This window comes from Rhea pennata, chromosome 5 (genome assembly GCF_028389875.1).
Source record: "Rhea pennata isolate bPtePen1 chromosome 5, bPtePen1.pri, whole genome shotgun sequence".
NCBI lineage: Eukaryota > Metazoa > Chordata > Aves > Rheiformes > Rheidae > Rhea > Rhea pennata.
The window spans coordinates 21593308-21737486 of NC_084667.1; positions in this window are offsets into that span (position 1 = coordinate 21593308).

Below are 144179 nucleotides of genomic sequence, written 5' to 3' on the forward strand. Positions count from 1 at the left end.
AAATTAATGAACTCTTTATTTCAATTGCATCTCTGTTTTCATGAAATTCAAAATCTGATTAATTTTGAGATTTACAGCAACAAAACAATATTAAAGGAAATGCTGAAACATAGTTTCAAGTCAAAGATGAATTAATTTAGTTTTAAAAGTTATATAACTAGCTATTTTTGTATTATGTTTACTGACGTTTAAAACATGAAAAGCTTGTCCAAACTGCAAGATTCTTTTTAAGTGAAAATTTTGCTATCACCAAAAGGAGATTTATATGAATATTTCTATCTAGAAGCAATTATGCCTCCTGTGTACTCCTATATCCAGCATGCTGCTTTACATATTTGGAAAAAAGAATCTTGGTCATAAAACAGTGACAAATATAAAGTGGGATGCTGGAAGAACTAGTAGATCAGTTTCCTTATAACTTAGCTGTACACTGTGGACTGAGAAGACAAGCAAAAACTGTGTGTTTTAAACCAAAAAAAAAAAAAAAAAAAAAAGAGAGAGAGAATTCTTCCTGACTTTTAACACAATTACTTTGCAGGATGTATATTAAAGAAATTAGACAAAGCCTAGTCCTTTTTAGTTTAAATTAGTTGGATGTAGATTGAAAAAAGTATTTTTAGAGACAGTCTTGCCGTGGCAAAGCAAAGGCCAGTACTCGGGTATACAGCAGAGGTTTCTGATTCTAAAATACATTTTAACTTCTTTTACAGGCAAACTGCTTCAGACCGGGCCTTAATAGCTGCTAAGAATCCTTTCACCTTCCACTGATATTGCTGTTTTGTGAAATAATTTATTTTTTTTATCAGATCAGTATCTAAAGAATTTTTTTTATAATACTAATGGAATTGAAAACACATTTAAGAAAATAAGCTGAGCATGTTAAACCAGTGCCCCACCTTATGTGTAATAAGCACTGTCTTTCCCACAAGGCTGTGAGTTCAAACTGAACTGGCATAAGCTTAATCCACCTGAGAAGCAGGCACGCAGACTGTAAATCTGAGCTCGCGCACAGTGGTGCACCGCTCGGGGCCAAAGTTATCACCGGAGAGGAGGGCAAAGGAGACATCAGCTTGTTGGTTCTTTTGCTGGCACCGAAATTCTTCATTTCAGTAAGCAAGAAAACATAAACAATTGTCAAAAGGGCTATTTGGAGCGTCTCAGTTAGTACTGTGTTATTCCTCTCCCCAGTAAACGATATTGTTATAGTGGAGATTTCTGGAATGTTGAAAAGAGTATTTTTCAGTGGTGTCTGGAGTTCACTATCTACATACATCTATTAAATGCACTTTGTTTTAGACCCTGTTTCCCCAGAAAACGACTTTTACAAAATCTGGAACAAGCTCTTCTAGTGTATCCAAATAGGATTCCATGGCTGGATTTTAAAGTAAGTTGGGAGGACAAATAATGCAGCTGTCAAAATTAGATTTGTGATGAGCAAATATCCTAGAAGAAGACATGTTGATGCACATATAACAACAGATCATATACCATGGGAAAATGTAATGCAGTTGTGACTATAGCTGTAAAATTTTAATAGAAAGCAGACATATCAAGTGCTTACATGTTTTTAAAATCTATTCTTACATATCTTCTTGAGCATCTGATGTCAACTTCCTTACAGGATCTAGTCTAAGTGAAGTGAAGCAGAAAATAGCCTGGACACTAACAGCAAACACCAATTTAAATATAACTTGAAAATAACTGGTCTAAGCTTAACTTAATTTTATTAATTTGTTAGGCCATCTGCTAGGGAAAGGTGGTTGCTATCTGTGCAGTAGAAAAGGTGGGGCCACATGGAGCTAAGGAGTGAGCCAAAGCGCAGAAACTATAATGAGCCACAAAACTAATGTCTCTACTGAGTCACTGACTGGTATTTCCTACGTTTCCCCTGAGTATAGGATCAAAAGTTCAGAGACTTGAGGGTCTCCTGTTTTGGAGGCAAAGATAAATGTATTTGGGAGATTTATTATTTTTGTGCTGAGGAAAAAGTAATGGTGTTTTAAAAAACAGCGCAGAAATTCCATGTCTCAGTTGCAAGCTGTACTTGCTGTGGTGTTAGCCCAAGACTACTCTAGTATTTGGGGTTTCTGGAAAGGATATTTTTAATCTACTATAGTATTTTAGAAGTCGATCAATACACTTACTGAACACCATTTCAGTGAAGTGGTAACTAGCAGAGACTGTATGCCTAGGAATTGTGCTAGAAATATGAAGGGCAGAAAGCATGAGGGGATTTAGAAGAAATGGAGTGCACTGAAAATGATTACAGAAAATCAACAGGGATATATTTGACGAGCAGTTCATGCCAAGGAATTACCAAACTTTACTGTTTCTCATAAATACATAACTTCATAAAACTGTTATGTTCTTGAACTTCTACAAAAACATTTTTGCAGTAAAAAAGGATGGTATCTGAGCACCCTGAATCTACAAGCTCCTAGGATGATGTGTATAACAAAATATTGTTATTTCTCTAGACAGTATTTGCAAAGCCGATGCAGAATACTGAGTTAACTCTCAGGGTTCTGCTTCTGTACTAACATTGTGATTAGGCAAATGGACACAGTAAGAAAGACTCCCTTCGGTCTTCCTAAGGTGCTTGGCAGTGTTCAGTTCTCATTAGGTAGATCAGTATTGTGATAAATTATGAGAAAATGCAATCAAAACAAAAAAAAAAGTAATTTTTTGAAGAAAGTCTTAGAAATAGGGTTACATTACTAGACAATGTCTTGACCATTGATAGCGCATCAGAAGCAAAAGTGTGCTAAAAACCATATGTTCTGCTAATGGCCAACCATATGTAACTAGCAGAGAATTCTACAGAGAACGGTGCAAGCCAGCTACATGTGATTGCTAACTGAGTATTACTGTAATTTTTTTATTACTGTAAATTAGCAGCTAGAGCAGAATAAAGTTCTCCAGTACATTTTTTACCTGATGACTTAAGTTTTTATGATTTGTTAAATATATCTTTGATCGGATATTTATTTCAAAATATACATGTTTTTTTCAGTTAAACTCTGTTGGATCAGAGCTGAAGCTCAAGATGTTTAGCAGCTTTGTCATTTGATACGTCTTCAATTTTCTGACTGACTGAGCTACAATACGTTTCCTGTGTCCAGCTTCAAATTGATACCTAAGAGAGAAAAAAGAACTTAATTCAGGAGGATTTGGGGCATCTAGCTTGCTTTATTGTACCTTTATCTTGTCATTTTTGACACAGGCAAATTCATTTTTCAAGTTTGAAGGAAATCAAGACGTGTTTTGAGAAGGGGTTTTAATTTCATTCTTGGCATGTATTTTAGGAAAACAGGTGCCTGTTTTTGTAAAATAATTCTTTGTATAATCCATGCTACCTGTTGATTCTTTAGCTCATTAATCCTGTATTCCTTGTGATTTTTTTTTTAATTTAGAATTCTTTCTGTTTTGGGGTAAGATAGGTTTAAAGGAAATGCAGGAAATAAAAGACAGAAAAAACAGTTTAGCAAATGAATTATATGAGAATATTCTAATGAGAAATTCAACAGTCCTCTTTTAACTGGATCATTTTCTTGAAAGATAGCCTGCTTCAATTATTCTAGTTTACCATAGAATACATAAGTAGAAAATTTACATGGCAGATTTGGCAGTATTTGATCTGCTGTCATCAAAATACCTATTAGCTAACATAATTCTCCTATAAAAATACAATATGCAATAAAGTGGCAGAGACCAGGGAGTAAGAAAACATAATAGGAGAATAGGTTGGATGATCTGAAGATCTAAAATTGGCTAGGAATTTATACAGAGTTCTTTTTTGTGTCTACTAAAGAAATTGCAACAATGTTGTTGTCACTTGCAGTAGAATACATTGAAATATGACACAGAAAGACCTAAAAATCATCTGAAGTTGGTTACCACTAGAAAATAAAAGGTATATTGTAAAAGTAGAAATTATTGTACAGCAGAAAAAAGGTTATTCATTTGACAATAGCATATGCTTCTCTAACACTTTTTAATTGTTCTGCAAAGTGATGTCTTTAGAGGAGTATCTATTACTTCATGTATTTCTGGGGAGTACTTAATGATGTATTTTGAGCAACTAAATTTGTGAAATCATATTTTGAGATCTTATGGTAGAGTACTTCTCTTCAGATATTTTAAAAATATCTGGACCCTGACTTTCATGTCTCAGTTAAGTGTCTAAGTAAGGCTTTACACTGAAGTATATAAAGGCTAAAGATGTTATAAGGATGAGTTCCTGTACTACTGAAGTTTTCTGAGATATGGCTCAGGGCAAGGGATCAGGAACTCTGTGTAAATGAATAGTGATGTCTTGTGACCAGCACCAGGTTTAAGGTCCTTTCCAGGTCTCGGATTGTCTTGACATTGTCAATATAGAGAGTTGCATTTCGAAAGTACTGTGGACTTCAGACTGTGGAGATCAGCTGAGGTAGCTGTGGAACGAATAGAGCATTTTGCATCTGTTATGGTAGGAGGTTTTGAGGTCAAAGACTTTGGGCTGTGGAAACCCAGTGCAGTACCCAGAGCTTAGGAAGTAAAACCAGACCGTTCTGGATAGCCGTGGATGTTTGGCAATGAATGATAAGAAGTTGGAGCTACAAGCATGTTCTGATTGTACTTTGCAGAAAGAGCTACAAGATTGGAAAATTTGATATTTTTAAAGCCAGCTCAGCTTTAAAGGGAATAGATGCATGCACAACTTAAATTAAAACATATTTACAAACCTATTAGTTTCATATTATAGTTATAATATGTCAATGTTATTAACAATAGCTAAAGATCATTCTCCCTCTCAAGATGGCAGCATCTCCTAGTAGTAGTTTATAAAATGTAATCATCCCATATGTTTGGAGAATGCAGGAATGTTAACACAGAATCGTGGTGTCTGTTTGAAAGCATGCATCGTCACTCCAGTGGTGGTGCAGTCCTGCACAAACTTTTGCTGTGTTTGATGCTCCAGTGAGATTGCTTCACAAAATCAAGCATTATGCACAACAGAAGTGTTTTCAGGAATGAAATTTGAAGAGAAATAATGTCTACTTGTAACAACTGAGGCAACTTCAAAAAAGCAGAATGAAATTACTTAAACTTGATTTGATCAAGCTGTGAAAAGCAATGCATGCTACCTCATAAAATTGGGCAATTTTTGCTTTAAGATTGCAATGAAGTGTACAGTAAGTTACTGTCTAATTCTCTACTCCACACCCTAAAGCAGCAGCAGAATAACTCAGATCAGTGAAGCTACACAAGGCAAAAAAAGATTGTGGGGAGAAGAGGGAAAGGATGCAAAAGCAATACTCATCTAAAAATATGAGGTTATTTTTCATTTGTACGTGTGCATATGTATGTATGCATAAATATCTATATTTATCTGTATGCATACATAGGTATATAAACGGACTTGCACTGGAGACAATACAGTAGATCTGCATGTTTCTATATAATGAAGATTAGATGTGTAAGGATCTGAATAAAAGCTTCAGTGTGGAAATTTCTTTGGATGTGGAAGTATAGTTCTGAGCCATTCTTTAGTATACATAACAAAATAAAATTGGGTTGTAATATGGTTAGGTCTCTGTCCCCAAAGGGAACTATAATATGGGGATAGGCTCTGGGCTTGTGATTGTACACATGGCAGCACCACAAGCTTATGACATCTACTTTTATCCTTCTCACTTTCTCTGAAACATTTCATAGGCAGTAGCTGTTTCATGACTGTCTCCTTGTGATCAGTCTTCTCAAAATGCTTCTGCCTGTACCTGAAGTTAGATTCAGTTTATCCTGTAAGAGTTTTCTAGTGATTTCTTCTCTTTAGCTTTTAATATTTAGAAAATTTTACCTAATAGTAAATGAAAAGTATAGGGTGTTACATTAGAAGTTGTTAGGTTATGTGATAAAGGGCTACTCCCAGCCTTTCGGCTGTCACCGAACGGTGGTCAATCAGCTCCACTGTCTGGCTGTGAACACCAGCGGGATAAACTGGGATCAGATAAGCTGGCAATGACCAGGATCTCCAGAGTACGTATCAGTCTTCAGGGCATTACTGCCTATGAGGATATGGGACTTATGATATGCAAGGAAGAGCATATTGGGATTGTACAAAGCTTGTTATGGCCTCGCTTCTGTGGCAGTACTGGATTTGGAAAACCCTAACAAAAATTTTAAAAATATATTCCTTTTGTTTTCACTCAATGAAAGATTCATTTCGGAATTTGCCTTTTATTTTCTTAATTATTTGAATATTATCTTAACATGAACAGTTGACTTCAACAATCAATCTAGAAGGCAATTAATACGCAATACCTTTCCAGTTTGACTTTAGAATTATATAGAAGGATTGATAAAGCTCCAGACGGCAATAGTGCTCTTCATTGTAATAATATTACTGTGTTTAGTAATAACTTCATAGCAGTATTTAACATTAATTTAGTAATAATATTGCAGTCTTCAAAGAACAAACATTAGTAAGCAAAAGAGAACACTGATCTATTTCATTCTGATAAAGATACGGCCACATAAGGTCTGCTGTCTCAAACTGATGTGGAATGATTTTGGTTATTGAAGATCTCTCAGGTTAAGAGATTTGACTGCTATGAGGGAAACCTAAAATTCCCATTCAGAGGCAGGGATGAAGGTTTACAAAACAATCTTTGTCTTCAGCACTGTTAAATTGATTTCTCAGATTAGGGTTTAGTGACATTGGCTTTGATCTTGAAGTGAACTGTTGTCCATATCCAATAAAGCATTTAAGGATATATTTAATTTATTTGAATAAACTCCTCAGATAAACTTATATTTACTCCTCAGATATACTTCAATTTAAGTATATATCTGAGTGCCTGACTGGGCTGGGATAAGAGTATTCAGTGCTTTGTAGGACTGAGTGCACTGAGGCAAGAAATAACCATTCCAAAGTGTGAAACAAATACTGGTTTCAAGCATACAGTAAGTGAAAACATGTGAGCTTGATTTTGGCTCAGATTTTTTTGCTTAGTTTTGGTATTCGGAGCTTGCAGTTCTGGCATGCCCTTGCTGCTTTCTGTTGGCAAAATGTTGTTATGGTAAGGTGCGATATAGCTAAAAGCAGGTCTGCCAAAAACGTAATTAAGGCAAAGGAAAGCCTATATTAATGAAACTCATTGAGAAGCTGATGCAAGAAGAAAATGTGACTTGAGAGTAGTTGTTTGAAGGCAAAATACTCAGGGCTTATTCTGTGGAATAAAAAGGCATTCAATGACAGTTTTAAATTAAAAGAAGGTAAAGGATTGCAAATCAATAGCAATAAAAAGTGCTCTGAGCTAATGGATCCCTTGTTTCAAATTGTAGGTGACAGTTCTGAATTCCAGAATAAACCTTTAGTGATGGCTCTGTTAATTACCGTGTGGAAGCCCTGCCATTCTCCTCCTAGAGCTTACGCAGGGGGCTGCGCTGCTGCTTTGATCGATGACTCTATTTGCCATGCCTTTCAGGGATGGGGAAGTGGGAACTCATTACTGGAAAACACCTGAGTGATTTGGAAGACAGATTTTCCCGTCACTGGCTGGTCCTGGAGGCTCAGAATTCACCCCTTGAATAGAAAGTTAAGTAAAACCTGAGAAGATGTTTTCCATGTTGTTTCAAAAGGGACCTTGCTGACTAACTGATTTAATGGCCATATCTGCTTACCGGCTCCAACAGAACAAATGTGCTCCGATAGAATAAATGCTTCTCCTGGTTACACAGAAATAGCTAGATGGTTTTCCTAGTCCTCTACCTTGCTTTTATCTGTGTATTAGTCTCACAATACTGTGGACCTCTCACTTCTGATATGTAGGAGTTGAAATAATCAGAACCGATCAGAGTATTCAAGATAAGATAGCCCAAGATTATACTGTAGGAGAAAACCCTGTGGGCAGAGCTATCTTAGTCTCTCTTTTTTTTTCTTGTGATCTCCTTAGATACTACAGTTCTTGTTTCCTGTAAGGCAAGTATGATAGTTCTCCTTTTAATTCCTTTAATTCCTTTAATTCCTTTCAAATTGTCTTATTTAAGGAAACAATCAGAGTAGCCAGTGCACCCTGCTGTACTTGTGTATATGCTTTGAAATGGATCAACTGGATTGTATGAATAATTATTTTTGTTTTGCAGGCTAAAGAAAGAAAGGGTGACTTGGCCAAAATTGTTTGAGAGTTCCTTTCCCCCCAAAATAAAAGTAATTCTAAATCAAATTATTTGGCCAAGATGGGTATTTAATGTAAGAATAGACAATTTCAGCCATTTAATGTATCCATAATGACTGTGGGATTCTCGCATACTATGTGAAGTCTAGGTTCCATTTACTTTTTTCTTTTCTAAATCACTTGCTTTTCAAAAGGATCCCCTAAATTTTATGCTCTAAAGTGTTTTTAGATATGTCATTTCTATTCTGATGTTTGATTTCATATAAAATTTATTCATTTTTTCAAAAATACCCCTAAGCAGAAAAAGTGACGCTTTAGTAGATTTTCTGTAACATTCACCTGAGAGATGGACAACTAAATTCCTGCTCCAAATCAATATATTAAATAGAAAAGTATCAAAAAAAGAACACTGAAAACCTATTCCCAAATACACAGTGGGTATTCACTCTCCTTGGCTTGAGAATAAATAGATTCAGACTATATCAGTTGGGAGAGGGAATCAAATCTGAATCTAACTGAAGATTAATGTGAATTCATTCAAATTTTGAAATTCTTTAATTTTTATTTTATTTTCAGTTTATATTGTTAATTTTGGGAGGTGAATAATTTAGCTGAAAACTAAAATAAATTGCTTATCAGTTTTTCAAAAGAATGTTTTTGAGTCTTTCAGAGAAAAAATCGCAGATGGTAGAAGAGTAGGTAGGTTGAAAATCCATGTGGTATTAACCTTTGAAGCCCTATTGTTAAAGCAGCTCACAAGAAAGCGTAAGTATAGTCTGCTACAATCTGAAAAATGAGGCAGTGATTTTAGGATTTATTAATGCCCTTCTTTTAGGTTTTTTTGTAGGCAAGAAACGGGGATGTAAACAGATAATGCTTTTCCTTTTCTAATGTCAGTTTGAGACCTTTTTTCCTTCAGCTGTTCATCACTGTCCCTCCAGGGCAGTTTAGTATTCTGCGGCAAGACACTGTACCTGTCTCTGCGAGCGCCCTTGGTTTACATCAGTGCAGAGTAAAATCCTCGTAGTTTGTTATGCTAATGCTTTACTCCTCCCCGAAACAGAGCAAGAACGGTCAGCTGGCCCGTTACAGCGGTTCAGAGGTGGGATGGGGTGGCGGTGAGAGGATTAGCCCTGGCCGGGTTGCAGACGAAGCGATACGTTTGCAAGCAGCCGCCTGAGCGATCAGCACGCGAGAGGAGCGCTGCCTGTTCTGCAGGTTACGCGTGCAGCGGCAGTATGAGTATGTAACTATGCAACGACAGCCGTGCCATGCACAAGGCTTTACCAAACTCTTGTACCAATCGATTCTTGGGATTCTAGATGTTGAGGAGTTTTGGAGTGTGGAGCGTCTCTAGGGTCTTGAGTCTCGGGAATGTGGAGGGAGATGGTGCGCTGTAGGAGCAAGGTCGGCTTCTTGTTGCTCCTGGTGTTCATACGTTCTCTATTCTGCTCAATGTTTTTACTTATTCCAGTAGTTCCTTTGAGACTATTAACAACTTTGCTTAATCCAGAGGCTGTTTTTCAGTCCTAACTGCTGCATTCCTACCCTTATTTTCTTCAGCCTTGATTAGGGAGTCCTAAATCACAAATGACAGTCATTAGTCTCATTGATTGAGTTTCTGTGTTTTCAGTCTTAGCTTACTTACATTAACTGCCGTTCATGTCAACTACAGGCCATCTGGCCTATGGCTTGGGCTAAGAAGCCACCAGACCCCTCACCACTCTTGCCTGGGGAACTATTTGGGGAACGGACAGAATGAGAGAAGTGCACAGCTCTGTTCCCTATAATGTTTTTTTTTTTATTTATCTACTGTTATGTTAGAGATTCATACTAATGAATTACTAATACTAATCTGAATTTCCTTATTCAGATTTCTCACTGATTGCCACATAAAAAAGCTATGGTAACCTCCCACTGAGAAGCAGAAAGTAACAGATAGAGGTGATGATTGCTTACTGTTAAACCCAGAAGTACCAGAGAATGAGTTTTATACTTAATACTGCATCTGATATTAAGTGATCTAGATTATTGTTTCAGTTCCATTTCCTAATAAAAATGTTTCAGAGATAAATTTTGCAAAAATAATTCAATAATTAATTTAATGTAATGAAAATATCCCTGTTTTTTGATTTTTTTTCACTAAAATGTCTAACAGACACCCCTTTTCTACAAAACATTGATCCAAAAATGTTTTTTGAAAAAAAAAAACCCAAATTTGTATTATAAAAACATAAGAAACTTTTGAAATATATAAATATTTCTATGAGCATTTTTCTAAAGTGGCTATAAAATCGTAATGGCCTATTCTATACTCCAAGGGGTATAAATCTTAAGAGTATAAAACTTTACTATGTGGTAGACAGCTGTTTTGTTACCATATAATAATATTGGAGTCAGTAATGATTGGTGGAAATAATAGGAGTCATCTTGATAATGTCTAAATAGCTTATATTCATATCATTGAAGTTATTTGGACATTTAATTAGCACTAAAATTAGTAGGTATTATGTGCCTAACTCCTTTATCCTGGGATTTGGGGCCTAATCCTCTGGCTTTGAAATTAATGGAAAAATTCTCAGCTGCAGTATTGAGTTTTCGATTCTTCGCAGGTCTGTTTCTTGTTTTAGAGAACTACGGTTAAAATGATGCATGTACAGAAGTGTCTTGGCCTGTTTGGAGGAAATCTGTGCAGCGAGTTGTTTTTGTACTGTTGTCTCCATGTAGAATGGTCTGGAACATCTGACAGTCCAACAGCAGAGAGAGAATTTACCCAAATTTGGGAGGGACACACCCAAACATGCAGCCACAAATGAGCACATATATTCCTGTGCCTCTTACATTTTAAAACATTATCACGGTTTTGGAATTTTATGGTGACATATTTGAACTTTCATCAATGCAATGAGCACTGTAGTCACTGATTTGGAGCTGAGAAGTGCAGTGCCCTGTTAGGAGTTTCAGTTAATATTAGTCTTACGCGTATAGGATTAAAGGAGAATAAATAGTGGGATCTCGAAGCTGAATTTAAGAGTTGTCTTTCTGGCGTAACCAGTGACTTGCTCTGTGACCTAGGGCAAGCTGCTTTAGTTACCTGTACTTTCATTTTCTAATTTGTGGGAGCCAGCTAATAAAATGCACCTGCCTTGGAGGGATGTTGTGAGTTTCAGTTAGCGCTTGCACTGTGCTCCGAGCTCCACAGATAGAAGATGCTACAGCAGTAGGAACTATTATTATTGTTGCATCATTACGATACATGTTAGTTTTGCTCTGTGACATTAATCTTCATTTATCATAAGACTTATAACTCGCTCCTGGCTACATTTCTTGAAAATTATAGTTTTTTTCTCTGTGTTGAAGATATATACCACATTGGCATAAAATCATCCTGAATTTTATATCTAGAGCGTATTCGTATGATAAGTGAGAAAGTAGATATTTTTAAAGATGCTGAAAACAATTCATGCTTATTGGTTATAATGACTTTAATCATGAATGACAGGATTGTTGTAAATTAATTAACTTCTTTCCTTGATTTCTATGTGAGGCTCAAATTGAACACATAGTTGAATTAACATTGAAAGTTGAGATTGCCGCCACATAAAGTGATCCGTCGTATGTGACATTATTACACTTCACTGATGTATGTCCGTATCAGAATCGTGTTGTGGGCCAGCTTTGGTAACTACATAGTTGCATATCAAACATTAGGACTAGAGCAGTACTTTCCCTTAGAGACTGAAGTTTATTTACTGCTCACAGCCTCTAATATATTGTCTTCGTTGTCCGTGAAGTAGAAGAATTATACTGGTAGAGTTTGTTACGTGGTGATTGCTTGCAGGGCTATATCCCTCAGCTAGAAATCAAACACGTTGTGTAATGCTAAAGCAGTAGATTACATTTTGAAGGAATAAAGCTACGTGAAGTAGTATTTGTAGTAGGGATGTTGTGTCAACTGATTGATGTTTTTAATTTATGTATCTTTAGTGGCTGGTAACTTGGGTGCATGTGAGTCATTCGCTTTTAATAGGCAGTACCTGCAAAATTGTTTTAACTTTGTTCATATTTGCTCTAAAGGCAGTGTAAGCCATTATTATTAATTTCTTCCAATTTGTAGACTTGCTTTACCTCCTGTGAAAAGTGAAGAGCCTTATTCTGGTCTTACATCAATGTTTCACAGACCTAACTTTACTGATATCAGTGAGTGTAAATATAGAAATCGTATATTATTCATATTTTATTTATTAATATTAATTACATCTTATATATTATTTATTAATCAGATTTAATATTAATCACATTGTTCTTTATTTATAGTTTGTAATATTGTATATATTATATAATAATTTATAAAATAAATAATAGGGAACGTGAATATGCAAATGATATATCCGGTTGTAAAATCTATTTTTTCAATTGTTCTGCTACATACAGGTTTATCATGTGGTGTGTTGTGGTCATCTAAAATTGTTATTAAGTTGGAAGGACAAATGGGTGATGGTCACTAATTGCTGCAGAACTGATAGAGATATTTAAGACATTACAGCTGTAAGCTGTATTTTTAAGTACCATTGTGGGCTCCCATGTCTTGGCCCAATGGACAGATTGTTCAGCCGATTTCAGAAGTGGTTCAAACTGGTTTGTGTGATTTTGCATTAAAGGATACTACATTCACACGTGTCTATTTTGCATGGAGGCTGGTGAGGAATATCCACTTCTTTATCACTTCTTTGTGAGGCAAAAATCTGTAATGGGGATTAAGTATATGTCTGAGTGCCGTAGAAAAACGGAAATGTAGATAACCACAGGGGCTTGTGCAGATGTTTGACCACAGCCTTAGTTCAGAGCCTGTTTGTGGCTAAAGAACTATTCACAAGGTGAAGATTGAATCCTGAGCTAGATATTGGCAAGTTAAGGTGTTCTTTTTCTGATCAAGAGTAATAAGAACACTATTTCAATTTTATATATACATTTCTTAATCAAAACCAGTAGCATTTTATACACAAACTGATGATAGTGACTAAGAGGAAGAAAAGGCATATTCTCATATACAAATAAGCTTTGCTTCTGCCGTAAACACCCATTTTTCGTTCATATTTTGCTTTCTTCTTCTCCATATATTGACTTTACATCTTGAAACAAAAGGAGTACTTTCATGTAAATATCTATGGTTTAATTAATGTTGACAAATTTACCTAGAGTGGACATTGTGCAACCAGTTTAACCTCAAGCAAAGAAGTTGTTGCCCTGGCAAGTCTAATTTAAATGATATCACAACCAAACAGAAGTGATTCATCCCCAGCAACTCTAACGTTTCTGTTAGTATTGCATAATGTTTTCATTAACGTGCATAATGAAGTGAAGGATGCTTTCATGTAGTGTTCCATCTAATGTGGAATATTTAATCTGAAAGACTAGATTTCTACTCTTAAAGCAAGACTCTTACCTTGACTTATTGACAAACTTTGATCTTGAGCAGGCCTCCTTTCTACTTGTAGAATCATTGAAACATTTTAGTGCTTTGCAGTTGTATTTTATTTTTCACATGAGATTTTAAAAGAGCATTGTTAGTGTACATGTAAAAAGAGATCAAGAATGCTATGAAGTAAGGTTTGATTATGATCTTCCAGAATATGTAAGACCTGGTAGAAATTCTCATCTTAATAGAAATTTTGCTTTTGATTTGAATGAGGGTAGATTTGATCTCTTAAATGTCATTATTTCTTTGCACTGTATCACAACAGGAAAACTCAAAGGTTAACTCAAAACCTTAATAAATCTTTATAAAATCAAGTATAAGGTTTGTGGCTTTGCTTTCTTTCTAGGGTCCTAGAGTCTTCAGTAACCAAATTTTTCCATTGGCTTTCCTAGTATAGATTTCAAATCTCACACTATCCCATCAGAGAGGTCTTTCTTTTTTTCTTTATTTTTTCCCTCCCATTTTTTACTCCCATTGGTTATATGTGACACTAGTGAGTTTCTTTTCAGGTATTTTGTATGAATAGCTTGGCATTGCTGGTTTCCTGTCGTCTTTTATCAGCCCTTGCTTCCACGTGAATATTTTTAATTGGATAACAACAGGAAGAATCCTATTCACTGCGGACTTGTATGTATCTTGTACGTGCTCCCCCCTCCCAACACCTCTATTCTACAAAAAAAGATGTGTTGGTAAGGCATTTAATTGATTGGAAAGAAACCTACATAAAAGGCCACATCTCAAGCTTAGCAGGTTTCTAAAAGAATTTTGTAGAAAGTAGCATGTGCTAAAACAGAACTAGCAAGTTGGTAATGAAGTCGCTTTTGTTCAATAAACATACAAAATGGTTCATTTTAGTAAAACATTGTCCATTAAAGAAAAGTCACTTTGCTGCTGCTATAGCTTTTGATATACACAATGATTTTATTATTTCTTCACAAGGATATGTTTTGTTAAACAGTACTAAGCATGAAATATAGTTTTGATAGGAATGAACAGCTTCTGTGCAGAATATGGCCAATCAGATTCTCCAAATTGTGAAAGATACTGAACTCATGCTCAGGTGTTATTGAATTTATCTTTTACTGAAGGCTGGAAAAGTCAATTATTCAAATAAAAAAAAAGAAAATAATAAGGTATAGGAAAAATGTAATCGGAGAAAAAAAACGTATGGAAGATAAAAAACAATGTAGGCAAAATAATTTATAGAAAGGAGGGGGAAAAGTTCAAATGAAAAAGTAATGCCTATCAGATCCTTATGTTAGTTAATATTACTGAATTACCATCTAGTGCTAAAATTAATGTGTAAGACAGATTTTCATATGAAAAAACAGATTTCAGAATAATGAGTCAAGTTGTTAGTACAACTAACCACTAGGTTTTTATCTTGCTGTTGATATGCGAATATATAGGGAGAGATGGTGATTATTAATATGATATTCAAAATCATGAATTTTATATATGTGGTGTTCACATAATGAGAATTTTCATTTAAGATGACAGTTTGCCTAGAAAAGGAACTCCACATCGTGAAGAGTGAAAAGATTATCCAGCCTTGGCATAGCTGCTTGGAAATATTAACAGCACAATTCTGAAAAAGTGGTACAATCTTCTTGGATGAACTTCATTGTGAACTGCGATCAGTAAACGGGTAGCTAAGCTCATCACTGATGCTAAATCTGTACTAACTGGAAAGGTAGCCCCTGTTTTAGAATTACAGAAAACAGCAAAAAAGTAAAACCTTTCAGTGCCTACCTTCCTTCCGATTAGGAAACCTTCTACCCTATCCCTGCCCCTCATTAACATGCTGTCTATGTTTTTCTCCTCTTAATGTTATTGCATTGATGCTAATTACACCTGCTAGAATTGCGTTCTTTTTCCCACTTACAGATTCCTTTGACTACTAATTTTGTGTAAAATTATTTAAAAAGTTCTCATTAAATTATTCTTATCTGTATTTCTCTTCTCTGAATTCTTGTTTACTGCAACCAGTCAATTTTGAGGTCTGTGCCAATAAATGAGTAAAAAATAAGACAAATTTTTCATTTGTAGACACAGAAGGTGTATAGGCTATCATTTCACCTAAATTGTTTAGGTGCCTGGCAGAAAGAACTGCAAATTGGAAATTAAACCAATTAAATTAAAATTAATTCTAGTTTAATCAAATAATTGTGTTATTGAGAAAGTATCATGCTGCGGTAGCTCACAGAAACATCCTTATGCTGTATTTCAGTGGATGCTCCTGTCTCCCTCATAAATAAGTTTCTAATCTTCTTTAGCAGGATATTTTATTCTGATCCTGAAAAATGCTGATCTGCCATAAAGTCTAGTGGTTTTATTGGGTTTTGGTAATTCAAGCTCATGTCAAGAATAAGCTTTTTGGGTGGTGAAATGGCCTTTCTATAGTGGAGGAACTTCTGAACCACTCTAGATTAAAAAAAAATCCTTATAAGTACAGAAATATATTTTTGACTGGTATGAATAAGAGGTTCAGTTAAATATGTGAGTGACAGACTCTCTCTTCCTTTGACTGATGGAGTATTTCAATTTGCATATTAAAGACAGGATATCCGTTAGAATACAGTCTGGGACACCAATTATCTATAGAGATAGTAATTTAAGTAGCGTTCCTAGAGCAGAGTTAGAGGAGACAGCTGAATCATGACAGAGAGAAAGTAGGATTGCAATTTCTAAGTTATGAATGCCAGATGATTTTTATAGTCCTGAAACTGAATCGCTAATTTCAGTAAAATTTGGTTTTGGCGATTTCCAGATCATCCTGCAGAATGTTTGTCTGTGAAAGTACTAAGCGCTTTAGAATATGTATTTCACTTACTGTAATCTGTGCAACATTCCATCATCTAATTAAGGATGCTGCTATTTTTCTGTTGTTGTATAGATTTCATAAAACATGAAGCCTCCAGAAAAAAAAAAAAAAATCCTTCAACAGGAGAGATCCATTTAGAAGTTGGAAAGCTTTTATGTGCTGTCAGTAGTGGCAGATAATGTCAATATGTTGGTATATTTTTGCTTTTTTTCTGAGTTTTTGCTTTTAAATCATGACCAATGGTCACAGTTGAATTGGTGCATTTCTGTCCTTTCTACAGCCACTTATAGTCCTCTAAAGATTCCTATATCATTAATATAGGTCATAATTCACAGTTGGGTAAAAATGGAATAACTTAATTGTTAGCTGGAATATTGGTAGAAGTTTTCATGAATATTGATTAACATTTGATTGACATTCAAAATTCAGAAATCATTGCTAGCTTTTATTTTCTGTTCTAGATATCCAGGATTTTTTCTGTTTCACCAATTGCGTTTGGCAGGAGTTGCCAGATGATGTATTCATAATGTCCACTTCTGTCTGTCAGCACCCGCCCCAAGATCCCATTTTCAGTACTGTTTTCACAATCTGGCTGACAATAATGTGAGTGATTTCAGGAAGGGGTGCTTGGTACAACATACTTTACTGTCCAGGAGTGATATTTGCTATAAAAAGTTCAAAGGAGCAGAAAATCATTGTTAAAAATGTTGCTCAGATGATTGAAGATAGGAAAGGAGTAAATGGCCTAATGTCATATTTTGTATAGTCACTTTTCTGAGTATAACAGTACTATGAAATAATGCCAAAATTTGTGTGGTAACATATCATGCACCTGACAACAGGCCTTCATCTTCTCTTGTAAGAGAACATGAAGTTGTCAGTAACCCCTTTCAGTACTAGGGTAAAACACTGGAATTGAGTGCTTTTCTCTTTCCCCTTCTCTATTGCTTTCTAAAGAGCATGACGACATGCTCAAATGTAAAAGGTGTTGTACAGAAGAAAATTGTAAGCCTTTATATTCTGACAACAGAAGGGAATTACTATGTGTTTAAATAGCCTATAAATAACAAAATAAATGATTCATACTTGAGATTTCATAATGTCATTTGTTAGTTTCTTTGCAAGTGAAGCACAGCATGCAGAATAGGGACTTACTTTTTAAAAAATTGTTATTAAATTATATATTTAGAGTAAGAAAGAACATACTTTGTTCTTTCTTCTCTACAATATTACTCTAGCACTTCAGCCCAAAAGAAAATAAAGAAATAGTAGGTCAGTGCTTTAGTTGCTTTTTACATTGTTCCTCTTGCACAATTCTCGTTGCCTTGTCATGTTAGTGTTGGCTCAAGTTGTGAAATGCCTAGTCTATTTAAGTGTTTGTACAATAAATTAAATAAATTCATTAATCTGCAAAAATTATGGTAAAATTTTGGTCAGTGTGGCCCAATTATTGTAAAATCTCCCGATCTGCCTTGATAAGACACTTGATGAGCCTTTGCTGGCCAGGCAGTCAGCAGGCAAACGGGGAAGGTTGGCTGCGGTTGCTCTTAGGAGTGGGAAGATTCTTGATGTTCTGGAGTTGCCTTATTTCAGCTCCCTGTTTTCACCTTAGCTTTTTACACTTTCCTCAAGTCAGTACTCTTCCTCTTAAATCCCTGAGCTGCTGACTATCCCACTTCTGTCAATCTTACCACTGTCTGCAAATTTACCTTTCTTATCTTGTATGTCTCTAGACTGTCTATTTTGTCACAGCTCTTTCCCATAACACAGCAAGATTCTAAAAACTTTCAGCCAATGTTAAGCATCTGCACTACATCAAAACTAGTGTGGGTTCACAGAAAACTGCATCCCTATGAGGAAAGTTAGAGTGAGGTGATAAAGGAGAAAATGTTTGCCAAAATGTTTAGGGGTTGACCCAAAATTAAAACCCAAAGTGATTCTGGTTCCAATAATAGACTTATGTTCTTATGTTCAGCATAAGAACATTCTTCTTAAGTCTCTAGGTATTCGTTCCCGAGACCTTTCAGCAGTGATTCTCCTTACACTACATTTTAAATTAATAATAGTAATTCTGTTTTGATATGTTCTTAGTATGTCATGCTGCTTCTTCAAAGGCAAGTATAATGGACATGTGTTTAAAAAGTATATACATTTCTTTATGACTTTGAAAGAAAAAAGATGACTCTTTTGTCCCAAATGCTAACATGGTTTACAAATACAGGAGTCCACAAACACTTTAGCTTCTTGGAGAGGCAAAGTAACGTAGTCATATAACTCTTGAAAACAAATTAGGAAATTAAATTGTTGTAAAGATAGGTTGATTCATTCATAAACAGAAGTTTAAAGTTGCTTATGACTAGGATGATAGTTGCTTATGACTAGGCTTCTATTTTGCACCTTTCATTTCTGACCACTAAAATAGGTGCAGCAGCAGGGTTGCCAAAGGACTCACACTTTCATATCTTTTATTTTCAACTCTAGATATCTCATCCATTGAGTATTTCTTCAAAATTTTTTATGATACCCTTCCTATCTGTCTGATCTTTGAAATGGTACCAGGAACTAAAAGAAGGGGCTGAAGAAGATGTGTGAGAGGACTGGGAGATTAACAAAACAGTTTGTGGGAGGATACAAAACTTTCAACCTCTCATCCAGCCGTGACCTGCTTTTTGCTTGTCTTCTAATATGCTGACTCCAGTGTATTTGTATCAGGGAAAAAAAAAAGAAAGAAAATTGCTTTAAGCTCTGCACTTGGAATCCGTCCAGAGATATTTTCCCCTAAGCCTGCAACAAACAGCCGCCAGGCCTCCATGAGTCCCTTAGTGTACAGCAGTGAGTGTTCCTCACGCGTACTACGTTGACAATGTGCTTGGTCAACGGTTTCGGGGAGGCTGATCCAATGATGTACAGGAAAGAAACACGGTCTGCAGGGATATTGCTGTGCTTTTTGCCAGAAAATAGGGAAAACACAAAAATGTCCTTGTTTGATGTTTAATTTCCGCTGCTGATTTACCTTGTGAAAGCTTGTGGTGCCTGCGGAAGTGGAGTATGTTGTAGGTATATCTGGGTTCACTTGTCTTTCCTTTTAACATATGGAAAACTCTCTGTGCATAATTTGAATTTTAGCACATTGCTCTTTGCCTCTGTAATAGGCACATAACCAGATGAGCCCAACCCTAAGAATTTAGCCTGAGATGTGTGTTTCTGAGAAAAGTTTAAAGTAAGCAAGTCTGCTTTTAAAATGGCAAGTATTTTATACTAGTGCCCGTAGTATACAATTTTTCATCCATGGAAAAACGATGAACTAAATGCAGGAGGAATTGGGGCACAAACAGTAAGCAAAAGGCTTATAAAAATGCACGGGAATTAATTGCATGACCTGAAAAAAATCAACTTTCTTGTGTATATTGGAAAGCAATGAATGGCATATTGACTTGTTTGGTAATGTTATTCGTTTATACGGACTAAATCAGGGCTAGACATTGGATAATGAAACTTTGAAGAGAACTAGAATTTCCTCTTAGTGGTGTATGAGATTCACTAGGTGGTGCTCTTCCCTCTGCTTATCTTTTCTGAATCAAACCTTGGTGTTATGATAAGACTCCGCCTCATAAAAGTTAAGGCCATAGACATCTGTGATTGTTCAGTAGTCATGTCACGACACAGTTTTACTGTGATTACTGTAATATTGGGGGGAAAAAAAAGTTTGCAGCACATTTCAGATGAAGCCGTAGCTGACACGCTTTCTCTCCCCCACGTCTTTCTCCTTCCCCTAAAGTATTCCACAGATCCTGGTCTGATACTATTCCTCTATTCCACAGATACTGGTCAGATACTACTCTTAAATATTCTTTCCATCAGAGCTCTCTCAGATATCTCATAGCCTCGTAAGTCAAACACATAGGACACTATGTCCCATGTAATTGCAGAAGAGATGGTATCAACGTCAGAGGGCAAGCCTCCGTGCAAAACCACCTGCTTCCCCTACCTGAGGAATTATGCATCCTTGTTGCTGTTCATTTGAGCACAGTCACAGAACTGCCAGTCAGCTGCATTTGGCATGCGGAGTCCCAGGGAGAATGATGTTGAATTGCCAGTTTACAATTTGGAGGTTCAAAACCAGTGCCACTGAATGAATTTTCTGCAAGACTTCTGAGCTTTGGCAAATCTCTTCTGACTTACCAAGCTGTGTGTCAACCTATTAAATAAAATAAAATAATAAATAAAAATAATAATATAAAAATATTATCATATATATATAAATTTATATTTTATATAAAATATAAATGATTTTTTTTTCTAGGGCATGAGTATAACTTTAAAAACAAACACGTGGCAGATAATAATCCTTTTTCATGTCTCATTTCCTTCTACTTTAGGGTCTCTGCTGCTCTGTAAAGAGAATCTACTTGTGCCCTGCAGCTAGAAGCAAACAAGATATATAACAAACTTGTCTACATTTGGTGTATTATAGACTCTTACATGTAAAGTTATATTGTCTGTAGGCATATAAACATTATAACAGGTTTATCTGGACATAATTATTACCATATGACTGAAAGAGTTTTGGTATGAGGCATGTGAGTAATTTAAAGTTTGATTTGAATAATGTGCAGCAAATATAGGCTGCTGAAATGCTTTTACATTAAATGAATCATGTTAAATGTAAAGTGGTCATCATGAAAATGTCAGCTCTTATCAACTAGTCATTAAAGATCCATTTTTGGTGGTATAGGAACATTCTGCTATATTGTTGGTACAAATGTATCTGCTGACAATTTTTAGCTTTGGGTAATTTTGCCAGTTTCTTCTTTTTATCATAAGGTACTTCTGGATCTACTTAATGCATTATCGTATTTCCATTAATGTTTCTTGTCTTTGAGACAGAATGCTGAAAAGGGGAGAAAAGGTAAGTAGATCTTTAAGAATCTTCTGAGGTTTTCTTCTGTGTGGTGTGCCATATTAATGCTGCCCTACAGGGAAATAGTCAAAGAACTTTAATATAATACTGTGGTTCTGAAAGGAAACATGACAACCATACATTACTGCAAATTGAATTTAATGAGCTTCTTAGCAACATGGAAGTGAGTCTTTGAAATAGAAGCTATTCAATTTAGATAATTTTGATTATAATTAAATAATTTAACATTCACCACAGGGGCAAGTTTAATCTTAATTGGACACTTTTACAGGAAGGTGATGCCATATATTTTTATATACATGTATGCTTTTGAAATACTTGCATTAGTCAAAGCTTAATCTTAAAATAAATAAAAGCTTAATCTTAAAATAAATAAATTTTAATATAAATCATAAAATAAATAAATACGGCAGCACTTTCTCCAGGGAAGTTTTAGTGGTGAAACACTTCCTGCTTTTGAGATAGTGAAAAGACATTTCCTTCAAGGTATTATTATGTCCAAAAATGTCACAGCAATATCAGACAATTTTTATACAATGTTTATAATTCAGGATAATATATATATTTTTGGCATAGTTGTAAAAGAGAAGAAATGTCAGTCTACGTTATTAAAGGTTACAGTATACTTGTATGTTACAGTATATTTGAGAGTCTTTACTAGATTAGGTAGATGTAAAGTGAGCTTGGGTTTGAATTTGATTTCACTGCTACTGTTCTTTTTATATTCTTTTTGATCTCATGGAAGGTAATTCTCAATAAAGCTCTAACCCAAAGACTCATATTTACCTAAGAGAGAATGAGAGATTACCCAAATACTAAATAATTAATAGAGATTTTTGGGTAGCTGAAATAATGTCAGTAAAATAGCTGTGTTGGCCAAGTCTTCCCTTGGTCACAAATTAGATATAATCAGTTTCTTTTTCTGACAGTAGACTTCCCTCCATTTCTGGACTGTTGACCACTTAATAACAATTACTTGACTTTCTTTCCTACTTTCCTTTTGTGATCTCTGTAGAGAAACACAGAATTTCTTTTTGTACAAGATGATTGCTAATTTAGGTTCCCTGAATCTGAGGTTCAGTACAACAAGGACTTGCCTCTCCTCCATCCATAGGTGCAAATCACTCTCAATTTCTTTGAAAGTCAGCTGGAGATGCAGGTGCTTATCATCCCTGCAAATGAGGCCATAGAAGACTCAAGGCTGCAGGCATCATTCTGCAAAACTGAGAAGTCTTTCACCTTTAACAGCAGTTTCTCCAAGTGGGTGGGTGTTGAGAAAAAGCTTATAGTACTGCTGCTTACACTGTTTCTGCACTGTGGATGAACAGAAGCCTTAAGTCTCCAGAGCTGTCAATCCAGCATAAAATTCAGATATTTTTACAGTTATTATTTTAGCTCTGTGAGTCATTCTGTGATGCATAAGGATATATGCAATAAATAGATAATGGGTTATGCCTTGTAGAAGTGCGATAGCTGGGGGGGCACTCGTGCTTTTTTGTCTCTATGTCATTTTGTAACATTGCAATATTTCTAGATGTATAAAAGGAATGATTCAAACCTAGGTAATAATGCCTTAATAAATAATAATAAAATAATAATTTAATAATAAATATAATATATTATATTTATAATAATAATAATAATATAATAATATAATAATAAATATAATAATAAAATTCTGCTTATTATCCTCACATTTTAAAATCCAGAGTGTCGCGAGATGACTTCACAGTCCTGGACTGTATGGGTTTTGTGTGGCGCGAGGGAGGAGAGGAGAGGGAGAAGGAGATTTGTTGTTTGACTCTGCAACTTGTTTCAAGGATCAAAATTTACTACACAAGTTACAATAGTACAAAGCAACAGTTCTTATTAACAGGAACTTAGCTCAACTAGAATGCTTTTTCTAATTACACTAAAAGTTACGCATAATTGTCATCTCACTCACACACGCTCGTTTCTTAATCTCTGATTCAAGTCCACTAGCTGTATCTGATCTGATGCCTCAAAACAAGCCCTGCAGCAGAACTGGTGACCCGTAATGCTGTGTGGAAACAGGAGAGCTAGTGAAGCCCTAAAATTCTTTGTAATTCCAGGAGCACATTATTTGCTGCACAAACACAAATGTTGATTTAGCCTTAATGAACACAGATGTATTTAGTCATGCAGTTATTCAGCATTTAAATATCTAGCCACAATATTTGACTCAGAGATACCGTCAGCATTGATGCTGAAAACTGAAAATGCTAAACACAGATGAGTATCCTCAATAGTACATGGGAGAAGTATTTCTTCTTTTTTTTCTAAACTTATTTGACAGTAAAATGTGTTATGGAACACTGAAGGATAAAGGAGAGTAAAATATAATCAATGTGACTTTTCTACTATTTAGCACCTTGTGGGTATGTCTTGGCATCAGAAATTGTACCTCTCAAACCTTATTCACCCAAAAATCTTGACATGGCTTCAGGTCTTCTGTATTAGTTTCAAAGGTGTTACTCTGCTGCATAATGGAAAATAAGGGTATATAATATTTACAGTTAAATCTGAGCATGCAGAATGAGCAGCTTCCTTAGTGATTTTACTAACATATGTAGTATTATAGCCATATAATTGGAGGGCAAGTGTCAATACTTACATAGGTACTTTCATATATAACATATTACGTACAAAAAGTGCTCATGAATAGAGGTGAACTCTATAATATAATCAGTATTCTCTGAAGTCAGAGGTGGTTAGATTTTAGATTTGGCTTTCTCTTTACAGCTTAGGAAATTAAACTGAACTTAGGAACTACACAATGGCAACACACAATTGAGCTTAACTTTTTTTTTCAAAGTACAAGAAAGAACAACATTAGGCATCCTTATAAAGTAAGAATTATAACATTTATTTACCATAATCACCAGACTGACATTTCTGTTCCTTTACCATGTTAGAAAGAAAATCCAAAGTTTTTCCTAGTAACATTTTTCTTTGTTACTCCCTAACGTTTTTGGAATTTTTCATAATGGGCCTAGGACAATAAGTTATAAATTGAAAGTTGAAGCCTTATAGAGCTGGAATGCCTTGAGCCGCTGTGTGTGGGCAGATACCAATACTGCAAAACTAATTTTCTAAACAGATATTATCATACCTCTAGTTAACTGCTTCCGTAGGGAGAATAAGTTTTGAATATGGAATTGGTTTAACTTCCACTTTCATCTGTACAGAAGTCTTGGTAAAGGCAGGATTTACATGGTCATTTCTTACATTGTTCTGAGAGCTTGCAGAGAAGACTTCCTCTGCTGATTTAGGGCTAATACAGTGAAAGCATTGATCAAAACAAGAACTTATTACTGCTAGTGAAAAGGAATCATTAGTTATATCTAAAAGTTACCTATCAGGGGGAGGTGTCTGATTTTACTGTCATTTCAAGGATATGCATTTTAGAGTCAGTAAAATGAGATAATGTGAATGAATGTTTCAAGCATTAACTGGAGAACAGAATGAATTAGTAGTTAAGCTATCCCAGAGGTGTTTATAACATCCTCTTTCTTTATAATGGTCTCTATACCTCAATTTCTTTTCATTCCTATAGCCAAGTTGCTATCAAATTGAAAAAAAAATAACATATTTGACACTGATTTTCTTTTCTTCCAGCAGTTTTTCCTCATCCTTTGTTTTAGGAAAAAAAACTATAAGCTATCAGACAAAGAATTAGATTTTGTCATTTGAATATCAAGAATTCTTGTCTATAAACTATATTAGTTTCACTTATACAAGGGTGTGATATATAAAACAACATATGTGATACTGGTTATTGTCATCTTTAATGCCTTTGCTTGCAATATCATTAATGCCTCTGCTCGCAAAAGTGGTGATTTTTGTTTTTGTTGGGTTTTTTTATTGTCACTGTTGTAAAATAACCAGCTTATGCCCCATCACACAAACTGGAACCAGACTCAAAGTGTTTAGAATTGCTATGTTGGGGCAGTTGCAGAACTCTGATAATACAGCTAGCCCTGACACAACAAGGCTTTCTAACGCTTAAGCCCATCTTATTCCTGCAGGAGTACAGGCTCTGCCATCCTATCATTTTAGCTCATATTCTCATTTTCCTGTCTTCTTCTGTGACATGAAGAGATTGCTCTTGAGACAGCTTATTCCCTCTCTTCTTTTGCCACTGATATGTAGTGTTAAGATCCAGAAACAAAGCATACTAGATTTTGGAGGAATCTGGTTCAGAAAACTCTTTCCAAGGATCTATTTCTAGAGGTTTGATTTACCAGTCTGGAAAATGCCTGTTTGCTTTCACATCATCACCAAAGTGATTCTTTTAAAATATTTACTTACCAGAGAGGTGCCGTATATGGAAACAGTGTTTCTATCATACATTTTGTTTTGTTTTTGTGTTTTACTTTGTTCTCATGTGCTTTGATTCTTCAGAACCACTTGATTGGGGATGGGGATGGGGATGGGGATGGGATGGAACACAAAAACCTTTCCTATTAAAGAAGAACTCAAGGCAAGAAAAGTTACCAAAGTCAAGCCAGTGATAACAGGAGAACACTAGAAGAATATTTGAGCACAGCTTTGGATGTTTATCTGAACTCCCCAAGTGCTACAAAAATCCTACTGAGAGATAGAAATTTCAATTTCAAATGCAATGGTTAATTTTTCCTTAAAATATATACAACATTTTTGTAAGCTACATTGTTGTGTTTTGTTTCTGTTTTGAATCTCATAAATGTTTAAGGGTGAGTTATTTTTCATTTCATAGAATAACTATGTCTACATTTGACCTGGGGGATTTGTTCACTCAGCAAGATTACTCATATTCTCTATTCTTGTTGGTCTTCTTTTTAGGAGACTAGAACTTTAGGCAATCCAAAATACTTAGCATAAAATAATGCAGGACTCCAGAGCCACATTCCAACTTTTCCTCCCCTCTCAAAGCGTATAAACAAGAATAGAAAATGGGACATCTTCTCCATGACAAAAACTGTAAGATTTTCATGGTTCTTGCTCCAAAAGCCAGTTGTTCTTATAGCTGTACATGTCTTACCAATGGACATGGCCCCTTCTCTTCCGCATTCCCTTGTTTAACAGTTCATGAGGAGTCCAGAGATATTTCCAAAAAATCTGGATAATTTTCTGAATCTATAGTAAACCTATCACTATTAGCAAATATATATATATATATATATATAACAGAAAGAAGTAGGAAAAACATTGCAAGTTATGTTTTACATTTCTTGTCTCTGTCATGCACATGTATTTCTCTGATTCAAATTCTTTTGAAAGTCTTCCCCAGGTGACTGGATTTGATGTCTATTAGCAATGGGATAACTGATCCAATGCCTTGGGCAGTGCATACTCCTCAGATCAGTCTTTACTGCACTTCTTACCTGTTCATCCAGCCATGTGTCCTATACAATAAATAGTATCCTAGAAAAGAATGGACGGTTGTCAGAAAACATAGTAGGTTAGTACACTGTTTATTAGTTCACTGGGTATTGGTTAAATTGACTGAATTATCAGCTGGATCTATAAGTTCTCTAGACTCTGACATTTCTAAAAAATGATGAGCTTCCCTCCAACCTTTCTTAAAAAAAGATTTGATTCTTGGCAGGCTAGCTGATGATCTGAATGAAAGGCTGATGCAGTTATACATATATTAATAGTTAATTTTACATATCACTACAGTGTTAATTTCCGTTAATTAAAAAAATTACTGCTTATTTCATTGATCCTTACAACACATTATTATGAAAAGGAATAGAATATGCCGATACACATTGACAGGTTCCAAATTAACTGGAACCAGTCAAGAGAGAGGCATCTGGGTATTGCTGTATACAGATAATGAAAATACAGAAAAGCTTGATGTACAGCAAAGTAATGAAAGCAAATAAAGTGCTAACATGCATAGAATAAAGAAGTAAACTGAGAATGCTATGCAATTATATAAATCAACAGTGCTGTTTCCTTTGGGGTACTGAATTCTGACAGGGGTAGGAATTACTTTTTACAAAGTCGATAAAGCAAAACCCTGAGATGCAACATAAAGTTTTTCATACTTCATAAAGCAAGGAAAGGAAAAAGCACCCCTCTTTCTATCTGCACCTGATCTCTGAGAAATTGCTAATATGGCCATCATAATCTTGTCTGAACGTAAGCATTTAGATGGATTGATCACTAAGTGCTGTCTTTGGTGACGCTGTGACATGTCTGTATTCAGGGTTTACCGAACTTTAAATGCAGATCTGAATATGTTTCTAAACCTTATTCTGTATTCCCCCTCAGTCAATCTGTTGTTTGGCAGAGCGTGTTTTACAGGCATGTCCTTGTTCCTGTGTGTTGGAATTGTTAATGCAGTTCAGCTGTATGTCTATTTTAAACCTTTTAGAAGGAAGTAAAGTGAAAACAAAGCCTCAATGAATAAAACGCACTAAGAATGTTTTTATGTTCAAGTTCCACTGTTTGTCAGGTAATCAGTAAAAGAAAATGCCTAGAGTATTACAGCACCCACTCAATGTGCATGCATATCATTGTATCCATCCATTAGTAAAGCTGGGGGTGATGAGGAATGACTAGCTGTAGGAACTCCTGAAATAGATAACCATATAAGCGGGAATAATTGTAAGATTCAATTTTTGCATCTATTTTGGGCTGTTTTGAGACCTTTTGTACTTTAACGTGCATAAAGTACCACAGATTCCAAATGTTATTTTGTTTCTAAAGGGAAGAGTGTTCAAAAGATTCTTGGTTTCCAAGGTGAATACTGTACTTAAAGGCTAATCCTATGAGCATCATAATGGAACATGGAGAGTTCTGTAAAGCTATGTATGTTATTGACTGATTCTCATACTGAAGAAATGCATATTTCTGGAAACAGCTTATGGAGATTAAGCAGCTCAAGGTGCTCTATCAAGATGAGTCCTACTTTCTTAGAAAAGCTAACCGGAGATTAAAATCAAATAAAACTATGATTTTGTTCATGCTGTTGATCTAGTATGCATTACTGACTTTACCTCTGCTGTCTGTAAGACTGTGATGTCTTGTCTTCTCCTTTCTTAAAATGAATTCAACCTTTTTTACAAAACAAAAACCTCTGGGCTTTATTATTTGCAGATTAAAAGGGAGTTGTTAATTGCTGATTAAAAGGGAATTGTCTGTCACTTCTGTAAACAGAGAGCTACTATGGAAATTCACCATTTTAACGTTTAGAAGACTTCTGTTTTTGTGATTAAATGTGCTTATGATTTGGATACAAACTTTTTTTTTAATGACACTATTCTGTACATTAAAAATTCTCCCTAACTTTCTACTTTAAACCAACCAATATATTTATAGATTCATATCTTAACTTTCATTTTGCTAGGGTAAATGAGCTAAGTGCTTTTCAATTCCTCTCATAAGACTGGATTTCTCCTCTTTAGATGATGATTAATCTTCCTTGCACATAGTTGGTTGGATCATCTACGGAAGTCCACATGAGACTGTGTACAGTGGCATTAAAAGTGGAATAACGTTACCTGACAAATTACGGTTATATTTTATTGGTTATCCAGAGCTGTCTAGTAGGCTTAAACTTTTCACCTTATTCCTTCTATATACAATTTATAAGGTTGAACTATATAACTGACATCCTTTTTAGTCCATGGATGAAAAACCTTGGACATACCATAAAATGTGATCCTATGCTTTTGCCCATTATCAGATGCTTTAGTGAAGACAGATTAAATGACAGACTTCATACACAAGAGAAAAGCAACTCCTGTTTTCCAGGTGAAGCTACTTAGGATCTGATAGAGAATAAAAGGATAGACTGAAGTAAGAGAGTAGAATGGTCTCCTTTCTTGGCAGCAAAGGGCCATGATCCTTTTATGGATTTCCAGACTATGGGTTTCTCACAGCCCAGTTGTTTCACCATCAAATTATCCTTGCCACCTATGTTTGTGATTAACAGACTCAAAGAGGTAATTTTTAGTTAAAAACAGTTTTATCTCTCCACAGGTCTGTCCTGTTTCTTCCAGTGTGAACAGCTCTCCACAGCGTGTTTTTTTCCCTTGGTTTCATGATATAAAGACCATCTCATTACAATGTTGAAAGCTGTGAATGACTGACAAAAAAATTAGGCTTCTTTTATTTTGTTACAGAGTTGCTACATTTTAATGCAATTGCTTTCTGTTCCCCTAGAGAGTTTAGTTTTAAGGTTTGTACTTAAATAGAAAAAAGTCAACTTTATCTTTTATTCCATCTACTCTTTGGATTCATTTGTCACATCTTCTCCTTTTCCTGCTTTGTATCCATCTCAGACTGATTTATTCTTCTTTTGTTTCTCTTCTTGGTCAGTGTATGTATTTAGAAGAGGCATACGCAGCTCACATATTGGCAGTTATCTAATACTCATGGGACCTTACAGTATTAACAAGGATAAATTAGGACCAGGAGTCCATTGTGGATTTGCTGATATCAGCTGAATTAACTTTATTAAGATGTGAGGAGAGGTGCAATAATATTAAACATTTCAATAAGCTATAGAGCTGTTTGGCAAGGTAGAAACATTTTGCTTGATGAGAGAAGTGTTTTCCTGTCAGCTGTGGCCAGAAGAGCTAAGAAAGTGCTCTGTATGAGCACCATCCTTGCTCTGTGGCCATCTGGCCATGTATGCGACTGAGAATGAATGATCACATAAGAAAGGCAGAGAAAAGAGGTGACAGGGAGGATAGGGATTTTCACCATATCTATGGGTTTTTTTTTTTTTTTGTTTTGTTTTGGTTTGGTTTTTTTTGTCTCTCCACCTACTAAGTTGCAGAGTGAATTTCTCCACTGAGACTGCCAGCAAAGCCATTATTCCACTCGTTGGTCAATATATGTTCATTTTCTGCTGACTGCTTTGGGACTCGATGCATTGTATACTGATCTTTTTCTCAGGTTCATTTTTTTCCAGGGGGAGTTATGTGTAATCCCCAGTTCATGTATGTCCTGAAAACATCTTGATTAAACCGTTTCAAACCACTGAAATAATAATTCATCTATGTGGAAACTCGAGTAAATAGGAGTGATAGTCTTGCCTCTTTCCTATGTGAAACTGCTGTACTCTTTATTGTTGTTGTTACGGTTTGTGTGTTAACTCTTGCTTTGTTTTTGTTTCTCTGGTAACTTCAATTTTCTTGCTTATTTTTGAATTTATTAAAGGAGCTCAGATTTATGTAATGACCCTCTTAAGGCAGCTTCTGTTCATAGATGAAGCTTGGAAGAGAAGGAGAAGGGAAAGTAAACCAATAGGGAAAAACAAGCTTCTCTTCTTGTTTAAGCTGATCTGCAGCCTACAGGGATGTTGTATTGCTGGGGGGGGGGGGGGGGGGAAATAAAACAAAGAAAAAGAGAAAAAGAAATGATTATAAAAAAAAATCTTGAATCTTTTTAAAAAAATTTCTCTGGGGTACTTGGTGATATCTTTGGTACTGTCTCTGCCTTGGTTGACCTATAACTATGAGAAATGTCTTTTAATTGAAACAAGTTTCTGAAGGATGGCAAATGACCTGAAGTGGTGTTTAAAAGATATGCCCTGATACGACACTCTGAACTGCACGTTATGAAATAAGTATAACCATCCTGAGCAGAGGTAGAAGCACATGGAACCTTTCTGTATGATAGTGCTTGCAAAAGAAGGGCTCCGAGAGGAGGTAAGATATAATGACTATATCCAGTTAGGTAAGATTTCTTTTGGGTCACAAGCTTAGCAGAAAACTGAGTTTTAGACTTGTGATTGCTTCACACATACACTTTTTAGCCAACATGGATTGATTTTAGTATGAAGCAAAAAGAACTAAATCAGTAAACCTGTAAATGACAATGAGAAGGAAAAAACATTTCTGTAAAAATCCAAGTTCCAAGGTTTTCAGTTTGCCTTTTCTTTTTCTTTCGATTCCAGTCATACCTCAGTAGTAATGGTAGCATGATTTCTTTTGACTTTCTCAGAGACTGCAGAACATGTTACAACGTGTCTTTAATTCTGAGCACATTGTGCTCTAAGAGAGGGATAATACAATACTTTTTACAATATTATCCTGCTGCCAGGTTGAAATTCTATTTACCAGACATTGTTAAAAAATAATAGCAATTATCATAACCTCAGGATAATTTGATTGTAAGATGTTACTTATTTAAATATTGTTTATCCACATACATATATTTATGATAATAGGATAATAATCTTACATGAATTAGCCGTGGAGCTAGATTTTTAGATGTTTATAAATTCTAAGCATATACAAATAAATTCTGTGACTTAGATTGTTCCATTGCTAATGAATAAATATGAAGCTTATTTTTTAAGCCATTTAAATATAAAATCTTTCTGGTTTAGCCACCTTTATTTTGATACATTTAAATATTGTCTTGATGAATGAATTAATTTGAATTTATCAATGTGGAAAATAGTTTTTTGTTTCTCCATATATAAATAATAATCATGATATGTCTTTTTCATTGTGCCTAGAAGTTGTTTTCCCTTCCTGTGGTAAGGGGATTCATCTATATTGCCTTTTCCTGAGAGAGTAGCATCTATCACAGAGTATACGAGGATGACTTAGGTCCAGATATAAATCTGTCCTGAAATCCAGTAATAACTCACATCAGCTATTTCACTGTAAGCCCAAGTGTGGACATACATATTTCAGAATAAGTGTCATATTTTGATTTAGTTTAAGTCAAGTAAAAATGACTTAAATCAATGGCTTAAAAATGAGTTAAATCAACATAATGCAATGTTAAAATGACATAGAATGTACACACGGAGACTTGAATTGAAACAACATTAATCTATACATTGCAATTTCATGCAAACTTTATATGTAAAATGTCCTTTTAAAACCTGGTAACAAGTAAGAAGCTATGCCGCTGCGCTCTCCTGTTTCCCCGTCTGTTTGAAACCCCAGCATCTCAAGCTGTTCCTGTTACAGTGAAGAGTAAGAGGGACAGACTTGAAGGTGATAGGAGAAGTTTGAGCCTGGGAGAGAGCACCCTGAAGGAGCTGGTGGTGTGCCTCCCCGTTTACCTGGGCCATGTGGTTTCCCCAGCGAGGATGAGGGGGAGGCTCTCCTGCTGCTGTTGTCTTTCAAATCAGATGTGCAAATACATCCCTGGCAAACTGGATATTCCCATAATTAAATATAGCAGTTTTGACTTACAGCAAATGTAATCTTTTACACTACTGTAAGGCAGGTATAAAACGCACCTGTTCTGGTTTGGTTGCTACGTACGCTTCTATGGCATTCATTCTGCACTGGTATTAATGACGCCATCAGATGCCAGACACAGAGAATGAACTGAAAAAGGATGGCTCATAGCGGTCAGCTACCGTTATCTTGCCATTTACTTTGTATTTTGTTAGGAATGTAGGGATAGCTAAGATTCTGCACAGAAGAAATACATAGTTGAAAACTGTCAGAGGAAAGTGAAATTAGTGTTCAGAATGGAGATCTACTTAAAAAAAAATAAATAAATCCAGGCAGTTTAAAGTAATGGCAGAATAAGAAAGTATATTTGAAGAAATAATTAAAGCTTGGGCTGTTTCCTGTGCTATGACAAAAAAAACTTCTATCAACCTTTATTTAATGTATTTAATTAATTTAATCACTTCTACATGGCTGTAAACTACATCTATAAAAGCTACATAGTGGGTTAAGCATGCAAGGTATTTCTTGGTGTGAGGGCATGAGTGTCATGTTGAAGTTTCTGAAATTCCTTCCCTTCTCTTTTGTATTCTTGTCCCTATAAGGATCAGAAAGAAAAATTCCTATTTTTAAAGAGATTTTAAAAAAACCCTTCTTGTTGAGAACTGACTAAATTTACTTGAGTGAAGGTACTGGAAGTCCTTGTTAATATTAGTGTGGGAAACAAGTTTTAATCTTTCCACTCCTTGTATAAGTAAGAGAAATATGTGCATATTTTGTGCCACGTTCTCTAACTCTGTGCCAACAAGCTGTATGATTTATTCGCTTAATAAGAACAATGGAGTAATTTCCATAAAAATCCTAAGTTGCCTAAATACAGGCAACTCTCCTACAATGTGGTATTTTGACCTAATCTATTTAGAAGCCTAATATCTTTTAAAAATGCTGTAAATAACCCTTATATATAAAAAAAGCATGTCCTACACAAGAGGCTGAAAATTTATTACTTAGGATTTCTGAGTAACTACAGAAGTTGGCAGAATACATTTTCCTTAATGGGTGTGCACATAGGCATAACACCACAGAAGGGGAAGGGAAACTCAAATAATTCAATCCCAACCACTACTTATCAAAGAATAATGAAATGTTTTTTTTCTAATTTGTCCATAAAAATTTGTGATATTAAATAATCTGGCTATATTATTTCTGTGATGGATGATTGGGAGTATGAAAATAAGGTATTACGTGATTTTTCATTTAAGTACAAAATGGAGATAGAGTGTTTGCCCTTACTCAGTCATATAGTCTGTAGAGATAGTGGAAAGATGAGTTTATCAGATTCTTATGGAGATAAAACATTTATAAAGCAGAAAATAGAAGATAATGGCAGATGTCATCTTGTCAATCTGCCAGAAAGCAGAACCCAATCAGAATCTGAAATTAAAGGGTGAAAAAATGAATTGAAACTTTTGACAAACCAGCAGGCTGTTGATATACAGTAGAACGTGGTAGGTGTTATTACAAGTAAATAATGTGCTGCTGATGGGCAGAAGACCACTCTTTCCTTCAGTAGTCATTGCATTGCAGCAGCGTGATCAGGAAACGCGATTCTGTAAAGATAGTGAGAGCAGGAGAAACAAACCAGCTGAATGCTCCCTCTGATAGCACTTCCTCAACATATTACGGATGCCTTTGAAAGCTGGCTTCAGGGAATTCAGTCTAGCGAGCTCAACATTCAATTACATTTTTTCTGTGTATATCAAAATATGTACTGCTTTGAAAATTAATAGGGCACCTCAGTCGTGCTGGATTTAATGTTTGATCTTGAGGCTGAAGGCATTCATAAAGGAATCAGGAAGCAGGAGAAGGGAGGGATAAAAACTCAGAATGACCACATCTTTTCATAGTAAAAATGTTTCTTCTTTGACAATTAAACTGGAGAAAGGGGTTCGAATGCCATTTCCTTTCAAGGCAGGACAGTTCCTTCCCTGTTCCAAAATAGGGAAGGTGCATGATTCCTACTAGGCTCATAGAAATTGTTCTTTGTGGAGCTTCAGCTTAAGTGACTAGCAACTATTATTTTACAGTTTAAAGTATTTTCTAATACTGTGTGTAGTTTGTATTTCACTCCTTCTCTGAAGTAAGATACCAATTTCTTACAGAGGTAAAAATTTATAATAAAGCAAAAACCTTATCTTTTTTTTTTTCTTTTGGTAGCATGTGTAGATGTAGCCAGGTAGCTGGAGGTACAATGACACAGATGTTCATTAGTAGATTTAAAGTGTTCTTTTGCTTGTAATATTAGGTTTTATTAATGTAGAGTCCCAGCTCCTGAGACCAATGGGAAACTTTGGAGCAAGGAAGACCTACTTGCAATAAGGGAGATCAGCTTAGCGAATATTTAAACAAATATGACATGGGACTTGATGGGATGCACCCATGATCTAGCTGATGTCATTGCGAGACTACTCTCGATTATTTTCAAAATGTTGTGGTGGGATCCAAAGGTCATGATCAGTGGCACAAAGTCCAGCTGGATACCAGTCAGTAGTGGTGTACCCAGGGGTTGATAGTGGGGGCAGTATTGTTTAATATCTTCCTTAATAACCTGGATGATGGGAGTGAGCACCTTAGGCAAGCTTGCAGATGATACAAAACTGGAAGGATATGAAATTGTTTGATACCTCAGGTGGTTATGTTGCCATTTACAGAGATTTTGACATGCTGGAGAAATGGGCTGACAGGAATCTCATGAAGTTCAGAGGGGGAAGTGCAAAATCATGCCCCTGGGGAGCAGTAACGCAATGCACCAGTACAGGCTCAGGGCCAACTGTCCAGAATACAACTCTGCAGGGAAGGCCTTGGGGGTCCTGGTAGGCAACAAACTGATCGTGAGCCACAAAGCACACTTGTAGCAAAGAAGGCCAGCAACCTCCTGGACTGTATTACGAAGAGGGTTGCCAGCAGGTGATCCTTCCCCTCTACTCAGCACTGGTGAAGCCACACCTGGAATGCTAGGTCCAAGTCTGGGTTTCCCAGCACAAGAGGGACACAAACATACTGGAGCAAGTCCAACAAAGCACCATAAAGATAATTAAGGGCTTGGAGCATCTGTCATATTACAGGGTGAGAGAACTGGAACTGTTTACCCTGAAGAGAAGGTTTAGGGGGGATCTTCTCAATGTGTATAAATACCTGCTTAGGGGGAGTAAAGAAGGCAGGGACAGATTCTTATTACTGGTGTCCAGTAAAGGGCAAGAGGCAACAGGCATGAATTGAAATACTGGAAATTCCATTTAAACTTAAGAAGAAAGTGTTTTTCACTGTGACTTTGTCGCACAGGTTGCCCAGAGATGTTGTGGAGTCTCTAGCCTTTGAGAAAGATTCAAAACATGACTGGACATGGCCCTGGGCAACCTGCTCAAGGTGACCTTGATTGAGCAGGGCGTTGGACCAGATGGCTTGAGGACGTCCCTTCCAACCTCAGTGATTCTATAATTCTGTGATTCCTAAATATAAAATGAAAATTATTTAGCAACTTGTCATATATATTATTGTATTTACACCCCAGATGATTCCTTAGTTGTTGTTATATTACTTAACTGTAAAAAGATTACTGTTGATATTATTATGTTACAGATTGTACAAACAGTTCTGTCTGCTGTTTATATAGAAAAAGATAAATTTAAATCAGTGATATGATGAATTGCTATTTTACAAAGTGAAAAGAGAGGCTGAAATATTTGTATGCTCAATGCTTTTCTGTGTGTAATGCCTATGATAACCCTTTGTGACCCTGTTAAATGTGTGGCTGAATTAGGAACTGAACCTCAGTATTCTGAGTCCCTGTCTTATCTGTAACCATTACATCATCCTTCCTCTGAATTTTGTCTGAAAGCAGAACAGGAACTTAATGATGACTGTTTGGTGGTTACCGCTATATACGGTGTATGTGTATATGTGAATTCTCTGCTCTTGCTGAAGTATCTTGACTAACTTTCAGGTGTTGTTGTATTGATAAATCTAGATTATTAAGTGCTAACTAGGTTTTTGATATATTTAAAATGGAACTGTCCAGATAGGATGAATTAAGAAAGATTTTCCTTTAAGCAATACCTTGACACTGTTAATGCTAAGTGGCAGTGATTTCTGTAGATATAGAATAATATGCAATATCTCTGTGTAAAGAGGGAAAGTATGTGATCTGGTTTGGAGACTGGGATCCCATCTGATCCATTTCTGTACAGCTGCCAAAGGTAATTCATAATATCCTTGTGAGAGATAAAATACTGATGTCAGATAAAATATTTGAAGTCCATTTAAAATTTAGTAAAGCATTACCGCAAGATGCGATGTTCCCTTTTGACAAACTGGCTCTCATAATTCTAGTACTAGCATGAGGACAAATTCTGATCTCTGTGGAGCACAGGAATAAATTTCTACAAAGTTGTTCTTGGAAAAATCTTTCGTTCAGAGCAGCAGTAAAAACTCTTAGATACCCGTATATAATTGTGAGTTAAACTGTGCTGTTATCTGTGACTGTGGATATGGCTGATGCATTTTTGTCTCTTATATCTCGTCTCCTGATTTTTCTTGTTTGTTATGGAAGATGAATAATATGTCAGTGGTGTAGGTTTATGTATAAGGAGGATTTTTCCCACTTTATGGTATAGCTATTTTTAAAATTGGAATTCGGTTTTCCGTATTTTATATTAATATAATTTTCTATAAAATTATATATGTGTTTCTACTTTAATTTTATATTCTATAAATTTGATGGGGTATATATTTGCTTTTGATATCTGTGCCCAAGGAGAAATTGTTTCTGATAGTAAGAACCTGTTAGACTATTCCTGTAGTCTTCTATTCAGCAGTTAAGTTTTAAGTAATCATATATTATTTTTCAAGATCCTGGGGCTGTTTTTTTCTTCTATAGACAGAAATCAGCCAGCAGAGGACAGAATACAGCAAAACTATAATTTTATTCAAGTTAACTAGTTAATCCATTAAATCACACTAATTAATGAAAACAAATGATTTTTCTTCAGAATTCAAAAACACTGCAGAAAACATAATTCATGTGATCAAAAAATTCCTTATATTTCTGTGGTGATATTAACTAGATGGATCATATTCAGTTTTTCAGAAGGATTATATATAACTGATGAGATACGATATGCAATGTTTAATGATGGCAATTTTGTAATTCTTGAAATTTCGAAAGGAAAAACACAAATAGAATTTCAAATTAAGGTTAATATTAGTTACAAAGGAATACTACCAATTTTTTTCTCCTTAAGTTTTTCTTCAGACATTGCCTTCAAACATAGAAGAAGTGAGCCTCCTGTAATCCAGGTCACTTACTTACACAAATCATCCTTTCTATACAAGAGTTCTGGGGTATGGCATGGACTTGTCAGATACCATACATTTGTGTTGTATTGATTATTAGGGTTCATCAACCTATTTACTATCATATTTTTTACTTAATACAAATTTCATTGCCAGGTAGAAGTATTTGATATTGGGACAGTTCCATCTTGTGCAAAATTAACTTAGGTTTACACAGTACATGCCTGCCTTTGCATTTTCATGTTCTTCTGTAGAATAACATGAAATAGTTTCAGGTAAATGAAATCATTTTAATATAAGTACCATTAACAACAGTTTTATATATATACAAACACACTAGAAGCACAGTGATGAAAAGATTGCTCTATAGGAGAAGAAACAAACAAAAAAAAAGTTGTCCAGATCTACTGTTAATATCAATCAATTAATATCTATATATGTCATAGTGATACCTAAGTTTTAATTCAGGTCAGGAAGAAGCTGCATCGTGTTAATTCACAGGTGCCTGGCATAGCCGAATGTGCAGTTTCTGTCCAATGATACAAGCATAAATTCATTCATTAAAAAAAAACTCACAGACTCACTATTCTGTGGTGTCTCAGGAACAACTTCCATATTATTTATTATTATTAATATTAATTTTGGTATAAAGATAAGCAGAACAAATTATAATTTGTAGTCAAAACCAAAGAAGTTCTTTCATGTTCTACCTTTTTAATTTATATTTTTAGATATTCTGCTTAATAAATATTAAGTGCTTGGACTGTAGAGGTGCCTGCATTTCATTACTGAGTCATGAGATTTCTAAATATGGGTATTATAAAGCACATTATAATATGGTGTTCTGGCAGCATGAGAAACACTATACAATAAAATGTTATCTTTTCCCCCTCAATGCATGCAGGTTGCAAGAAAGAAGAAATGTTCAGTGGAGATTGTTAATATGGAAATATCCTAAGATACGACAAGCCATCTGAGAAAATAAGTGGACTAAATTTTGGCACGGAGGATAGTTAATCGTACCATGAATTGCTGAAGACAGGTAAACTAAAAATCACTTTCCTTTTCCACTCATTTTGTGCATCTTCTTAGGTCTGCTCTTTTATCCCCAAGTCGGTCTTGGCCACATCATCTATATTTTTTAATGTAATCACACAGAATTGTATAAGAAAAAAAGCTTTAAAGAGAATATTTGGTGGTGAGTTTCTAGGGCAGGTCTCAAACTGACTTTCACAGTGATAACTGTAGGCACTCCATTGGAAACAGAAGTAACTCACCAGGGATAGATTTTTTAGGACTCATCTATGTGAATATGTGCAGTTGTGTTGTTTGTGCTTACGGCATGGTCTGGATCTGAGTGGCAGTTTCATCATTAGTGAAGAAAGTATTTGGAAAGCTCTTTTACGGTTTCTTCCTCTATCTGGCTTTGACAGCTTCATACAGCAATTAAACGAAATCAAGGATGGTTGCTGTTGAGCAAGAGGGAGAAAACATTTAGTAATATACAAGGAATTTAAAAATGGCATGACCTTTTTGTTTTGATGTTGATGCCAGTAATATGTTCCTAGATATGGTATGTCAGGGTAGCAACAGCTCAGGCATCCCTGTAGCTTAGAGAGCATTGTAACTGTTTGTCAATATATTCTGTAAATTACTCAAAGTAGCAGGATCACAGCAAGTAACGTTACACATAGCCAGTGCAGTAGATTACGTTTTGTTCCTAACTTGATTATATTACCTCGCAAGCATAAGGATTATTCAAATTATTCAGAAAAAAATGAATGCAGATCTAAGGGGTGCAAGTATGGAGCTTTTTGTTAGAACATCAAAAAAAAAAAATGTTGACGCTAGCACAGTCTTTCATTTTATATTTATAAAGGAGAATCCTGAATCATGGGAGACATTTATAGTACAGAAGCTCTTTCAGTACAATGGGTCTGATTCTTCACTACTTTGATTCTTTATACATTCAGAGTTGTGAAAAGTGAACTCTGATTGCTACCAGAACGGGCATGTGTTGTACATTCACTTTGCAAAGAATTAAATGCAATTTTATGGTAGAGGAGAGTCAGCCCTAATGTTTTTTTTCCTTGCATTAGAGGGAGTCCTATGATTTTCTGAACCTCTTCCTACTTATGAGTTTGCTCATAAAAGCACTTATGAGTTTTGAGTGGGAAGAATTTTGAGTTGTGAGCTTCACAACCATCCAGGTCTAAACAAAAGCTCCCCAGATAAATAACAGACAACAAATGAAATAATGATGCTATTAGAACTTCTTTGTTTTTCAGTTATCACTCTTTCCTCAAAGAATAACAATCTGTATAAATCAAGGATATTTTTTCTTCTAAAGAATAATTTGTTTTCTTTTTGGTTTTTAAATGTATAGAAAGTCAGCTTACTGAAGGACAGTCTTTTATTCTGCCTTGTGGTATAACATTAATATGTTCTGTGATAAAGAATTAAAAAATAATGGGCAACAGTAAGCATCATGTATTTTGGACACTGCTGAGAGGTATTTTAAGAGTTTTTGGTGTGCTGGTGCAATAAAATTGGAGATTTTAGAGATGATGTTAAATAAATTTATATTGATTAATGTTAGCTTAGATGCAAATCAAAGAATGATAGAAAATCTAAATGATTTTCCAAATCTAAAAGAGAACATGGAATTTCTGATTTTATATTTGTTCCTTCCTGCTACTCCTCTTAGAAAAAAGAATTAAAGATGTCTCTGTAGCATAGATATTTTTCCTATTACTACCACTTTTCTTTGGGAAATCCTATCTCCAATCTGTTGACTATTTGTTAGGTAGAGTTCTGCTCATTTTTTTTATGTATGACCTACTGCTTCAGATGTGATTTGCGTTTTTTTTTGTATACTGTTTACTGACAGATAGTATTGGGGATTTTTTTTCTGATATATATATAACTCCTCAAATGTTATGTCCGAGTATAGATATAAAATTGACAGACATTTTCTATTTTAGACTTACATAAATATTTTTTAAAAAAATGTATTTTAGGATTGCTGTCTTATACTGCAGAAAAGAATTGTTCTGTAGGAATTAACATTAACATTCCATGAAATATATGGTTTTGAGATTGCTTGAGGAAACACAGATGGCATATGTGGTGTTTACAGCACCTAATTACCTATAGTATTATCTTCTGAAAAGATTGAGAAATTCACAGACTTGTCAGGAATGATGCAGTGATGTATTAGAACAGATCTTTTTTTTTTTTTTTTTTTTTCCCCAGCTCAAGTAGAGGGTTTGTAGGCTTTTCAGGATCCACCTACTATTAAGTTCTGAGGAGCTGTATGTGAAAACATACATTGGACAAAATTATAGCATTCAAAATACTGTACAATAAAATCTCTTACTATGGTGCTGTCATTCTTTTCATGGGCAGGTTAACTCTAATAATAGTGTTTAAAGAAGATTTATTGTAATAGAAATAAAAGTGCAAAAACTGTTCAGCTGAATTATCATACATTGGCAGGAGGAGTTTTTAACTGTATCCCTTCATTTTTAAAAACAAAAAAAATAACTTTTTCTTCTTTAGGTGGTTTAACTTGAGGGAATAGAAGTTTTAAAACTTGAGAATTTCATACCTTTTGAAAAGGAAGTGAGTTATAACTTTCCTGAAAAAAGCAAAATGTCGCTCCTTTCTGAAAGAGTTGGCCAATCTAAAAGGCTTTTTTTCGGTGGAGCAAATCTTTCCAAACATGTCTCAAAAGCCCTTAGACTGAGCTATATCTTTCTGTTCCCTCTCCTAAGAAGATAAAGTGATGTGCCCTAGGCATTTTGCTCCTACAGGTCAAATTTTTCATTGAATCTCAAAATCCGAACAACTAACCTTTCTCAAGAGAAGAGCAGGCTAATATTCCAAATAACCTTTGTTATCAACTCCCAACAGATGATATGTCAATACCTTTTATTTTCAAAATTTCATACCCTGCTTGGGTAGCTAATTGGATGTACTGAACCTGTGTCCTCTCAGACTTTGTCTGCATCAGCAAATTTTCCTTAGATTTTTTTTTCCCAAGTAGTCATATGAGGACCAATGTGCTGTGGGAAGAGATATTATACTTGCAGCTTCTGTAGACTTCAAGTACAAAACATCAGTTGAAAGCAATTAAACAATTCTTGAATTTCTCTTGAAATTTGCAATGTCTTAGAAACACCTGGAGGTGTGTGATTCAAGCAAGTAGAAGTACGTCCAGACCATAATATTTTACCCTGGTCCATCAGACATCAAAAATTATGGTTAAACTTTTCCCTATGGGTCCTCTTCCCATTCAGAGATGTAATTTGCCAGTGAATCTGTGTTCCTCAATATGTCTTGAAAAATCTTTAGTAAACTTGCCCTGTCTTTGAGTTGGAATGAAACAGGGAAATTTGGGTTAGAAGACATAGAAATTCTACTGATTTTTACATAATCTATGTGCAAAAGTCTATGGCTATGAGAATTTTGTCTACAAGATGACAGAAATGTCTCAATATGTACAAATATATTAGATTAAAGTATATCTCTAAATACTAACTAAAACAATTTTTCTGGAAGAAAGCACCTAGAGTGACAGAAATCATATAAACATCATTATTCTTCATCCGCCCTATTCTCTTCGTAGCCGTGACTCTATTTTTAAAGTGCTAAAACAGGAAATTTTCACAAGGAAAAATTTGAGCGTACAGTGAAAATCTGAGTACCTAATTGCATTAATTGAAATTAATGAAAATCATTTGTCTCATTTCCCACAGTAACTTTTGAAATATTTAGCATAAATCTGTCAGTGCTGTGTCTTCACTGAAATACAGGAAGTTTAAGGACAGTTCTATTTCTGATTCAAGGGGTGGATTTGATCGTCTTGCTGTCTAAGAAAACAACTGTATGTCTCACATGGCTATTTCTCTTCTCCCTTTCCCCTGCCACCACAAGTACAGTTTCCGTGTAAAGCTACATCGTTATGTTGCTGATCAAATGTACTGAAAATTTCCTACAGTTTCAACTCCCCGTGGACAGATATAGATTGAATTGACACTGTTATTATGGAAGAACATTTTCAAGTTTGCATATGCCAGGAAAAAAAAAAAAAAAAGTAACATTGCTTGAGAAAATGATCAGTACTGCTAAAGCCAGTTACTGAGTGTACTGATATAAGAACTTTTACAACTCTTAATAATACTCCTGTTCTTTCATTTACAACTCTCACCACTTGTTGGAAAAAAAAATGTTAGCCTTATGATAAAGTGTAGATGTGTTACCCAGCCCCATTTGAAGTATCAAGTAGCAAAACAATTTCATTAGTACAGTTTCTCTTATCTGTATGCCTATGGATTACTTTTGCATTTTGGATCCTCTAGAAATCACTTGAAATGGATAATTTATTTTTTTAATAAATTCTCTTTTCTCTATAAAACTTCATATTGCCAGCTCTGCAAAACTATAAGGTATCAAAACTTACAGATTTAGGAGTGAATATTTCCCACATCATGGCCGAGAAGGTTAAAATTACTAAAATAAAATAAACAATATGAATCTCCACAGTGGCTTAGAAGACAAAAGTAGAGACTATGAAGATGAATTAGTGAGCAAAGCGCAGGTGAGGAGAGAGGATCAAAGGTTCATGGCAAGTGTGTTGCTATAGTAACATTTCACAAAATAGTAAATAGTATAATGATTAGTTGCAGGTCTAGAAAGGTCTTTTAAAGATACTATTTTTAACTGTCTTGGTTCACATATTTGGCCTAACATGCATGGTTTAGTGAAAAGTAAGCACTCTTAACTTACTGATACCAGTAAGTCTCTGTATTTTATCTATGTAAATGCACACTGAATTCTGTGATAGAAGTCTGCATTGACCAGAAAAAAGCTAGGAATCACTACAGAAACAAATGGTAGATAATTCTCAGTGAACACTAGAAGTTTGCGAGGAATTGTTCAGGCTGTATTTGAGAACCTCCAAGCAAGGCTGACATATGGCTGGTGATATCCTGTAGGGAAATGTACAGTGCAGGAAGGTAATAATAATCCTTTGTAGAAAATAAAGGTCACAAGTGATAGCAAATGCCAAGAAACCATCAGGGATTTTTTTTTTTTTAGAGCCTATTGGGTCAGTAAAACCTCAGTAGGCTCATCCATTTCTTTAACTGCAAAAACGGATTCTGTCTGGACCAGGGAATATAAGGTCTTGAGAGTAAAGTGGAAAAAAAACCTTTTTCTTAGTGTGAGCCAATGATTTGTTCTTCTAGGAAGATATTTTAGTTTAGGGAGGTTATGATTTTGAGCCACTTACCTAATTTCCAGCAAACTCAAAGTCATCAGAAGCTAAAGCACTCAGAATTTCAAGAATTAACTTCTGTATGTATAGTGCTGTAATAAACAAAATATATTTCTGTAGAAGTATGTTTTCAATGACCATATATTTAACAACATTCTGTGTTAAGAAATGATTGTTAAAACTATGCAGTAATTAGAAACTTACCTTTTTCCTTCTTTATTTTATTATTCTTTCCATATAGAGAATTATGAAAATTACTTCCATCTCTTTAGAAAAGATAGTGGTGTTCACTCCAGGTTCTGACTGATGGATGTTCAAATGGCAAAACTTATCTTTATTCACAAGCTATCTCTAAGTGTAGCTGGCATGCTCTGTGCTTTTGGGAGTATCTTCAGAAGGTAGAAATGGAAATAAAGTCATGGTGTTGATTCAGTCAGATAAGTGTTAAGACATGTAGGCAGAAGAAAGCACAGAAGAAGTTAGCACAACCATTAACTATTCTGTGCATGGATAAACAATTTTTCAGTGCCCAGTTTTGCCAATCTAATGCTTTATATTCCTATTTATTTACTTATTTTCCTCTCATAATTGATTTTGGAAATATATTTATTAATTGATGTGTAGCCTATATATTTATATAGAAATATGTGAATGCTGCTCTACATGTTTGTGAGTATGTGAGAAGTTCCACTAGAATCAGAAAATTGTCATTGTTAGCATTAAAAAATTGTTATGATGAAATATTTTTTCAGTCAGATATCTATTTTTGAATGATGAATTAAATTAATCAATTTATTTACAAATTTACAACTTTTTAATACTCTTCCCCAAGGACCTTCCACTTCACTTTTGAGCAGAAATTTCCTCTTTTTTTGAAAATATGTCCTGATACAATACATGATTGTGTTCTCTTCATGTTGTGAACTGGTAAAGTCTCTGCCTATGGCCTTTCCTATAATTTATTCAGCTATCACTTTTGTCCAGGCTCACAATAGTGTTTGTTTGTCTTGATAAATTCAAAAAAAAATTTTTTTTTGAAAAATGCATGAGAGAATAACGCTGGCAAATTATTTGATTTTGCATGCTGACCTCTATTTTGAACATGGTGCCTTATTTTTTCCATGGTGCCTACAATCCTTTTTTGCTGTGTGCGAACTGCTGGTGTACTCAGTTAGTAACGTCCCATTCTTTGCCTGCCATATTGCTATGTACCTGTTCCTCAGCATTTGCAATCTGGTTCATGTATATTTGTAAAAAGCTAGCATGATGCTGCCCTAGTCTGTACCCTGCACTAAGGAAGCAATTTGTTACCAGGGCCATCATCAATATTAGTATCACTATTATTATTCATTGCTGAGGATGGAGTACTTTGTACTTGCAATTTTCACATAAACTGTGCAGACTGCCTTAATTTGGGAAATGTGATGGTACCGTGACAGGTTATTTTATTAATGCTTCCATTTAGAGTTCAAAATAGAATCTTCAAAAGTTCATGGATAGTCCAGTATAGCTCTCCAACCCATTCAGACCAGGCTTTTGGATCAGGTTTAGCAAGATCCACCAAGCACTTTTTCTTAGCCTTGCCCTGCAGGAAGCACCTCGCTGGCTCCCGCTGTTCGGGGTTAGCTGTGAACTATACGACAGCTACAAAGCTGTGAGCTGTGCGAGTCTGCTGCAGTTTCCCTCTCCCTAAGAAACGAGAAGACCAGTACAACACAAGAAACAAGGTGTAGACAGTTTGAACAGATTTACCTTGAAACTTTGCACATTCTGAGTAAAGATTTAGCCTTGCCTGCCTTTACTTACCATGACCAGATAAATAAAGGATGACATTTGAAGAAGAACAAGGTTAGACAGTGAATTATCTTTAACTATTTGCTATAAAATTGTGCTTTTAATGTGTCATTATGGAAATCAGCGAATGTGAAACTTAGATTCAGACTTTTAGTGGACAAGTAATTGAATAACAAGGACATAAAATAAATTACTGAAGTAAATTCAAGCAGTTATAATTTTTTTGTAAATTTACCGAACTCTAAATTTACAGAAATATTTCAATTATGCACTAATCTATTTGATTATCTTCCATTTTTTCTGCTGTAAAATTTTAATACATTAATCTTTTCATGTTTAAACAATCTGTCACCAAATTACTTGTGAAATCCTGAAAATGTCATTTTTTCTCATTCTGCTATCAAAATGCAGTCTTGTATTATAGTTTAGTATTACTGTTAATCTAGTTCCTCCTTTTGCTTGGCAAATGAGTGTTACTTTTAGTTCGGTATAGTTAGTGTTCCATATCAGCAATAGTTGATGGCATTAGATGAATGTATAAGTCTTTAGAAGCTTCATTAATAGGAAATTCTCAGATGCTTGTAGCCTTAGCCCTATAGATTTGGGTCATAGGAAGTTTAGCTTTATATACAGGTTTGTAAAAATAAATGGGAAGGTAAAATCATAGTAAACATTATGTTTTTCTGGAGAGCTGCCAGTGCTACTGGGAAGATCACTCATGAGATCATTCCAGCAATTGTACGAAGCTGTAGATCTAGCAAAGTGCATATTTTATATAACTAAAAAAAAAAAAAAAAAAAGCAGTATAGCAAGGGGGAGAGAAGAATGTGTCAAGTCATCTTAAAGTCATCTTCAAGTCATCATCAAAACCTTACACTGACTATGAAGCTGAGTGGGCATTTACCTTAAGTGAAGCGAAGCCTGCTTCACACATGTACTAAGCCCAGCCACCGCCTTGCCCAGGAAAGGCCAGCATAATCTCTGTTATAACTTATTACCTCGTGGATCTTGAGGGATCAAGAACAAAAAAGCTTTTTATTTTGTATGACCTACTGTTATAAAAGGACTCTCTTTATTCACAGTATTTGCAGAACATTAATAATGTGACAGGTACTTTGCACAGCAAAGGTACTTTGCACAGCAGCATGAATGCAATATTGAGAAACTTACAGTATAGCTAGCAAGTGGTCACAGGAAGGATGTAATATAGCCAAGGGATTGTCGTGAAAAAGAATGAAAAAATAGTATACTTTGCTGTATCTGTATTTTTATGGGAAGAGGGAGAATGGCTTCTGAATTGTTAATTTTCACAAGATTTTACCTTGAGGTTATGCCCAATCAAACCAACTCTGCAGACTGCAGGGAATACTCTTCTGGCATCCCGTCCTTTGTTGCTTAGCCATGTTAATCCATGAAATGTATGAGACTGGGGTGGGACAGGAAGGTGATCCTTTGATTACTCTTATACTGTTGCACTGATTTCTTAAAGGTTTTTGAGGCTTGTGAAAACATAGTCAGCTTGAGCAAAACTGAGAAAAGTAGGAAAAAAAATACAGAATAAGATTTTACTGGAGGCATTTTAGTTCATTCCTGAAAGCGAGTTTGTTGAACTAGCAGCATACTTCCTTGCAGCGGAGCTTCACTTCAGGAATTACTCAGGCAAATTAGACAAGCAAGCATCTTCCTGCATTTCTCCAGGTAGAGCCAAGTCAGTATTATTTTTATTAGCATTTTAGTGCTTTGAGGAATTGCCCGTTCATTGAATTAGAATGCCTTCAATTATTGAGCATCCTGTGAGGCAAGGAAGCAAGAACCACTCTGAAATTGAGGGTAGTTACTTGGGGGCTGTGTGTGTGTGTAACAGTATACTAACGCTAAGACTGCCTTTCAGAGTAACAGGCAGGATAGCTATCTGTCAGCTTTTAACTTGCATGTTCTTGGGCATTAGGAATGTAAACATTGAGAGACGTATATTAAGGATTGGCTTTATGGAACTTGTCGATTTAGCTTAATAAAGAACTATCTGAATGTTGTTATATTCTTACAAGTCCCATGGAGGAAAGATTTAAGACCATTATGCTTTCCTACAACCACATTTTTTTATCTTTGTTTCAAAAATGGAAGTTAGATCTCCTATCCAGGACAAGCTTAGTCAAGTTTCATTGATTTTTTAATGCAATTTATTCACAAAGAAGGATTGTTAGAATAGTTGGGGGATTATTATACTCTTAAAAAAAAAAAAAAAAAAAGAAAATCCAAAGCATAAAAGGAAAAGAACAAAGCTGTGGAAGGTTTGTCATGGTGCAGACTACAGCAATGGCCTCTAGGTGTTGTGCTGTCAAAGTGGATCCAGTGTAAGGAAGGGGAGACAAGTATAGCATCTTGTCTGGGGCTGATCAGTCGGAGTGTGTTATTTTGCCCAAGGTGTCTTCAATCCTATTCCCATTTCTGTCCAGAGAGAGTTTAGAAAGTTTCTTCCTCCTAGCCACAACCTGCTGTGCTGATGTAAAATACTTTTGACTTATTGTTGCTGTGTGCAGTTACGGAAATTAATTGTGGTACTTAAAAATCCTATGTTCTGCACATGAGCAAAGGTCTGTTTCTTGCTTCTCCAAAGCTACTTCATAGAAAGAAGGAAGGATGACCAGCTTTGAGGGGGGAAATTGGTTTAACGCACCTGACCTACAAAAAGTTTGCATTGCATTAAAATTTTCACTTATATTACCGGTATTTTTGTAACATTTTGAAGATTGTAGAGGATAAGACTTTATAACACTTTTTTTTCTACTTTTATCCTCCCTTTACCTTCAGAGTGAAGAAGGATCTACCTGCAAATTCAGCAGTATTGCTGGTGCAATTTGCCATTGTTTTGTGTTACCACAAAACAAATGCTTTGGAAAGGTCACTTGATCTATAGCAGGGATCACAAGCTTTCTATTCCTATGATGTACATACCAAAATCTTTGTGTGGTCAACAGCTCCAAGGCATACATTTTGCCTTGGGGGGGGGGGGCAGTAGGAGGAGGGGAAGTAGTTTGTAGGTGATGGGCAATAACAACTTCTAGGTGTTCTCAGCTCCATGCTAGGTGATGTGGCTAAGCTGAGAAGTACGAGTGGGCTCCCGAGTGCCTCTGTGGTGTTAGCTTCTCAGCTCCTTCCATAGAGATGTATGTTCCTCAGCAGCACCCATGCCACGGTAGCTCTGCTGCCTGGGCTCTCTGTGGACAGGAAATGGGTTGAATGGCCCATTAGAGAGGGATCTGCTCTTGCCACATAAGCATAAAACCTGCCTAGGTGTATAGTTCAGGGCAGCTGTTTAACTTTTAAAAAGCTAAAATTAGATTAAATGAATCCTACTGCAGGTGATCCAAGCAAAATTCAATGGTTACTTCCAGCCTTGGTTTGCCTAGTGAAAACCTTCCTGTTGTCTGCTCTGATGGCAAGGGACTGAATATTTGGCATAGCCAAACTTTGTAGTAAACCACAAATATCTTTTAAGGAATGTTTTTGAAAACAAGAGGTGATGCTTATGAAAATTAGCACCACTTTCCTGAAGTCAGTCGAAAAGCACAGATTTAAGCCTACTGAGAATTTACTCTCTACATTTTAAAAACTAATTTTTTTGGTGATCAAAAATGTTGGCTTGACCACAGGTTCATTGCACAGATAGGATTGACATCAAAATTCCCAGGACACTTTCCCTTCAGCAAATGCATTGCAGGCCTGTTCTGGTCTTACTGTGCCCATTTAATCATTAAGTTTTGCTATTATTGCCAAGGATGGTGCCGGTTTTAATTTGAGTTTTGATGGTGATTTTTCTGAATATCAGTCTGCTATGAACTGTGCTGAGATCCACCAAACTCATTTCAATTAACAAGTGAGAACATCCCCCTCTTTACTCCTCCACACACTGTTCTTAATATAGGGATTGTATTCACATCAAAGCTGTCAGAAGATTTCTGTGATCTCATTAGCTATACTTATTTCTACCTACAGAATAAATGAGTCATCAAGTGAAACAGCACTAAAGACCAACTGGTAAGGCTCACATGCCTATATGTTTATTTGTGCTTAGAATAGATATCTGTTCTCAAGCCTGTAGACTCAAGTTGTTAAAATTGCTAGCTTTGCAGACTCAAAAAGGGTTAAGTCATTTCTGGGATGAATTTTCTGAAGTCTTTAACATGGAAACACAATTGTTAAATGCTTTAACAAGTAGTTTTATGATTTCATATAGAATGTGAAGAGAAAACCTTTTTTCTACTTATAGTACAGTTAGGTAACTGAACTTCTGAAAATATACCTTGATATTTGTGTGTTGTTTTGCTTTGTTTTTCTTTATGTAGATAAAACACACAGTCATTTCATTTCATGTGCTGTGTGAGGTAAATTAGATAGATGGTACCCAAAAGAAATTAGCTGAGTTGATTCAGCCAATTTAAACACTTCTGAATATAAACATGTACCGTAGGGGAGTGAAATCAGAATAAATGTGAAAATGAGAAGAGATTGGAAACGGCTAGTATTAAACAAATAAGTGATCTAGGTGTACTGGTGGTGGATGGTAGCAGGGATAGGTTCTGCATAATGAAAAATTAACATGATTCTGAAGTCTGGCTGCTGTGTAGTCATGTTATTTGAAGATAATTTTAGAAGCTGTTGGAAGAGAGTCATCACTGGAAACCGAGATCTGTAACAACTGAAAGCCATTTCTACAGAATCTGGGAAATACAGACAGGGCGTGTGTGTGAGAGAGAGAGAGAGAAGGAGGGAGGGAGAGAGAGAGAGAGCACATGAGAGCAAGTTGTCAGGTACCTCTCTGAAAACTGAGGACTCTCATTCACTCTTCCTTGTTGAGTGGATGAGGGAGAGTCATAGATCTAGTAAAGATAAGGTGGTGAATTCAGAGAACTGGTTAATCTGCTATGGAATTCTTCTAATTCTTTATTTTCTCTCTTCGTAGCTAAGGGAAAGAGTTCTAGGGACTTGACAAATTGGATTTACTCTGCTGATAAGGAATACAAAGGGAAGGAAAGCATAAACCTCCAGATCCCCTCCTTCTCGTTCAGTGAAACGTGGATACCCAACCTGAAAGCATCCTCTGCACAGAGGAGCTGTATCCATCATTAGCACACACAGCTTCTGTGTGCCAGCTGCACTGAATTGATCTAGCAGAATAAGTGGATGTCCAACCAATAAGAAAAACCTTACGGCAAAGCACAGGCACACTTGTTTTCTGGAGTGCAGTAGCTGTGCTGTGATTGAGAGCAGTGCATATCAACTTTCAACTTCCCAGCAGTTCTTATTGCAATGATGGCCCTTCTGATCTTCAGTACCAAGTGGCAAGGGACTCTTGGCTAGGAGATAAGACAGCAGGAAGACAGAGGCTCCCAAGCTCACTCCCCTGCAGAGGGGCAGCCTATAACCTGATCCCACATGACCTCGGAGCGTCGGTGTTGTAGCAGTTAAGGCTCTCCTAAGCATTCACCAAAGAATCCCTTCCAGCACCTGGGGCTGTATGGTGTGAAGACGGTGGAATCAGCTAGTTAATTATACCTGAGTTAACGGGGAGGCTGTTGGCAATAACAATATTTCCCATCCTGGAAGGCTTCCAGAAAGGTGCTTCCAGTGCCATCCATTCCTGGGATCCCCCCAGTGCATCCATGGGGGCAGGGAGAGCCACTACCTCTGATCCCTTCAGGGCTGTTCATACATGTGGGAACACAGATTCGACTGCTTGTATGACATTTAGATAGAAGTACATGCCAAACGGAAGTCACTGATATGCCACTAATGCCATATATCACAGGGAGACTGTCATATAATTACTGGGTAAAAGAATTTAGAGACTTATTCCTCAAATAATTTATTTATCAAAAATTGTGAAAATTTTCCAATATAACATTCAGTGATTTTATTTTATTTTATTTTTCAATGCTAAATATGGTCAGCTTCCAGGGAAAGTGAGTTTGCATGTTATGTTCCAGTATAAACAGATGAGCTAATGGTTATGACAAAGGGTCATTGGTTCTGAAATCTGTCAGAAGGCGGCCCTTTTTGCTTGAGTTCCTATCTATGAACGGCAATAATGACTATCAGTATGTTTACATTTTGAGTTTCCAAAGATGAATTCTTTCCTGGAACAAGATATTTTATAGGAATACTTTTGGTTTTATTTTATTTTAGTTTAGTTTAGTTTAGTTTGTTTTTAGCACATTGATAAAGGCTTGAGTCAAATCAGAGCTTGAGAATAGCATCTTTTTTTTTCTTATTATCTGATTTATTTTATTTATGTATCTGACATCTATCTCATTAGTCTTTTTTCTCTTAGTTTCAGTGTAAGCAGAGGCTGTAGAAATCTGAAACGCAGCATGACAGGCATAGTCTCAGCTGATATAAATCAGTGTAGCTCCTTTGAAGTCTGAGAATCTGACCATTAAAATTATGCAAAGTTACTGAGTTTTGATTTCTAGGAGAATTGACAGAGCACACACATCTCCTGGTAAAGTAAATGGATGAGCCTGGCTCAGTAGCTCTGAAAATCAGGCCGGTGATTTCTAAGAGGTCATAGGCATTTATAAACACAGAATTAAATTCTATTGTATCTTGTAGTCTACAAGCTCACTGAGCTAGCCAAAATTGCACAGTTGTGTGTCGTACAAAGATATATACCAGCTGATAGAGAATTCTGTTTTTTTTTTTTTTTATTTTATTTTGTTTTGTTTTGTTTTTTTCCTGGATTTATTCTGAAAATATTTGTTTCCAAATATAGTTTCTGTGTTATGATCCACAATATTTCCTGGTTTTGAAAATGTATTGAAGCGCCTGGTAGAGAAACATGCTGCATTGGGGCTGGTGGAAGGGGCTGACAGTGCTTGTAAAATGTTTGGGCAAACTGAGGAAGGTCTTTGCTGCAGGGATCCAGTGAAGCTTTAAATACCAAGTTCCTTCCAGTAGGGAGTAGGCAAAGGCTAAAAAACTATTTTGGATCTTAGCCCCTTTCTAGTTCAGACAAGTAGCATTAACAGATGTCAGGTTCAATTGAATTTTGACTGTGCTATGATCTATCCATCCTCAAGGCATGTGCCTTGTCATAATTACAATTATTTTCTTCAACTGCAAGGAGTTTTCACATACATTGGGGATCTTGCTGATTCACTGTACAGATAAAACTTTACTAAAAGTAAAGTATTATGCTAAAACCAGATTGTAAATTGTATTACTCTGTATATATGGGTGGATAGAAAAAGAGGAAAGACGGGGCAAGTCAAAAAACCTGAAGTAATGTAAACTTCTGTTACACTTGACATTTGAGCTTTTCCAGTGAATTCTTTGTGTAAAAGTCCATTCCTGGGCATTACTGTCACTTCTGCTTTCACTATGGAACATTAACTCTGTTTTCATTGCTCACATCCAGCAATGATCAGATGAAGCATGGCATATCCAGGCTGATAACCTATCATTTCCTTTCTTTTGAATACGCACATATACACATATTTCAGTACCATCCTTTTTCTGCTGGCTTCTTTTATTGAAACGCTGGTTCTTCCATGCAGAAGAAAAAAACATTGTTTTTCCTTTGCTGCTGAAGTATTTCAAAGATGAACCTGTGCAGTGCAAAGACTGATCCATTGGTCAGAATTTGAATCTTCTGAATCCTCTGATACCATGAGGCTGCTAAGTATCGCACCTATTATCAGCTATGCAAGTTGATTCGTCTTTCAGGAATGAGTATTGTTTAGGATGAAAAGAATTACCGAAAGGGTGTACCTCTGGTATGCAAGTAGTTCTGTCTGGTAGACTTGCCTTGCACAGGGAACCAAGGGTGATGCAACTAGTCCACTGATCATCCCTCTCTGGAGATATGACTGGAGTCTGAGGTATCAGTAATATCTCCACTTACCTTCTGACAAGATGGATTTCTAAAATGCTGCAGCCCGACAGAAACTGTGGAGAGAAGCTGTCTGTTTTGCAAAATTGCACATGTGGCAACTTGAAAGGAATTGCATATAGCAGGAGTATTTTTTTGGTGTGGGCTGGACAGCCTACCTCCAGACAGGCTGCGTTGGCAGGGCTATTTGAGAGTGAAACAACGGGAAAGTTGTTGATCTGACCTGGAATGCAATGCAATTGTTTAATTACAGGCGCCTACCAGATTTCGGTTTACATAACTTTACAGTGTTTTGCAAAGTATCTGTTATTATATCAGCTGCTATGTTAATAACACTTACTGACACTGTTAGTGAACCAGAGTGCTAGAATAGAGGGATTAGTCCTGTGTGCACTTTAAGCATTATGGCATTTTTCTGCCTCATAGGAATATTATATCTTGATGTGCAAGACAGGAGTAGGGGGTCTAGTAGAGAAAGATCTGTGAAGAGGAATGTGGTGGGGGCAGAGCGAGAGGAGTGGAAGGAAGGGGACAGTAAAATGAGAGTGACTGCAACCATATAATTTTTCTAGAACTTTTTAAATGCCAATTTTCCCTTCTCCTCCTAGTCTCTCTAAGAAACGAAGCCAGAGCTAAAACAGGCTGGTTTCCCCCAAGTGAGGGTTAAGCCTTTGGCCACGTGACTTGATATTCTGGTGACAGGCATACAGAAATACTGTGAATAAAGTAAGAGAAGGTAGAAGAATGTTTTATTTGTGTTTGTTCTGTATTTCTTCTCGTGTGCACTGGGTGATAGGTGACTTCAGGAAGAAAATAAAAAAGGTGCAGGTTTGTTCTTCCACCTAAAGTCCCTAGGTCCCTAACTCTCTAGAACTTTCTTATGTCTACAGGATGGTCATTCATTTTCTGAATTGCTCAACTCTTTGTGCCGATTTGTGGCATTTTCAGATTTAGAGGCAGCCAAGTGCATGAACTTCACTAATTTCCATGCACTGTGATGAAAATTATCCAGAATGTTTTACATTAAAATTCAAGGTTCATAGCAGCACACCTTCTGTATAGTACTGTTGCAAATTAAAATCACTCATACATTAGGAAAGGTGCCAATGCAATCATAATAGGAGGCTGAAGTGCTGAAATGATAAAGTAGTTCTTTTGCTGCCTTCCTTGGCACATGTTCAGCACCCTACTTTGATTTAAACATCACTCCCCATTTGGGAAGACTCTTGAGAGTAATAAATACGTATACATGATGAACCTGATTTGCGTGGGGAGGATGTGACACTGGAGCCTGGTACAAATTAGCTGTAAGATTTTCAGATCATGCATATAACAGTTGTGGAAATTTGGTTCTTATGCATGTGTACTTCTGACTGAAGAACTTGCTAGCAATGACTCTTCAGCAAATGTCACAGGAAGATGTTCCTTGTTTGGACATCTGACAGACTAAAGAGCAGCACGTCCCCCGTTCTCATCTGCTGAATTAAGCATATTGAGCTACTTTGTTCATAGAGACGTCACCTGTGTCAAAATTGTGCAGCATGGCGTTCTTCCGTGCATTCAGACTGACTGACTAATTCACAGGAGTTTCTAATGTGTTCCTGTCAAAAAGCTGGTAGAGCCTATTGCTTTCCAAAGGATTTTTTTCATTGAAAATGGTCATTAAAACCCAAAACGCTTCTGAAAGGACGTGTTGCTTTTGACAATTTATTTATGTTTCTGCATTTTCCACAGGCACTTTCTTTTACTCAATTTTTATCAGAAATGTTATGAAAAGAATTAATGAATTTATTATTTCTATTTTTTACTGATCTAATACGCTGTAGACAATGCAGAATATTTTAATGACTTCTTTAAAAATTCCCCAAATATTTAAAAGGACAAAAAAGAATAGTCATTTCCAATGTTCTTAACATGAAAACAATATTTCATAATGTTTAGACAATAAATTTTATGTATTTTATTTTTATTTATTTACAGTTCTAATATTTTTAATGCTAAAAAGCATGTTTTCCTAGCCAGTAATTTCGATTAAAATGGCATTTAGAGGCACTCCAAAATTGTTTCTATTTCATTGGAGGTTGTTAAACTGATACTGTATTCCACCTTAATGTCAGAAGAATTGTATTTGTTGATATAGTGAGCTTTTTAAAAAATTTATATATTTGGGTGCACAAGTAGTCCTAATAAGACTGAGGTAATGATGGACATATAATGGTAATAATGTAAAACTTGCACTTTTTTTTTTTCCTGATTCAGAGCTGGAGGCATAAATCCAAACTAATAGCTTTTTAAACAAGATAAATGATTTCTTAGACAGGGCTAATGCGGATATTTACTGTACTTAAATTTAAGTAAGGCATAGGAATTCTTATTTAGGATAGAAATGTTAGTGATTGCTACGGAAAATATAAAGGGTATAAGAAAGCAGCTAAGATAAAATTTATAATAGGTAATATTGAAAAGGGATGTATTAAAGTCAGGCATGTAGAGACCACTATAGATATCTCATATAGATATAGCTTGGGGCCTTACCAGGTGGAGATAGTGGGAATCTGAACGTCTTGGTCAGTTTGAGAATGACTATCTGCCGTCAGCGCGCGGCAGCTGGGAAATGGCAAATGAGATTCTAGAAGGCATTAAGTATTATTAGTCATAGAGAAGTATTAACATCATTTTAATTATACAATATGTAATTTGACATATTACACACTTTTTTAGGAATAAAATTTAATGCTCAGAGAAGAGAGAGGTAAAAGATTGTCTTTCTATATGGTGCAGCTCAAAGGACGTGAAAGAACATGGCCCGTGTAACAGCATCAAACTGAAACTGAGAGGTCATGGAGTGATTTTCTATAAATATATTTTAATAGTAAATATAATGGAGAAAATTGTTTCAGTTAAAGGATAAACCGTATATCTATAATAAATAATTTTGTAGTGGATGTGAAAAGGAGGTCTCCAATAATCTCTGAAGTGAGGCTCTAAAATGGATTTTCAGACAGTGTAGTGGAGTCAAGGAGTCTAAACAGTTTTAAGCTGTTTAGACTGTGAAAAGGGTTTTGTAAATATGTACAAGAATTCCTGAATATCAGAAGTTAAGGGTGAACATGATTATACTGACATCTGCGGTATGAGCCTATCTAACAGACATTGGCAGGAGTCTGGGCAGCACCTAATTTGCGCTTTTGTTCATGTTAATCCCAAACTTCATAGCTTTCTTGGTCATTTGCTGAGGCTAGAGAGTTTTTTCTCTTCTTCCTTCTCTTCCTCAGTTGCAGAATTCAGATTTCAAGTTACTAGGACTAGGACTCAAAGGGACAGAAGGTGCCCTGGAATTAAATTATAAGTGGTTGGTTGGTATATCTTGCTCAGGTGCTTATGGTAAGTTGTTCACCGTATTTAAGATGAGAAGGAAATTTATTGTTCTCAAATCAAGTTAATATAAGTCATTGACTGTCTTCTTTCATTTTGTGTTTTAATTATTTTTTTCCCTCTTCATTCTATGTGGTAGGGGGGATACAACCATTTTCAAGGACGATCTAGGAACTGTATTTAAGGAATTCCTTCTTTGGAATGTATGATATTACCATCATCTTTGATCTCTTCTGTGGCACATTATAGTTGTGGAATTTGGTTTCTCAGTGTGGGTTTTATTTTCACAACGGCGTTTGTGGTGTTTCAGAGTATGATACTTGCTCTATGGGCCTTCTAAACTGGACATCTGTTTCAGAGTATTCATCTTCTCTTGAGAATTTACGCTGTGATTCAGGTGGTCCTTTCAGTCTTATGTTCCTGTTGAAAAGATCCTTTCCCCCAAAACACACAAATACAAATCATAGAAATACATGGAAGCAGTGGAAGCAGGCATCTAGACAGAGCATTATCAAGGTAATTGCGGGGAGACATCTCTCTATAAAAGGGGAGACTATGCCAAAATTCATAGCCACAAACCAATATGCTCAGTAGTGGCAAACATAGAGATCCTTGCTGAATAAAAGCTCCCACTGTATTTTATTAATGAGCATTGCCAAATAAGAGTCATATCTTTGCTTAAAACCTGGAAAATGATTTTTTACCTCTTTACATAGAAATGCAAATAGGCTGTAATGAAAAGCACAGGTGAGGATGGTGAGCACAGTGAAATGGGACAAGGAAAGCACAGGAACTCCGCTTTCTGAGACCTGGGTGGGATCCTCCCATTATTCTTAGGGTGAGGTAAACCTACCATGCGTTAACCAAGTAGCCAAGAGTTAGTTGAATTAACTACACAGAGTGATGCCAGATAAGTGCAGGCAAACAACAAATTGCTCTGAAGACCTGACTGAAAAAAAAAATCAGAAAGAAACATATCTCTCCAGGAAGAACAAAAGTGGACTTGGTTTTCAAGAAGGGCCTGATGAAACGAAAACAACAACAAAAATATATAAGCAAAATAAAAGACAAAACATACCGTTTGTTCAGGATAAAAAGCACTGTTTTATGTCAGGATGATTTGATCCTTTAAAAACATTGACAAATAATTTTTTAGATAAGGAATGCTTCTTCAAAACAAAAATCAAATTGAATTTTAGTCAAGTTTTATTTTGGAAAGACCAAAAGAATTTTACCAACATCTCATTTTAAACATTTTGAAACAAAAACTTCATTGTATTAGGGATACTAATTTTTTAACTGATTTTTTGATTAATTTGAAACCCAGCTTACAAATATATCCCTTAAATATTTTTATCCAAACATTTTACTGATGAATAAACTGCAAAATTCAATGGCTCATACCTTCAGTTAAGCCATGAATAAAACTTCCCTATAGACAAGAATGTTATTATTTATCACTTTGTCATTGTCCTAGTACATAAGGGTTCAAAAAGATGACAATCCTGCGTTTTCTACAATGTAAAGCTTTTGTGCAAGACAAAAGAAAGAGAAGAAATCTTCTCCTTATTGTTCTTCTTCCAGAAAATAAGTTTATGTTCAGTAAGCCAAAGCTGCTGATTTTGCCTTTGCATCTGTCATGTTTTAGTTTTCATACTAAATGTATCTGTGGATTATGTGGATGTCATCCTACATGTGGAAATATTGCATGTATTGATACATATTTACTGCATACTTTGACATATACTGGACAAGAATATTGAACATACCATGGCAAATTTGGTTTCTGCTCAATGGTAATTTTTTTCCTTTGTAACTGTAGGTAGGACATGTGGATCCTGGATAAAGTGTATGTGTCTCTGCTGGGCTGCCATAAGGGAAAGTTGTATGCACGTATATGTCTGTATAGAGGGAGAAGGTAAATCTGACCAAGGTTTATTTTGGTCCATGATAAATTGAATGTATGCCCAATAAAACTATTTAAATATCTAATATAAAAAAAGTTTACTGATTGTGCAAAATCTGCTTCTCCAGTTCAAGTGCAGAGATAGCTGAAAGACTTTTTAACTAGAGAAGTAGGGTTAATACATTCTGATGTGTGAAATCTTGCCAAAGTCTTCAACTGAAATAATCATAAATGTTATTTTAGTGTTGTGTTTCTGTAAGCCAGGGACTCCCTTAAGAAATAAAACACATTTTGAAGTGAAGATTAAGTCCTCTTGGTGATATATGTTTTCTTCTTTAAGGGTTATTTCATTACTATATGTATTATGTTCTTGTATCCAAAGGCCAAATAGATTCCTTGTGAAATAAATGAAAACAAGCATTTAAAAGAGATCTAAAAGAAGCTAGAAACCTGCTACACATGCGAAAAAATAGCTCACAGAAAAGTCTTAGGGCAGTGAATTAATATAGGAATAGCCAAACCACCTTAGCAGAGATTCTTGTAAATCACTGAGAAATGTTCAATTTTGTCAAAAAGCTCATGACCTGCTGAAGGAAATTTCCACAGTATTAAAACTTCACCCATGAAGACCCAGGACATTCTCCCGTTTTATCGGTACATCTTAAAATAATAACTGTGTAGGCCAAGTCTAACGAGGCTTGCTTGAAGGGCAGCACTTTGGTATACCAGAAGTTTCCTTACAGCCACCAGAAACAAGCCCCCTGCAAAACTGCCAAACTTCATCAAAGCTATTCCACTCTCAGAACATCTGTGTCTCGCCACATCGTGTTCCCAGTACCCACTCATCCCCATAGACGGAGCAGATAATAACTGCTAACGGGGGCTCTTACTTAGAATTTGCATATACAAACAGCTGCAGCTGCTTGTACCTGCAAAGTCTTGTGCTTGTATACTGAATAATCTAGATGCTCATAGTTCCCAATCTAATTAATGTACCAGATCCTTATGCTTACAGGTTTCCTTCCCCTAAGAATTATTCCTGCTCAGATGAAAAAATCCATCTAATGAGCAGATATGAAATTATGAAGCTCTTAATAAAGCCTATGCCTGGAGACTCAAAAGTGCCTGTAGTCACATAACACTGGTTTATTGCTATTTCACAAATAAAATACACTGTATACTTTTTCAGTCCACTTTAGACTGAGATTTCATAGGGTACTATAATCCAGGAGACAGCAGCTGGTTTGACATAGAAGCATTTCCAAGAGGCTCTGATAGGGTCATGAAAGGAATGAGAATGGTCTGGGGTAAAGTTGTACTCCAGCTGGAGGGTGTCCTAGCACAGACAGGCAGCTGACAGCCTTTAGTGGACAATAGACCTAAAATATAAGTAATACGCTCAGAGATGCCTCAGATGAGAAGTTAGTGTCAAAAAAGTAAGGATAGTAATCAGGGAGGGTTTGGTAGGTGTAAGAAGGAAGGAAGTGTTAACAGAGTGTTGCAATCAGAATTAGTCTATGGATTACTGAGGAAGAGAAGGGAGTCTTCGTGTTCATGTAAGCGGAGGGGAGTGCAGGGAGGGCTTCAGTCTGAATGGATGGTGATCGTTTTGGCTGAAATGCTTTTGAATTTTAGCATCATTCTTTTCATTTAATTCCTTACTTAAAATATGGAGAGCTTTTATCTTTGTCCCACTTAGTGTGAAAAATCAGCTTACTGCAATTTTGTAAAGGATATAAAGAGCACCAGATTTATAAATACTTAAATGTAAGGAATGTGATGGACCATTAGGTGGCAGTGCTAGGTGACATTTACAAGTGGATGTGTGGTGAGGAGAGTAATGAAAGTGCTTTATTGCAATTTTTTGGTCTTGTATATGCTTTTGATTGGTTCTCTCTACTTGGGGGATTTAAAGCTGCAGAAACTCTAGTCTACTCAGGACCCTGAGTTGCTTTGAAGCAGTCGTACTGTATGTATGGTATTTTTGAAAGACTGTAAAATCTTACAGCCTTGAAAATCTTGTGATATTTATTGGTTTTCCATAGTGTCACAGTCATGGAAATGAATGCAAGAGTCTTCCAATTGTAAGAAATATCTAGCACTTAGGACTTTATAGTAAAAATCTTCAAATATATATGAAATGTACCCTAATGTTCAGAAAGCAGTAAATAAATAAAAAAGACATCCTCCAATCACACAACAACAAATCAAATATATTGTTATTTTCCAGATTTTCCTGATTTCAGATGACTGACCTTTATTATCTGGAGCTGGTCTTTAAATTAGTAGAGGAGAAACCATGTTTAGTTTTTAGTTTGAACTCTCTTTAGGTCATCCTCAATATTTAGAAGCAACCAAATAATGTATTCTCTCATTAGGTTTTATCTTCAAAGCACAATGGTAGAGCATTTTGAAATATAACAGAGTTAAGGTGGATTTCTGTGCAATAAAACAAAGATCCATTGGCTCAGTATAATCTCAAAGTTTGGATATAAGATGACTTGACTTTTCCTGGGATACACAAGTTTCCTAGCAATGGCTGCAGATCTACCAGTGTACTTAAGACATAGCTTGTGTATGTATACATAGATGTATAAAAATTATATAAGCAAATGTGTGTGTGTGCATATGGATGAATGTGTCCTCCCATGCTGTTCTGTTGTGGTCTTAAATTGTGAATGCTCTGTTGGAGGAACTGGGACTTCTCAGGTGTTCACGTTCTTGTAACATCTAGTATTGAAGATGATTAGATGCTACAGTAGTTAGTTAGACAAATAAATACCGATGTCAGGTTTTCATTAATGGTGAGCATTTTCATTCTCAGCTTTGAAGTGGCAATTGGTCGGGTTGAGATTAGAAGGTAGCACATTAACCTTTGTTAACTGCTTAAGAATTCATATGTATTCCAAGTCCTTAAAATGAGGTATTTTGGGTGAGGTGCGACATAGGTTAATTATAAAACAAGAGTTGGTTAAAAAAAGAAAAATAACATTTTACTAAATTCATGAAATAAACAGGTAGCCAGTCAGTAAGAGAGTGAAGGATAATTATAATTAACTTGTGTAGGAATTAAATTGAGTGCTTATAAGAAAGCCAGACAAACAAGAAATTGAAGAATGTTTTTCCTCCACTTTGCAAGAATTTTCAAGATTTTAGTATCATTTCTCATTTTAAATCTGGACAAAAAATAAAATTTCCTAAAATTTTCTGAACTATGAATCCAAAAGATATTCAGATTGATTTTTTGAAATTTAAAATAGTGCTTTGTTTATTGTTATAATTAACTGTAATAGCAAAAGTTTTTTTGAATAGAGACCTTAAAAACAGTTTATTGTAACAGTTTTAGTATTAAAAATAAGTGAGAGCTTACCCAACTCTTCCAATCAATAGTTTCAGTGAATCAATGATTTACAATCATTAAGAAAACTCCCAATGTTTTTCAGATAAATACAGACCATTGTTTCCTCAACCCTAGTTGCTTGGTTCCTAAATATAATTGGGACTGAAAAGTTTACAGTAATATATATTAGCCTTTTAAAGTTTAAGGTGAACTGGTGTTTTGTATGAGTGTATTCATGTGCATCTCTCCTTTCATACAGACATCATTTTTATTCTTCCCTCAGCACATTTTCAAAACCCACTTTATAATTTCTGCTTCAATTTTTCAGCAGAGCAGTTGCACACTAATGAACACAAACCATATGTGATGCTGTATTGTTCTTGCCCAAAAGACATTTGGAAAAGCACCTTTGCCCCAAATGAGCACTGTAATGCTGATTGTGAATGACAGGGAATCGAGTGAAGGGAACAATTTAAATATGTAATATATCAAAGTGTACCTTTGAGGAAGACCGGAGTATTCTGACTTTTTAGTGAGCAATAGCCTGTGATCAGGCAAAGAGAAGCGAAAGGGATGAAACTCTGATAGAATCCTATACGTCGTAGACCCCCTGGTGATGTTCCGCACACATGGGGCTGCGATCGGTTGGGTTTTCAGGGTCTATAGAGGAGCTACTGAACAAAATACAATGTCCATGGGAGGAAGTCTTAGTCTGCAGTAACTGCTATGAGTAGTAGTATGTAAAATATCTGACTGAATTAAGGGAAAAGGGATTGAAAGGGGAGTTATCATGGAGATACCACTGGCAAAGGAAAAATCCAGTGACATGAAGTCTACTGATAACATTTTTACAGCCTTCTGTTTCACAATAACTGTATTTCATAACAATTCCCCAGTTTAGCCTGGTTTTTAGAGGATCACCAGTTGTGTAAACTTATATGAAAAACAAAATTGGATACTCCTTCTAGAAATAAGTTCATCACTCTGACTATTTGCATATTTCTTGCTTTTATTTTTCTTTCTTTTTTTTTTCTTCTTTGTCTAAGGGCAGGGGTAATGATTTTAATGATAACAAATCACCTTTAATTATACATTAGGCTGAGACATTCAATTTTTGGAATGGAGATGTAAGCAGAATTTGCAACAATGCAAATTAATTGGACATAAACAAAGAAATATTTTCCTAATCTTTCTTTACCTCTCTGTCAATGCAATAAAACAACCATTAAACATATTGGGTTATTCCAGGTTCCTTAGTGTTACCTATTATACTTTCTGTGTCTTGGTTAACATTAATCAGGATAACTTTTTAAAGTTAAAAATGTTAATTGAACTCCCTATGTCTCCTGGTCCATTAATGCCATCAATGGTGTCATTTAGGAGAAAATGCTTCATCAAACAGTAGTGCTTCAATCATGAAAGGGTGTAATAGCAGACACGTTAGAACTCATGCGGTCCAAGCCCTCTCTCAATTGTTAGAATCCCATTTTCTAAATGGAATTGCTCCCTGACCGTCTTAGTTCGTTTCAGACAAGTAAAATAATCCCATACTTTCATATAGAATCTTTTAACCCTGGAGGGCTGTATGGAAAGTTATTATTTTACCTTCAGAAATGCATTTACCTCTGGGCTGGAACAAATGGAACAATTAAAGGCTCAATATTTCCTGCTCTTACTCAAGACTGCTTCTACACTGAGAAAGCAAATGCTGCAATCTGCTCTAAAAGCCACCCCAAAGTCATGCCACTACCGGATGCTGCAGGGTTGGCATCTCTGGGGGAGTTTGAAGAAAAATAACTATTTGTTTTCTTATTGCATCTTTCAACTGAGGACCTTCTAAGATTTTCTAATCATTAATAAAATTGACTTCACAAGCCTGTTAGGAAAGATGTATTTTGGCTTATCTTTGTTTTACTTGTGCTTATCCAACAAAAGTATCTGAGAAATATCAGACATGATACTTAAATTATATATGGCTATAGGGTAATTCTGGACATTTTCCAGGTTAGCTGCTGTGTTCTGTTTTATAAATGTGTATATGTGATTGTCCAGCACTTGTGATGGACAGCGGAACACCATCCAGAAGGCCCGATTCCCGGCTCCCTCTTAAAAAGATGGGTTCACATTCCGCAGCTTCTGTGTTAATCGTATAGTAAGAGTTCTATGTTAAACATGCAGTGAGCAGTCCAGAGAAGGCCTAAAAGAAAGCCTCAGACTCAGACGCCACTATAACGAGTACAACATTACCATTAAACAAAGTCTTCTTATGAATTTATTATTAGTGGGGTACAGAGGGAAAAGCAGCTCCTTCCTGTATGGTTCACTTTAACCCACAATTCTAGCACTTAGAGCTTAAACTCTTTCTCTGTGACACTGTCTCGGTTTTATTTCCATTCTTGTTCATCCTTTTTTATTCTTCCTCCCGCCCCCTCCTCAGTGCTACTCAAGCAGATTAATACACCCTAGAGGAAACTAGACTGTTCTTTTCTGAACTGTTCCAGCTCAGTTTCAAATCCCAGCCTCACTGGGCGTCCTGTGATTTATACTTACCGGCGCTACAGCTGCTGGAGGATCAATTTTGTTGCAGCGTCTTCTGAGACATATGCAAAACTTACTTTTATGTGTGATTTATACCATTTGAGACAGATAAACAACCGATAATCTTCCTGAGACTAGACCAGCTGCATTTGTACTCCAGTGGAGGATCGCAATTTCGAATTTATTCCTTTCCTGACTCTCACCTTATCCTCCACTATTCTTTCTAGTTTTACTGCCTACTGTGGAAAAATTGTGATCTTCTTTATATCATTAGAACAAATAGTTCACATCAAAATCTGGCTCTGCTAGTACTCTTGGAGTGAGTGATATTTGATTCCATTATAACACCAGCTCGCTCATCTGCGGAGGGTGTGTAACTCAGCTTCTATCTTCTCAGGGGCTTGAAATTTAGTAAACTATGACCCCTGCCGTGCAATCTTTATATTAATAGTAAGCAAAATAGCTTTCAAAAAAATCTGAAGTTAATTAGCTTGACTTTTTCTGCATACAGAACAGAACTACAAAAAATATAGTAATGATTTGTCTCTATCATGCTTATTCTATATTGAGATACAGTTATATATTAGGAATCTATTTATGAACAATCTATGAATTCTGTTTGAGAAAATATATTCATTCCAGTGTTAAAATTTCACCGTATTCTTGCCCCTCTGGTGTTCAGAAGATGAAAAATAGGCTCCATAGACTGGAGATAGGAAAAACCTTTGAAGACTCTCAACACCTGAAGAGCCATTGCCTAATGAAACAATGGCAAGTGAAACTATCTTTATCCAGCCCAAATAAAGAAAAATACTGTTTTAAGGGGTAAGAGAGAGACTTCCAAAAAAGGACAAAGAGATCTGGAGCTGTTGATGGGAATCTAAAAATCCAGCAGTGAAGAGCTGCTCAGCTAGGCAATAGACCAATATAGAGGGCAAAGAAAAAAAAGGGAGGGAAGGATGTGCTGAGGGAAGGGTTAACCGTAGTTGACAGACTGCAAAAATAAGAGAAAACTTCCCAGTCAGAAAATCTATGAATGAAGATGTAAGGATCATTTGGATGGGTACCAAAATACTATAGATAACTAAAGAGCAATAAGGAATTTGAGGCAAGGAATTGTATCAAATTAGTATTTTATCTAGATGATTACAATTCTTGCCATTCTTGTGTGTTTTAAAGTTAAAGGTGTGTGCTTTTAGAAATTCTTTACAAAATCTGTCCCTCTTTCTTTAAACTATAATTTGTCTCTGAAAGTTTATACTGCTGTAAACCAGTGACCATGAGTCTAGAAACCAGGGAAGGTGTTAAAACTAGTGGCATCTGCTGGTTCTTCTTTTAGACTGCCATCATCATTTGTAGTTGGGAATGTCTGTAGATTGAAGTTGAAACTATTTCGTGAAACCACCTTGAACTCAATGAACCTTCAAGAGACGGCAGGGAGAAACTACTGCATTAGAAAGGGAGGTTATGGAGTTGTCTAGGAGTTCGGGGCTCATCTCTGTTTCCTCTCTAAAATCATAGATGAAGCTAGATGAAGTTTTCTACTTCAGTTAAGAGCTTCTTGGGGATTTAAGAAAACTATTGTACTTCAGAAATAAAACTCTTTTCTAAATTATTTTTACTTTCTTTTTTTTTGGCTAACTGGATAGCAGATAGCAGCCTAAAGTGTATTGAACAGGAGTATGATGTTCATAATGAAAGGGAAAGACAGAAAGCTAGATGAGATGGCATTGCTAATAACTTTGATCCAATAATTTTTGGTCAAGAGCAGTAATCATGACATACAGGTAGAATTCCAATTTTTGAAATGATTATTGTGCCTTTGAAAATTTCCTATTCATTTCCATGAGGTTAAGTATCTCGCTAACGTCTGCCTCAAAATATTTTTTAGGTTTTTTTTTTAGGTTTTCTTTTCTTTCTTCTTCTTCTTCTTTTTCTTTTCTTTTTCTTTTTTTTTTTTTTTTTTTTTTTTGAAAGGCTTTATCCAACGTCTGTTGAAAGCAATAGTAATTCTTGTGATATGGCCTCTGAAAGATCTTGTGCATTTCATCCCAGTTGTAGCTGCCTTTCTTTTGCTTATGAGTTATTCTTGTATAACACTTTGGGATCTCTTTCAGGAAAGATGCTGTAAGTGTATACTAATTAACATAAGGCATTTTTGTTCACATTGTAAATTGTTTAATTGCAAGTTGATCTGCAAATGTTTCTACAGCTGTTAATATATTTTTTTTCCTAACTTTTATTCAGAGTCATTAACAAGAATACTGTGAATAAATTCTTGGCAAAATTAATAGAACTTTAGACCTGACTTACCTATATGTGAACAGGTCCATTGATTTCCTACTGGGTGTGAATTAGATAGCATGCTATTGCATATCAGTGACACAACTTTTTATCCATTTATACATTTTTAAGCTCCATCTTCCTACTTAAAAAGGAAATTAAGCCTGAAAACAGTGAAAAAAATATGTTCTGGTTTCAAGGTTATTCTTTCCTCTGCCTTATTATTCAGCCATCATCTTCAAATCATGTAAAAGCTGCCCTTTTCATACTGAAGTATGATAAGTGGGTATTTAATGAAGGCTTACAAAAAATTGTACCAGCTTGCAGTAATATCAGCAAAACATTAGTGTGCCAATATTTAGTGCGTTTAGTAGCATAGTAGATGCTTTATATGGGTGTAACTAACATTCAGCATGAGGACTGACTTGGTGGAGAAAAGAACGCAGCCACATTCCTAATGTTATATATTCAGTAACACACTAGCTGTGTTCAGTGAGACATACTGCAGTTTTCAGAGCTGAAGTAGATGTAAAGTTTGCATGTACCTGATACTGAAGCAGCTGTGTTCTGAAATAACATATGGAGTACACTGAACACCACAGCTGCTGTGCTGTGCTGTGCTTAATCTGGCAGTCAGGAAGAGGCTTTGCAGGAGAGGTATTTGTTTGCCATAAACATAGCTATATGTGATTTGCATTTCACAAAACCGTGGAGAGTCAAACTTTACATTGACATCCTAACCTTTACTATCCTTAGCTGCTTCCTTGGTACCTAAGCAGGAATCAAATCTGACTTTCAAAAGCAGCTTTACAGTTCTATTTTTCAGTGAGTTTTGCTTGGCATCTCCAGCTAATAGTTTTAAAGAACACAGTTTCCTGGTTTTAATGGTTGTCGGCCACGTGAGGAGTGACTTTTTTTTCCCTCTGCCAGTGTCTGGAGGAGCTGCACTCTAGTAGAATTAGCTGTGTGTCCCCCTGGGCTTATCTTTCAAGAAATACTTAATGTAAATCTTGTAGCTCCTTATGCACTTAGTACATTCTGTCTGCTAGCATTAAATGATAATGTAAATAAGGCAAGCTTGTTTGGGAAGTGGGGTTTAGAAATTTCAAATTACTTTTTTTTTTCCCAAGCATTATAAACATTAATTAATATTCACCCATCTGTCTCCTTGCACTTCCTGCTTCTCTACTTATGCAAATAGGACTGTCAGTTAATGAGGAGGCTGGCAGGCCATTAAGGGGCCCTTTGTGCAAATGTGTTGCAAAAACATAGACTTTTTGTTTCTTGTAGTTAGGAGGCTGGCTCTGACAAAGCCTTAACTCCAAGTATGGAAACATAAATAAAACCTAATGCCAGTTCTTTATAGCTATCTATCTCTAAAGTTTACGGGAGATGTGCCAGGAAAATATGACATGTATTTCTGCAAGGGTCTGGATCCTGAAATGAGCTGAGGAGCTGATTAAAAGGCAGACCACACAGGCTGTTCCTGAGGTTAACACAGAATCAAGGCCACTTTGCTAGGACATTTTGCAGCCACATCCAGGCACAGGTCGGCTTTACCTGGGAGCTTTGTACCTCCCTCATTTCAAACCCCTTGGTTCAAGCCTTTCTGTTTTGTAGGTAGTGAAGTACATGAGAGGAGAGTGAGCTAGTGGTTGAAGTTGCTGGCTGGGAGCCCACGTATGCTTTGCTGAACCCTAATCCAACCTTTGACTTGTCATATGGCCTAGTTTCTCTAAATAATATCTGCACCCCTCACAGTCTTTAGTGTATTCCTCACACTGTGACCTAGAAAGGTATTATGAATGCTGTTGGAAAGATGAGGAAAAGAGACATAGACAGACTGAAGTCTGCCTTCACAAAGGGAAATTCCTGGCTCTCAGACTGGCACCTTGGTTAGGCATCTGAACTGTAGGGTATTTATATATGCAATACCCAGAGAGCAACTATCGTAACTATGAGACAGGAACTATAAAAGCCTGCCAGTCTGAAAACAGTATCAACTGGAAATAAGTTGTTCCTTTTACAGATTGAAGGAGGACTCTTCTGTTTCTTTGTAAAGACAGGAGGAAGAAGAACCGACCCAAATCTCCTACATGCCAAATGAAGAGGAACAGCTCCTCTTCTAGACAAACGTTAGTGCCAGAGAGGTGAACACAGCTGTGTTTTCTTTTGACCTTAATTCTGTAAGTATTCCTTGGGTGGACTCTGAGCATTTTCATACTATTTGAGCCTCAGAGTTGGTACACTGAAGAAAACACTTCATCTGTGAGCCTCAGGTTTTTGTATGAAAGAAAGAAAAATTGCCTGAGTTCTGATGTAACAGAAACAATACTTAGTGTTTGCAGAATCAATTATAGTGTCCACAGGACTTTACTGCTGAAAACTCCAGTACCTGCACACATGAGATGGGAACTTTGACTAACTCATAACACTTTGACTTAGGTATCTATATTGAACAGAAATCTGAGTCCAGGTATCCTAAATCCAAGAAAAAAACCTCACCACTGTACATTTTCAGCCAAATGTTTTTCAAAAGCGAGTTCCTTAACTTCACAGTATTAAAAAGTTCTCCTGTTTGTCAAATGAGGATAAAAATGCCCTTTCATTTCAGAGAAAGTGCTGTGAGGCCTGATTAGGCTTACAAAATATTTTGAGAAATCTTGGATAATCAGTAAAAATCAGTAAAGGGGATTTTTCCTGTTTCTTCAGCATATCTTCATGTATTATCAGTGTAACATCAGTGACCTGGATGAGGGGACAGAGTGCCTCCTCAGCAAGTTTGCTGATGATACCAAGCTGGGAGGAGTGGCTGATACACCTGAGGGCTGTGCTGCCATTCAGAGAGACCTGGACAGGCTGGAGAGTTGGGCAGAGAGGAACCTCCTGAGGTTCAACAAGGGCAAGTGCAGTCTTGCACCTAGGGAGGAATAATCCTAGGCACCAGTACAAGCTGGGGGCTGACCTTCTGGAGAGCAGCTCTGCAGAGAAGGACCTGGGAGTGTTGGTGGATGACAAGTTGACCACGAGCCAGCAATGTGCCCTTGTGGCCAAGAAGGCCAATGGTCTCCTGGGGTGCATTAGGAAGACTGTTGCCAGCCAGTCAAGGGAGGTGATCCTGCCCCTCTCCTCAGCCCTAGTGAGGCCTCGAGTCCTGTGTCCAGTTCTGGGCTCCCCAGTACAAGAGAGACATGGAGCTACTGGAGAGAGTCCAGCGTAGGGCTACAAAGATGATCAGAGGGCTGGAGGCTTCTGCCCTGTGAAGAACGGTTGCGAGAGCTGGGCCTCTTCAGCCTGGGGAAGAGAAGACTGAGGGGGGATCTTATCAATGTGTACAAGTACCTGAAGGGAGGATCTCAGGGGGACGGGGCCAAACTCTTTTCAGTTGTCACATGTGACAGGACAAGAGGCAATGGGCAGAAACTGAAGCACAGGCAGTTCCGCCTGACCATGAGGGGGAATTTCTTCCCTGTGAGAGTGACGGAGCCCTGGAACAGGTTGCCTAGAGAGGTTGTGGAGTCTCCTTCTCTGGAGATCTTCAAGGCCCGCCTGGATGCAACCCTGTCTACCATGCTCTAGGTGACCCTGCTGAGCAGAGAGGTTGGACTAGATGATCTCCAGAGGTCCAGCCTTACCAATTCTGCGATTCATCTACAGAATACCAACTTCAGGTTTTCTTTCAACAAGAAACTAGTAATCTTTATTTCCAAGGCTCAGGCTTTGTCTTTAATTGCCTTAATCTTATTGCACATGCATAGAGTTGTCTAGGCTCTGTTGTACTTTTTGATTGCTAAACTTTGGTACAAACATTCTTATACTTCTGTATTTTCTCTAAAATGTTTCCTTTTAATAAACACTTACCTACAGAAGTAGGTGGATGCATACTAATTTCTGATTAAGGTTGAAAATCAGAGGAGCTATATGTATGTATTTTTATGTCAAAATTTGTCCTAATAGCTTATATGTTAGCAAAGGCACATTCTCTCAAAACCTTCTCTTATTTCATAGCTGGTCTGTGCCTTGGAGTTTGAGGTTTTATATCTCTCAAAAATTATCCTTTGTTTTACATGTTCTCATTAAACATGTCAATGTCTAATGCTTATCTAAACTCTACTAAGCTTTTTTTGTTTTCTGTGCTATCTCAGCACAGCTAGAATGATAGATTAAAGCTGCTTCATGTTTTAAATTAAAAAAAAACTTACTAAAAAAGTTATATTTGGATGAAATTGAATATTGCCCTAATTGTGTACTTCTGTGAGTGGTAAAGATAAGTACAAGTGTACCAATATCTTCACTGCTGTTTCAAGAAACTCCAGAGAGTTGCCCCAGTGAGCACAGCATAGACTGGTGTGTCTTTTTTACAATGGCAGAATGTCTATGTAATTACTACAGATAATTAGATTACCTCTAAATCCATAGGCATATACTGACCAACTTCAGCGAGGTGCAGCAGAGAAGCAAGCAGGTGGTTATAATTTAAATTATTATGTGTGGCCCACCTACAACAGCAGGTGATCAAGAACATCCTATCCTGGGTTGCAAGTGCACTAATAGGACCTGATAGGCCTGAGTAGCCTCATCTGGGGTCTCTTTTGCACTGCTGCCCATAGGCCCAGGAGCCCCATTTTGTCCCAGCTAGGGCTGTCAGTGCTGGCCTGAGCTATGTTGTAGGGCACCACCACAGCAACAGCTATGCCTCTACCTGGTCTTGGACATTAATAGCTGACCTGTAAGTAGTCTTTTAAAACATCCTTTTCATTAAGAAGACTGACTTGCCTGTACAGCTAGTCTTGTCATTTCATGTCTTGTGGAGCAGAATTTTCATGTAGTTTCATATAATTTTCTCTCTTCTGGTAAAATGTTATGAAATTTTTTGCAGAGTTGCAAAATTTAGTTACTGTTTGTTGGAAGGACTTGCCATGGTTTTCTTGCTCTAGTCAAATGTGTTTCCTTGGTCAGACCATTGGACATTCTGTAGACAGGATATATCTCATTCTCTTTTCTGTTGGAAGTATATTATGTGGCTATCATCTTAGTTGAGATCTGTAGAAGGTTTCTAATGGCCAGTATAGTATAGTCTTAAAGAATACAGGTCAGTGCTCTGGGTAATAGCTGCTGTGTTTTTTGACCATCACAATGACTGTTGGCAACAATTTTTCTGATGCTAGAAAAGCAGACTTTGATTAAAGATGGACCTGTATATGAAGCCTCTCTAAAATGAGAACAGCAGAAGGTTCTTTGGTTGTCCAATTGCTGTTCTAGCTGAGATGCAACTGCTGTCTCCACTTAGTCAGATGGTATGGTTCAAAACTGTTTATAATGCTTTCATATCTGAATTTCTGAAGAGTATTATCTTTGCACAAGATATAAGACTCTGTGGTGAGGTTATCCTTGAGAATTCCTTTATAATTTGGTGTAGGTGAAGATAGTCTGTGCCTTCATCTTCAAGATGAAGTTTGGAAGAGTGGCTTAGTGGTTGCAGCATTACTAAATGATATAGCATAATGCTTCCTGAAGGTGAGAGAACAACAGAGGAGGCAACAGTGATTTTCTTCAGACTGATGTGCTAGTTCAGTACTTTTTGCTTGTTTTTGTTTTGTTTTGTTCCTTCTTCATATTTTATAGAGGGAGGAGCAGGACAATGGCTCTTGTTTGTCCTTTTTCAAATAAGTTGTATTAGAAAGCTTCTGAAGCTCCTACAATACAGCCAATATCTTAGTCAATAATGTATTTTAAAATAATCAATGACACAATCAGAAAAGAATCCTATTGAAATTAAAGGATAAATATTTCAGATACTGATCTTGATATGATTGAGAGAGTGGGCACTCTTGAAAAAAAAATGTGCATTTCCCACATGTATTAGCTGAAATTGTTGACTGCACAGATCTATCTAGGATGTAAAATTCCAAAGGTCAAGGGTATACTTTTTCAGTGCATTACATTTCTGTTTATTACACTTATTTTAAGCAGTTGGAATGTTCCCTTAGGTGATATCAGAGGAAGACAAACAAGAATGTTAAGTTTAGAACGTGACTAGCAAAATGTTGCTGCATGTTTTGGAATTTGCAGCTTTAATTTCTACAGCATCACCTTACTTCATGGCTTATAGTGTCTAATGTTGGATTTTGTTAATAACATCAGTTATTAAAATCTTTTTTTTTCTCTTGCTAGCTGAAGGGAGTTAGAGAATGCCTCTATATAAATTTTTCAGTTTTTAGAAAAATCTAGTATCAGCTATTTGTGAGCTCTTCTAGCCAAAGTGAAACCTCTACAAGTCTCAATTGACAAAGCACTTGAGTGTTCAGTTAGCACAAAAAGTTGCTTTAGATGGGTGTTGCAGAGGAAAGGGCCCTTAACATGACATTTTTCTAATAATAAAAACTCTTTCAAAGTGACAGATCTAGGCTTTGAAATAGGAGAAAGGCAGGTGAAGGAGAGTTTAATCGTTGCTTAGTTGAAAAGCACATTGTATACAGAAATGTCTCTGAAAGAAGTTTCCACATGTAAGCAAGTATCCTGACTCCTTGTCTCCAAAATAGATTAGATATTTTAATATGAGATTTAGACCCACCTGACAGCTGTGCCAAAAGGCCCTTACCTTTCATATCTATGGAGCAAAGAAATATGTTGCTAGTATAAAGCTAGCAGCCAGTTTTGTCCCATCTCCACTTCATTTTTAGTCTCTGGGTAATAGTGCTTTTGGGGATATGTACAAAGAAAGGACACAGCTGGAATATTAATGTAATCTAGCACTTTCCAAATAAAACCAATGTCAGAAGCTGCTATGTGTGAATGCCTTTACCTCCCTAAAATTAGTAAAAGTTTTTAGGCATCCTTCAGGAAAGCTGTCATGCTATATGATATGAAGAGGCAATTGAATGTGTAGAGTAGCTTCCAGTCAAAATGACCACATTAGCCTCCATCTCACTACCTGAGGCAATGGTCTTAACTGGGGCTAAATCTGAAAAAAACAGAGGTTGTTTTTTGTTTGATTGTTTTGGATTTGTGTGTGTGTGTGTGTGGTTTTCCTTCCATATTGTGATCTGCTACCCAATAAAATTTCAGATGAATCTGTTACCAGAAAATCATCCATCCTTTGTGTTGATTTTATATTCTATATAGTTTATAATTTTAACTTATCTGTCACTGGGGATTTAGAATCTGTTCCATATTTCTGGCAGTAGAAAGTCCAGGCAGTATTTGAACTTAACAGGAAATGGCAATAGTAACTTGAAGTTCCTCTATTTAATATAGTATGCCTAGAAGGAACTACCCATTGGTGGTCTGGAATTTGTATCGGGCGTGAAGGTAGAGATTTGAATTGTAGTCACAATATTGCTCTGATTCCTATTCTGGAAGCAGCCTGCAAGGACTTATAGACAAAGTCTATGAATGCTAATGGCCTCATTCACTGCAACAAGTAGCACAAGTTAATGTGAATCCTAGTTTGTATATTGGTCATCAATATTAAACCTCCTTGTTTGGAGGGGGGGTGGAAATAGAAATGTACTTATAGGTTGTGTGACAGAATGAAAGAAAGCAGTTTGCATTAAAATAAAATATTATATGTCCCACTGTTTGCGAATAGCACTCTTCATTAGATTTATGTTAATAAAATTTGTAATAATATACCAAGTGACATATATTGTGGCCTTGGCCAAAAGCTGAGTCTTAAGGCAATGGGGCTGAGTGTGATGAGCCAGTGCAAATGAGACCTGAGTGTAACCAGTCTTGGTCTGAGTCATGGACTAACAACTGATGGGAGAACAACACCCGCAGCTGCTGGGAAGGTGCAGCCTTCTTTCTGCTTGCCATCCTCCCTCGGCACCTATGGGCTGCTGAGCACCACCTCAGTGGTGAGGCTGAGGGATGGATGTTGGCATATCACAGGAGGTGAGTGCTGGAGGTGGAAGCATTGCATGTCAGAGCAGCCACAGAGCCTGATGCTGAGGCTGGTTGGAGGGCATTTGTATTTTCCTGGGCACGACTGTGCCCACTCATTGGAGCGATAATTGAGGTGGATCTCCATTACGGTGTATGTGGAAAAGCTTTTCCTGACTTGGCATATCCCTTGCTTGGTCCACTAAATTCTTTGAATTCAGCGTGTCATGTCACTTGGTATACCCTTTCCCTCTGTGACACTGAGTCCTGTAAGCTGCTTATCAGTACACAGTGCTAATGTTCATGCTTTCATCTATGGGAAAGAAGAGAATTATATTTAGATGGTAGTAGCAGTTTTTTCATAATGCTGCCAAGACTTCATTGACTGTCTAGCTGGGATCTGTGTTGATAGTGCCAAGCAAAAAAGGAAGAGTGTGAAGGTAAAAATCTCAGGGGTTTGGGAGCCCCTCAAGTTTAGACTGGTTTCCTGAAAGGTTTCTTCTGTTGCTCTTTATGCTCCTTACTGCTGCAGCCCTAGTAGTTCCTACTTGTATGTTGAAATCAGAATCTAATGCTGGGAGAAAATAATTAAATAAGAGAATTTCTTTCATTTCCTTGTCCTTTTAGTTTTGCTTATGTTCAGTAACTTATTCACTTTTATAAATTGGTAGGTTACAATGCAAACTGCAGCACATTAGGATACTCACTCAACATGGCTGTTGCACATTTTCTGAAGAGGAAAATTTCAGTTATAATGTTTAAGGTAAATGTCATATTTCTAGGATGATTTTGTACATAGAAGACTTTACATGACTAGTTAAAGCTAGTGTGTTTGTGAGAGACCAGTGCAAAAAGCTGAAATTTTTTTCTGCGGAGAGTTTGGGAGAGATGTGGAGAAAGATGAAAAGGTAGGAGAGAAAAAGTGGGCGGGAGGGAAGAAGAAATAAACTCTGATGCGAATGCATAGAAGAATAAGTTATGTGCTTCCTGTGATCAAATGGAACCCAAAGTTAGGGGGTCTCTGTTCTGTGGGTTGTTTGTTTGCCTTTTGTGGTTTTAGTTTTCTTTTTAGAATACTTCTTATTTGTAAGTTGGATCCCAAGGATTGCAGTAGACCCAAAATCAACTTTGACTCTCATGCGTCCCCACCTGTATATTGACTCCTGTGCATTGTTATTTCCAGGCGCAATAGTAATGCGTGTGTCTGATGGTTTTATTTTTTTTTATTGATAGCTTGAGATGTCCTAGTCTTCAGTGGTAGTTCTTTCAGTTTCTGTTATGGATAGTTTCTCACGGTGATCTGGGTAGATGGCAGTATTGTTGCCCGTATCTGTGTGTTTATATGGCCCTGAGTAGGAAATAAGCTTAATGTCCCAAAGTACTTTTGAAAAGTTTGGATTTTCTTTTCTCCAGGTTTTTTGAAATATTTGTGCAGAGGATAAGTTGGAGGGAAAAGAAATCACTTTCCCAGGACAGATTAATAGACAGAGTATGTGCATGGTCTATGAGACCTCTAGATGAAGTGCTGTCAGTGTCCTGAGAGCGTCTCCTTTGTGCAGGTTTGGCTGTCGGGGCTCAGGGCTAACTTGCAGCTTGCAGCCAGTGTGGCTGAGGGCTGCCCCCTTCCTGCTGGAGCCCTGGGGAGAGGCTGCTCCAAAGCACTGCTGGGCTCCACAGCCCTTCCTGTGGAGCTGCTCTAGGCCAAGGCTCTTGTGCTGAGCCCCACCAAAGCTCCAGCTCTGCCTGAGCCCTGTGATGGACCTGTGCCTGGCCACGGGCTCTCTGGTCAGGACCCAGACCCTGGCCTGTGGATTGACCTCCCAGCCTGGCTCAGATTTGCCTCATCACCATGGACTTGTCTGGTGACCTACCCCGGACTTGGCTAGTGATCCGGGCTCTTAGTCAAGCCTGGCTGCCATCCCTGAGCCTGCCCTCCTTCCTCATGGGAGGCGATGGCATGGGGCCTGGCTGGTGAGATCCCTGCTCTGCTGGCCCCACGATGCTTCCAGCTCCAAGCTTGCTGGCTGGTGCAGCGCCCTGACAGCTGGAAAGCAGCCCTTCGTGTTCTAAGTGAACACCATTGACTTTTTGGCAAGAGTTTTTCTCAATTGTTGCTTTTGGAGGAAATTGTTCCTTTTACTTCTGTGCAATGGCTGTTCATCAAAGCAGAATATTGAACCTGGAAACTGCATGTGTGATGGTAGGGTAAGTATTAATCTTTAAATAATTTGAGGAATGAATCACAAAAATAGATTTATTTATTATATGTGAATATATATGTGTTGAAACAAAATACTTGTGTCAGTCAAAGCAGTAGAGAATCTTGAATGAATTCTTTTACATGTATGTTATATGTACACAGGACTTTCAAGGTTTAAGCATATAAATCTGGAAAAGGTTATTGATAATCTAGAACATTTTGTAAGCCCTTGGGAATTTACAGAAAATGTCAAAAACTTTTTTTGTGTGTGTATATTTATTGTAGAATTTACAACTGAACAGTCTTGTGAGGTTGCAGGTGAATGTGATATGGAAATTACATTTGTGTAGTTCTGAGCAGCATTAGCTGAATGAGTTGTTTAGTTCTTTTAACGAAGTAACTGATAAACTCTTTTCAAGGTAGAATGGTTTATTCATACCACACCTTCCTTCCAAAGATTTACGCTCAAGGCTGTGAAGCCTGACTTCATTAGTTTGGCTTTAACTCTGAATCCAAAGGACCTTTTACTTTGCACTTGCTCTACATTAAGAAATACCAGAGGGTCCTTTATATTTACAGTTTTTGACAAGGCATAAGCCTCACAGGCCTTTCTTCTGAAATTAAATAAAATCTGAAGTGCAAACTATGCAAATGCATTTTGTTGTTCTCCTCGCTGAGTTGCCTCTTAGCAATCATCACAGTGAGCATGATTAGGTTAGCACAGTGGTTTTCCCACTAGCACCTGTTGTTGCTTAAAAGGGGGGTGAGGGAGGAGAGGCTGGGGGGAAGCACTGATTTGTGCCTGGGAAAATTACATCTGTTCTCCTTTGAGAGTGACATCAGCATTGACAATTAAATCAAAATCATCATTAAAAGTGCTTCTGATGACATTTTGTTTATGATCCATCTGTAAGTGATCTTTTCTCAGTTAAGTAAAAGTTATGATATTAAAACTTGAACTGAATAGAACAATAATCTATATAGCTCAGCAGGCACCCTCTTTCAGAGGGAATCTAAAGGTGAGGGGCAGAAATCTTAGTGAAGTACCTTTCTATGGACTTAACCATGCATTCACTTGCAAAGGGGTTAATTGTGGAAAAGGTAACGAGTGTGGGTGATGGGAAAAGCTCCCATCAACAAGGCTTGAATCTGATTAGCAAATTAGTGGCATGTTACAGTCTGGATTTCTGATGAATTTAAGTGCAATAAACAGGAACAGTGGGTTAAATCCTTCACTCACAGCAGATGTATACAGAGTAATTAATGCCCTATCATACACCCAGGTAATGGTTTATCTCTGCCACAGATGCCCAGTTTTCATCATAAAGAAATCATCTAATCTATCTGCTCCCTAGATTGTCCACATGTTTAAAAACAAAACATAAGGGGTTTTTTGGCATTTTGTTTCTACTTTTATCTATGTCCTCTATGAAGGTGGCAAACTTTCTGTATTAAGACTTACACCAAACTTCATACAAGTTTATATGCAAGTTAACATCTTGGAGCCTCGGTGTAACTTGTTGAGGATATAAGTGCAACTCAATTAGAGTAAACGAAAGTAATAATGGAGTTACCAACACTGAATCTCCTTTTCAAGTTTTTAATGTAGCCTCATCAATCTGGCTTCTCTTTAATCCAGAACACTTAGCACTGTAGCAGAATCTCTACAATTAAGGCAAGGTATTGATCCCCTTACCAAGCAGAAGCAATAATCTGTCATTTAGAGGCAGTATCATGCCACAGTCAAGCAAGTATTGTAGAAACAGAAGATGGAATAATATAGCCATAGATTAGATGCAGTCCTAGAAATAGTGACAAGTGCTTCCTAAAACAGGTGATGTACAGAAAAGGCAAGTAATGTAAATGAACATGAGTAGCAACAGAAATTTTTAATAGGTGATGGAATGGAATAGTATAAACTGAGGTGCAGGAAAGGAAAGAAAGATTTAATGGTTTGCAGTGAACAATTGGCTTGAGCCTATAAAACATGTGAGATTAGGATAACGGAGATGAGAGTGCTTTCACACTGACAACTGCTTTTTCGTCTTTATCAACCAGAGAAGCAAGAGTACTGGAAGTAAAGACAGAACTTATTTTCTCTAGCTTTTGGAAATACCTACAAAACAGCTACTGACAGAACAGCATCTACAAAAATGCAATTTTTAGCTTTTACGTTTCACCTGATGGGTGGGGGCAGACTCTTTCACTCAGATGGAGAGCAGATGATTATCTTCCTCTAGGGACCCAGCTCAACTCTTGGTTAAAGCAAATGTGCAAGCTGTACGTGTAGACTGTGACCTGGGGGTGGAGGCAGGCTGACTGCTTGCAAATATGACTGTGTTTACTTTCTGTTGGCAGGCAGCACAGTAGGTGTTCTGACTATTCATTTCCAACAAAACAGGATGATATTTTCCTGCTTTTTTTTAATTAATTTATTTCCATAGGTAGTCACCCAACCAAATCAACCATGAAAGATGAACCAGTTCAATGAGCAGGCATAAAGCTTAAGTCAGTAAACGCAAAGCCTCCGGCAACACTCTGGATGGCTTTTTCTTCTGTGTTCTTAGTAACTTAATTGCTTTATGTATCTGTGATGGATAAGGTGATACAGGATAAAGACAAAACTGAGTAGGAAATGTTCAGACATCTCCAAGACTGTGAAGAAGAACCCAGTATGTATTTGTGGATGCTCTTGCACTAAGATTTTATTCTCCTGGAGAGCACTCTGTTTCCATAAGGTGGAGCTGAAGCAATATGAGTCTTATTTACTTATGATACAGGGATCATGAGATGTATGGATCTTGGTTTATTTTAATATTCTACAATGGCTCTCTTGCTTTGTATGTGTTTTTTTTGTTTTGTTTTGTTTTCTTTTGTTTTTATAAACCTGGAGAAAACCTAAACTTAAACTGAGAGTTAGAAGGAAGGATCGCAAGAATGAAGGTCTGTAGGTATCCATGCTTGCTTATTCCAGTTCTGTTTCCTTATTTTTTCTTGGCTTTAGAAAACAGTGATGTCTGCCACTAAGAAATTAGGGTGCTATGTAAGAAATTGTAATTAGTGCAAAAAATTGAGCTATTCATGAAGGTGGTTGGTTTCTGTCACCTCACCAGCTTGGAACACTCCCTAATTAAGCTGAAGAGCACCTTTACCAAGTAAGTATTCATATTAATGTTTTGGAGGTAGAGAAGCTAAAATAAGTTTTTTTCTGTTGCAGAAGAAATAGGCTGTTATGAACCCGATAGGACAAAGGAATATGGATTTCTAGTGCTGTGCAGAAAAGAGCAAGATGATAGCTGCCTGTATTCCAGAGGGGGGAAAAAAAAAAGAAAAGAAAAAAAGAAAAAAAAAAAACTACCATAGTTAATGTAAGTCTTCCAGGTCAGAAGTGCTTGCAAAAGGGGAAGGAGCAGCTGAGAGAGAATTTCATGAAGGTATGTGTCTATAATATATAGACAATTGTACAGAGAATTTCCTAAGGGAAGATGATGTGAGATGTCATTCCCTACCCTATCCCCTTTTTCTTTAAGAGAAAGCTCCAAAACTTACAACCAGGTAACAAGTGTGGCTTTCTGAGGTATGCAGCAGGAATTGTAGAAATCTTTGATTTTTACCTTTAGCTAGAACTTGCCTTTATTTTATGCACTTAATTTGTTTGCTCCTTTTAGTTGTGCAGCTGTTTTGTGCAAAGCATGTATCACCTAGATAAAGTGTAAAACATCTGCTGCTATGCTGCCATGATGGTGTCACTGAACTGACCTAAACAATACTTTTATGGCTTATCTTATTATGGAGGCTTTGTGCAAATCTTAGCAGTTCAGTTCAGCATTGGCTTGTGTGTGTGTGTTTGTATGACTAGTAGTGTAAGTAGAAAAATCTTGTAGTGTTTTTAGAATGAAAATACTCTCCTATGTTCTGGTCGTATGTATGTATTACACTTGAAGGCATACTTGCCAAAATAGATAAATGATTTCTGAGGAAGTTTACAAGGAAATTATAACTAAATCAATGATAAGGCTGATTGCAAAGACGTGAGGATGGCAAAGTTGCTATTTTTCCCTGCAACTGTCTTGTGCCTCTGGCTCAGAGAAAAGGAAATGTAAACAGTAAACAATCTCCAAATAGACTTGGAACAACTTTGGTATTTTTGTAATTCAGTCTCCATGGATTTGAAAAGCCACTGACATAAACATAAAATACAATTTCAAACAGTTTACTGAGTTTATATGAGGATTGTTATTTGTAAGTGCTTGTCCCTCTCACTAATGAGATCTGAGTACACTACTGAGACAATGGCCTTTCATTTCTGGTCCTTCCCCAAATAGGGACACTTTTCAAGGGTAAAGTGTCAGAGACTATTCTGGCAGGATTAATATTGATTTATAAATATATTAGATTGAGAAAAAAAAAAAAAACAAATTAAACCGCTGCAATCCAGTTGAAGCAGATAAGTGTTGGTTCCTTCTCTAATTAGGTCTTAAATGAGCTATCTCATTGGCTGGGCGAAGCCAACAGAATAAGCTGAAAACAAAACAATAGGACAATTGACATGGCAAAATCGAGAAAAGTGTATGAAGGAGTGACTTTTAATGCTGAGGCTTTTTCTTTTTCTTTATTTTCATGGATTTAGCAGCCATTTAGTGAGTTGATTCATCATGCAGAATTATTTCACTTAGTTATTCTTGGGTCTCTAAGTTAATAAACAGCATGCAGCCATGGAATAGATACTGTCATCATACTAGGTAGTAGTAGATTAAATAGGTTAGAGGCTAAAAGGCTTAACTCATTTTGATCATTAGTTTAGATTTTAGAATTCTTGTCTTTGAAAATAAGATATCTGCTATATGAGCTTCATTCCTTTATTCAGAAGGTACACTTTTCTCTTGACACTCTTCTTCACTGTATGGAACCATTTCAGTCAACTCATATCTTTTTAGTGATACTTCTTTGTTAAGCTAATAAAATTGCTCCTAAATATGTGCAAGTAAGTTTTAAAATCAAGAGATAAAGAACGTAGTGAGGAATACATAGCCACAGGTCTGTTACGTCTGTGGAGCTTAAGTTTGGAACTCGTGGACCTGCATGAGCTATATGCTGACATCTAACGGAGCTCTCTGCTTTGCCAACACATGTATGTAAATCAAATCCATGGCTGGCTTGTTTGTCCAGCTCTGGGACTGGGTTTAGATATACCTGATCCCAGTAGTGCAAATATGTCTTTGTTCTGGTTTTCTGTATACATCTAGTACATAGATCACAGTCTCTGTAGGTTTGTATAACAGGAACTTTGTACCTCACTGAGGGACCTTAATATTATTGGGTGAAAACAGGTGAAAATCCTTTTCTTGTTTGAATTGAACTACTGACCCACTATGGTTAAGATGTATTCAGCCTGCAAAATGTGAATGATGAACTTTTTTGTCCTATTGTTGTTCTATTTTGGCTTCATCAGATATAATGGATTCTGCATTTCAAACAAGTTTGAAACTCAACTTTTAACTATATGCTGGACATGAAATAGGTGTCGCTTTTTCCCAAGCTTTGCTTATTTGGCAAGATTACTTAGCATTTTTTATTCTATGGTATTGTTACGTATTCACTATGTTTTCATTCACTGGTAGCAGAAATTATTCCAACATATATCAAGAGTGAAAAGTGTGCTGGATCTTTTTAAAGTGAAAAGATATTGCATTAATGTCAGGAGATTATGATAATCACATTTGTTAACACCAGAACTAGAAAAGTTGAATTTAAACATTAGCTGGGGTTATTATTATGACTTTTTGCCTTAAAGGATAATAATACTTGTTGAACACTAATATTTTTATCTTGCAGACAAGGTGGCAGCAGGAGGGAGATGAACACTGCTTATTGTTCTAAAAGAATGGATATATTAAACTAGCTAACCAGTAAAAATAGTATCAGGACAGCATGCAAGTGTTGTTCCTGGATTAATTACATTTGTGACTCCTCAAGTTCACTTAGGCACAAGTTTAGCACTCTGACATCCCCTGTGGGTGGTGGAAATATGCTTTTAAAAAAATGCAATTGTGCTCTTCAGACTGGATCATTCACCAGATCCATGACTGGGGTCCAGACTCAGCAATTCTACTCCGCCTACAATTTTGACCTCCATAGTCTGTAATCAAAGAGCTTCATCAAGACAACGTGATATTTATTTAGAACAAAAGTATCTTGGCAACAGTGTGTCTTTAAAACAGTGGTCTCTCTCTCCCCCAAGTCCATATTTGCTGCTAAGTATCTTCTATGTGTTTATCTAAATATCTTATACCTTAAAAAGACCAACCTTCCGTAAAGGCCCTTCCAGGCTTCTTTCTCTCTTTCTGCTTGTCTTCCTGTCAGAGTTGACTAATATCATACCTGACAGACCCAGGTATTTCTTATGTAATGCGAATAAAGTCACTTTTTAACTCCTTCTTGGCTTTGAGCTGTTCTGGTAATAGACAGCTTTTCTATTCTGAGGGATAAATGATTTTCAAAGTTTCTCGCTTTTCAGACAAGTTCCAAGCTTGGATATTCTTGTGTAGGAAGTTATTCTGTGTCGTCTTAGTATGACTAAGGTGTAGAAAGAAAAAACTTTATCATCTTACAATATCTTCCACTCCCTGATCTAGCCCTATAAATTTATTGTATTTTTGTATTTATTAAATATATCCTATCCATTTAAGAAATAGATTCTGTGCTGACCACATAGCAAGAGATGCTTTGTAACAAACTGCTGTAGTTTGTATGTGTATATAGTAGCAAGTCATTATGGTGTAAATGAACATAGCATTCCTAAAAGACCTTTGTTCTCAGGATGAAAGAGTAAAGCAATGGTTAATGTTCCCACTGGCTGCTGAAGTAGATAAGCAGTCTAGACTTGAGTAACTTGCTGCTCTAATTGCTTTACAGTTGTATTTGTTAGTAGGCGTTTCAGTAAACACTGGGAATTTACATGGAACGAACCGGGCTAATTCAGTTACATAAACGATAAAGAAAATTCTTTACTATGCCTCCCCACTCTTATGTTTTAAGGCAAAAATCAGATGAAAAGCAGACTGATTCACATAACCTTCATGCTTCCAGTAGCTCAAATAGCTTCACGGCATGACCTCATTTAGTAAGGGATCCTACTCCATATAAATAGACTCTTACTATGAAATAACATTCAGAATAGTATTATAGAGGGACTGGTGTCTCAGGAAACTGGGAAAAGGGATAATGAGATGCTTGTTTATAGTCACTAGCATAAATCCATCCTAGTGTTATAATTAAGAGAAAGTATCCTAGCAGGAAACGAATGGTGGTCTCAGCCTGCTTACACAGTGGGCAAACATCCACATTATGGATGCAATCATCATAGCTGTAATAACTGGCCACATCGTTTGGAAATTACAAAATGGATAAAAACAACATATTTGTATTTCATAAAGACTAAACTATCCTTTCTTTCCTAGAAAGTTCTTACTAAAGCGTAGGTGGTGTGTGTTATGATCCTGCATACGCAATACTGCTGCTGTGGCTAAGCGTGGTGTTTGTAGTGTCAGATGCTAAAGAAGCCATCAAACATCTTGTGTTTGTACGTTGTAAACTTCAAATTCACTTAACTATAGAACGGTGCTTGGCTGTGGCTATCTGGAATTTGAGGTTACTGTGAGAGGTTAATCTTGGTACATGCAGTTCATGGAGATATCTAAAGCAGGATTTAAGTTCTAAGCAGGAGCAACCCCTGCTCATATAAGCAAGTACCTTGTGCCATTTCATTTCTTATAGGCAATAAATTAGTTTTTTAAAAACAGAAAGTGACTCCTACTTTTGCATCCTTGCCAAAGATGTTTATTTGCCAAGACAGAACTGCTCACAACATAAATAGTTTTGATGGATCAAATCAAGGGATTTCTGAAAGTGTTGAAATATCCCATTTCAAAACAATTTGATACAATTATAACTTTTATTTTGGAAAAAATAGTCAATCTAGACTAGGAAAAACAAATAGATCAAGATTTCAAAGTAAAGGTTTCAATTGTCCCCAGCTGAACCTTTTTGACAAGTGATGGAAATTTGGGTTAAAGTATTTTTGAAATGAGAAACATAATATATTATCAAGAGAAGGAAAAATTCTCATCCAGGTCTTGCAGTTCTTCTGTGACAAGATATCTCAGTATTATTGAATGAGGTGGTCTTAAGTGTGTGGGAAGGTAATGACCCCTTGGATCTGGTAAGTGAAGCAAGTACCTATTACAGAGTTGGCAAATATTAATGCATTCATTTAACTATTGAATATATTTGAACAGAAAGAAGCGACTTTGACTTAGTCATATCCTGAAATACACATTTAAGACAACCTTCAAGTGTTAACTATAAAATATTCTAGTTTGGTATTTCAACTGCACCACACAATGTTCTTTTGGAAGATTTTGACACTAAAAGGGTTTGCACCTTCTAGCCATATGGCACCTTAGGAAGCGTACAACTGTACTATATCATCAAATTTCACTTTTCCTGTAGCAAAACAAAAGGCAAATAAGTATTTCCAATATTCACAATGTCAAAAGGGCTGAAATGAGAACAGAATTCCCCTTTTCAACCCAGCAGATTGTGTCTTCTCCCAGTGCTGGAAGGAAAAAGCAAGATTCCTCACTACAGTGCTAAGATGCATCACTTCTTGTGTATGCTGGCAAAAAGGAAGGAAGGAAAAAAAAAATAAAAATCAGAGCTACCCAGTACTCCTGCTTTTGGTCCTCCTGACAAAGTGAAAAGTAAAATAAAAATAGCTTGTTCAGCCTGACTGAATTCATTTGTCACTTTGTTTTCAGGAAGCTTCTTTTCAGAACTAGAAATTAAAGGATAAAGTTCTAGAGAAAACAATTTCAAAATAGGAATGTAAAAATTGCCTAATTATTTTAAAATGCATTTTTCATATCAAAATTAACAGCTGACTTCCATATGAATTCACAGCTTCTCTTCCCCCTAAATGAATATATATATATAAAAAAAATCTAGATGTCATGAGCCTCCTCCTTTCGCTTAACTTGGAATTTACAGCCTTTTGTTCTCTATCAGCGAGAGATTACTTAACATAACTCACCATCACAAAAATAATTAGCTTATTCATTAATCAGTTAGAAAGAAGCTTACTAAGTGTGTTATCTAGTAGGCGTATATTAATTTTCTGAAAGAATTTCACTTCCTGTCTTTGATATCATGTAAACACCTGTGTTCACCCCATAGCAGTATATTTCTACTTCCTGGCTAGCCACATTAATACAAGAGTTGGAGTTGAGGAGAAATAATTCTCCAGTAAGATATTTAAGTGGAAAGGCAGTGAAGTAAATGGAAATATTTCCTTGTCTGTTTATCTTTTGATGTTGGTTTAAAATATCTTTTATGAAATACAAACTTATCTGGGTATAACTTTTATAGGAGGAGAGAAATATAATGCGTAATGCTCTGTGAAACAGAATGGGAACTGGGATCAATCCTCCTTAAACGCCTTATGATCAGCTGTTCTGAAATTTTAATAGAACATCATATGTCCAATTGGCTCAAAGAGCTTGCAGCAAAATAAACTCTGCTCTGACTTAAGTTTGGATCACAGATTCCTTCAGAATTGAACCCTCTCGTAAACGAGAAAGCTGAACCGTACGTTTTCTGTAGTGCGAAGTGTTCTCGGGAGATTTCATCTGGAGACAACTGTTGTGTAATGATGGCCCAGTTGCGTGAGGAACTCTGACAAGTTGTTTCTTTGGACAGTCGGACAAAGTGCTATCAGTTTAACTACTGTCAGATGCTGCCTCAAGTCTGTACTGACTCTGGTTCCTGACATCTCATTTCTTACTGGGGGAGTGGGGGAGGAGGAGGGAGAGGAATGTCCATACTGTTGAGCCTGCTTAAAAATAGCTTCTGATGCAATCTTTTTGCAGCCTAACTTCTTTTCAGCAGGTGCCATAATTTCTTGTGGCTGAATTTCACTGCCAAAATTGGAAGAGAATCTAATATTTGGTTTTGTTGCATGCTGCCATACAGAAATAACATGTAGCACAGCTATGCACTGCTGCTTTAATTATTTACATCTAAACCAGTATGTACATCCCTAGTTATACTTCCCTTCCAGTATGCAAAAAAGCCCTGTGTGTATATAATGATTTTCATTTTTCACGTATCAAAGTGTTCTCTTACAAGAACTGTAACTAACCCCATAATCCTAAAAAATATGCGATCTGCTACTTCTTACACTGCAAATGTTTTTCAGCAGGGACGTAGGTTTTATCTTTTTTGATTTGGTGTGTATTGTTGTGTTTTCTTTAGGGGGAGAGGATTAAGAGACATTGTTTCTTCTTTCAGTACTATACCTCTGTAGTATCTTACCACCTGAATTTTGCTCGTTCTACTCTTAAGGTTTATCTCGGAAAAACTAGCTGCGTGAAAGTGTTTTGGGAAATAAAGTTTGAAAAGCATGAATTCATCACCTTTAGTGGAACTGTGGCAGTCCTATTGGCTTATGTGAAAGTACAGTAGTTTGGATCGGATCAGAATGGGAGAATGTGTAAATGTACACATCATAAATCTGTAGTTTTGAATGTAGATGCCTCCTTCAGCTAGCTGAAGAGGGCAGGATTCTGGGGCAATGGCTAAAAGCTGCTATCTGTCTGGCAAAAATAATGTTAGGAGGTGGCTAGCTGAAGGGCTAAATATTTACTTACTGTCTTCCTTGCATCCAGTTGTCTCAGTGTTAGAAAAAAATGTGGCGACTCCTGGCCTTTGCCAGGAAATGTTCAGAAATAAATGGCACTGGCATCGCTTGTACATTAGCTTTGACTTTCTGACTGAACACAGCGATAACTACAGTAGCATGGAATTGAGGTGTATCTAGTGTATAAATAACTGTAGAGTCTCCTACTAGGTTACCTTTGTTAATGGTCTGTCAGTATTTTCATTATAAGCTCCTCCACTCTTCCATTTTCAAGTTTATATTTCAGCAATGAAAATTCCTGTATGGTACAAGCTGGTGTACATTATTTTAACTTGGGGACAATTTTTTCATCATCTTTTGTTTCACTATTTTAGCTTTACAAAACACTTTAAAACCTTCTGTATATTGTAAAGGAGCTATACTTGTTCAAAATAATCTCCACTTGCTACAATTAAATTAATCCCTGGAATTTAACATAGTTTTACTTCATTAGATTGTTCCTTTTAGCATGCAGATGACATTTTTATCAGCCTAAAATCATAGGATGTTCTTTTCCCAAGATATCTGTAACACTTTATTCACTAATTACTACATGCATTTCTGTAATTATGCAGTTGTTGTCTTGCTACTGAAACAGCTTGAACATCTTAATACAGAAAGCTTTCATTGTTTTGTGTGTGTGTATATGTATATATATACTCAGGCAAATTATTATTCAACTCTTAAAGAAAATATTATAAAGCACGTTAAGGTTCACTATAGAAAGCCCCAGGTTTAGACACTAATCAGTTAGTGGTAAAACATCTAACAAGAAAGCTAGAAGGATTTTGGAGAAGAGATTGCATAAAGAGTAATTATCCTTTAAGAGAAAAAAAGGGAAAAAGACTTGTGGAAAATATTGTGAGCCATAAATGAAGAATGAGAGGGATCAAAAAAAGAATTACCTCTGAACAGAATACATTCTTTCACTGCGCTGGACCAAATTATCCAATGACTATATTCAGTAGCCTGTCTTGTCTAAGGAGAAAATGGAATGTTTATGAGAAATGAGTTTCTGGAAGAATAACAGTTGGCTTAAATGCAAGAAAAAGATGGGTTTTTTGTTTGTTTTTGTTCTTTTTTTTTTTTTTAAAAAAAAAAAAAAGAGGACAGGCTGTGGTCTCTAGCCTTCACAAAAGGCAAATAATCCCCATTTCTCCAAGCTTTTGAGGTTTAAGCTTCCCATTTGAGCTCTTGGTAAGCTTTAATGTAAAGTCTGCACTATCAACTACTTTTTTTTAATTTCAGCTTCAGACTTTTAAGCCTTGTCCTTTCCTCTAGCATAACAACCAGGCTACAGAAATAGGCTCCTAGCCATCATGTGCAGTATGATTTTTATATCTCACAGTATTTGAAAAGTGAAAACAATAAATAGTGACAGACTGTTGAGCTTCTCTCTACTTAAACCACCGTGCTTTTAGTCTCGTCCTGCTTAGGACAAGACTAGATTGCCAAGTACTAATGATATGATTTCCATGTCTTTCTGCTTGCCTGTGCCACTGAAGCTTGTGTTTATCAATTGAGAACTTGTCCAGACAAGTTCTTCCATAGACAATTCAGATATAGCAAACTGTGCCCATTTCTCTCTGTTGACTAAGGAACTGAAGATGACTAGTTCAGTTGTCAACTTCTACAGTGCATATGTCTAGATTTAAGAGAAACGAATTCCACTTGAGTAAACTGTGTACAAACTTAGGGAAAGTCTTGCAGTGATTATGGGGCAGATGTTAACTTATTAATTTTTTTATCGAAAAATTCTTCAAATAGTTACTTTAGTAACTGTGTCTTTGTCTTTTTCATTCGTTTCTGGTGCCTGTCATCTTAGTTTTCAACTAAAACATAATACAATAGCTACCTTAAGAGAGACAAAGTTATTCTCTCCTCTGAAATGAAAATAACTCGTGGTATATTTTCTACATAGCAAAAGATAGAGTATACATTTTCCATATGATGATATACTATTTACTTTGAATAAGCAGATGGAATTTCCTGTGTTTCAGTTTGTACCCATTGCCTCTTGCTCTGTCACTGGCACCACTGAGAAGAGTCTAGCTTTTTTTATTTTTTTTATACATCCTCCAATCAGGTATGTATATATGCTAATATGATCTCCCTGCTCCTTTCACCCTCTCCATGGGTATTTACTTTAGGCTAAACAGTCACAGCTCTGACTGCCTCTCCTCATAGGGAAGATGCTTCAGTTCCTCCAGTTCCTTAATCACTTTTGTGACCCTTCAGTTGATTTACTCCAGCAGGTCCATGTCTGTCTTGTACTAAGGAACCCCAAACTGGACACATTACTCTGGATCTAGCCTTGCCAGTGCTGAGTAGAGGGAAAGGATCACCTCCCTTGACCTGCTGGCACTGTCCTTCCTAATGCAGCCCAGGAGGCCATTGGCTGCCTTTACTGCAAGGGCACATTCTTGGCTTGTTGTCCGCTTGTCCACTAGGATCCCCAGGGCCTCTTCTGTAAAGCTGTTTTCCAGTGGGTTGGCCTCCAGCCTGTACTGGTTACTGGTTATTGGTGTAACCTGTCTCCAGACGTGCACTGGGATGTGCTCAAGTGCTATTGCCAGGCTTAAGTGTGTTCATAACTTTTGAAGCCTTCATGAAAAAGGGCTTAAATTTGCGTTACTCCTTATAAATTAAAAACTCATTGACCCCAGGAAAAGACTGACAGGCGCTCAGAATCAGTGAAGTAGATGTGGTGAGCTCAGTGGGTTGGGTTGTCACCTGAGACTTTGTAGATGTGGGTATATTTGTGTCAAGCATGGGAGGGAGAGTGGTGAGGAACTGAACCTAACAGCTTGCTTATGAGATGGGATGGAGGGAACAAAGATATTGAATATTAGCAATGTAGAATGTCTAAGCCACTAATATTGAATAGGATGAAAAGAGGGATACACAGCTCTCAGACATCAGAAGGAAGGTCATGCCACAGGTTGTCCCAGAGACAATTGCAATTGCATTAGCAGTGCAGAGCTTGACATTAAATGTCATGTTCAATTGCAACTTATTTAAGGTGATGCCTGTGGCTGTAGGAGTGGTGAAAAGGCAGATGAATGCTTTATCTAATAATAACTGGGAGATCAATGGGAGTTTGGCTGAACGCTGCTGAAAGGGATAGAGAAAAATGTATCCACAACTTTGTGTCAGTAAGCTGCACTTTTCTACTCAAATCTTTGATTTAGTTTCTCTCTTTCCATCTATCTTATAAGAAACTCATAGGTGAACAGAACATTTTTAAAAATGGTCCATAGGGAACAATGTGTGTGTTTTTTCTGGGAGAAGGGGGCAAAGAGGGAGAAGAAATGAGGGATTTAATCAGTCATTTGTCTCTGATGTTTATATTCTATGCAAGGAACCTCTGACTTGCTGTTTCCAGTCAAAGAGGATTGTGTGCATCAGCTGCAGCAGAAGTTGTGTATAGCACGCATAACTGCTGAAAAACAACTGTCCTAACATGTATTTTGGCACCTAATATCTTTGTTATATTGGCTTACAGCTTTTCACCATTCCAGGTTATTTAAAAAGTATTTCTCATTCAGAAATAAGTATAACTCCGTATACTTCCAGTTAGTATTGGGTACCTTGTGAATGTACTGTGGAGCAGATATCCTCATGTGCAGCAGATAACGTCCAGAGGATATTCATTAGTTTCTTCTACAAAATTGCTGGACATCTAGAAATCCTAGAAGAAAAAAACACCTTTAATTACTCTTGGACAAAGTTTGCTGGGGGCAGTGTGTGTTGGGGGGGGAAGTAATTTCTGTAAGCAAGGATTAGCTCTAGATGATCTGTAACACCATCCTAGATCTGATATCATTGATCAGTCTGCCAAAGCTCAGACTTTTACGACAAGCTGAAGCAGGATAACTCAACATTTCTCTCCTGTCCCTCTCACTAAGTGGTAGTAAGAAGTGAATGGATTGTACAAAGTCAAGGATCAGTCCTGAGTACTCATTTCAAAGCCTGTAGCTTTGTAATGCTGGTGGTCAGGCAGAACTGTTGTGTATTATATCTTCCCACCTGAGAACACTATAATGTCCATGTTACTTATGCATGTGATAATGATCAAAATTGCAGTGCAGGCACATTGAAGAGTGCCCAAGTGTGATTTTTGGAGTTAGGCAATCATTCATGACTCCTGCTGAAGTACTGACGAAAGATTCCAAACTGAAAAAAGGCTTCGTTATACTAGATACCAGGAAGACCGTTAATAAATTCTCTGCCCCAAAAAAGTCCTAATCTGAACTTTAGATAAAACATAACAGCAGGCTAGACCAGCAAAGAGGTGCAAAAGGTTGAGGTATCACTAACAAGTGTGAATCCATAAATTGCTTGTAGCAACTGAGACCACTGCTACAAAACTAACTAATGCCAGATGTTAACCATCTGTTGGGGGGATCATCAAGGAAAAGGTAGGTTGATAATTTTTTTTAAATGGGTAGAACATCACTTATATGAAAGTACAAGGCTCTAGAAGTTATCTGTGGGAAATATAAATGTGCAAAGCTAATATTTTTGGGAGGAGAAATTTGGAATATAGAAATAAAAAAAATGAGATGTTGATTTTTAGGTGCTGTAATGTGAGAATGGGAAATTTGTTCAATGCTATGCAGAAGACGCACACAACAGCAAAATGGAAAGATGAGTTCAACAAAGTAATGAAAATAATTCTTTGAAAGAACGCTCATTTTGAGTTAAGCTAAGGCCAAGGTTAGAGGAATCTGGGTGAGGGTGGAAGAAGTCAATCAAGAGACAAGGTGAAAAAGGCCAGGTAAGAGCTTTGCCACTCTATCAAGGTACGAACAACCCTGTCTTCAGTATGTTACAAGGGAAAACGTAGACTGACTTCTGACTGATTGCTTTAGCAGGTCAGGAGATACTTATAGAATTTGTATTAAAACTCTTTTCCTGCTCCTTTCATCATGGCTGAACTCTACAATGGAAATGGATAAGTTTCAATGAAACTTTGAGGAGGTAAGGAAAAGCAAGGATTTTAGGTAAGGATGTGGGAAAAACTATGCTCTGCCTGTTTTGAAGTGACCTGGAGTGAAAACATATGCCCTAATTGGGGTGGAGGAGCATTTGATTGTAGCTTTCCTGTGTGTCAGCCTGTTTCTAATCAGCAAGCCACAAAATTTTGGGAAGCTGTAATCTTCACTTCTGAAAATATTTTAAAAGCTTCTGTGCATTCTGCAGATTGCTGTTTTGAAGGCTGAGTTAAAGACTATGTCCAGACTGATAGATCCATTTAGATGATGGAAAATTTCCTATATCCTTTATTCACATCTAATTGTTCCCAATTTCTTCCTATGAACTTAGTCTAAATTAGAGGCAGGTAGAAGAAATAGAACAAATTTTCAGGGAATCGAACAAATTTTCAGGGTATCAAACAAACTTTTCAGTTCCAGTTCAAATTCAGCTGTGACTGAAACTGCTCTGGTTCAGTTCTAGTTCTGGCTAATAAGTTTATCAATGTAGCTCTACTAAACTAGAACTGGATCACTATAGAAGTGATCCATCATTAAGAGCCATATGATGAACATGGAATTAAAAATATAACTTTATCTAGGGAAAGATAATAGGTCTTTCCATATTCTGTTAGAACCTGGTTACCAGCTATCTTTCTAATGCAGCATCACAACTTCTCTCCAAGTTTTTCACCCTTCCTAAGGGCTAGGTGAGAAACCATTGCACTGGAAACATGAGTGATGCCTGCATGGTAACTGGAGACCGAGGGAGAGTGGATGAGACATGAATACTCGCTGAGACCCTGCCTTCCTCTCCTCTGCCTAGTAAGTCCTGTGCTGAGATGCATAAAACAGAAGCGCAGGGGTTCATGCATACATGTATGCATGTGGTTATGATGTCTGTTCAGTGCCCGTTGTCAGAAGAATTTCCAGGGGGAACCCCGGAGATGAGCCCTTGAAGGCACTAGCTGGGTGTTGCTGGCAATGCAGAGTTTCCCATCCTGAGAGACGGGCAAGAGGGTGGTGGTTCACTTCCACAACAGCATTTTCATTGACTAATCATGTCTATGACTTAGGCAACGAAAAATGTTCAAAGTGAAGGTGTCCTTAATAATTTTCAGACTAGTGCAATACAGTATTAAAAGGTGGGCTTATGCTATTCATGATGGTATCTATGGGGAACTAAACTTATTTTATGACTTGTTCAGGTTTTGTACAGGCTTTTTGAAGGAACAGAGCTTTTTGTTCAAACCATTACTTTACTAGAACTGAAAACATTAATTTTATGCTATCCAGTTCTAATCAAGGTTTAACAAACACTGTAAGAGAACAGTTTGGATTAAGTTGTGATTTAAGAAAATAGGACTGGTTAGAAACAGGTGCTATTGCTCTCTATTTTGTCGAAACTAATCAGTGAAAAATCTTTGTTCCCTTGCCAAACTGTAGCTCTGGGATTCACTGCTTTCCTTGCTGTCATCAGAAAAACACTAGTCTTCTATAAACAATATGGCTTCTATTATAGATGTTAGGTACTGTTGTTAGAGGGAAAACAGATAACAGTAAACTCAAATTACAGTAAGTAGATTATCTGTAATTTCACTTTTAAGACTTGATTAAAGAAGATCTGATTTTGTGACAAAGCTTTGAACCAAGAATAAATCTGTTTAAATCACAGGTGCTTATGAGCACTTTGGAAATACAAAGTAGTACATTTGATGTCGTTAGGCATGGCTTCCTGGTTACAGCTAAGGACTATGCATAAGTTGAGGCACAAACTGTTGTCCTATAGTCTATGGTCTTACACCAGCAAGTCCTGTGGTTCCTATTTTTAAACATCATACGCGTCTGTCTCAGGCCTATACATCCCTTGCCTGATGCCTGTTCTTAAATAATGAGACATTCAGTTCTGAAGTATTAACTTGGACATGTAAAACACAGATTTAAAGACTAATCAGATCTAAGGATGAAAATAAATGCATCTGGTTGCAAGGTAAAATATCAGCAACAACAAAAAGATGCGTTTCTAAAATGATTCAAAAATATAGTCTCTTCACATCTTCAGCTGTCAGATTTCAAGCTTCCTGGTAGAGTATCCCATGCAGAATGCCTTTATCTCTTAATAGAAAAGAAGCAAGAATTTTAACCTACAGACTCTCAATATGACTATAATTGTTATTTTATTAATGACAATCAAGATCACTTTATGAAATCAGTATAGAAGGAAGCATTAGAATTAGGAACTTTTATATCAAATCAATAACAAAATAAAAATCCATTCCTAGATTCAACTTAGTCTTAATTTTGAAATCATCTGATCGTGAAAAAGAGGGGTTTTCAAGGGCTGTGCAAAAATTTTTATGGAATTTACAGAAAAACTGTCTTCTGATATAACAGCATCCTAGTTGGATTTTTTTTTTCACTTTTACTCTGAATCAGATCTTATCAGTGCTCCTTGGGGATGTGACTACCTAGGTTTACATTTTCAGTCTGTTTTCAGTCGATAAGTGGCTGTGGAGTAACTTAAGAAGGAGGATCTCCTGTTTTCTTTCTCTTGATCTACCTGAGACTCCTGCCTCACCTCTCCTCCTTCCTAGAGAAAAAGAGTAAAATTAACAGGAGCAGTTGTAGTTGTTGAGAAGGGCAGTGTTCAAAATATTTCCACTCCCACACAGACAATTTAGGAGGGACAGGGATGTGTGTGTATGTAGAAAGAAAGTGCATGGGTAATTTTCCTACTGCATCTAAAGAATACTCTCTAACAATTCCTGTGAAAATTGATGAAACTTCTACTTTGAAAGCTAAGTCTGTCTGCTCAGGGGTGACTTTCTTCAAATCATCCTACTATGCTTTTCCTAGTATAATTCTAATGTATTCATGCAATAAACTTGATGAACTAGTTAGCATTTGATTCAATCTACCCAACACATTCTCCTCGACTACACTAATGACATCCTAGTATAATTCCACTAATACCAGATGAATTACTTGTGAATTTCATTAGTATTTATATTTACTCAGAGGAGATTTTTCTGATCTTCTCTATATACTGAAATGGTGTTTATGGAGTGACTTTTTTGCCTTACTGAGGTCAAGAAACATTTTACTATTGATTTCAATGAGGGCTAATGTGTGCTAGATGGGCATGTCTTGTGTGGCTGAGCGCTGAATACTTTTACCTACAGAATTGCTGAAATTTTTTGTCTAGAGAGATTTTAAGCTTAGCCAAATATGTAATTGGCCACTGTTATCATTCTATTATCTCAGTGCTGCTTTGTGTTTGAGTAATGTCCTCATTTCATGAACATGTATTTTTCCTTAATGCCTTTGTAATACACTTGTAATTGCCTTTATCTGTGGGGTAGTAATTTTTCAAACTTTTTGAGTTCCAGCTCTTTATTCAGTACACTTTCAGAGGTATTTTTTTCATATCCTCAGTATTAAGAGAAATTGAAATTCAGGAGAATATCCTTGCCATCAATTTTAAGTTACTTCAGGCATCTAATTAATGGACTCTAATGTGTCCCAAAGCATGGGAATTTAGGTCCTAATGTAGTTAGTGGAATTAGTTAAATGCATCTAGAAGTTGATTTAGAGCATTTACATTATGTCAGAAGGCAAAATACCTCCTCTGATTCACATACAACCAAGTAACTTTATCTGAAGGTATGCTATACTTTTTTACACTTGGCTAAAAAATAGAAGACAAAATATTGTGAAGAAGTGATTCTGTTCTTTGAGTTTGATAAGGAATCAATAAGCTAGTAACTTCAGCAGTATAAATAAGTTGCTTTTTAAAGAACTACTTGTATTATGAAGTTGTGTATGATCTTGATTTTTTACTATTCCTATTTTCCATCTATAAGAAGAGTTTCATAAGATATAATGCATTAGTAAATAATAATAATAATACACTAACCAAGGCCTCTTGTTAAGAGTAAGTTATTTGGAATTGTATAGAAAAATTTAGAGTAATAAGTACATTTTTTTAAAAAAAAATTTTTTAATCTTGAGTCAAGAGTTAGTATCATTGAGGAAAAAGAATTTAGGTGAAAGTCACCAATATCTTTTGCAGAACACTTAACAACAGTCAATGTTTTCTTGAAATATGGAAAAGCTTAAATAGTATATTTTCTGCATGAAAGTTTTTTGCACCTCTGACTATGTTTAGACTGGAGGCTTTTGCAGTGTATGCACTAGGAGGGTAAAAAAATTGTTTATGATGTATAATCTGTTTTACTAATGGTTTCAAAATCATTCTAAAAGAATAAGCTGAAAAGTTAAAGCATGATAAAAGTTATCACACATGCATCTGCCTACAATATAATCAAATATGTAAGTAAGCTCACTGCTTTCTCTGTTAGTTGGAAGCCGTGTGAACTTGGTGAGCGTGATGCAGACCCCCAACGAGCAGCGCCAACCCTGAAGCACTGTACTTCGCCTGCCGGGAGTGTTTGCTGTCTTAGAATCAGTATCACGTTAATTGTATTGTCCTAGTTTGGGCAGCAAGAGTGAGACAGCTTTTTGTAATCATTGGTGATTTAGAAAGAGTTTTATAATGCTGCTAACATTCCTCTGTTAATACTTAGATGCAGGATCCTAACAGGGAGGAAGGGGTTTTAAGGGACAGACAGAAGTGAGAGCACAGGGGTGTGCTTTTTGGTCCAGTATGCCGTAAGTGGTATTGCCTGTGTACGAAGGCAAGATACCGCAGAGGGGAGAGCAGCCCCTGACCTGACCTGCTGCAGAGCTCCTTCAGGACTAAAGAAGGAACAGCCTGCCTGGGTGAGTTCCCATAATCACACCCAGAACGGCAATTTTGGTTTTCTCTTTCTAAGGCGGGGGAGTTATGATACATTGCTGCCTACTGATCCACTTCGTGTTCTGAATAGATGGAGAAAAGAACTTCTTTAGCCCACAGCTATATCTGCGAATCACTCATATTTGATGGTAAAACCTTTGTCTTTTGCTGTAACTTTTCCTAAAATGGTGATTGCAAGACTTAGCAATGCTTTGCAACTGTAACACCCTAGAAAATGAGAATCCTACTGACTCCTTCAGCATGTTTTATAGTCTGAGATGCTTAGGTACTAGTGTATCAGCCTCCAGCTTAGTCACTAACCAGAATGATCTAAGCATCCATGACTTCTTCGCAATTTCCGGACCTTAATGTTTTTTTATCTCATTTTATGGTGAAATTGAGAATCTTGAATGTCCCAATTTCAAGTTCTTCATGCTCACTTGTTGTTAAGGGAGAATAACAAGCGTTAACAGCTCTGGAAATGAGATTGGATATGTAGAGGTACCACAAGGCAAGGTAAGAAGTCTAAATTCTGACTGAAGTAGGGCAAACATTGTAATGTTTGAATGATAAGCAAACACGGAAAGGAGCCGTCATTCTCCTTCACTGGAAGTCTTTATATGAAGATATTTTACTAAAATATAAGCTGCACCTGAAATAGAACTATACTGCAAAAACCACTAGATGAATCAAAATACCTTATCTGAGGTGTCACGTTGCATAGAGATAGTAACATCTGTTCATGAAGTCCTTGCTCATGTTGTGGCCACCATTTGTTTTCACATCTGAATATTCAATCTTTTTTAATAGACTGCTCAGTGTAGGGGTGTCAGCACATCTCAAGAGAAATTAATTCTTTTAATTTTTTTTCCATTGAAAGTAAAATTGACAAACCATTTACATGAGAGGAGGATTCTAAACTTATTCTGAAGTATTTTTTTTTTTTGATCATTTCTTTACTCTGGCTTCAACAGTAACTTTTGTTCTGCAGAATTTCATCGGGACTTGAATTCTACTTTACTCTGGGCCAGGATGGTCATTTAGATAAGACTGGCTGAGAAACATACAGGTGAAATCTTGCTGTTTTAACCAAAGCTATGCAAAAATTGAGCGGCTGACAAGGCTGGGATAGAAGTTGAGGGCTGTTCAATGGAAAACAATTACAAAGCTTATGAAAAGGAAAAGTTAGAAGAATCCTATCTTCGGCTGAGAGAACAGGAATTATCTAAATAAGCAGAATGTTCTGACTATATAGAAGTTTGTCAAAGATACGAAAAGTTAATCTGAAGCCTCTTAATCTTTGAGGTTTGAAGAAGGGGGGGGAAGTGTATTTAAGACTTCTTGCTAACTGTTTTGCAGCACAGATATTCCCACAGTATGTTTGCTGTCAGCGCATGCAAGGAACAGTTACGTGACTCAAACTGCTACGCTGATTCTTTTTGGTTTGCTGTGTTCTGGTGTGTGGATGTGGGGGAAGCACATTTCCTACAGTACCTTAGCAGAATGACTGGAACTCGCACTTTATGCAGTAAAACGTGAACATTAAGTTGGATACAGGAATAATACTACTGAAGTAAATGTGGCTGAATATTCTGAATTCCAGATGTTTCTAGTACCAAAATTTGCATTTGCAGGCAGTCTGTATTCAGATTGAGGTTAGATTACTGCAAATCCATGCAGTTAGGTGCATTTGGGGACACAGACCTCCCACCAGAAGTGATCGTAAAGCCTTTGATGAGAAGAACCGGTCAGTGCTCTCTGCCTGAAGTTACCCCTGCAAAAGCAGATGGGTTTGCTGGAGGCCGCATGGTGCGTTGGGTCCGTGAGTTCGGAGCGAAGCGTGGGGAATACCCGTTGTTTCCTCTCTCAAATTTGAGCGCTCGTATGCCAGATCAGCCCTGTGGATGTCCCTCGAGCGAGCAGCGCTGGCAGATGGAGGCTTTGCCCTCCAGGCTGCGCTCCGGGCCGCCCGACGCACTCCGTTCATGCGTTCGGTGACGTCCCTGGTATTTGAAGCAAAGTACGCGCGCATAAAAAACTAATGTTTGTCTGGCAAACTTAGTTACTATAGTTGAACCATCTGGTATATCTAGCAAGGCTATAGATATCAGTGCATAGCTGTCCTGGAAATGCATGTTTTCAAAATACCTGTGGTAGTTATAAGTAGATTGTCCTCAAGAGCTGAAGACCTGGTAGGAAGAATCATGCTGGTGTGATTTCCAGCTTAGATGAAGCTCTTTGAAAATAACAAGTAACAAAAAGGCCTTACTGCTTAGATTCTACAGGTAGTCTGACACTGGTCACCTGATCAGAAACTAATCCCAGGAGTAAATCTAAGTGTCTCCTGTGACTGCTATAAATAGGTGTCTAATACACTGAACTTATCACTGTTATGTGTTGAAGTCTGTGCCGACCTTCTGAATTAAAAATAAATGTGTTCAGCTGTGACACGAGTTAAACTAGCGACCAGTAAATCACAAGTCATACAGGGAAGTCTAGAATGCCAGTTGCATGCTATGATGAGAACAGAACAGCAATAATAATTTATATGCACACAGTATTTTAATCTGTTTCAAAATGATTACTGAAACCTTACAATACTCAAGCAAAACAGGTGTTTTTGTTTGTTTCATTTTTGCAGGCAAACCTGCTGATCTTGTCACCCAGTATTTTTAGTAGGCTTGGGGGCTGGACTCTGGATTTCTCACTCAGCAATAAGTATTACATCACGCTTAATCCTGCTTAACTTTGCATTGTCATGCATACTAAGGAAAGTGAATGCAAACTGTTATATTGTGCTCCGCAAATCAAATTCTTTATTATCCTGCGTTTGTCAGTGGGCTTGCACTTACACATCGTTCACTCTGCTGACTCTGATTACAATAGGAAAGGTATAAAATTGAAGAATCAGACTTTTATTCCTAGGTATAAGTAGCTAGTCTGGGAACATGCTTGAGAACTCAAGACTATCATGTGAGGTATAAGCAAAGCACTCTGGTGTTTAATTAGGTTTGATAATTCTGCCTACACTGTATATAATAACATACAGTCTAAGGGAATTTGTGGGTGTTTTAAGGCTTTTGCAAAGTGTCAGTAATCTGTTTGAATGCATTTTCTGAATCGGAAGTTTGGAAAATGCCTGCTGTTCTTCCACAATATACACTGCACCTAATATTGAATTTAGATGTTGTTGTTCTAATGAGTAGTAAATAGCAGTTGAAGATGAATTACTTTCATTATAATCTAATGTTTAAGAAACATTGTTTTACTTTGCTGCTTAGAAATGTGGTACTATTAATTAGAAATAGAAAAGAGTGAATAAAATTTTGATCAGGCCTTAATTTTTAAAGTAATATATCTTTAAGCAAAGTTGCTGTAGAAACAGTATTATAATATGCCCTGGCATATAAGAGGGGCTGTTCTTTTCTATCCTTGAGGGTATTTCAAAAGGAACTTTGATTTCAGGTACTGCAAGAAGCTGAGACTCGACAGATACCGCTTACCTTTCTGAGGATTAAGCAGCTGGCAAAGTCATCACTGTTTATGATTAAGAAATCTAGTATCAGCTTCAGTCTCTTGAATCCTGATGACTGCATTCTGCAGGCTTAAATGTCTCTGGAAGTTTTGTCTGTTGTACTGACATTTTTTTCTTTGAAACAAAAACAAAAATCCTAGAAAACCCATAAAGCTCTCCAAAACACAACATGTGCATTGTTTCATCTCTGAGATTGTAATGCTTCAGTTCTCTGCAAAGAGACTTCTCTGCAGGTATAAGTGAGGAACCTTTGTGATAAAGCACTTTGATTCTTCAAGGTGAAAACAACTGTATAAATAGAGCTGACAGTTACAGAGCTTCACAACCTTCACCTTTGAGACACAACCAGACCTTTATTCTGTACTTCATTTGCTCACCTTTGGCTTCTGTTTTTTCCCACTTGAGGAATCTGTTCATCATGGTCTGTCTGTCAACACTTCAGAAGGACAAAATATCTTGACCCACAAGAACCATTTGTGCCTCTTGTTCCTGAATGTTGTGTCTAGTGCTCCTGATTGTTTGCCATGGGACCTGCCGCTATGATTGGGAACACACTTTGCTCTGTTTTCTGAGTTACTTGTCTCTTTTTTTTGGTTGTTTGGAAAGGTATCATTTTTTTTTTTTGATCTCAAGGCTGCACTGGTGATGGAATAATATGCTGCAGATTTGTTTTCCACTGTGTAGTGATACTGAAGAACTGTGCAAAAAAAATCATACTTGTGTAGTTTTGTCATTTACAATACATTTTGAGGAAAGTAAACAAGTCAAGATAAATTAAAATCTTCCCCATAGCATTTATGTTGATTTTTAATTATGAAGCATGGTTTATAAAACTTGGATGAGAACCAGATTTCTCCAATACTAGCTTTTTTTGCTTTCTCCCTTTAGCTATGGTAGTGAGTGAGGGAGGGTTGTGTAGAGTATCAGGCACTGATGACAGACAGGCTGTTTCTGAATGGTAAGGTTCTTATCAGTTTAACCTTAGGACTTCGCTTATAGGAAATAAACTTTAAAAATCTGAAAGCATCTATTCTTACATTTTGCTTAACAGGCAAGCTTTATTGCTCTAAATGATAGAGCTGACTTGCTTCTGTGGTGGATTGTGCAGAGGGAAGATGAACCACAGACTGACAAGTTAGAACTTGTGCATGAAGAGCAGAGCGAGGCAGGGGAATGACGGGTAAAATGACAGTGAATGGAGAGGGCTTAGGGAGCAGGCAGGGAAACAGGAGGGTAGTCCTAAATGGAGGCACAAACAGTTAACGTAAAGACTGAGGTCTTCAGAAACAAGCAAAACTTTGATCAAAATAGTAACCTTAAAATTCTGAAAGGTCTCGCATTTTTTCTCTTCAGTGTTTTTGGTTGTGTTGATTTTCTGTCGTTTTAGTTATTGGAGCAGGAGACTAGAAGGAATTAATCATTCAGTTAGGATGTTTTCATGAGACTTTTGGAATCTTCATAAAAAGTACCTTAACTATTCTGTGAACGAGACTGTTTCTCTGCAACTTCAGGTTCATATCTTTTGTCTCAAGCACTTCAGCTAAATGTCTGAACTTCTCTTGTGCTTAACTGGAATAACTACCTCATCCATTGTACTAATAAAAACAATTTGCCCAAAGAAATAAAGTAAAAAGCCTGTTACAACAGAGGTCTCACTCTAATCTCTATCACAAACTCAAGAAATTTAAAATGGCTACTAATGCAGAATTTGGTAGAAATTGAAAGATGCAGTGCACAAAAATTTTTATTAGGCATACCACACTAGTTTCTATTTTAGACTCTATTGTTTTGTAAATGATTTAATAATAAGAGTATATTTTGTTATTGTGAAGCTGCTTATTCAACTAAATTAGAGAATTATGACACAAAGTACAATTCAAATGTATCTCCATCCTTCGGAGGTGTTGTGCTTTTTCGAGTGCTATCATTTTCCTCAACATTTGCAAGCCTGGAGTATTTTTCCTTGAAAGCAAACTGAAGTTGATGAATCTCTCTGAACATTTATGCATCATCAAGCATCAGGACAGAACATAAATTGTCATATATTCATTAACTAAATTAAACATGACACCTTCAGGGCTGTGGCTTGAAAGTGCTATAATGAAAATGAGATAGATACAAAAGTTAGTGGACGAAGAGAAGTGAATGCTTTATGCAGGAATAAAGTAACTCATATAGTAAGGAAGGTAGGTGACTTCTAAGTTTCCATTAGATGTCTGTCTGTATCTTCAGACATATAAATAATTTTGAAATCATCCTCTGCATAACTGGACAAATAAAGCTGGACAGTCCCCCCAGACTTTTGTGTAGAAAACTAATTAGTTTCAGATGTTCAGCTTTTCTCAACTGTTAACACAAATAGTGCTTTTCATCATGGAAGTATTGGCCAAAGTTATTGCACCAAAAATGTAGACATGATGTTTATCATCGGTAATAATTTCAAAAGCTATAGAGAATTTTTTTTTAAGTCTGGATGGAAAGAAAACAAGTAACTTTCAGCCTTTTTTGTAGAATAATCATAAAGTTTTACCAGCTGTTTCTGTTTGTTGTCAGACTAGTCTTCTCTGCAAGATATGCTTCCTGAAATTAGCTCAGAATTTTATCTTGCTTAAGCAAACAAGCAAAAAATGACAACTGTTTAACTTCTACTTTAAAAAAAAAAAAAAAAAAAAAAAAAATCTGGACTTAGGCTTGTAAAGACAAACATCAATGCCATTTGGTAGAGAAGAGAAATCCTCAGTTTATTGCTTCTGACTTGTGATAGTCCAGTCCTCTTTTCCTCTCCTTTCAGGAGAAATGTGCGCTTAAAAAGTATTACACAATAAAACATGGTTATAGTTTGACAAACAAGTGGGAAAGAGCAGGTGACCATTGTTTTTAAGTTTGGTGTTCATAGCAACCTTTGCTATTGTATGAAATCATAATGATCAGGATAGATTTCATAGAATGTCTACTTTGAAAATAAAAATCCACATGCTTCTTTCCTAAGTATATCAACTGGTCTTTGTTAGATAATTAAATAGTACAGTGTAATATAGCCCTAATCACTACTTTGTAATAGGCTCTTGCATAAAGCGTGAAAATCTGCTACAGGAAACAACCGTCCAAACTGCTCATCTTCCTGCTTGGGCTGTACATGCAATATGAAAGAAGGCAGAGTATGGAGATAGACATTATCTGGTCTACTACTGGAAAATATTACAATAAGACTATATAAGACTTTATTAATAAATTAGCTGCATCTTGAAAGATTTATAAAAACTGCCACTTGTTATGAAAAGCAGTGTAAGGGAGGGGGATTGGATAGCCAGAAAACAACATTAACTAGAGAGAGGGAATATCCCTCCTTTTTATTCTGTGCATTCAGCCATGCATCAATGTCAGTGCTGCCTTTACACAGTAACAGTGCTATTAATATTCATCACTGCACTGCTTTAAATTTGCAGATAAAATGAATTGGCCAGCAGAGACCAAAAACACCCCCCCAAGTACAGTTGTGCACTACTTATTTCAATTACAGATCTGAAGAAAGAGCACGGGCATCACGTAGAGAAGAGTTTTCGAAGGTGAGTTGTACATATGGCTAATGGAAAGTTTTGATGAATTTTTAAAAACAGTTGCTGCCTGAGGAATGAATGAGCGGGCATAGTGATTAGATAACAGTTTACTCTCCAGTTTACTGGCATCAGACTGGGGCCAAAGGATTTCCTGTGAAACTTTTGAAGATCAAAGGTACTTATTTAATGGCAATGGACAACTTAGGAGTTTGAGCCAGAAACAGCTTTTAAATGGTTTCAACTACAACAAAAAAAGAAACTAGAGGATGTTGATAGTTAAAATTATCTTGCTGCCTTGTCATTCAGATGCATCTTCAGCCCAACCACATTCTGTAACAAAACAGTGTGTGTGTGGTGGGGGAAAGCATGGGCAAAGCACGGGCAAATACTATTGCTTATTGCTTGTCAACCATTCCCAAAACTCCCTGCTGCTTAAAGCTTAGGAGTCAGTGTCAGACCCAGACCTAAGAGAGCATCAGACTTGGACCTAAGACAAACATCACCTCTAAGAGGGGAGGTCCTCACCGGAAGATACTTGTTAACTTTGACTTTCGCAAAGTCTAGAAAGCACAGACCCAGAGCTTTCAGATTCTGCGACTCTGTAAGATATTTCATCATTTCGTTCTCTTCCCGTTTCATTTGATTCCTGCACAAGAGAATGGATTATATTCAGGATTAAATTATACTAACTGTTTCTGGGATTAAAATTTGGTCTGTGAGATACTGTTTTTTGTAGGCAGTCTTTCAGTTTTAACTTAGTTGTCCCTACTTAAGGCACATTTTCAAGAAAACAATGTTGATCTCTGAAGGCTTGTCTTGCTGGAGGTGTTATAGGAAAATGCATCTGAAACAGCTAACATGTGAGTGCAAAATTGAGCTACCTATTGAGCATCAAATCCCCTTATGGATACCTTATTCCATACCTAGAGACCCCTGCCAATTAAAATTGGATTAATGCACTGTAATTGATGTAGGGTGGAGAAAAGGTATTATGGCAGTATTTTATTCCAACCATTTTGTTTCTTTTGCATGGTTGACTAGCCAGGAGTTTTCTGTTCACTTGCATTTCCAGTGAAAAGCTATACTTCAAAATCTTGAAGTCAAGTTTCCCAAAATATCTTTGGAATTTAATCTGATGATACCAGAGAGGAATCCTTCTGATCTTGTGATTCTGTGTTGTCCTTGTATCGGTTGTTTTCACAATGCCAAAGAAATAGAAAGTATTCACTGGATTACTTGGCCAGGAAGATATCCTTCTGTATAAATAAAAATGATACGAAAATTAGAGATTAGTTATGATGCAAGTTAACTGCAATGCCAGCTCCTTAAGTATTATGTTTTATCTTACCTCAAGGACTGAATCTATGCAAGAAAAATAACTAATTCGTCTTTCCTAAAGGCTGTGAATCTTCTACACTCCTCAGAGTATACTGAGAGTTAAAGTGGAAATAAAGTGTTAGGAGCTGCTTCTCCCTTACAGAAATGAAGGGAAACAGCAGCAAAAGTTTAGGTTCACTTTTCAGAAAACTGATGAAGTCATGGTTCAGGATATCCTGTTGCTTTAATCAGAGGATCACTTGATGCCCACATTGATCATTGGATCAGACACAGCTTGCATGTGTGTATGCATGCTGCTTTCTATAATGGCATGAAGGTGGTAACAGTTGGGTAGCATATGCTGCTAATCTGCTGCATGGTTTCAGTGAATTTGCCGATTAATGCTGTGCATAAATAAAGCTTCATGGTGACTGATGGGGCTGGACATTTTTTTACAACATGTGGCTTATGGATTTTCAGGTATTTTGATTTTTCTTTTTTGGGCAGATAAGTAAATTAGTCTGGTTTTGATTCAATCCATCCTGTTAGTATAGGAGCAGCTGTGTTAGTCATAACCTGCTATAGGGTTAAATTATATTGATACCTTAGATATATTGATCATACTATACAACTAAAATATGCATAGTGTTTTTTAAAATTGCCTTTAAAAAAGGTAAATATGACACTAATTCTAAATGAAGTTTAAAGCCATGGTTTTGTAAGCAATAGTAGCAACTTGTGTTCATTAATGTTGCCACAAAATTTTTCTAGTGTTTTAGCTGTATATGATATATATTAGTATGTATTCTGTCCGAATTCCATTCTGGCTAACATTCTTATTTCCTAAGTACTTCTCCTTATTTATTTTTTTGTAAATGAGACAGATTCTTTGATTTGTGGTTGTTCAGTGATATTGCTACGAGTACTTTAGGAAGTTTTGCCTGCATTTCAGACACAATATAACAGATCTTTAATGCCTTGCTCTATACTCTGTGAAGTCTCTTACAGCAACTTTAAAATATTGCTTTAAAAATACAAAGTGGCCTATAGCAAATACATGGTTTGATAGTGTCTTGCATCTACTTTTCATTTAATTTTCATTTTGTCATGATTAATTGTGGGAGAGCAAACACAGGATCATAGCACTAGCTCAGTTTGAAGCATTCCATTTTCTAGTTGACTCTGAATGTGACACTGTGTGTACCCTGACAGCTCCTGGCTGTGACTGAGCAAACAAGTTTTCAACTCTTGCTTACCAGCCTACAGAACAGTACCTGTAGTGTACATATTGATGCCATATAAGGATCAAACTAGTAAGGAAAAGTCTTCGTGAAAATAAAGTCACGGAAGAAGGGATGCTGAAGGAAGAAGGAGAGACCAAAGGAAAAAAGGGGCCAGTGTAGAATAACCAACTGTAATGTAGCATAGGAACAGCACAAGAGTCGAGTTACTCAGTCAGTTGTGACAAAAATATTCAGTTAAACTGTAAAATGTTCTCTGAATGGGTGGAAATTCCTGCCTTGGCTCCTATTGCCTGGAATTTATAGCTGATTAGAAACTCTTAATGGTCATTTCTTCTAATTAATGATCATCTGGAAGACCAGTGGTTCATCTCTGGTAGGCACATAACTAGTCTGCCCAACAATGCTTAGCCCTTTTAATAGAATATGGATTTTTTTTATGGATGCTGCAGTTTCAAACTGGTATGTATAAGGCATAGCTAGAAGCCAGATTCCATTACTTTAGCTCTTTTAATTGCCTGTGTGATCTGCATTCTCTCTTACTGGTTGTGGGGACTATGTCAGAGTAGTCCATTATTCTGCTTTTAAAATCTGTATTTGATCCAAAATACTCCAAAGATCTATGGCTTAGTACTAGTGTCTATGCTTGGAGGGGTGGGGAGGGGAAGAAGAAAAGGCTAGTGAAAATCTTAGCCATGATAACTAAGCAACTACGTTTATCAATTTCTCTCATCATGACAACAATCAGGGCTTTTTGCTATAAGTGTCTCTGTTTCTTTTTTACAACAGGAACAGAATGAGAGAGCCAGACATAGCACTGAACTGAGGTCTCAAGCTCATCTCACTGTAAACATTTAAAAGGCTGTAGTGACGTTAAAATTCAGTGACCTTACTCGAACAATGACAATGTGAACTAATAATCCAGTGCAGCCTTTCATAAAAGGTATGGACTTCACTGCTAGCCTCAGAGCTTGAGGAATTTAAAGTGGTTATTTTCAGCATCCAGGTTTTTTGCAAAACACAAAACATGCATTACTGAACAGTGATGGAAGGATTCATGTTTAGTGAAAATAATAAGAGTGAAGAAATTAAACACTTTGTGGCTCAGCTCTGCTTAGTCTGTTCTCTACCCAGCCAGCCCTCTCTGTACATCAACATCTACTCTGTTTCTCTGCTTTCCCTGTGTATATCATAAATATCTGTATAATGGAGAGCATAACCTTTGTCAATCAGCTACGAAATCTTCCTTCCTTCCTCACCACGTATGTTTTAAGGCAGAGCTTCGTAAATGCATGTTTGATTTACTCATTGAAGCTTTTGCCCCCAGCCTAAGAGCAGAGCAGTAAGTGGTGGGTTTTTTGTGACTCTAGATGAGCCTCTTTCCCAGGGGGACAGCATACCCAAACTCAAGGCTTGTGGAACACCCACAGGTAAGCCTTCATTTTACAGAATTATACTTGGCATTTAGATAGACTCTTCTATGTAAGAACTTCAAAGTCACTCAGATTTAACAAAACACATCCCACAGTAGTCCTGAGAAGTAATTATTATACCTACACTGTGGATAAAATGAGCTACAAAAACAAAGTCATTCTTGAACAGGGCATAAGTACAAAATCTGTGCACCAGCTAAGTCAGCCACGGTTAATAGTTCTATGCCCACTCTCAGCATGGGGTGAATTTCTTCCCAAAGAGACAAAAGTAAAAAGTTTCAGGAGGAGTTATTGGCTGTATGTGTCACTGAGCCAATTCTGGTTATATTTTTAGAATTGTTGAGCATCCACAGATTTCTCTGCAGTTAGAAGCAGCATAGGTTTTGTAGTTGCAAGATGCATCGAACTGAAATATTGTTATGCCACTGTTACTATTTTCAAACGATCTGCAAAGATAATCTCAGAAAGATTCCCTTTTTTGCCTACTTGAAAGCAGCCTTTAATTTAGAGAAAACTTGCTCATATTTAAAATGAAAGAATAATATTTCCTTTCAAAGAATAGGTATAACTAGTTCTTCCACTACCACAGAACCATACAATTCCATTTACTAATGAGAAAGCTTTTGTCATAGTCAGCGTGTTGGATAAAAGGGAGATGTCTGCCTCATGCAACTGCTTCTTTATATTTATTTTAGAGTGAAATTGTATGGAGAAACTACTATCATTGAAACAGCCAGTTTCATTTCAGCTATTTTTGATATCTTTAACAGAAGGGGAAAAAATGAAAACAGTAAATTACAATACAATAATGCAGTTGCCTGTTATTTCCGTAGTACCTTGGAAAACAGGAAAATCAAAATGGCATGTTGAGTTTGCCTGGAAATATGTAAGGCCAGAGAACCATGAGCCATCTTGTGAGTATATGTAACAAGCCAAATAGCAACTATGCTAGGTTTACCTATTATATAGCAGAGCACTTACTTTTGCAGTATATGTGAAGTAATCTATGCTAATACTGTTGATCTAAGATGATCAATGTGAATTTCTGGCCTGTGGCCATTGATGCTAGGCGAGACCAGAAACTGTTGAGTAAGTTGGAAGTACAGAGCAGCATTCTTGTGAGACCTGAAAAAAGTTATCCATATAGTCTGAGATAAGTCATTTTAGCTCCCCCTCCCTTTTTTTTCCTCCTCAGAAAATATTGGTTTGTGCTACTGCCTACTCTAAACAGGTAAGATTGATCCAGGGGCCAGAATTTATTGCAATAATAGACTGGGACCAAGCAAAGTGATTTTTCTGAATGATACTAATCATAGACAGGCCATTCCCCAGTATACAAGTAGTGCAGCCTCAAAAAGTCTGCTGCCTGCAATGCTGGAGACTTCCTAACTACAGAAGAGCCCTGGCTATACTTTGTGAGCTTTGTTCCTCCAGTAGCCTGATGAACAGGTTTATAACTTCTGTCTGCCAAGCTGTGTTCAGAGGAAGGCTCAGTGTATGCTCATCTGTACTGCACAGTTAAATAGTCATCATACTCAACCCTTCCATGAGGATTGGGATGCAGAAAAACAAATAAATTCTGCAGTGGAAAATAGAATAAAAAGCTAGGTTACCCAAACATAACCGGGGATCCTGAAGGATTGTCATAACATCAGGAACAAGGTGGTCTTGTTCTTGAATGGCATCATGGAATCATTTAAAAACTTGTGTTTGCTAGAACCTTGATTTTTACAGCTTGAGCTATAGAATCACCTGCTATGTAAAAAGCATAGCAGCTTAAAGTGTAAAAAAGCTTAAGGTTTATACAGGTAATATGCATGTAGATGTTTAAATATCCTGTCTAGATCTGTAGTCACAAAGACATAGCTGATGTTATAATTTGATATTTGTATTTCAAAAATCTTCTGTAAAGTGAAATACTGATTCTTCTTGTGTCTGTTTTGTAAACATTAATTTAAACACTGTGATTCTATGTAATAGAAAATGATTGATTATAGATTTTCAAGATAGGACGTGAAGGAATATCACTCTTGTTTTCAAATTCCTTCCAACCTCCCATATCACAAAGGGCATTATCAGATTGTATTGCCAAAAAAAGAAGGAAAGAAAGTAAGAAAAAAAAGTGGGACACAAGTGTCTTCGAAGAATACTTTTTTCTTTTTTTTTTTTTTTTTTTTGATAGCATGCATCTGAAGTAAAGCTTAGACTAAAGGAAACATTTAACTTTGCAGGTTAACAGGTTAGTTACCTTTGCACGTTTTAAGGAAAGCCAAATATTTAACATTTATATTGAATAATATATAGTTTATAATTTATACTATAATTTATATCGTGCATATACTATATATAGTATTTACCAATAGACTGAGTATCTGATCTGTTAATGAAGAAACATGAGAAGGTGAAAAGTAGATGGCTGCTCTCTGGGCTTGCATCACTTAGCGTGAGACGTTATCCCTCTACAGGCAGCTTGAAATGGAGGATATACAGACTCTAATTGAATAATTCAAGCAGACTCTCTCTCTGCTGTAGCTGCTACTTTTGAGACAACAAATTAGCTCATATTTCAATTTTCAAAGGTATTTCAATTTTCAGAAGTAATGGGGCAAATTTATAAAGATATTTTGTTTACTAATATTGATGTACTACTATTGGATGGCTAATCCCATTGATTTTTGTAATGACCTTAGCTGTATTACTTGTTTGGGCTCTTTTGTAAACTTTACTGTATTCCTGTTCTTTTGCTGACTAATTATACTTAAGTGTATGATCCTTACAAACTGAAGATGCAAAGTTGACTTGATCCCCTGATACAAACTTGAACTACAAAGTCTAAATTTCAGAAAATGTTTCTGAACACAGAAAATATATAGAACTTAAAATATACGTGTGTTAGCTGTTACAGTGGTGTCCAGTATGGATTGTCATGGAACTATCCATTTTTCTTCTCTTCCTATATTTACTCTTTGTATCTTCCTCTGTGAAAGTAGTAGTTGTTTATTGTGAACATATTTTTGAAGTTGGAATTCTATATTGAATAGAATATTTCCTATTTTAAAAAGCATTTTTCTCCCTGTTAAGTTGTGAAGAAAAACTCAAACTGCAAACCAGAAATACCAGTAAAGCTAGTAGAGGAGAAAGTATGTGAGGAAGTACAGCATACTGTTAGTAAAACAGTAATTACATTTTTATTTTTAGACTTGACTATAAAAAATTGTAGCATTTGCTAAATAATTTTCACAGATGTGTTTCATAAGCAAGTTGTTTGCATTAAGATTGGTTCAAAAACTCCTAAAATTAAAAAAAAAAAAAAAGTTAATTGCAGGTTAATATATGCAAATATTTTACCTGTGTTATGTCACTTCAATCTGTGGTATGCTCAGTGCTTTCAGTACACTTACAAGGTTTCATTCATCATTAGTTTCTAGTAATTTATACCTGTTTTTTTAGTAATGCCAAATGAGAACTGAAAACTGAAGTTTCTGGGAAAATATATACCTCCCTGCTAGACACCTTTAGCATTTCTGAATCTCTTTATAGTCATTAGGTTTGGTGGAACATTGAAGCTCTTTAGGAATTCTGCAAAGGTTTTTCTTTCTGATCAAAGACAGGTTGCTTGGTCAAAGGTGAGAGCAATGGAGGATGCAGCAACAATTAGCTTATTTGCCTCAAATGAGGTCTGGGTAACTCAGACTGAAGGGATGCTCTCTCCCTTCCTTCCTTTTCACATTGCAGTTTAATAGTTTGACACTTTAAACCAATTATCGTTTCTGCCTATTTGTCCCTATAAAGTACTTTTGACACAGATCAATGCATTTCAATGTCCCGTTATTTTTAATGGTGCAGCAGTGTTAGATACTGACAGCTGGAAACCTTAATTGGTCTGATGACAGAAAAGTAATGACCATTTGCAATCACTTATTCTGTCTGACCTTGCATTTAATATCAAAGGGTAAATGTTCATTTTTATTGGAAACCTCGAAGTTGAGAGAGTGCAAGGTAGGTAGGAGTGCTGTTTTTCTTGTAACAGCAGTGTGATGTCTCTAAGGAATGCTTATGTCAAATTTCACTTGAAATTCTTGGGTTTTTTTGAAGAAAATAAAGACGGTTTGTTTGTAGCTATTATCCACAGTGTTATGTTTGTATGCCTATCCATAACTTCTGTAATTCTATCAAATACTGTGACAAAAAATCAAATAAAACTGAGAGGATTGTCTTATGAATAGAAATCAGTTGTGATACTATTAAACCTTCAGTATTCTCTTATTAAATTTCTGACCAAATGATCAACATGTTTAGCTTAAACATGAAATTTTTAGATTCTCAGAGTATTTTGGCAAATTCTTGATCTTTTTTCAGAGGAAGATAAAATTCAAACATTCCAGCATCCAAATAATTCACTGAACTCTTTAATACTTCTAATTCCTACTGTTGCTCTAAAGAGAAATTTTCTTTATGAGCAGCAGAGATTAGCAGTGGGTTTTCAAATCCTACTTTCAGTCCTTTAAATTTCGGCCCTGCTATGATGATAGTTTCATATCTTATTTTTGTTTGGATTTATCCAATTGATACATAAAACTAGTTCTCATACACATTAATAAGTAAATCTTTTTACAGGTGTGTGAACACTTGATTTCACACAAGCTTTCATTTCCCTTTCTGTGGGTGAAAGGACCCGTCTTTCAGTCCAATATTCAAACACTATTTGTACCCAGCAATATTGTTGTCCTCTTTATGTCAGTGGGAGTATTGTATGAACTTCTTCTATTTGGGAATTTTAGGAAATACTTATCGGACAAAGATTTGGGACTAGTGAAGGATTAGTATTTGACATGATGTAGGCAAATATTCTAATTTGGGGCTCAGGAGTTTTCTTGTTGACAGCTTGAACCAAGATACTGTGTAGAACATCAATTACATCCTAGGCAAACAAAACACGACCTGGGCATATGTAACTTGGGTTAGAGAGCACTCTGAGAAACAATAAAAACTGGTGGCGTTTGTTCATGGATTTTAATTTTACTGATTAGCTACAATAATTCCTCTACCAGCAAGAAGAGTATAATGAGAATGTGAAGTTGAGGAGGCAAACCTGTACGGTAGTTGAAAGAGATATTAGAGGGGAAACCTTGAGCTTCTGGAAATGGTAAGGACACTGAAAAAGACAACGTCCTTTTGAGTTCCTATTAACCAAACCACTGAAATATTTCTGGACAGTTTCATGTTGTGCTTCTAGAGAGCCACATAGTGCGGGTCTCGACTGCTCTCAAGATTAAAGCTCTAATGTAAGATAACATTGTAGATGTGAGGGTGATAACCTTCATGCTGTGGTCAAATACAAGTTAGTTATTTTGCTACTGTAGATTTCTTTTGCTCTTTTTTTGGGGGTGTAATGAGTGGCTGCTTTTTTCCTTGTGCACTCTGTGTAGTGCATGTAACATACTATCAGGTCAGAGCAGTAGAGCTTTTCCTGCATTTTGTGTTGGTAGAAATGTCTGTGTAGGCTGGAGGCTAATGAAGAACTGTAGTGGTCAGAAGTAGTTGGAGAAGTCTTGAAAACTAAAAGAATTTACATGCATCTACCATGTCTAGAGCCTCAGATGGAAAAAGATTTTTTCTGCCAGTTTCTGTAACAGGCACTGGTGGCAATGAGAAATCAAGATGTTGTCTCATGCAATCTCTAGGATATAAGCCACACTTCATGAGCTAGCGTCTTGCACCTTTCTGAAATACTAGCGGGGACAAAGTACATCCTAAGGCTCTAATTGCCTTTTTACCTTTTATTTTCTGTGAAGAGCAGTTACTGAAAGCACTGTGATTCCTTGAGCTCTAGTAAATTCATGCTCATCTTCACAGCTTGCAGGTCTGTAGCATCATCTCCAGCCCCTGCCTAATGAGGACAACCAGCCTTTAAAAGGTTAATGCTGTCCTCAAACTTCCTTAAAACTCCCCTTGTATTGGAAGTATGTCTCAATCCTGCACTACTTACATCTCCATTCTTCTTGTTTCACGCACCTTTGACTGTGAAAGGGAATTTGGCTAATGGTCTGAAAAGCTTTGGGAAACTTCTGGGATTTAAAGAACTATGTAATTGTGAGATATCATTTATTACAGTAGGTCAGCTCATCTTCCCATGCAGATGTATGTTTGTTTTACTCTTGCATCTGTAAAGGTTGAACAAAAACCTATTTGTTAAAATCTAGGGGTGTAGCTAATGCTCTAGACAGGCAGAGAGAGGAACCTGTCATTGCATGTGCAGCAGAGGGAATAAGCAGTAAATTAAATTTATAATGGATATTTTTCAAATTCCAGCTTCTGAAATGGAATGTTTCTCCCATTTTATAGAGTTTTATTTTATTAGCCACACAAAGAGAAATAATGCTTCATTTAACTATGTCAAAACCAATCTAAACTCTCTGCTATTTACTTTCCTTTTTATAAATTTTAATGCATTTTTAATTCCACCCCACTGGTTGGTAAACCAACCATTGAAGTTATTGCTGCCCTGTAATGTATTCTAGTCATTTCTAATAAACCTGGACTTTAAGATGATTTATTATTATCTCTGTACAAGATGAAAATGAATTTGCTGCCTGTGCTAGGTTTTAGCCCTTTCATTACGAGGGGTAGATATGAACGATATTGAACAAACAAAAGGAGCTAATTAGAATACTGACAATTTCTAGCCTTGTATTCTTTGAGGAAGAGTTATATCTGAGAACAAAAATGCAGAAGTTAGATGAATATTTTCTGTGTTCAAAGGAACATTATCCTGAAATTAGTGCAGCAAAGAGATAAATTGTTTTAACAGCAATTTTTATTCTTAAACTGCTTTATGCCCTGTTCGACCTTTTCCTTTCAATATTCTATAGTTTCTTTTCTAAGATTTTCTGGAAATATATAAATTTATTTTGAAAATATAACTTAAGAATTAATTTAAGGTCTCCAAAAGGAAATTGGAAAAGATTCGAAAGTAAAATAATCATAATCAAAATATTCTGGATGAATGCTTTGTGTCATGAAATATCCTTTACTTTTGTATTTATTCAAATATATAAGAATTATCATTCTCGGTTTCTGAAAGCTATGTCAAAATTACCTTGTTCATCACATTTATTACAGAAAAACATACTGTCAGATAGAAGCATGCTCATTTATGTTAAATTTTGCACAAGTCGCAGTGATTAGACAATTAAGTCCTTGTCACTTGAATTCTTGATTTCATAAGAGTTTCCTTGTATCAGGAACAGGTTGTCATTTTTAGAATTTTTCTGTTCCTGTATGTGATGGTTCCAGCTCTTCATACCAATTTTCCATGGACATGCGAAAATTGTGTGATTATGGCTGGCAGCTAAGCAGCTCTTTCAGTTTCCTTCAAGCTGAGTTTTCTTTACTCAGATTGTCCAGGATATATCAGGTCGAAGTGAACAAACTTACATATTCTTTACTCTTGCTTGTGATCTCAGTTTCTAGAGCAGACAGTATTTCAATTTCCTGCAAAATCATTTATAAAGATTAGCCTTTTTAGAAGAACTAACAGTCTTTAAAATGATTTTCAGCATATTTTCAAGGGAGGAGCTATTCCAGTAAATGATATCTTGTGAAATTTCCTTGAAACGTTCTCTTTCAGTACTATGCCAGACTACCCAAGTTCATTCTTAACAATTACATTGTATGGCTGTTTACTGGAATTTGACCTATTCCAAAAATGTCACTAGGTAAGCTTGTATTATATTGTAATAGCTCAGATATTGTAAAAATTTACTTATTTTATCTTTACAAAGTTACTCTACTTAGCAAAAAGGCACAGTATGCACACAGCCAGCTCATGGTGTAGACAGATTTTGTAGGGGCTCTTGGGCATCTGCATCCTTGTGGTAAGTGCTATTCTTGTAGGACCTGGGTGTATAGCACCAGCATGATACTCTGGAACAAATCTGTTTCATTTTGTTGATGTAACAATATATTTAAGGCTCTGTGACTGAGTTTAGCATACCTTATCTACTTTTCAAAAATAAGTGATGATCTTTATTTTTTTGCTACTAGTATGAACATTATTACTAATATAATTTCTAATAATTGTACTAGCTAGCTATTTAAGTGTATCGCCTTTTGGGAGGAGTTCACAGACTAATTTGCTAAGGTTTTTTAAAGCATCTTAAAAGGTCATGTATTGTGATTCATTCAAATGACTGTCAGTTCCTCACCATGTTCTACAACTCCTGTTTTGCAGAAGATACAAATACAAGCTAGACTGCAGATGGAATACAAGCTAGATCACAGAGGAAGGGAATCTCATGCAGACATAATTGATGTATCTGGTAGCTTTTTCATAGCAACTATAAAAGATAAATAACAGCCTATGTATTTTCTACAGAAGATCAAGGACTTCATGATGGGGCATTGACTTGTTTGTTCATTTTAAAGTATTCTAAATTCTGATTCCTCTATTAGGTTTACCATGTCCTTACTATTAGATGTCACTTTTAAATCAGATTGCAGTAGTGAGGGGGGTGTGTGTGTGCGCAAAATCTTACATTTCTGCAAATGTTTTTAGTAGTTCTTCCCGTCGATGACATACTTCTCCATATGCTGAACTTGATCAATATCTGACCTTAAAATCTCAGAGGTGGTAGGAGCAGATGATAAAAAATATGTAAGATGTGGATAAGAGCAACAAGAATGATTAGAGGCCAGAGGGACTGACTTATGAGCAAAGATTAAATGAGCTAAATATATAGTGTATATCTTAGCAGAATGAATTGAGTTGGGGAGAAAGGATCAGAGAGAGGCATAAAACCATCTCAATATCTCTAAAGGATATAAACTGCAATGCCTGAAATGGGCTAGTTAGTCACAGGCTCAATAAGGACAGTGCAGAGTTATTTTCAGAGCTCGGGGCAAAGAAAGGCAAAAGTTACGCTATCATTTAGAGAACAGAAGATGTGCAGTCTGCTCACCTTGACATCAAAAGATGATATGGAGGGAAGCAAATTTATTATTTTATATCACTTTTCATACTAACTTGCAAGCAGTCAGCTGCTCTATATTGTGAGGGAGGTGCACTCAGGCCCACTGCCAGAACAGTTTTTAATAGTGGATCTTGAAATAAATAACACCACCATATGTCTGACAGTGGCTCGTGACTGTAATGAGCTACTTTAATGGACCTTTTAAAGGTAGAGGTGACTGTTGTAACTGAATTAAGGCACAACTCTGGATTAAATATTCTGGATTTCCGTGCAGAAGCTTTATCTGAACTTTTAGGCTCAATACCTTTCCAATACCTGATATAGGACTGTTTGAGCACATGCCACAAATATAACAACATTCCTCTACGTGTTCTTAAAAGGTTGGCAGTTCTCTGCCTCCTTTTGATTATTGTTTAAGCTCAACTATTAAGCTTTCTTCTTTACATTTTTCCAAAGAATGCTGAATCCCCTTAAGGTCCCTCATTTCTTTCTCTTTCTGCATGACAGCATTTTTCTAACTCTGGAATATAACATTTAAACATAAGGAATTTATTTATTATTATTATTTTCACTGTGAGAGTGGACACCAGAACAGATTGTCCAGAAAGGCTGCGGAGTTTCCATCCTTGGAGATGGTCAAAACCTAACTGGACACTGTTCTGAGCAAGCTGTTCCAGTTGATGCTGCTTTGAGCAAGAGGGTTGGATGAGACTATCTACAGAGGTCCCTTTCAACCTGGAACAATTCTGCAATTCTGTGGACTTTAGCTCTCCTAACTGAACAACAATTAGAAACTTGTGTTTTGCAACATTTTTTTCCGCTTGAGCCAATGTCCACAAATAATTCATTGCAATGTCTCTAAAATCTTTTTTTTTTTTTTAATTCTAAGGGCTGATGAAACTTCAATTAATGTTTAAAGTAGGTATGCTGAACAGTTCAGTCCTTTAAAGACCCTGTTGAACTGTAGCATAGTCGTCATTCTTTTTTTATCTGACCTACAAACTGGTCTTTTTCATTACTAGCTTCTCTATGCTGATTATGTTTGCACACTGGAATAGTTGTCTTATATCAAAGTAAAATGATAAAAGTAGTTCTCACTACCAATCCTAGTTCTGTTTTATGTTTTTAGGTAAATAAGTATTCAGTTGATAACAAGAGATTTAATTAATTTTTACTTCTCTATCCTCACCTCACCTCTCTTATTCTCCCTTCTTTCTCCAGATTAATGTGAGTGGACTTTTTGGAACTTTTGGAACTTCTTTGGACACTTTTTGGAAAGGAATCTCTAGTACTTATACTCATTTTGGTAGGAAGAGTAGGAATCTAATAGAAATGAATGACCAGTTCTCGTTAAATTGAGTTGTAGAGGCTTCCTTTGATCTAGCACATTGAAATAGTTCATTCCTAGAGAATGAACTTAGCTGTAAGAAATCCAGAAATGAATGCTGCACACCTAAATCAATCAAAAGAACTTAATACCTCAAGGACAAGTGGAAATGAAAATAGGCTATTTCCAAATGCTGACGAATGGGAAAAATGGGAAAATCAATGTGACAGGCTTGAGGTTTGCCTCCACTGAAATCCCCAGCTGTGTGCTGCTCTTTAGCTATCATTCTAATTTTCTAATATTGCACGTTATAGAGTGATTGTACTTTTTTGTTTTTTTTTTTGTCTTGACTGAAGTACATGTTTAGTTTCAGCTTCTTCACAGCATTAGATAAATCTGTGACAATGTTTGTCTTTGTGTCTAAGAATGGATGTTTCTGCTTTGAAAGTAGCTATATCAAAGATATGCAGAAATCATTAAGGTATACACAATCTCAGATGGCAGGTAGAATAAGTAACCTATTGTAAACACGCAGCAAGGGACTAAATCTATTTGACATCTTCAGTGTTTCTCTTGTTCCACGCGCACACTTTGCCTGGAGTAAGGAGGAAACAACTAATATTGATCCCTTTCATCCATCTAGGGGCAGGAGTCTAAAATTTGTCAATTACAATACTTTGTCTCAATGCTGCCTGCCTCTGGATTAACTAATACAACATAGTTGTCCTCTAGTAATAACACATAATAATACATGGTCCCATCTAAACTCAAGGGGGAAAATGGAATTTATTAAGCCCTTTAAACTACTGTCTGGACAAAGAGACTGATCTTTTCAAAAAGATTTGTTTTCCACATGCTTTGAGTTCTTTTTTGTTTGTCTTATGCACAGAACTTTGCTAGTGTCTGATAGACCACATCAGACAAACTTTTTCAGTATTTGGTATAAAAGTATGCAGCTCTAAGCTGCTGGTTTGAAGACTGTCTCTCATTGTTTCATAATCTCATTTCTTATTTTGTCTTTAATCACTAGAAGAGTAGAGATGTTCTTCTGAAATGTTGGAAATCTTGGGATGCTGATCGCAGAAAAGTGGTGTCATTCTACGTTCTGTATACCCACAACAGCATGCACTCTAAGAACATGAGTAATTCCTGGTTACAAAACAGCAGAATGCCTGTTTATACACTGCATGATTCCTATGGCAAAAACACTCCTCCTCCTTTGTTGTTCTTCTCAGAATTTCAATAGAAGAAGAAAATTGATCAGCCTACTGGATATGTCCAAAATAACATTTCCATGCTTGCTGGATCCTTCAGTTAGGATTGTATGAACTGCTCGTGATTGCAGGTGATAGCCTATATGTATGTCTTGTACACTTGTGGCTCAGCCCTGAGCTTCTGCCCTTCGGCAGACTTAGTCTCAAATGTTAAAAGGAGCGAGTACTTGTGGTAACGGCTTCGATCCAATCAATCACTTGTTCTTAAAGTTAAGCATCAACGCATGAACAGTCTTTTGCGTGTAATGAGACTCTACATCTGCTTAAGTGCTTTGCCAGATTGGGATCAGTATTATAGTAAAATAGAGTGAAAATTGGTTTAGATTCCATTAGTGATAATCCAAGCAATAAACAGTGACTTCACTTAAATTTTACTCAGTTTTTTAAAATCATAACATTTGGTTCACAAGAATTAAATTATTTCTTTTCTGTGTTTCTGTTCTCTCTGAAATGTAGTTAGTGACGGGGCACAAGACCCAAATGCTAAAATAAAAGATTGGCCAAGATTCATCTAGCTTAATTCGAAAAAACATAATCTCATTTAGTACCGTATAAAATGAGACTGAGTTTCATCTGAAAGATTTACCAAGCTTCTGGAAAAAAAGACCTAAATTCTAAGTTTGAAGAGATTGAAAATTAGTCAAACCTCATAATTCAGATTTTTCCCCAAATTAAATCACAGTTGGAAGACCTAGATGAAGTTGCTGAAATAAATGTTGATTTTTTTTTTCCAAAGCCTAATAGTAAACCTCTTCATGAAGGACTTATTGATGCTTTACCTCTGTGCTTTACCTCAGCAATCTTTCTGTCCTTGAGAGAATCTGTCTTGTAATAGGTGGATAGAATATGATTATACTGAGTAAATAATAGTTTATTTGATACATTACACTTTTCAGTTGTGCTCTTGCAAGCAAATTGGTGTTGTCTTGAATATATTGACTATCTGCAATTATTTGCAGATTAAGTTACAGTAATTTTTCTGTAATTCAACCATCAGCAACATGTGAGTTTGGGATTTTTAAAATTTCAGAAATACTGGTCATTTCTAATACAGTGGAAAAACGACATACTCCTAGCTTGTATTTATTTTGGCCAGAGGCTGAAGTCAGAAACTGACGTTGGACATATAGAAATTTTCCATGTGTAAATATTTGCGATCTAATGGCTATTTTCAGGAACGATTTCTGCTAGTAAAACAGTTTTCTAGACTACTTGCTGAGAAAAACACAGAAATGAGCATGGAAATAAACAAATGTACATTATTTTTGGTGGAACACTGATAATTCTGAAGCACTAATATTTGCCCCATGCTAGTAACAGTATTACACTATATTATTTGCCAAGTGAATATGAATTAAGAGATATAATTTCTTTTCCCCCCAGAAACATCTTGCTCTGTAGCAGAGCACAGTATACATCTATACGGACAGTTTATCTTGCTTACTGTGCAATCTTTAATGCAGTGAATAAAACTATTTCAAAGACAAAGGTTCAGTTCCTCCCTTGTGTTTAGATCATGGAGAGCTATCTTCTTCTGTTCCTGTATTATGCAGAAAAAATATAGAGAAAAGTGTTTCTCGGAAAGCCTGCCCTTCTTGAAAGGAGGGAGCCATCTGTCAAAGATCTAGCTTTGCTGAGTGTAGCCTCCTTGAATGCCGTCCCACAGAGCTTGCGTCGGAGAATGATAATGACCACGATGAATGGCCTTTGCCCTGTTTTAAAACTGCTTTTTCCAAGATCAAGCTCTCCCAGGATGTAGGCAATCTTGGTGCCTAAAGTAACATCCACTGAAGCAACGTGCTAAGTGACGTCATCTGGTCCAGACTGAGCTTAAGTTTGTTTGTTTGTTTGTGTTAAAGTGTGTGTGTGTGTGTGTATGTATGTATATATATATATATATACATACACATACACACACATATATTTGCCTTGGCCTTTTTATTTAAAGTATTCTCGATTTTAAAAAATAGATCAATTGATTCACCTTCTTTTATGGAGTCTATTACTCAGTTTATTAGAGAAGGAAGCAAAACAGCTCACCATCATAAATTCCTTTAAGCAGAAGGAAAAGTATGTAACTCTAGGAATATTTTGGTTATCTTCTGACTGAGTTCATGCTTTCCAACATGCAGGCAGTTTTACTCTATGATATTTGTTCCTTTCTGTATTTCTTCCCAACAGGATCTATAGGTATCTTTCCCAATACAGAATGTATTCATAGAAAAATACTGTTTTAAGGAATTTGGGGGGGGGGGGAAAAAGAGGTAGGAGTATTTAACTCTAATTTCAAGGTTGAAAGTTTTCCGCAGCTCTGTTACAGAGGGTTCTTCAGCTAATGATTGCAGCAGGATCTATGGCTATGTATTAGTTCACAAAGAAAACAGCGAAATCTATGCTTGCTCCTTTAGCCTTCAATAACTGAAATGAAGTAGGGTCCTAGTTTTATTCCAGTGATAAATGTAATTAGAAATCCTTAGGAAGTGGCATTGTTTTTTTCAGTAGACAAGTCTTCTCTTCAAGTCATTAGGAAACCAAGGCCTTTGCACCAGAGAAGGCAGCATGCTTTATGTGCCATCCTTCGCATCAAGTGTAGATCTGAACCCGAGCATGCTGTCCAAATTCCCACTCTGACAGCTATAATATTCCCATTTATGCTTGCTTTGCAGTTTCAGTATAATGATTTTCTTTCATCTTCTATCCTATTCTATTCTAATGTGATCAATGTCATTATTCTGGGGCCTGTGTGTTTTCCAGATGAATTTCAGTGTGAGGTGTAATCTGTGTTTTCCTCCTTGAGCTGGAACCTTAAAAATATCAGTGCCTCCCCCCCTTTTTTTTAAAAAAAGAGGTGGACAGCTTTGTTATAGGATCTCAGTACTATTTAGGGGGAACTTATTCTACAGGGGAGGATGAACAACTGTGCATTTATTACTAATTCTGTACAGTGGTTTTGCAGTGGTTGCAAAAATGCCATAATAGCCAACCATAATAGCCAACAAAATAGCAAAAAACATAATAGCCAACAATTAACACATCTTAGTGTTTCTGGTGGTGGCAATAATTATAATTCCAAAAGGAAGGATGGTTATGAATGGGCCACATATTATTTTGTCTTTGAGTTGGATCCATCAAGGCTGAATACTGTCAGGTCAACTCCTGGAATGGGCTGTCTGTCTTCCCTTGGATTTTTATGAGCTGAATTTTTGTGATAGTTTCATTTCCATCCTATTACTGAGCAAACAAAATAAATACACAGAGAAAGCAATGACCACATGATGCACCCACTGGAACCTCTAATGTAAAATGTTAGCGCTTCTCTAAATGTTACCAGTTATCAAAGGTTCTCAGAAGGTTTGTAAAATAAGCAAGCAGTATTAAGGACAATATCCTGCATATCTGCTACTATATGGAGAATGAGTATAGCATGCTGGATATCTTATAAATTACATTTACTCACATAATATCAGCAAGAATACATGCTGATGCTCACATTGCATGGGAGCTTACAGCATTTACACTACAGATAAAAGCAATCATATTTCTTTTTATGGTTTGGCCCCTTCACTTCATTCTCCTCCACCCTTGTTTCATCCTTTTTACTGGGCATTTGCTAGTGCCTTTAACACCTTGTTTTGTTGATGAGTGTAGAATGAAATTAAGAAAAAGACTAGAGATGAATAAGGAATATAAAAGCTGACCAAATTAGAGAGGTTTGTAAAATAATCTCAAGTGAAAATCTCAGCATTAAACAATTTTTTTAAGAATATCAAGAAATTAATCTCTGTGGTCTCATAAAATTTATCCCATTAGAACATACATCTTCAAAACAAGTTGCTAGCTGTAGATGATACAGAAGTGACATATGTCATTTGAGAGTACACTTTTTACAAGCCTTTTTCATGTGTTCAATTGTCTATATAGTCTATATTTGTGTGCATCTCTGATTAATATTATATATATACTTACTGTAACAATTATAAAGTATCAGTTTTGAACCAAAAGAGCTAAAGTCCTCACCTAACTTTCTCCAGAAAATAAACGTGCAGTTATGCAGTTATCAAGGCATGCAAAGTCAGTCCTGTTGAAAGCACTTTTTCCTCAGTGTGTTAAGTTTGCATATCACTCTGTTATCTTCCTAAATCTTCCAAAGGTGAAAAAAATCCTGAGCTTTTTTTTTTTTTTTTTTTTTTTTTTTTTTTTGTGTGAAGGAAGATAATATGTATGTCTAGTTTCTTATGTGATCTTTGTCTCCCCAGCTGTTCTGAAGATGCTAACATATTACAGTGACAAAGTACAGTGAGAGCAAATTCAAAATTACTTAGGCTATAGCAGACTTGGAAACTGAAATGAAACTTCCAGGTTGTTTAACATAATATTGTCCATTTATTAGAAGAAAGCTGCACTACCTGAAGAAAAGGAACTTCTGTACAAGCTTCTTAGAAATCAGGACAACCTGCTGACACCATGGAAAAATGAAGGATGGTCTGCTAAAATTATAATATATTTGCAGGATTCCCTATTTGAAGATTTGGTTACTGTAATTGCCTTGAAGATATCTCAGACTATTTCTTCAAATTCTTTTCAGTAAGCATGTAATTAGCTACAAAAAAAGTGTTTTTGATGATTTCTTCATTCAAAAATATGGATTTTTTTTTTAGCCAGTGTTGACAAATGACCACAGAAATCCACCATCCCCCAAGTGCCTTGTTTCTTTAACAGCGCTTCTGTTAGCCGTGCCAGGTGTATAAAACCGTAATGTAGGCTACATCTGGTATTTTGCTATTTCTGGACAGTTTTTGTGCTTGTCAACGTTGTTATATTTTTTTTTCCTATGGTCAGGGTTAATGCGGATGTCCGGTATCTTGATTTGTATTAACAGATGGAAAATTATAAGTCATCTGTATACTCATTGTCATCCCCATTTCTCCTTTATCATACTGTTTAATGGTCCGTGGATATGATTTTTTTAATATTTTTATGGTGCCTTTTACTATCAAATGCTCCCAGAATGCTTTGCACACATGGCCTGCAGCTGGATTGAGATGAAGCAGGGATCCCTCTGGATTGCAGATAAATATGGAAACATAGCCATAGATCTGGATTTTATGGATCAAATCTAGTACTAGGAGGGAACTCTTTTCTGCAGCCAAAATACCATTAGGGCCAATACTTCTGAATTTGAGCTATCAAATCTGTAATCAGCATTAAACATTGTCCCCTCAGGCTGCAACTAATTGTAGCTATTTATCATTTGCTTAGCAGTTAAATGAACTACTTCTGGTTTGGAATACTACAGCTCTGTGCTAGCACTGAACAAGATTGCAAAACAGTTTAGGTGAGGAAACCCGCTGAAAAAGTGACACGTTTCCTCAGCCTGGAGTGGGCTGAAGACACCAGAGCAATAGCCGTGCTTTCTCAAAAGGCACGGACCGTCTCAGCAGCTAAATACGGCTGGTGGATAAAACTCAGATGAGAGAGTTGTGTAAATCAGAGGTCTTCGAGGCCAGTCCTGGCTTATTATGTTTCTGACAAAACGGCTTCAAGCTGAGTAGTTTACTACTGACATGTTCAGAAGCGCCTGGTGTTTTTCGGGAGTTTCTATCCACGTACAGCCAAACCTCGTCCAGCGTTGTTCTGCAGTCAGATCTTGAGACTGCCACAATGTGATAATAGTAGTCTGCAGTGAAGATAGCTTATTGGATTTAGGAATTTGCTTATATTTTAAGTCATAGTACAAACGAAAGATATTATTACAGCATGTCTTTTCCTCTTCCTGTTTATGACATTGATTAAATTTGGTTAATCCATATGCTAGTTTTATTTTCTGTGGCATAATTCTTTATCTCCTTGACATTTAGTTTGGTGGAGCTGCTTGAATAGCAGTGTTTCCTGGATTAATTTTTGGCACCAAGGGTTTTATCCTTTCTCCATTTTTCATGCTTGATCAAACATGGTAGCACATTTTTACGAAGCATAGACGCTTTTGCGTGTTAGTGGGCAGCATTAAGCACCTCAGAATTTGGAAGCTGTTTCTAGAGCCTCTACCTTATGTTGTTTAAAATGGAAATTACTTTATTAAAAATAACTTGGTTCGCTTCAGTGCATCTGTTTCTATGCAACAGCAAAGGCACCTGTGTCCTATTAATACTTGCATTATGCAGCACATTTGAAAATGTTATAACTCAGGTGGATTATCCTCCTGGGAGTCGCACGCATTGCTCCTGCCTCAGCTCTTGCTCTCTGCGTATGTCAAATTGTTAAATGATCTTCAGGTTACTCCACCTTGTTTGCAGTTGGAATTCTTAAAAATACATGACTTGGGCAAGTAAAGAAAGAACTGATTCCAGCAGGTTGATAGCTGAGCTTCATCTTGTTCTATATTCTGTTTGACCAGTATGTATTCTGAACTGATCCATTTTTTTTGTACTGCTATTTAAAAAAGAAGAGAGCTATAGAGCTGGCAGATTTTCTGCATCTGCTTGTCTGTTGTTCAACCACAAATGATAGTGGCTCTGGTACTACTTTTTGTCTAGGTCAATTATCTTCAGTGTAGTATCAAAGATTGTGGCAATACATATAATTTTTAAGTTGATTAGATATTTTATGACTGTGGCAATGTTAGTTTAGCATTCACATTAACATATGGCAATTAGATCAGGAGCTTCAGTTGACACTTACGGAAGAGATCAGGAAAAAAATTGTACTACTTTTACCCAGCATCTTATTTGATTCCTCCTAAAACTAATAGCGTGTACTGACCCTAGGGCTATGGAGCAGGGCTATATACTACTTCATTAGCTAAATACACTATGAAACCTTTTCCTGGTGTGACATCAGCATGAATCTGTGCATGTGGTTCATTAGGAGATGGGCAATCTTATGCTATGTTTCATTGTCTTAGTCCTTAAAAAACATGTCTTTTTTTTTTTATCGTCGAAGACTTCCAGAATATAATGTGAATCTTGCATAAAATATGAAACTCAAAGGTGGTTATGCAACACTTCTGTTTCTATTGATTTAGAATAACATTTCCTTTTAGCTACCTCATCCCTTTTGCTTAAATTAATATCTTGAAAGACAGTTACAGTCACTAAGTAGGTTTTTTTTTTTTTACTGAAATATAGTTAGCTGCAAAGCAAATAAAATCACTACTAGTCATAATAATCACCCAGAATGAGTGGAACTCAATAGAAAGAAACCTAAAGAAGTCAACTTCATCTCTTTGTTCAAATGTAAGATGAAATATAACCAGTTCCTGATGACTATTCATCTAACCCAGTCTTAATACCCCTACCTTCACAGGATCTCTTAGGAGAAAGGTAAGTGTAAGTCATACAAGACGTAACAGAGGCTGATTCTAATAGTCTTAAAAAAAAAAAAAAAAAAAAAAAAAAAAAAAAAAAAATCCTAGTTTAGGCTTTTCTGCTATTGTAGCCTTTTCATTTGTTCTTGTCTTCTGATAGCATACTAAGATGATCAGTTTGACTAGCAGATATCCTCAGCGAGTCTTGATCTCTCTCTCTTCACAGTGTTATCACTGTTTATGTTGTATGTTAATTTAAGCATAAATTATAAATATTATATCCACACAGATGTACTCCTTTGCCTGCCTTCTAGGATGAGAGGAGCACAAGGACTAGTATGCTGTTCTTCCTTTGATGCTTCAAATATCAGCTCTTTCTGGAAATCAAATATATGGAAGATGTGTTGCTTGTGATAATAAGAAATCTCAGGTCGGTTATGTCTGGATGTAATAACTAGCTCTGAGGTCAGAAAGGAATTTTTACCTGCTGGTGGAATGGTAAAGACCCTTTTCTGGGGGTTGTTTGTTGTTGTTGCTGTGTTCTGTAGCATAGAGCCTGAACCGCTTTCTAGGGCTGCACAGTGAAATTCTTACAAATGTTTTTTGGGAGAACTGAATAAATAGGTGAAGTGATGAAAAAAGAGTTATCATAACATATGCAATAAAAATTCTGTTAATAGTGTTCTCTTCCCCACAGTCTTTTCAGAGCTTTATGAATTACTTAATATTCTTTCATCTCTGGAAATTGTTATATCCTTTAGTTCATTGGAAAGCTTGAGATGCTCTACGTGCATTGTGGATAAAACGTGTCAGTCCCCAGGGCTGCCAGTTTAGATGCCATTAAATATACCAGTTTCCTATAGAGGTCAAGCATATATAAAACATTTTATTTTTATTTCTTTAAATATATGCCTTTTGGCTTGCTTGCTCTTTGCTCTGCATGATATGGAAACTGAAATTATCTTTGTAATGCAGATTCCTTCATTTCTCAGAGTCGTGTTTCAAATAAGATCCAGATTTCAAGTGCTCACATGGAACAAATAATTCATTTTTGTTTCCTGATGCTTTTGTAGATGAGCCCCTTGTCAAATCCTGACAACTTGTGAAGTTTGTAGATTTTTGGTACAGAAGGTATAGTCCTGATCTCATGAAAGTGAAAACGTATATGACAACTACAGCATATGATTTATTGAATGCTTGTGTTACTCTGTCAAACTAACCATTATATCATATCTACTTCTACTATGTTTCTGATTATACTTCTTTTTCTGCTAGAAGTAAGGAAGTTATACGTATACATCAAAAACAAAGTTGGTTTTGACAAAGTCTCTTCTGAGATGAAAAATAATATAAGAAAATGAAGGTTGTTTATTCCATGAGTGCTTTAAAGAGATTTTATTTATATTCATATAGTTGTCCACATACATAAAGTATTTTAGAAAATAAGATTTGTAAAGCGACCAAGGCAGTACTTTTATGTGGGTATAGGTTTTAAGGTCCCACTAGTACGTTCTTAATATTCTACAGTATCCTAACAGAAAACTTCTTCCATTGTGTATATGTGTTGATTCGTGAGATTACGTGATGACTGTCTGCCTGCCTAAATCAATGACATTGATCTTAATGGCAGAAATTAATAATCTGAACGTCAGTGACTAGCCCTTCTTTGTAACTTGTCCTGAACCCCATTCTTACCAAGTGTTCAGTTATTTAAATTGACTTATATTTGTGAGGGATAAAAGGGGGAAAAAAGTAATAGCATGTACTCTTTCCTTTCTATTTTCTTATATCTAGCTAAGCTAGAACTCAAAACTGAATTTTTACTGCTACAGATCACTCTTCCAGATCTTTTTGTTGTTCAGGATTGCTGTGATATCACTGACATGACTCAAGTCTATAGCACATTACAGCATTCTAACGACATTTAGTTTTGCCATATGTCACTCTGTGTTATGGCACACTAGATTAATATCATGATTTATCAAGTTTATCTAGTCTATCCTTAATTTAGTTTTATCTACTCCATCTATTAATTTGATTTATAATCTTAGTCACAAAGTGCCAAAGCAGACACACAGGGTCTATCCTGGAAGATGGAGTGTTGGGGTAAGATCATCATTATTCTGTATTTTAGGAGAAGTTCAGTAGCATTTTAGCAGAAGGGTAATTGTGTTGCTCTGGGGCATTTTTGAGACAAAAATCTCATAAGAATTGATTTGGAGATTAGGCCAATCAGCTGTGAGGATTTATCTAGAAGGTTAAAAGAGCGGGGCTGAGATATATGAATAAAAAGAGCAAGTTTCTAGCTATCAATGTTGCACTTATTCAGCTGTTAATACTTCATCAGGACAATGGACTAAGATATAATTCCTTAAGAAAATTGAAACAAGGACCCAGTGGAAGCATACATGGCTGATAAAGTATGTTTGTGGCCCCATTATTCTACAGAACTCAGAAAAATAGTTTCAAAAAAAGTGTAACCGAATAAAGGTTAAATAGGGGATAGACAACAGCAATAGGTGTTCTAGACGACTGTCTAGACTGTCTAGAATGATGTTCTAGAGAAAAAAGACTATATATAAAAAACAACCTCTTTCATACTAAAAAAATAGACACAGGTTAAGGGAACTGGTTAGGAACTAGGTGTCTGAAGGAACATTTGTGGACTGCTGTGGTTTCCTCATATGCTGTACACTAAGAATAAGAGCTCAAATAAGGTGGAAAATTGCTAAGGCAAAAAGAAATGACTCTGTGGAAATGAGGTCGATTTTGCACATATTTGTTTGGAGGCTGGTTGTTCACTTTGTTTCCTGCTGCAATGCCCACAATAAGTCATTCTCATAACAACAACAAAAATGAAAACTTGCAAATACCAAACAAATGTATTTGGCTTGAAACCAAATTATCTTGGAAATGAGATGTAAATGCATAGGAAGGGGTAATACATGAAAGGAAAAGAACTTATATTTCTGTAATTATTATTGTCACCTCTTGTAAAGTCATGAATAATTTGCTTCTGCTGTGCCTTTCATTTGATCTTTGTGCAGAACAATATTGTGATTGAATGCTGCAGACTGTTAAGAGTTCAGTGTCTCCTCAGAACATAGTTGTGAAATTTTCTTTGTCTTGTCCGTTTGCAGTTAGTGTAACCCCTCAATATTTGCCTACATACAGGTACTGTGATCTGAAATAAAAAGGAAGTTTTTCCAGTACTGTGTGAATATATTTTCACATTGAGTAATGGTTGTAGAAGCCTGAATGCTTAACATAACATAATACATTATCCTTTTTCCTGTTATCTATTGGTCGCTAAAAAAACTTAAAGTCTAGTGAAGTGGATTGAAAGGTTCTACTACTGCAGTGTCTAATTTAGTAATGGCAGCTTAAAAATAAATAAATAAAGGAAGGAGGAACAAAACTGGAAAGTTTTGTTGTTTTTTTTTCCCCCCTTCTTCCTCTACCCTCCCAAGTCTCATAAACAGTCATATAAGTGTTGGAAATGAGTGAGGTTATTTTGTAAATATCTGGTTGAAATCTAGTGACTAAAAGATTTCACCATCTGATAGCTGTTCAGGGCTCCCTGCATATTTTGATCTTTACGAATCTTAACATTTGCTAAGTTCCAGGTATAATGAAATCATCAACTTCTTCCTAGAAAGGTCATGACTCAGAAACATGTTTGATGTGGAAGTGGTGGTCTAGAGACCGGGAAGCAGCAGACAACTACAAGCAAACTTTGCTAATAACTTTTCATCCCTCAGTGTATCTATCATATAACTGTTCCTTTAGTCTTTGTGAATTTAATTATTCATGAGTCTTAATAGAAACTTGCTAAAGATTCTTATGTGACATTGGAAGCTAATAATCATTAATTAATTACCTGAGTAGGAATCCAGAGTCCCAGTGCCTTAATTATATTTAGGTCTGTAGGTGCCCCTGTCATTTCAGAAAACAGGACTTAGGCTTGTAAGTCATTTAGGTATTGGAGTATGTTTATGCTAAATTCTTGCTAAAATTTCCTGGTATCAGCTATTGAATCTGAGAAGAGGCTGTATGTGTGAATATTTCCAAAAAATAATTTTGCATAAATGAAAACAATGGTCATTCTACTCTGTAAAGTTTAAGTCAAACAGCAAGTAGGTGAATAAATATTTGTGATCTGATTAAATATACTTCATCACAAGAACCTTCTGATTATGTAGAGATCTGCCAACCTGGAAAACCTTACACAATATCAGGTGTTTAATTTTCTTAAACTGAGCCTCACTAATAGTTCTTAATTGTTCTAATTGCATTCCACGGGAAGGGAATGTAACAATGAAGAGTAAGCTACTGATGAAGCTTCTACAGGTGCTTGTATGCAAGCTGCTGCCACTGTTCACACAAGTTTCTGCCATTGTTTCATTTAATAAAGATCTGATTAGCAGTGTGTTTGCAGGAAGTTTACGTGCTGCTCTTGCAACTTGTTCTATTCTTAGATTTCTTAGTAGTAGAAGACTGAAGTTTTGGATGTCACTACCATCAAACAGCAGGAATGAACATCTGTGTGCTCATAAACTTCCATTAGAAATCTTCTGATGTCCCTGAGAGCAAGGCTGAATCTGGCCTTGGAGATATATTATATTGAAGACATTAGTCTAGGGCAGATGGCCAAATTAAAATTATTTACTTATAGCGCAGCCACATTTTTAAATGTACGTGAATTAGTCCATTAAAGTACATCCTACACAAGAGAAAGAGAAAAGCGATTCTTTAAGAACATGACATTAAAATAGTTTGTATGTTTTTTCTTTAAAAAAAAAAATGCATTTACTAGAGGAAATCTGATAATAGCAAACTTTAATATTTGTTAATATCTACTATTTTTTGCATAAATGGAAGACTAATCATGTATTTATACTAGTAACTCTATATGCAGCACAATATATATGTGAATATATACATACACACTCACACTCAGTCTGTGTGCAAATTATAACATATGGGCCATAAGTAATGATGAAGGAATTTTAAAAAGCAGCTGTATACGTTTGAATGTTTTGTTCTGGAGGGCTTTTTACTTTCAGAAATGAGTCTTCTTTCCTCCTTTCTACTATTTCCCTTGGGAAACTGTTGTACTTCCTAATAAATCTCACTGACAAAAGGTTGCACCATTTGAAAGCTTAGTCAAAGAGACTCATGTAGCAGGCTGACAAAGAGCTCATTTCTATGAAAAATTAGAATGAAAATACCTCAGAAATAATTATCATCTTGCCTAATGTTTGACACAAAAAAGATAGGAGTAGGGATGAAGTAAGTAGCCAGGTATTTCTTTAACTATTTGAAAGATGTCTTTGTGAATAACAAGAATTACTTTAAATCTAACTAAAACAAAACTCCCAGCCAAGGTTCTACACAAAAAAAAAATTAGATTTCATTTTTTCAAAGATTAGAAGTCAGAGATTTAGAGCTATTTCTAGATCTCAGAATTTGAGGTGACATCAGTTGCAATGTTGGTACATTGATTTTTAAAGTTGAATGAATTTCATGTGAAATGGGATAAATGTAAAATCATCCAGTGTACTGTTTATAGTCGTTATTTTTGACTATGCAGCTTTTTATTGTGTCGTTTGGAAAGCTTAGAAAATATATCCTATTTCTAAGCCTTTTTTTCTAGTAAGGAGAAAGGTATAATTGGGAGCAGGGCTCGCAATGTACCAGCCAATGTAATTTTGCTGAATTATCCTATGGATGTGTTGACTATGAAATAGTATCTCACATGAATAAATTCAGGTAGCTTGGCAATTGGAACCTATTTAAAATGAGCTGTGATCTGTAAATGTCATAGATTTCAGTGGTTATCCGACTTGAGCCAAAAAGAAAGTGTGCTTGGATCGAGACAAAGCATAGCGTGCAGGTATCGCCGGACTTCTTGGTCCGTGCGTCTCTAGCTTATTGCCTAGATCTTTTTGAGAGAGTATAAATCAGTGTTTCAAAAAAAAAAAAAAATGCTGTTTTGATTTAGTGTTTCCAGACAAAAAAATCACTTGAAACAACGCTTAAATTCCATAATCACTGGTCACTCTGCTTAGAGAGAAAAGTCTCTATTTTTTTAAGCAAATAATCCTCCTGCTCAGACCATTTTACTGTGTCATTTCAGAAACCTATCTCTAGTCCATGGGTTTTAATGTCAGTAGAATATATATACCTGCTTTTGTCCCTAAATTGAGGTGTGGCAAAAGTGAAAATGCTCAGTTTGACCACAGATAGATTCAGCCAAGTTGCCTGTCAGACTTCTCAAATTGTTGATTCTAGCTGGTATAAAGTCAGGAAAAATGAGTGAAAACATGTTCTAATTTGACTTTTTTTTTTTTTTTTTTTTTTTTTTTTTTTTTGACTCCTTAACCACCTTTTCAGTGAGTTCTACCCATGAATTCCGACCAGCCTGAAAAAGCCAGGTAATTACTTTGTGATAAGAAGAGCAGGGCTGAAGGATTTGCCTGGGGCTCAGAACACTGATGGTCTGATAGAGACTCAAGGAAGTCCATGGCCCCAAAAGGCCATGGAGGCTGGATCTGCTGTGGCTAATGTGCTTAGAGGAAAGGTCAGGCAGCTGTGAAAGCCCAGACAGCAGACTGCTCTCAGCTCTGCTGCAGCAGTCTGTGTTTAGAAGCTGAGGCAGAAAGGGAGAGATATAAATGAGTTAACTCATTCCCCTTTTCTTTAGGCCTGTATTCCCCAGCCATGTGAGCAGGTGGCTGTGCTGTCACTACAAACAACTGGAGCTCTCTTAGGAGCCTCTTGCCTAATTGCGGTGGGACAGGAAGACTTGGAGGTGTCAGGCCCTTGGTCTAACAATTTGCTCCCGTTCTTCTCTTAAACAAAGTTGTGCCTTTATATTAGAATGAGAAAATACAGTAGTTCACAATACAAAATAATTCTTCTTTCTCCTCTTGATGCCAGCATATTTCTAGGGAAAAGAGTGCTTTCAATAGCATCCTTTTATGTTTCAGCCATCCGTGCCCATTGGCGTGGCTAATTATTTGCAGCCACTGAAAAATCAGATGCTTTTTAGCTCTGATTCATGACAGGAACCAGAATAGCACCTTGATAGCTCTAATTGGGGAGAACATAGCAGTGGTTTTAATGCCCTTTCATTAGTTCTCACCTCCACCTTGTTTCCTCTGAGTGCAGCTAGGATCGTAGCCACATACCTTAGGAGTCTTCAACAGTGGCTTCTGCAGGTAGCGACTGCACGCTAAATGATGGAGGACTGCTGGGATTCCTCTCGAACTTGCTATGCATATAGCAGTCCTTGATTACTTAAACATCTTCTAAGATGACATAACTAAGGAAGAAGGACAGACCAATTAAACTGCCCCAAATTGCTCACCTACTTAGATTTGTTTCTACTTAATAATCTGACTTTATTACCAATGTGTTTTTCCGGGACATCTAGTGGAATGGACTGTGTGTTGAAAGAGGTAAACTTTTCACCTGGGGAATAATTTGTCTTCTAAATAAAATGAATCTTTTGACTAGAATGCTCTCACAGTCTGAAACTGTATTTATCTTCTTAATACTCTTAACCATGGATTTAAATATGAATTGTGGAATTAACCATTACAAAAAATATTTGGAAGGTGTTCTGCTGATTGTCAGGGAGATTCTGTGAGATTCTTCTGTATGACAATAGTATATTGTGGTCAGTCAGAATTTTCTGCTACAGCCTTACTAAATGACACTCGGAAAGAAAAAAAAAAAAGGTTTTGCGTGCTACTGTTTTTCCTTTCAATTATCTCAATGTTTTCGAGCAATTCTGCATCTTTTATTTTTGTTCTTCTGTTTCTTCTTTTCCTATATGAATCACTGTAGATGTTTTGAAAGTTATCAGCTTGGCAACCTGGAGACTGAAGAAGGCTTCCTTCTCTGCTGAAATAACTGAATCAGAAGGAATCACTTACAGTGGTGGAGCTGTGACCCAACCTATCACTGCCTGCTTTTCTGTTTCAGCTAAATAACAGATACATGATAGAAACTTGTGGAAATCACTAAGCTGAGATCACCCCCTGTTCTTGTGTAAGCTACTAAACAGTCACCAGCAGATAGGATTTCATCTTTCATACTTCCTATGCTCTTGGTTATGAATGTAACAGGGAAAACATCTTTAAATGAGCTAACTAAATGATTGTTACATTTTTCACATATACTGCCTACTCCTGCTTAGCCTTACCTATTGATTAGGTTTTGAGGGATGAAAAGGAATGTTTATGGTAGATTTTGTTATTTCTGTCTTTAACTAAAGATGTAACTGTAGCTTCTGTTGTCAATTAAAATTATAATTTTAGGTTGAAATATTCTGCTGCCATTTACACCCACACAAACCAGTTAGCTCCTGTGAAGTTCTTTGTAAATGAAGGTAGAATTTGGAAAAATCCTACATGACATCTGCTTATCCTTTAGAATTGCTGTTTTACTACTGATATTTCAACATGAAACTCCTTCAACGACTGGATTCACTGAGGTGATACTGCTTGTGCCTGATACAAGAGAAGAACTGAAGTAACTCTTTTCACTTAAGAATAGAATGAGGCAGTGACAAGAGCAGTGACCAAAAGAAAAGATGCACTTTATTGGCAACTTTATGTGTATTTGAAAAATACATTAATTATTATGTTGTGGTAAAGGGTTCTACTTCAGTGTTCCGTGTCTGTCTTCTCATTGCCTTGTTCTGGCTCAGAGAGCTGTAATTAACTTGTACGTGAAACTATAGATGGCCTAAAATGCCATTCTTCTTCTGGTGCATGAGCTGTAGCAGATATGTGGTCAAGGAGAATGGCCCTGTTATACTCCAGTGATTGAGGTTTCAGTGCATCCCTAAAATATGTAGTTTGATGTGACTAGATTTTCTCATATGTCAATGGATGAAGTGACAAGCTGGGTCTTTGAAGCTGAAGTGGCATATCAGATAGGTTTTAGTTGGGCATCCATGGGAGGTCTCTGTCGGCCAGAGCAGAACAAAAGACTGCGCTTTTTTCTTTCGAATTACTGTTAGAGCATGCAGGAAAACACGCAGCTTAGAAGGAAGAGTACGTCTTCTGTAAAATTTGAATGTGACCAGATCATTTGCCTTGTGCATCAGAGGTGCTTTGTCAAAATAAGAGAATTGTCATCAAAACCAGCCATGGGCATTGTTTGGTTTCTGTTGTCACCTTTAAGCCACTATATGGAGGCTGTTAGTAACTTTTCCTGATAGTGACTGTGTGCAGGTGCTTATGGACTCTGATGTTCAAGCATACGCAGCAAAGATTTTAAAAAGCGCTCTGGTGCCTTGAAATGACTTCTTCTCGGAATGAGTGTCTGCGGCAGTGCTAAATGTTCCTTTCCTAGCAGAGAAGTGCCATAGGCAGTTTTAATTGAATTTTTGGAGCTGATAAAAAAGAGCCAAACTGTATGCTGAAATCCTGCCTATCTACAGTACTGGTCTAGTAGACAGGGCGGCATAAGCTTCGAACGTTCAGGAAAGCCTGTAAGAGGGCTGTAAGAGTCCGGAGGGACTGCTTCTAGGAGCTATCTGAAACTCTCTCTCTATATATATCTATATATATATATGTATTTATATATGTATAATTTTTTTCTGATGTGGGCCTCTCAGTCTCTGCTTCACTGCTAAAAATGCTAGCTGGAGCTCTAAACTTTTGTTGCCTATGGCATAGGCATCTTTCCCTTGAGAGGTGAGATAAACCTACTCATCTATTTCATAGAGCTGATAAAAACGCTGAGCAAGGTGGACCATCTCCTCTCACTGGCTTACTGGTAAAGGGGGGTTTGTACTGTTACCACAGCAGCAATGTGTCTAGTGCTGTATTCTCATCTATCAAAACATGGTTGTTGGCCTGTCAGGCTGTCTTGTAAATTATCTGGGAGAAAAGCAATAGCCTTGTTGAAATCACAAGGGGAAGAACAGGTGCTATCCTAATTATGGCACGTGAGTTGTAAGAAAAGGGTAGGCTAATGGCCAACTGTTTGCTTGCAGGTAGTTTTTAGTTCCCTAATTGTTATTAAAGGGGTTGAGAATGTTTCCCCAGACACATTTTTTGTGGATTAGTTTTAAATTAAACTCTATAGCTGAACAAGGTATTTAGCTGCATTTACCAGATCCTACAGGTGAGATTTTAAAAGCAGACTTTGGAAGTTTTGAAAAGATCAGATGGCATTTTTTTTATGGAAATTTCCCACTACTGAAACTAAGACAGAATGTTTTTAAAGGGTGCCTCATTTAGTACAAAATGAGATATTGTGATGAGTGAGATCAGCTCGTTTTTCATGCAACTTGTCCATACCAATGGGGGGTCCAGAGGGCTACTTTGAAAAAAAAGAAAAACACAAAACAACAACAACAAAAAAAAACTCAGAAAGCAACAAACCAACCAACCAAAAACCCCCAGCTTAAACAGTCAGCTACAAAAATGCATGTAACTGTGTCTGAGAAGTAATTTGCCTGCTAGTTAATGTCCTGCAGCTCATGATCCTGGAAATCTGCAGGTCATCCTTCTCATGGAGGCATTGTATCAGAGAGATTTCATAAGAAGTTTCAATCTTCTTATGAAGACTTAAGATTTTCTACAAAATCTTAAAATTTTGACAAATTAATACCAATAACGATTTTTGACCTTTTTTTTTTTTTTAATGCCTTAATGGCATGAAGCCGGACTATGAGAGTAGAAGAATCAACCTTTTTATCTCCCTCCTTACTTTATAATGCTCCAGTAAAAGTGAAAAATATTCTTATGGATCCACTTAGAGAGTTGTCAAGTATTTAAAAAAAAAAAAAAAAAAAAGAGAGAGAGAGAGAGAAATGACGTATATTCCTAAGTGGACAGCACAGAGTCTGTTTCTTATTCTGATTACACTGGTATGATTCTGTATAGCTGAAATTAGAATACTGGATATCAGAATAACTCAGCTTGAAATGTATCCCATATAGTCTAAACATCCATGCCCCAGTTAGCATGTGCTTTTGCTTTAAGCCACATACTACTCAATTAACATCTTCTACCTATACATTCTGCTGTTTTGACTGTAATGACTGGGAACATTTACAGTCTCTCCTGTTCACTTCAAAGGTGGTAACTTTATCAACTCTACATATGCCAGATACTGCTCTGCAGCATCTGGCTTTTAAGCTGTTTAATCACCCTGGGAGTTTCTTGGTTTAAATCCATGACTAACAATCATATAAAAATATGTCCAAGCCAGATGCCTTTCAACTTGTGTAGCTTTTGATGTTGGGGGATATAATCTAGTCAATCTAGTTTTCAAAAACTCACCAACAAAGTCTTTCCCTTTTTTTCTCTTTCTTCTTTTCTCCTCCCTCCTTTTTTTCCTTCCTTTTCTCCTGCCTCCTTTTTTTTTTTTTTTTTTTTTCCTTTCTTCCCTGAAACTTTTTCAGAAACCAGTTTGTAGGTAATAGGTATAAAATATTTAGTTGTCTTTTTGGCCAACTTTTTGGCTTTTTTTTTTTTTAAGGAAAATTTGAAGATACTACTTATTTCTCCAGTATCATCTTGAGATCTTTGAGACACAAGATTTATGGCATTAGTACTTTGACATTTCAGGATACTGTTGTTTGAATGCTTTAGTTGTAGAAACTAGAGCTATAAATGTGTTCTGAAAGAATAATTAAAATTAAATTTAAAAATAATAGTAAAACACCTAAAAATGCTAGTATCTATTGGTTAGGTATTGGCTAGATCCAGTGGATAAATCAGGAATAGTCTAAACTGCAGAGTACTTATGTGAATCTAAGAAGAAACAGTTAATATCTGTTATTACTACTTTCTCTGTAAGCGTAATTCTTAGAAAATCTAAAATGGTGAAATGTTTGTTTCTACATTATGTTCATTTGCTAAAATTTCAATTTACCTTTTCACATCACTGTTGCAAAGAGGCTTTTACTTTATTGTAAATGGCATAACTAATTATTCAGGAATTACAGGAAAACTAAATTATTCTCCACTTTAAAACAACTATATAAGTTGATTGGAGGAAAAATTAATATTTTTTCAAGACTTAGTTTTTGAGTTTTATTTTTTCTGTTTTTTAGTTTTTCCTTTCTCTATTTTTTGAACCAAATGGACAGTACAAAAAAAGCAACATTGGGAAAATATTTTTTGAAGGAGAAATAACCTACTGGAGATGTGAACAATACTGATATTTTGCTGTTGTATATTTTTCACGATCCAAAGTTTTTCTAAAGCATTTATTTCCCAAAATTGCTTTTTATTTTTGCTTTCAAAATTGTCAGAAAAAGAAGTTGTTGAAAATCTGTTTTTCTCCTGTTAGAGGAAGCCTATTCCCTGCAAAAATGAATAAATATTCATTGAATAAACAAATATTTAGACATTATTATTTGGACTAGTAGTAGTATCCAAGCAAGGAAAGAGAAATGTAGGAAGATAATTAAATACTTCTAGATTCCCATGGAATGTCCTCACAAAACTGAAAGATCTTTGTAACATCTCTGAACTTCTACCTCAAAACAACCATGTCTGTCCTTACTCTAACAAGCTAAAGTATTTTTGACCCTTGCTGGAGAATGATTACTCTATGCATAATCAGTTGCAAGCAAATACCATGAAGTGCAAAAACAAAACACTGTGACCTTTGATATATATGTGGCTTAAAATTAAATGAAAAAATGGTATATAATTCCAGCCTATACTGTCATTTATGTACTAAAAATTTGCAAATGTTTTAAGGCTTAAGGTAATTCTCTACTCACCCATTACATGTGACAAGCATAGGTTGCTTTGACTTGCATCTTTTGGAAGATGTAATGAAGTCAAATTCTAATAAGTACATACATTCATGTGCTCTAGTCATTTTTTTTTTTTTTTTTTAATAAATAAGGGAAAAAAGTGGGGACAGGAATATTTTTAAACAGCACAGATGATGTAAAGGTTCTTTGTGGAGTGTAACTGTCCAAAATGAAAATGTGGTTGTACAATGAAGCATAATCTTATCCTCTTGTAAAACATACTGCTGAGTTGGAAGCTGCCCTTAGAAGTACAATGCTTCTAATATCGGCATGCCGATAAATCAAGAACTTGAACGATGACATGCTGATTACTACATTAAACCCTTTTAACTGCAACAGCCTATGTAATATTCTGCAGAGTCATGACTTTGCAAATTATTTGGTGGTCACTTCATTCAGTTTCAGGAGGAGAAGAGCTCCAGGAAAAGATAATTTCATCGAGAAAGTACACATGAGAATTGGTTAGATCAAATATATAATATATATAGATTTTAATCTTTATCTGTGTATGTATATGTTATTCATATGTATACATAGAATGATAATTACGATATATAACTGCTTATTTACTGTGAACATTATTAATACCTACTTAAAATGGATAACATTCTTTTATGAGGAAATGTTTCTTAAAAGTACAAATATTTATAGCATTACATATTTCAGTTGTTTGTCTTCATCATTTTGTTGCTATCTCCTCTGTCCTCCGAACATTACATTAGCATTTTTTCTTAAAAGGATGAAAGAGTGAAGGCAGGGGGAAGGGATTTATATTTTAATTCTTATCCCAATAGCCTTTTGGTTTTAATTCTTTTACGAAGTTGCATTTTCTACCATGAATTTTTGAGAAAACAAACCTCTTATAATACTTTACAAAAGTATTCAACTCTTTTTCACTCTGGTACATTAATATGTGTATATAGTCTGTACACTAATGGATAGCTATACTTTTTGTTACAGTCACTAGTGCTTGAAGAAGTGAAAGATGTGACTGCAAAGTAGTTGTAAAATGAATTATTTTGGAAATCGTATTATTTACTGGGTTTTGTTCTCAAGACATTCTTATTCACTGAATTCTAGCTAAAGCCCTTTTTATTTTTTTCTGATTTTAAGTATAGCTGTGATCTTTTTATATTTGTTTGTCCTAATTATCATCAGTCATTATAGATGTTACAGATTCTGGTTGTGGGGTTTAATACATGACTTACAAGACTCATGTTAATTCTGTCTAGACTGTTTCTATTTAAATTGTGAGAATGTGACCTACTTTCATCTCTATCACTGCATCTGCAGATTCTTCTATTCATGTCATATTAATTCAGCCAAGTTTAATGATTGTCCTGCCTCATTAGCTAGACATGTAGGATACATTTGGGAGATCTCAATTAAGCTAAAACTCATTTCTTGGGCATGCCAAGAACATTTCACCATATTTATCCAGACCTTTGTCATCTAATAATTTTTAGTAAATACTACTTCTATTTAATATTGATAGATACTAAGATGTGATGCATTTTGCAAAGTTTAAGAAAGCTTCATAATGATGGTCTGTCCACATGTACTTTTAATGATGAATGAGTAATGTTCATTCTCATACATGCAGACATAGAAACAAGAATTGAATTTTTAATCCTGATTAGATTTTTCTTTGAGTATTGAATGGAGAAAGAAAATCTTTCAAATTTTTCCCTTGATGTTTCATTTCATTGTAACTTTTGCTAGGGTTTGATGCTTTTTATTCTTTTGTAAGTTACTTACAGATGTTAACTAAAGTGGAAAGCTTTTGAATCTTGTTCCTCTCTCTTTGCTGCTTATTTCCTTATCTGTTAGCTAGTTAGTAAAACAGAAAGCATATCAACACAAGCAAATATATATATAAAAAAAAATGGAATTGACATCAGGTGTTTCAGATAGGTGTCTCTGCAGCCAGATGGATTTGTCAATTCATTCTGATGGTCTGGAATATCTCAGGTATTTCATAGAGAAACTCCTTAAAATAATACAGTATTTTAACTTCAATTCTCCTACTATTTTTATAGATAGTATTGCTTTAAATATTAATGTCTGCACTGTACGGAATTTTGTATCTCTTAGTTATTGCTATGAGAAAAAGACAAAAATGCCTCGAGTTATGCAGTTAACACTAATAGCTATGGGTAACATTAGTTAACAGTAATGGTTCTTAGTTAACACTTTTTCTGCTATTCTGTCCCCACACTTCTCTGTGCTTATTTTATTTACCTCAAGGTACCCTTCAAAGGGTTGAAAAGTGAAATAATTACTTCCTGAAATAGTAGGCTTTTCTTTCTGACTTAGTTGTTATAATGTTTTTTGCTTTGTGGAGATTGGTCTTGTTAAACATGCATATATAGCTTGGAAAATTTGTGAGACTAAGATTTATCGTGGATTTAGTTGTACAAAGAGCTGCAAACACAGATCTGATTTGGAGCTTTCATCATCAGGAAACACCTAACTGTGGAAGTCTGAAGTACTCCCTGCCTCAGATGTTCTAGGTCTTTCACAGATCTAATGTTCACTAATCACTGAAATGCAATTGTTTTTACATTCCAGTCACTTAAGTATAGAAACTATTCAAAACCTAGCCTAGTACTGACTTATAAATAGGAAATCTTTGTTTCAACGGATGACATGCTCCTGTAAAAGGACTCGCACAAGGGCTATAGACTATTTCAGTCCTCAAAGAGAACTTAAATGGATCGTAAGCGATTGCTCAGCCTTCTGTTTCTACATCATTATGAATTGTTCTGAAGAGAAATATAAATAACATTAATAGTAGGAGTCCGTATTCAGGTAGAATTTAATATATAGCTTCTGAAATACATACTGTAGTCCAGCACAGCACGCAGCTGTCTTCATTGCTTTGGTGTTAAAATTAAGCAATGAACAAAGGATCCTAAAATTAGAAAAATAAAAGATTCTCATACTACTGTTCTAAGTATTTCAGTATCTTGGTGCTTTTCACTGAGATTATTAATTCTCATGATGAAATTTCTGTGCATATGTGAGGAATTGCATCTAATGTGAATGTTTTCCACAGAAAGCTTCTTGAAAATGAAACAGAGCTCCTATGAATGCAAGCGTCTCATTGTGTGAAGGCTGTATTTGGACTAGATCTTCCAAAAGTGAATGCACGTTTGCAATTAGCTATGACTCACATAGTTTTAAAACTTTGCAAAAATTAAACTCGTAGTTTAATTTTGTATAAAAAGTGAGAAAAGGTAAAACTTGGAACAACTTTTCTCATAGTAGAAGAGAACCTTCCTCTCTTCCTAGTTAAAATAAAAATTGTCTACTACCTTAACATTACCACATTAACTGAACAAAAAGAAAACTTTGAAGGATTTAATTTCATGACTCCACTTGAAGTTGGCAGGTATCCCAGCTTGTGGAGATGGAACTGAAGCCTAAACAGGCTAAATGTGCCATTCAGACTGGCATACAAATCTGGGGTTTAAAAGGAAAATGAAGGACCTCCAGATACAGGCCTAGGATGCTAA